This window comes from Barbus barbus, assembly GCF_936440315.1.
Source record: "Barbus barbus genome assembly, chromosome: 11".
Lineage (NCBI taxonomy): Eukaryota > Metazoa > Chordata > Actinopteri > Cypriniformes > Cyprinidae > Barbus > Barbus barbus.
Window position 1 is genome coordinate 21,161,539 of NC_136739.1, and position 104,927 is coordinate 21,266,465.

Consider the following 104,927-nt stretch of genomic DNA (forward strand, 5'->3'; position numbering starts at 1 on the left):
CGTGCTCCTCGTTGAATTTGACAGAACGCAGTTAATGAAGTATAATACAGCATGATGCATGTTCATTTCGTGTAAAATTGAATTCCTATTTTGATAATAGTGGCATACAAGTTGGTGGTCACTGAGAGAATGAAAACATCTACAAGAATGTTCCCATCAGCTAAAGTTTTGCTTGTTTCAACAACATGCTCTTTTACTTTCACAAATCAAATGTACATTATGGTTACAAATACGAATAATTCGTTAGATAACATGTCTTTATATTAGCCTACATAGAAAAACAGAAAACAAAAGTTAAACATCAATAATAATAAAAATGTGATTATCCATGTCTCCTTTTTTGAAATACCGCACATTTTAAGCCTTTGTGATATGGAGACAAACAAAGATCCAATCATAATTATTAACAAAAATATAATCTAAATATTTGGGTATTTTAATCCAAAATGATTAGATCGTTGTTCGTTATATCTTACGTGTTCTATAAAAATGATAAATATCTTATAGCCTACCCTGAAATCACAGAGCGCGCACTTTCTCTTGCTTTCTCTGTAGGTGAATATACTTTCTGTTGGTATCTGAATGCAAAGTGAAACTCTGCTGTGTTCCGTAAATATGACTTCCGTGAGAAATGTAATATTTTATCGCATGGGCCACATAACTGCAGATTTACAGATTAGTAAATAAACTAGAGCATGAACTGGATAGATAGATAGATAGATAGATAGATAGATAGATAGATAGATAGATAGATAGATAGATAGATAGATAGATAGATAGATAGATAGATAGATAGATAGATAGATAGAATATTATGAAGGCGTAATAGGCTATACAAAACTGTCACTATGCTAGAAAATATAATTACCTATTATCTGACTCATATATAAACGTATTACACTTTCAGTGTTTCTGTTTTAAATTGTATTATATTATATATGTTACATTATATTGGTTAAAATATCTAAATCATTGAACAAGATCAATTATGCTCTGTAAATATTCATAATAATTTTATTTTGTATAAATATCACAAAAACAATAATAAATTGCTATTGATTCCCGTAGAAGAACATGGACACTTTAACCAAATGTGAATGAACATTACTGTGGTAGATTTGTCGTAGAAAATGTTTCTCTAATTAATGTTAACTTCTTGCACGCAAAGGTTTGGTGTCTTGAGCACAACTAAATTATTGAGCTCTGGTTGTGGAACCCTTTTTGAGCATCTTTCTTACGGTCCCCACGAGCTCTCTCTTTTCCATTACTTGGGTAACTTGGGATCTAAAATTAGCTGACTAGAGTCAAAACAACATTCAAGCAGAAAGAGTCAAACCGTGGAACAATTAAAAATATATATGCCCGAGACTTCAGAAACAAGAAAACAATTCAGTTTGAGAAAGTAAATAATTGAAAAGATGCCATTTCCCCGACGAATCTGTAAAAAAAAGACTGCAAATACGTGGCAGTTTGCAACGCGTTGGGCTGTATTCACTGTAATGATCGTTGATCAAAGATTTAACAATTTATTTTTGAAAATATGGGGTCATTAATGAGAAACGTCTGATATACAATTTTCCTAATAACGTCCCAGTAATATAATTAATTAAAACGACGGAGGAAGCCTTAAATATACAAAGATTTATGGCTAGTTAATGCAGATCGACAGTGAAAGTCTCAGTTAAAATCAATTAAGAAAAAAATTTAAACATTTAATAAATAAAGAAAGAAAGTAGCCTATCAGTTTTCGCAAATCACCATGTATGAAAACGTGAATTTAAACAGGATTTACACAGACTTCACCTGACAAAAGCTATCATCAGCATAATCTTGAATCACAAATGTTAGTCGTTTTGTATGAGTTATGTCTGTGTTGAAAAGGGGATCGTACCTCCAGAGGTCATTGCTGTGATTACACTGACTGATCTAGAAGTAGTAAATGTGGAAATAGCATCGTCTAGTGGCCGGAATCAAAACTACACCTCCAATTACCGTGATTCCAGTGCAAGTGTAGTTGTATTGGACTTTTATGCTTATACACAGGGGTGAGGTGAAGAGGAGGTGTTGGGAGATTCAGTAATAAATGAATGCTGAATTTATACAGCTAATAAATATATGCACAAACGGATAATCCACCTGAATAGTGTAGATGGAAACCCAGGTGAACTACAATCCTCAAAGGTGACGATGGTCAAATATGGAAGCACACAAGTTTTGTTAACATTACGTTCAAACACATTTTGCGAAATTAATGCTGTAAACGAATTTTTATGAAGAGCATTTGTTTAACCCATAAAGAGATTCTGATCAGTTGCTTTCAGACAATAGGCTGCAAGTAAAATAAGAAGTCAATATATAGACAATCAGCAAAATAATTGTGTTTATTCTATTCGTTTCACTACACAGTTTATTTAATAAATATTTATTTTGTAAGCTATGTAAATCAATGCTCATTGTGTTCAACCAACTGCAGGCTACAGTTTACATTAAAAATGACACTACATAAAAGCATATTTTATCCGTTAATATTCCACATTTATTCCTCCTCAATACAGTTACAAACCTACTAAAAGCCTAAATCAATAATGCAGTCTCAGAACATTAAAAACGCAATAGTTTTGCTTTCAGCGTACAAGACTACAATTGATGCACGATTAAAAATTGATGCATGTTGATTGTTGCAAAGAAAATGTGCACTATTTTCGAGAATCGTTACATCGCCTTTACAATGATATTCTGCAGTCTGTGCATGCCACGTGACAGGCCTAAATTAAGTGAGAACTTTCTATGTTTCATTGCATCTTGCTTATGGCAGTCGCTACAGTGTTATTATACAGCCCTTTCATTAGCTGAGCACTAAGATTTATGTCTTACCAAACACAATTATTTCATATTCAATAATAGCCTATTTCATTGTCTAAATTTCAGAAATAACCTTATTTGGCCTTATTAGAAGTCTAAATCTATCGTCTAACGTGCAATATATTGGTTTAGGAAATAGGCGTGACTCCAATCGTAAAACATCCAACAAAAGTTAAGATGATTTTAAAAGTGTGATTTCCAACATTAAGCAGCAGACAAAAACGCAATAAAATACAAAGTAATCACTAAAAAAATAAAAATAAAGACATTTTTCCCTAATAATCTCATTCCACGTCTTTAATTGGTTTCTTTTCGTTACATTAGCTATTTGGCCTGAACGAAAATAAAAGTAATGATCTCATGTCATAATATTGCTATATTATAATGCTACGTATCCAACTAGAATTTGGTAGAAAACAAAACAACACCTCAAATATCTGTCAAACCCATTTGTTTTGTAAACGAAACTCTAATAGGAAGGGCACTATTTAGGCTACTTCCACTCAGAGGTCACGATTCCCCCCTTATTTTCCCCTTCTACCGGTTCCACCATCATGTCTGCATCTTTCACAAGATTTTAGGAGAAAAAAAATCAGTAGTAGTATAGGTTATTATTATTATATTAGTATAGCCTAAATTAACCGTAAAATGAATAATAAATTAATATACAGACGATCACGTGACGAAAAATGTCATGTTTTAAAGGACGTGGACCTCTAGGAGATTTATACAGGCTATTCTGCTTGTCCTACAAATTTGTAATCTTTTACGACAACGTTTCGCACGAACACGAAATGGACTATTTGAAAGCACTGGGATCTAGGATGAAGTTCTTTAAAAAAACAAAACAAAAAACAATTATTGCAATCTTAAAACCCCGTAAAACACCCGCAAAAAGTAAAAGCTACGGATTCTGCAGGTCCTCGCATTAGTATTACCTGTAATGAAATCCCCCTGACCTGGGACATTCATGCAGGGGTTTGGAAAGCAAACGAGAGTTGTTAAGCGTGAGCAATCTGCACTATGTCATTGGGCAAAAGTATTTGACAGTTGGAATGATCTGTAAATACTTCATTAGACTGTGTATGAGTTCCCCCTTGTGCCTCATGGTCCAGTTCTGGTAAGATTTACAAATGATAACATAAACAGAGTAAAAAGAAATTGATCCCGCGTTTGAAAGCGGAGGAGGGGCACTTAAGAATGTGATCTGCCCACTTAACATGAAAAGCAGGACGTCTGTCGGGCAAGATGAGTTTTTGACCCACCGCATAACTCGCTCAGTGCTGTTCTTAATGAATTTATTCAAGTTCAGCTGATAAGGAACCTTGTCAAGCGTCGTCGCAGATATGTGCTGAAGGTAAGAATCACAGCACAGTTACTGGACTAGGGGAACATATAAAGTCAAGGCTATGGCTGTGGGTGTGCAATGTGGATGTTTTTTGTCGATCTAACAACCCTTGCTCAAAAAGGAAATGTTTTATGAAGTAGATCTTAAATACTGATGCTTTTTGAGTATGATAAATACTCATGTACAAATGTTTTATATGAATATTAACAAGTAGTCTAGTGAAAAGTCAGTATATGTCATCCTTCCGAATTTTATACATTATAGATGCCATTTGCTAATGCCATTTGTGTTGCAACTAACTTAATATAGGGAATGCAGATGAAAATTAGCCTGTATGGCTAAATCTGGCACATTTGCATGATGTACATGTGCTTATGTCAATAAATGTGCATTGTCCCTTTAAAAATAAAATTAAAATAATAACTGTATTTGTAACTAATCAATAAGTGGCAAAAAAAAAAAACTTTTCAATTGAAAACGCAATATAATCAAAATTATAACCAACATTACAATGAAATATAACTTGGAATTTTACAGAAAAAAAATCTATTTATTTATTTGATTTTCAATGTATATTACAAAAAGGCTTAATCAATCAACAATATTTTCTATGATATAATAGGGATATATTTATTTATGTATTTGTGTGTGTGTAAATGAACGAATAAATAAATAAATTTGAACAGCACATTATGCCTATGAAAAAAAAAACTGTGATCAACATTTGAAGCAGCTTAAAACTGCTCCCCCTAAATTCTACAAGATTTAGCAATGATTTAATTTCAATGGCCCATCCATCCTTTTCCCCTCCCTGACAGTATCCTTCACACCCCAACAATTCAACCAGAGAGTCATCTTAAGACAAGTGGATAATTTCTCTGCATCTCTAGGAAAACCACAGGGAGCACGAGAACAGGCAAGCCAGTAGATGTCTAGACAAAGGATCAACATTTACACAGACACATTCACCACACTCAAGGAGAATGGGCTCTTATCAAAGGTTTGTCTCAGGGACTTAAGTGATGGAAAGGACGGATGGGAGTAGTCTACAGCTACTGATGCTGATGCCATTTGTGTCGTCACTAACTTAATAGGGACCAAAGTCCACTTTCTTATAGAGACCAGGACAATAAACAAACTCCTAAGGAATGAGGCCCACAAACACAATCAGTCAGACATCTCAAACACACCCTTGAGTTCAAAACAATGCATTGCCGCTGTGCTGCATCGATCAGCAAAGCCCACTTGTAAATTTGGGCTTTACAATTAATGCATTGGTGAATGCTTCCGAAACATTTAACCAGATATTCTCAGGCAAACATGCAAACTGATAGATATCAAATGAAATGGTCTTACCCTTTTTACTCACCACTTGTCAAACCGGAACGTAAAGGCAGATGACTCTGGACACTCTTCATCAGGCCATCTGGCTTTTCTTATTCTAACAGCCTTCTCAGACAGCAGTTTGGCTGAAGAACGGCCTAATCACTCAATGAAAGCAAGCGGCCTGCACAAGTTTGGTTTCACGACTGGGCGGAACTTAGTGTGACACTTGTGTGAATCATTTACTGCCACTCACCATTGAAGAACCGAGCCATTGCCAGCTAATGTCTTTGATTGGCTTGTCGCCTGTCAAAGAGTCTGATTTACAGTTTGCTTTCGGTAGCGAACTGATGGTTTATTTCTGACAAACTTCAATAAAATGAAGAGTTAAGCCAAAGGAGGCCCGATTCAGAGTTTTTTTGTCAAACGTGACCACGGCGTGAACTGATGTGTTTGTTAAAGTAGGGAGGGTTATAGCAGTGAGCGCTATTACACATCATTGATCTACCTTCTCTGTTCTAAATCGTCACTGGCTCTGTGAAGTTTCCCAAAGCTGGAATAGATTTGTGCGTTTCTGATGCACTAAAACACTGAGTGAAAGGACAGAGAAAATACAAAGAGAACGAGAGAGAGAGAGAAACGGGACTGGAGCCAGGTCATATTACTCTTACTTATTAAAACCTCAATCAGGTCTGAGAGCTCTGGACTAGAGCAGTCTGTCAGACTCGGCTCAGAGCAGCACCACAGAATTTGATCCTCCTCTTTCTCTGTGACATGTTTGTAGTCTACATTTCAGTTCATTTACAATTATGACTCAGTGGCATGCACAAGAGACATGTTTTAATGCAAAGTATCACAGATTTGAAGAAAACAGCTACAGTATTTGGCTGCAAACCACACAGTATCCTTCATTTTGCATTATTTTAAAAGTCAAAATGGATATGTAGCATTAGTCAATGTTTAGCGTTACTAAAGAGACCTTTTCCACCACTGTCCTAAAACAGTAATTTAAGATTAAAAGTTGAAAAGGATGGCTATGTTTGCATGAAATGAACAAATGATTTAAGCAAATGAGATTTCATAAAAAATATTCAAAACTGGTTTTATATGCTTATTGTGATGAAAATAAAACAATATATAAAAATACTTCCTAGTGTGTGACTATCACTTTCCTCCTGTCTTGTTTGGGTCTTTGAAGCCATTCCTGTTGATAATAATCTATGTGGTGTTGTGCAAGGGCTGTGAGGTCAGGGGTCGCACTGGTTCTGTGATCCTGTGTTTGTTATTGCTATGCTGCCCTTGGCCAGGTTAACACAGCGCCATCATCTCAGACGTCTCACTGTGCGCCATGGAGGGGGAAGGTGGAGGTCACCCTCTTAAATGTGTTGATGGGACCTGGGGTGGCTAATCTAAAGTGGTGAAATGTTATCCCACTAAAGAGGGGGAAATGAAATTTCAAAGCACACTTACCACTATTGCGCCTACTTCCCTTGTCAGAAAGACTGCTCGCCAAGTCGTTGCACTGTTGAACAGGATAACTGACAGCTGGAGGGAGCTCTCACACTTCAGTGGCCAACTGTAGTATTCAAAGTCTTCTGTAAAATTGTGAGTAAAACTAAGCTGAAATAAACAAGGAATATATAGACCATCTTAAAATTTTATGTATGAAGTTTGTGACCCTTAATATTTCAACAATTATTATGCATTAATTTAAAGAAAACATGCCAGGAGCTCATTTTCCACCTTATTTGTTAATAATAATAATAATTATTATTATTATTTATTATTATGCTTGGTAGAAAGTACATGAATACTAATTTGGAGTGATTATACAATACACAAAGTCTTTAACATGAAAATTAATTTAATACTGATAAGCAGATAATTATGTAATTATGTTATGGAGAAAAAAAATACATACCAATAAATGGCAGATAATTAATTAAATTCCATACTATTCCATCTAAATAAATTACAAATAAATCACTATAATGATATATAGTGATAAATCACTATATATTTTTAATGATTCAAGTGAAAAGGCATCGCCACATTTTAATTTACAGCTAGAAAAAATGGATATTAATTTTGAGAGTTGCTATTATGTTTAACAAGGTGTGTTAAATTGCAGTATTTTTAAAGGTTAACATTAAGTTTAAAAAAATGTAATTGACAAAAAATGGCAGCTGGGTTGTTGATACACAGTGCAAAAAGTGACTGACATAAACAGAGCAGTTAGAGCGAATGTACATGTATTTTCATCAAAAAATATCAGACTTCTGTAATTAATGAGTTTACTTAGAATGACATATTTATGGCTGTTTATGACATAAGTATATCTCTGCCATGTTTCCTTTGAATCAAGGCACAGTTTAGGTCTGCTCAAATTATTATTAAAAGATGCTCTCTTTCATTGAGAGCTTCCTCCAGCTCATGGGACCAGTCGCCCCGCATTCCCAGTCCTCTTCAGTAATACTAATGCAGAACACATTTAGGGCCACAGCACTCAGACCCAGGCAGCGGTAAATTGGGCTAAGAGAGCTGGCGCAGCCACTTAATCAGCCATTATTTATGGGGCTCAGTGGTTTAAATCAACAAGAGCAGGAACTGGGGCCAGGCCTTATGGGTTTATAACTGCTGTCAAAATAATTACATACAGATATATTCATCAGAGAGCAAACCAGATCAGTTTAGCACCCTCCCCCCTGATGTTAACCCCCCTTTCCTTGCTTAGCCTCTCACGTTCTTGACACTTTCCTCTTCTTGGATACTCCATCTCATGGACCACGTGAGATAACTTCACTTCCTAGCAGTGCCCTCTTGCCATGTATTGGCTTGTCCCCATGTCAGTTTCGCTCCCAACACATTTTACACTCAGCTCTTGGACAATGACTGCATACCCACAGTTCATTAGAGAAAAAGATGTTGGCAGGATTGAGCAGCAAGAGGAGGGAAGGTGGAGTCAGAGCCATATTTAAAAGGAATGGAATCTCTGAATGAGTAATACTTGACCATTGGATCTGCCTGGATTGGGAACAGAAGTATTGGTACTGGACTTGTCTGAAGAACTGAGTAAAGAAAAACAAATAGAGTATACAGAAAACAATGGGATGAAAACTGCATGAGACTGAGATTCTGGGTGATCCTCATTCTCCATGTGCCATTAATTAACTTAATAGCCTTCAAGCTATTTAGAGGATAAAGACTCTCAGATGAAGGGTGGGGTCCAACAGCAAGTACATTAATGGTTATGCAAACTGCTTGACTTCAGTTCAGCACAATCTATCTAATGAAATGAATTATCTGAGTGATGGCATTGAATAATATCTTGGATTTTTATATTTTATACTGTGTAACACAAGTATTGTCAAAGGAAAATTTAATGGTTTCTTATGCAAGAGATGCAGAATTAAGCATTTGGAAGTGTCAAAAACTTGGTTACCTTCCAGCAAATGACAAATATAATCTCAGAGTGGCAATAAGGAAAAGCAATGAGCATGAACCTGGCTCCAGTTTTTGGCCAGTGTCATGCAACTACAAGCTTTTAACTAACCATCTGACAATTCACCTTCTTCATTTGTTCAGACTCACATCTGGTGATATATTTGTCCATTCTCACTGAAACAGTATCAATTAACACTATGGCATGTAATTAAAAATAAAAATAAAAATCGGTTCAACTAACTGCCAAATTTGTAATCAACTGCACTGTATTGTTCAGACTTTGCATGTGAAAACCTGTCACAATCATTTATGGAGACAGTGTTCACTAGTTACAATAAATGTAGCCACACACAGTTCATAAATTACTTGCACAACAACTCATGTTGTTATAGTTGCTAAGTAGATTCTGAAAAAAAAAGACTGCATTAAAAGACTGCATTTTTGGAAACATTTTAGATTAGGGAACACATTTACTATGACCTATTTGCATTTTACTAGCATATTATATGTTATTAATGCTTAAAAAGCACATATTAATGGCTTATTCAGCATCTACCCAATATGTAAACAGAACTACTAAAACATCTACTTTATTTAATATCAATAAGCATTAATTAAGAGTTTATTGAGAGAAAACCAAAAGTGTTACCAAAAATGTCACCAGATGTTAAAATTGGGGGTAACGCAAAGTTAACAGAAAACAATCCAGAGTTAGTCTGACAAATATGAAACATATTAACTTTGCATTTTGATTTCTAGTTGCAAAATGTATCCAAATGCCATTTTTATGCTGGCTATTCAACAGACAAAACATCATGTCCTCATAACCTGGAGTTGTCGTAAATAATTGCCTATTCGATAAACCCAGCTGAACCTTTTCCATATTCTAATTTGCACTGTGCAATTTTGACGTCTCTTAAGTGACTTACAAATAAAGCCTGTCGGTTTGAAACTGGAAAGCAAGAAGTTGAAAAATCAAGTGGAAAGGTGATAGTGTAAATTATCCAAGTAGTGGGAAATGGCGTACCAGTTCCAGGGGTGAAAGGAGAACAGCCAACACTATTTCAGCCTCTGTAGCACCTGGTTTCTTTCAGGAAGAGTGTGTGGGGAGAGGAGAAGGGAAAGGTGGTGAGCTCAGGGGTCTTGTCAGGGACAAGGCCAAAGCTGTCTCTGATTTGTGCAGCTCTAGGTGGAATCAGAGCTGCAAGGTGGCTTGTGTTTGCAGGTTTGGGGGTCTGGCTAGAAGCAGTGTTTGGGGCTTTCTAACTGATTGGGATCTAATTTGTTGGCCTGACTGCAGGCAACTTTTTCCAGGCTCCACCCAAGGGAGTCTGATACAGGAGCCCTGGAGCATGCTGATTGACAGCCTATGCAGCAGTAACCAATGAAGAGATCTGGGAAAAGGGGCTGCGGGAAGGTGTGGAAGGGATCAATGAGCTATGATCGATGAGACAAAAATACTGCACTTTTCTTAGACCCATGAAATGGCAGTCCAAAAGCTATTTAGGGAACACTTGCTCAATCACACATTTTCACTCATGCTATAGCTAAATTCTATATTTGAAAAAGCAACATACTACTGTGTTATTGTTGTGACTGTCAATGTACTTCTCAAACCTAGGCAACTGTACAGATAATGTCTAGCTTTTTCAGTACAAAGAGGTCCCCTTGTTATCTGTACCAGGATCAGATGCTATTAGGAATGGGACCGAGCAAACAGCTGAAGGCTGGGTATCCATGTCTAAATGTGTCTTTATCTAATCTACACACTTGAGGATGAGCTGGACTTTGAATCCCAAACAGACACTGTATATATAGCTTGCTTTGTTTGACTACAAAATAAAAGCCATTTGAGTCAGGTTTTCCTCATCGGGAGGTCCTTGTAAATATCGGCCAAAGTATCAGCTCACACTGGTGAGAGACACAATAGAACAGCTAGTTAGCATTTAGAATTTTATGCCACTGTCTGCTTTTTCTGATTGCTTTAAAATACAGGTACCTGCAATGCAAAAAAAATAAAAATACAACCCAGATTTCGTAAATGTTAGGACGTTTTTTTTTATTTGAATAAAATGAAAACTAAAAGACTTTCAAATGACATGAGCCAATATTTTATTCACAATAGCACATAGATAACATAACAAATGTTTAAATTGAGAAATTTTAAAATTTTATGCACAAAATGAGCTCATTTCAAATTTGATGCCTGCTACAGGTCTCAAAATAGTTGGGACGGCGGCATGTTTACCATGGTGTAGCATCTCCTCTTCTTTTCAAAACAGTTTGAAGATGTCTGGGCATCGATGTTATGAGTTTCTGGAGTTTTGGTGTTGGAATTTGGTCCCATTTTTGCCTGATATAGGTTTCCAGCTGCTGAAGAGTTCGTGGTCGTCTTTGACATATTTTTCGTTTAATGAAGGGCCAAATGTTCTCTATAGGTGAAAGATCTGGACTAGAGGCAGGCCAATTCAGCACACAGACTCTTCTACTACAAAGCCATGCTGTTGTATTAGCTGCAGTATGTGGTTTTGCATTGACCTGCTGAAATACACAAGGCCTTCCCTGAAATAGACGTCATCTGGAGGGGAGCATATGTTGCTCTAAAACCTTTATATGCCTTTCAGCATTCATAGTGCCTTCCAAAACATGCAAGCTGCCCATACCGTATGCACTTATGCACCCCCATACCATCAGAGATGCTGGCTTTTGAACTGAATGCTGATAACACACTGGAAGGTCTCCCTCCTCTTTAGCCCGGAGGACACAGTGTCCATGATTTCCAACAAGAATGTAAAATTTGGACTCGTCTGTCCATAGAACACTTTTCCACTTTGAAACAGTCCATTTTAAATGAGCCTTGGCCCACAGGACACAACGGTGCTTCTGGACCATGTTCACATATGGCTTCCTTTTTGCATGATAGAGCTTTAGTTGGCATCTGCAGATGGCATGACAGATCAGAGCGGGCACTCGAGTTAGTGACTCGGACTTGAGTCGCATTTTTATAGACTTCAGACTTGACTCAGACTTGACCTGAAATGACTCCAGACTTGACTCTACTCGAGGAAAAGGACTTGTGAATATTTTAAAAGCAACTCGAGCCTTTTATCCTTAAATACTTATACAACTGATATTCAAAAGGTGGACTGCATCCGCACCCCGCCATCCATCCGAGCCGTAACAGCACCATTTTAAGTGAACAGAGCGTCAAAACAGTGGAGCGGATCATATAACAAGCGTCGTTTATGGCAAATATCTTTCAGCTTTATAGTATTTTTATCTAAAGCCAAACGCGCTTAATTCAAGTGCGCTTTCTCTCTCTCTCTCCGGACGAGCGCCGGCGCCAAGTTTAAGAGCTGTGGATGACGCGGTTATTTTAACAACAACAGAAACAATGCTGCAAAACTTTTTTTTCTTACTATCTATTTTATCTCTCATTATAACCTATGACTCTTACTGTTCAAACCAAATGTGACAAGACGTTTTTGATCTACATTTAGCATTGTTAATCTGTAGGCTAAGAGGGAAAATTGCTGTTAGATGGCTAGGATAGAACTTAAACTTTGAAACTGCTGGTTATCTTTCTTTTCTGCTCAAGATGAGAATGTTTTGATTATTATTATTATTATTTGTCCGGACCTCTACTTGGAAGAAAATATAGAGTCTGTGCCTCTTGGAACTTTAATTGAATACCCCTGACTTTTATAAAAAAAAAATACTTGATTTGTATGGTTTTGTAATATCTGTATTACATATTTCCTTATGTGTCATGGTAGATAGGACTTATTATCTTATTATAGAATTTAATTACAGAAAAAACTGTATTAAACATGGGAATGGATTAAAATATAAGTAACAAGCTGGATGTACATTAAATTTACATCTTAACACCTCTTTTTTTTCTAAAAATAAGCAGATCATATATTTTGTCTATAGTCTATAAAACAGCTTTGTAAATAGGAAGATTTAAATACATGAGGATTGTGAATGGGATTTTTTTTAGTGAGCCATTAAATGACTTCAGACTCGACTCGGACTCGTGACCAAAGACTCAAGACTTGACTCAGACTCCAGCGACAAAGACTTCACACTTGACTCGGACTCCAGGTTAAAGACCTCAGACTTGACTTGGACTCCAAGTTAAAGACTCGTGAAAATCTCTGCGACAGATTGTGTTTACCGACAGTGGTTTCTGGAAGTATTCCAGGGCCCATTTAGTAATGTCAATGACAGAATCATGCCGATGAGTGATGCAGTGTCGTCTGAGGGGCCGAAGACCACGGGCATTCCCTTACGCACAGAGCTTTTTCCAGTTTCTCTGAAACTTTTGATAATGGTATGCACAGTAGAGAGAATTGCAAAGCCTTTGCAATTTGACGTTGAAGAACGTTGTTTTTAAAGTATTCCACAATCTTTTTACGCACTCTTTCACAGATTGGAGAGCCTCTGTCCATCTTTACTTCTGAGAGACTCTGCCTCTCTAAGACTCTCACACTGTAGACTCTGCCTCTCTATCCCTTTTATGTTACAGACCTGATGTCAATTAACTTAATTAGTTGTTAGAAGTTCTCCCAGCTGAATCTTTTCAAAATTTCTTACTTTTTCAGCCCTTTGTTGCCCCTGTGTCAACTTTTTTGAGACCTGTAGCAGGCATCAAATTTGAAATGAGCTCATTTAGTGGATAAAAGTGTAAAATTTCTCAGTTTAAACATTTGTTGTTATCTATGTTCTGTTGTGAATAGAATATTGGCTCATGTGATTTGAAAGTCTTTTAGTTTTCATTTTATTCAAATTAAAAAAATGTTCCAACATTTCCGGAATTCGGGTTGTAATAAAAATAAATAATAATAAAAATAAAAACATTATCTTAAATAACTACATAAAACAATATTGCACAAAACACCCCAATGTAACTGATTAAAAACAAAACTATTAAAATTTTTACAGTTAAACAATTTACCGTGAAAGATTTTCCTGTTGAGTATTATATAGATTTAAACTGTAAATTATTTAGTAACCCATACATTTTACAGTACTTTATAGCCAAATTACATATCCTATTTTCACTGAATCACTCAATAAGGTTTTCACGTACTGGTAAGGTAATATTAAGGAAAATCAGTTAATAGATTTTTATTGTAGCATTTATATATATATATATATAAAAAAAATTTTTTTTACAGTTTTGGAGATTGACTTGACTCACTATTCATATTTGTATCATAATGTTGGAATTGTTGGAATAACAATCAGTAACTGTAGCCTGCTTCAGAAAATGCAAAATGCTAGCATACAAATTAGTAACAGTGGTCAAAAACTCCTATAAAAGCATCCTAAACTCAAAAAGAAAATAGAGCAACAGAATCATCTCAGCACCTTCACATGCAAGTTTTTTCTCTTCTGCTTTAAGGTCAAGATAGCAGTGTATACATGGGCATGCACACACACACACGCATGCTCAATCGGCCAGAGGAAGCTCTGTTCGTAGGTCCTGCCTGCCCAGCATCAGGCTAAGTGCTCTTGACAGCCAACCACACAGTTATTAACTGTGATCCGCCACCACAGGGGCCGGGCACCATGGCTGCGGGGAGGGTATAGGATGGACTCCACACCCACACAAAGACTGCTTTCAGCACTCTAGTCCTCAAGCATCTCTAATACACACTTACTGTACCTTCACATATATACATTTGGCCTCATTTAAAAAAATCCTGCTGATCTTGTGGGCATTTTTTAATTTCAAAAGTGGGTAATTCCATCAACTCATGCACGGGCAACCTACTCTTACAAAAAAATACTGTGGCATACCATGGTACACTGATGGTATCAAATAGTGCTACCAGTGGTCATTTTGTATATATTAAGGCAATGAATGATTACCATATTCATGTACCATGGTATTTACATATTACTTCAAAACCTTGTCACTGGTGATAAAAGCTGAGGGAGGTAAAATGAGACCGAGTGCCTCACTCAGTTCCAGTTGAACGCAAACCATTATGGGATATTAGTACAACATGACCCTGTAAATTTCTGTACAGTAGCCTGCGTGCCAGCAGGCAACAAATGCTTTGCTTAATCTTGCGTCAGTCAGAGTTCTTTAAATCAAAGACGGTGGTCTGAGCGCTGTTTGTGCCTCTGGCTTCACACGACTCTACCACCTCTTCCTGAGGATGTGGATGCTGAAGTCCAGTTTCAGCCCCCACAGCGTCACATTAGCCTGTGAAATAGGGATGAAGTATATTTGAGACATTCTGAGGAGGCCGTCCATAATGACAGTTGTCTATGTTTAGCTCTGAAAATATTTCAATAAACAGCATGTTGTCCTCACAAACAGACGGACTGAAAAACCCCAAGCCACTTTTTCCTGCCTGCGTTTCCCATAATTAGAGCCCACAACTCGCTGTTAAATAGTTGAGGCTTTTTGCCTTTGAATCGACAGTCTTTTATATAGTAGCACAGCGTACACAGGCTCCCCGCACCATGGGATGGTGCTGGCCGTCCATGGCCGCCTTCAAAGCAGCAGTGGGCTGAAGACAACTGACATGTATTATTCTACACAAGTGCTGCCTTTTGTTCACTTCAGGCTTCCGGCCACAAAATAGCTGGATTTGTCCATCAAGTACTGCTATTTTGGACACCCTGTTTTTCCACACTGTGTTTTGTATGTTGTTGGAGCACTGATAACCACAAACAGCTAAACATGACACAGATTGTTATAGTAATAGCTGAACCTTTTGGAAAACATACTGTGGCCGTACTATGGTACAGTAAAGTATCAGATTAATTTTTGAATATAGGCCTACCATAATACCGATTGATGCATTCACATACCATAGTATGTAGAGTACATGGCATTCCAAGGCACTACAAAAATACATAAAATATAGGCTATAAAACAATACTTTTTTTTTTTTTTTTACAAATATATAAACTGTCTAAAGAATTCATGTTATTTCAATCTAATAATAATAATTAATAACAACAATTAATGCAAGTTTATTATTAAAATAATAATGTATTAATATTAATAATAATTCAGATTTATTTAACCTTTTAAATTAAATGGGTTTTATAAATTCAAACTATAATCTGCATATTACAGGTTACTCCATTCAAATTTAAATAATCCTTTTCCTGATTGAGGCTCAAAAATTAGCAAAATGAAACAATAAAACAAGTCAAAATGAACCTAAAAATATACAATTATTAACAAGACATATAGCAACATCAGAGTAAGTGGAAATGCATAGACCCAGCACAGCCAGCAATTGTGCCATAAAAATGAATGAATGAAAATAAGTTAGCCCATGTAAATTAAACACATCCTTATCCTGGTTGAAAAAAAAAAGAGCAAAATGATTGAAAATGAAACAATTATAAACGATAAATTACTTATAAGACAGACAGCAAACTCAGGGTAAGCGGGTGGCTGTGACCCAGCACAGCTATAGGAAGTCTCTGCGATTTTTCCATTAAAATCTACGACCTGACAGGATTGTTTTGAACCTCAAGGATCTGTTCAGAAAGTGTTCCCAAAAGCAGTGTGTTCAGGCGTGTTCCCAGACCTCATCTCACTCGGTGGCACACATCCCAAGTTCCCAACTATGTGTAACAAATGGTTCCTGCATTACCATTGTAAAGAGAACACTGCCCTCATGAGGAAACTATAGTGCTTATGTGTCTGTAATAAAATATTAGGACAGATTATACCAAACATTCAATCTTCAATTAATTAATAAAGCTTCTCCAAACCTGTTTGACTGCTTTTCTTCCATGTAACACAGGAGGAACTGAATGTGATGGTCGCTGTTTTCATTCAAATAAACCAGGACGAGACTTTCAAAAATATTCTATATTCTTCAAAACTGTAAATATTCTATATTACAATTTTGTGTGCCGTTATTCACCTATATGCCTAATCAAACATTTGTGCCTGGCTTACTCTGAAGTAGTCCGATTCGTGGTTCATTCTCTAAAAAGGATCATTTGTTATCACACTGAGGAGAGACAGATGGATATCAAGATTTTCTTACAATTAATATTGAAGTGTTTCTCATACTTAAGAACACACATGGACCACTTTTATATGCTTACAGAGCTTTTGTATCATTTTTAAAGCTAAATCCTCTGTCCTCTTTTTATTAAGCGATCAGTAGAATTTTTCACTTTTTTGTTTTGTGTGGAAGAGCTTAGTCAGACTGGGTTGGAATAACATCAGGAGTACATGATGACTGAATTGTATTTTTTTTTTTTGATGAACTCACCGCCAAGTAAAGTGTTTAATTTGTTTGTAGGTACAGAGCACAAGGGATGAACAAGATTATAGCTCTGTCTGTTGCTGCACCTATGCCTTAAATGACAAGAAAGTGAACAACATGAGCGGTTATTAAATCAGTCAGACTGAGACCAGATTCAAGCGACTGCTGTGTCAACCCTACGGTGGTCCACCAGTAGAAACTCCCACTTCTTAAGTATTAATATTTGTTGGCGTTCAATACAAATATACTGTACAGCGAGAGCAGTCAACCAAAAGGAATGCTGAAAATCTATTCCGGAGGCCATTTGAGAGGAAAAACAGAAGAAGGGTGGCACAAGTCTTGGTTGAGAATGATTTGAAGGAAACCTAAAGCAGGGTAAATAGCAGGGTAAATGGAGAAGTTTGTGGCTTGGAGTTGTGGGTGAATGACTCTACAGAGCAGATGCTAATGGGATGTTTGAGAGAGACCCCCCATATACTCCAAGCGTACACATTTTATCCTGCTTACAAGACCCTCAAGGAAACGCCTTATTTCATCCCTTTAATTACGAATGCTCGTAACACTTGTATACACATTTGTTTTGACTGTCCTTTACATTCAAATGGATTCTCTTCATCCTTGTCACTCCGTCTAACAAACATGTGTACAGTGTTCACACACAGTCTCACAGATACACAGAGGGAAATTCACAACATGTAAAACCACACTGTAAAACAGTCACACAAACAGATGCCTCTAATAGTTCCAGGCTACACCCTGACAGACGACCTCCCCAAGAAGGGCGACCACCCGTCCTCTCGCCCCGGACACGCAGAGCGGGGCTCAGGCCTGACTCAGCACAACGGTGCCTCCAACACAGCGTAAGTAAAACCACCTGCAGTACAGTCAGAGGTCATAACCACTATGGTAACGGGTGAACTCAGTGTCAGACAAGCAGACACACATTCAACTCTGAATGACAACACGCACACTGTATTATCAGCAAACATGACAAAGATTAGCAAACACACACACACATCAATCTCCACATGGAGTGATCAGTATGGAGCTTATTCCGTACAAAGAGGTCACATACAAGGCATTCACAAGCACAGTAGGTCTTATGAAGCTGGGTGGGATTCCACTGCATGATTAAAGACAGCAAAAGCCTTTGATCTGTAATGAGCTATAATTAATGCATCCTATAATGTGGGCATTAATAACTCTATTCTAAATATGTTGGAGCTCTGAGAAACCAATGTGGTCTTGCCTTCTTCACGTCATGACACTTCATTATTGATAAATAATGTAATTATATATATATATATACACTATACAAAAAATTATATATCATATATAAATGTCATGTCATTAATACACACACGCAAGGTATCATATTATTTTGTGTGTGTGTATGAGACCTCATATACAATACATAATATTTAACAATAATTTAATAACAATATAATATACACTACCAGCCAGAGGTTTTTTTAATGTTTTTTTTAAAGGAGTCTCTTCTGCTCACCAAGACTGCATTTATTTGATCCAAAGGACAGCAAAAACAGTCAGATTTTGAAATATTTTTTACTATTTAAAATACCTGTTTTCTATTTGAATATATTTTAAAATGTCATTTATTCCTGTGATTTCACAGCTGAATTTTTAGCATCATTACTCCAGTCTTCAGTGTCACGTGATCCTTCAGAAATCATTCTAATTTGCTGCTCAAAAAATATTTTATATTATTATGTTGAAAACAGCAGAGTAGAATTTCTCCAGGTTTCTTTGATGAATAGAAAGTTCAGAAGAGCAGCATTCATCTGAAATAGAAATCTTTAGTAACATTATAAATGTCTTTTTTCATAACTTTTGATCAATTTAAAGCATCCTTGCTAAATAAAAGTATTCATTTCTCATATATTGCATAATGTCATGTAATATGTAACAGTTTATATATACACATACATAAACTACTAATCTCAAGAAACTCTAAAAGCGGTCTAATCCTGCGATCATCTATCATTTACTGCCCTCACTTGTAATTTAATAGGCTAACAATATAATAACACTAATAATATAACTGTATAAATATAGAATTCATTACATTTTAATATATTCTGCATAATATATGTGACCCTGGACAACAAAACCAGTCATAAGGGTCAATTTTTCTAAATTAAGATCTATACATCATCTGAAAGCTGAATAAATAAGCTTTCCATTGATGTATGGTTTGTTAGAATCGGACACGAGATACAACTATTTGAAAATCTGGAATCTGAAGGTGCAAAAAAATCTAAATGCTGAGAAAATTGCCTTTAAAGTTGTCCAAATTAAGCTCTTAGCAATTCATATTACTAATCAAAAATTAAGTTTTAATATATTTACAATAGGAAATTTTGAAAATATCTTCATGGAACATGATCTTTACTTAATATCCTAATGATTTTTGTCATAAAAGAAAAATCCATAGTTTTGAGCCATACAATGTATTTTTGGCTATTGCTACAAATATACCCCAGCGACTTAAGACTGGTTTTGTGCTCCAGGGTCACATATACAATAGTTTAAATATACATACTACTAGTCTCAAGAAACTCTATAAGAAGACTAATCCTGGAGATCATCTATCATTTGCTGCCCTCTACTGGACAGGTCAGTTACTGCTGAAACTACACCAATTCATATACACACGATTTTCACTGTAACCATTAAAGTTAGGCAAGGAAGTTGACATTTTAAGCCATGTGTCATAAATCTTACAAAATAAACAAATACTCTGTTTTCATTTTAAATCCATTTTTAACCATAATTACAAACTTTTAATTTGCAAAATGACAAGTGATATTTCCTTCGCTTGTGCACAAGTTATCCTAAGAAGTTGTTCATTTTTTTCTGGTACAGTCCACAAATGAGCAAAGGAAACATACTAACTAGGAAGAGACCCAATGGGCTGAACATCAGAAGGGGTTGTGAAAGAAACAAGAAAGCGAGTCTGTCACATAAAAAATTGTCAGGAAAGAGTTGAACTGTACAGTTTAAGAGGTCTTCTGTTTGAACTTCAAAACCCAAGTAAATGCCTCCGAGGAAACAGACCTGTAGCTAGACGGCAAATCAGAACAAGGCAATCTTACTCTCTCACACACACACACACACAAATTTGCAGCTTGATGAGTACAAAAACAAAACTAACTGCGATAAATCTTTTCTTTAAAACAAGTAGACCAAAGACTGAAGAGTCTAAGCTGAGAAAGCTAAATGAACTTACATTCATATAACGGTTTCTTTCTTAAAAGATTTGAAGAAAAAGGTCTTGAAGACGTACAGTGCCGAGGCAGGTGTTTAAATTGTCCTCTGGTTTGAAATTTCAGTCCTCTTTCTGTTTTTGTGGTACAGTCAGTCTCAGGTCAACTGGGACAAAACATTATGCTGATCCATGAGTGGATGGTGATTGACTGGTCATAGCAGAAAGTAAGTGTCCAAACACGTAAACTGATGAAAAAGGTCTTAAACTACTTACTCCAAGTATGAAACCATGAGGAAAATTTTTTATAATTTGGACAAAAACATGAGTCAAATAAAAAATACTTTCCATGAGAAAACAAGACCTTTAAAATGTAAATTAAAGAAAAAAATAAAAATATTAAATGTCAACCCTTCCTGAGAACAATCAGAAAAAAATAAATACACCCCATTGCTTGTTCCTCAGTGTGCATTAAAGTGTGTGTGTGTGTGTGTGTGTGAAGGGCAGACAGGGACAGGGCAATCAGTCCTGATTTACTTGGCTGGTTTGTCAGTATCCCTGCAGTCCATTATAAACCTTCTGAGATGGTGCCTGTTTCAGAAGTTGCTTTATACCTGAGGAAAAATGAATTATTGCATTTATTAACTCACAAATGCACAAAAAGATACAGAAACTCCACAGTAGTCACCATATGTCTACTAAAATAGCTCACTGTCCACATTCACTAGATGCTCTCTTACCATCTTTCTGCTGGTCATCAAGCTGCTCCTTGGGGAAATCTACATCAAAGGTGACTATGAGCGACCCACGGATATTGTTGTTGTCAAAATTTGGTAAGCCCTCACCCTTCTTCCAAATACGAGCTCCTGGCTTAGTGATTTTATCTCTGACAATGTGCACCTACAAGACCACAAGATGAGTGATACATTATTAAGTCACGGCTTTTAGCTGCACATGTGAAATGAAATATAAATATGTATTCTAAAAATTAAACAAAACATGCCTTGTGACCATCTAAATGAGTAATGTCCATCTCAAAACCAACCAGAGCCTCTACCAGAGAGATGGTGACGTTTGTATAGAGGTCGTCACCTCTGCGCTCAAACACTGGATGCCTGGAAAAGAAGAAATTTATATGTGACAAACTGGAAACAGTTCATAAATTCTCACTCTTTGAAGACAGAGAATAAATGGAGGCACATTAAGTTAAATTATATTAGACATACATTAAGAGAAAAGTTCAATTCACTTTTCTAATTGCTGTAATTTAATACTACTCTTACTTTAAAACTTTAATGCGGAAACGCAGATCTCCAGGCTCACCGTCAATGTGAGGTTCACCTGTAGTCAGTCAAACAACATGTCACATGTCCATTCTATAAATAATATGTTGCAGCATCTAGCTAATTCATAAAAGTAAATGTTAATGTATTGTGCTTTTGTATAATTATTTTCTATACCTTCCCCAATGAAAGGATATTCCATCTCATCTCTCACACCCTGCTCGATCTCCACCTCTAGCGTTCTCTCTTCATTCACAAGCCTGGAAACAATGATAGTGTTTAATCAGAAAACCATAATATGTCCTACTGAGTCAAAGTTAGAGTGATTACTAAGCAAACTTACTTGATATTGGGGCATTCATCACAGACTACTTCTTGTGTCATCTGGAAGCGACCTGGTCCTAGCTGTGTGGTTCTCATTTCCTGTCGGCAGTTGCATTTTCTTTTGCCTGGGGCTTCTTTTGCTACAGGTTTGTTTCGCACCACCTATGTTAAAGATGAGAGGAAACAGAAGGACAGGAAAAAGGAAAGGAGAGTGTCCATTTCCATGTGACTATGCATGTTCACTGCCAGACAAAGCCTACAGAAGTATACAAAGAGTGTGCATACTACAGTACATCAGGAAGGAAATGGAGAGGGATCAAGAACAAAAAAGAAGCTCACCTCTACAAAATTCCCTGAATACACCTCTTCTAGGGTTACTTCAAGGTCCAGTACTATATCATTACCCCTTGGAATATCCCGGCTGGCTGGCTGCCTATTTCCACCGAACATAAATCCAAAGTCGCCAAAGAAACTTGAAAAAAACAAAACACATTTGAATATCAATATAGTCACAGACTGTATGAATGTGCAGTGACAGTACCAAATGTTTTGTTTCAAATGGGCACGCATCTGAAATGAGAATACTAGCTATGCATCAGTCATTTGTAAATCTCATGTGCACAAATCATAAGATTTCTACAAACGTTTCAGTAGTTAACTGTGGAAGAAAACACTTAATTAAGCTGAGGCTCACTTACCTGGAGAATATATCACCGTGTGAACTGTGATGGCCTTCTTTTAAACCCTCCTCTCCATATAAATCATACTGTTTCCTTTTCTCCTCATCTGAGAGCACCTGTGAATAAAACAGACTATCAGAAAATAGTCCTTTCACCCTGAAAAACATCATGAACTGAGCAATGAGCAATATTTGCACCCTGAAGTTGTTTTTAGGGGCTATTACGGTTTAACAAAAAACACATAGGTAACTATAGTTTCTAAAGCCATAATTAGATATTATGAAATATACAAAAATGTTAAAGTGCCCCAATTATGGGTTATGAAAGGTTCATATTTTAGTTTTGGGCGTCCCCAACAACAGTTTGAGAAGCATGCAAGGTCAAAAAACACTTTCATTTTCTTATAATATGCATTTATTTTTACCTTATTTGCTCAACAACTCCCAAACGATTCGTTTAACCATTCATTTTCTAAGCCCCTCCTTTGCGTGACGTAATCTGCGGTGATTGGTCGATTTAATTTAAAGCAGTGTTTGTGAGCTTTTAATGTGGCACCTAGTGGATATCAAAGGCAGCGAAGGATACATCTATGCTGCCTTCAAAAATCGATCAGATTAAGACATGGGTTCCCAAACTCGTTCCTGGATTTGGACGTGCCTTGATGCCTTCCAACCTTGGAATGCGTCCTCCGAAGGCAGCATTTTTCAGTTTTCGTATACAGTTTTTCTCTGTAGTATTGTTGCTGCCACCGGCGTCATGTCGTGGAGACACTGTGTTTCGTTGTGAAAGCGAAAGTACTTTGTTTGGGCTTCCAGAAGAGGACACAACTAGAAATCAGTGGTTAAGTTGTTTTTACAACACTGTTCCAGAACAGTTCAACCCAAATATTAGAGTGTGTGCAGCGCATTTTACGGAGGACTATTTCCTGAACCTGGAAGAGTATCCTACAATGCTGGCTTGCACAAAGACTGTTTCTATAATGTGGGGCAATTCCAACTTTGCAAAGACAGTCTGGCGCTTCTGACTCACAACCTGTAAGTATGTTTTCATATTTAAAGAATTTGCCACTGATGATTCAAACGCGAGTTTTAAGCTGTGTAGAGTAGTGCTTGTTGTTTGTCGTTTCTCCGATTACAAATGCAGACATTGTAATGAAAAGACAGTATAAGGCATTATAATCAGTAATTATGTCCCCACTGGATGCAACAAATGCCTCATTTATAATGGGTTTTATTTTTTTTGTGTCGTCGCGCCGGGACAGGGCATCACAATACAGTAAGGGGCGTAACATTTCTGTCTCACACTTGAGGTATTAGGCCAATCACAACGCACTGGATAGCTGGCCAATCAGAGCATGCCTCGCTTCTCAGAACAATGAGCTTTGTAGAAATCGACATGTTTCAGAAAGGAGGGGCATAGAGGAGCAACAATAATGTACAGTATGTGGAAAATGTTTTTTGAACCTTAAACTGCATAAACACATTGCATTACACCAAATACACAAAATAATGTTCTTTTTAGCAACGTCATATGACCTCTTTGACGTCAACATGAAATGGCTTGGGAGTCATTTTAAAAACGACACATTTCAGAGTCGACTCTGTGTTGAGAGACGATAACTATATGCACTGTGCACTTTCAGATTTAAAACTTTTCATTGTTACACACTGCATGAAAAGTAATTTTCAAAAATCCATAATAGGGGCACTTTAAATAGATAAAAAAAAAAAAATGTAGACATTTTGCCTCCTTTTTAAATACCAGGGAAGGTTTTTCTTCCTTGCCCCAAGCAACCCCCGATTAATTTCTTATTTCTGACATGGTTATAGACATTAAAATTGCACTCCTTTTTTTTTTTTTTTTTAAAGACCTGCATAAAATCAATCATAATAATAATAAAAAGTTAAAACTTATAAAAAGTTAAATCAAATATTAAATATTGAAATATAAAAATTTATTTAAATCTAATTACAATTTTAGGCAATACTTTATTTATTTATAAATGAAAGGTATTCTTATGTATAATATTATAATGGAGCCAACCACTGACTACTTGGCATTAAACAGAAAATCATTTATTTTGTAATAAGGATCACATTTTGCACACAGTACATATTACAAGCTACACTAGAGGTCCACGTCATAAATATAATGAATATCAATAAGCAGATGTTTCAACCAATCAGAGGCGGCCACACATTTCTTTCAACCAATCAAATCGCTCCATCGGTCCGTTTCTAACAACAACGCTCATGCTGGTCAGATTCACTGGTTTCTACTGATGTTTTGTTTGTAAAAATATGATAAATCTCTAATGCAATGCTTTAGTGACACAAAGCATCGCCAATTAAGATACTTGTATTAAAGTTACGCGAAATATTCGCATTAAAACTAAGTCACGTCATTCCCTAATACACATCATGTTAATATCCAGTAAAGACAATATCTTTGTTCAATATAATGCGTGACGGTCAAAACGAAAACCATAAGGACATGTTAAAGCATAAACAATCATACCTCATAAGCAGCTCCGAGGTCTGCAAATTTGTCTTGGGCATTTGGGTCATCTTGGTTTCTATCTGGATGAAGCTGCAATGCCAGCTTTCTGTAGGCTTTCTTAATGTCTTTAATTGATGCTGATTTACTAACCCCCAGGATTTTGTAGAAATCCCTCCTGAAAACACACATTACTTTAGAATTTTTCAATCGTACACCACTTCATTCATTCACACTAATGATGAATAGATGCAGCATGATGTTTAACTGTTTTACATCTTGATGAGGAAATCAGCAAGAAGACAACAGTATGAAGCTTAAGCTATTTCTGAAAGAAATGTGACATTTATATAAACATGTGGCAACAATGACAAGTTCGTTACAGCAGTTTGTGGACTTAAATACACGCATTAAAGTACACTAAATAAGAGAGGTGATATCAAGTATTTTATGGCGAGCTTCACTAGCATGATGCACGGACCAATCACAGTGAAACATGTGTACCAGCCAGAGTACTGAGTTTTAATACACTAAACCCTGAAAATAACACGATATTCACTTACCCAGCCAGTACTGTCAATATCAAATATAAAAGTAGAAAACAAACACTCGATAATTTCATTCCTCTAACAGCCATGGGTCCTTGTTTCTTTCAGAAGTCCAATAAAATACACCGGCTTTCAGTGATGTCTATCAAAAAAAAAAAAGCCTCTTCCTGCTCTGTCACAAGTCCCGCCTCATTTAAAACGGAAGTAATATAAAAGTTCAATCGAAAAATGTCTCATAATAAATATTATATTATATTATATTATATTATATTATATTATATTATATTATATTATATTATATAAGAACTGTAAGCCCAGTAATGTTGATATTAAACGCAAGCAAGCGAGGCTAATAATGAGAATTAAACAGCATATCACACAAGGGCTACTATTAAATACAAAACTTTATTTATTTTTCCAGTTTATATTTTCCGTTTTATTGACTTTGATTTTCACAACACCCAGCTCTGTACAGTCTTCACGTATTTCTGCAACTTTTATTTTGTTCTTTTACACGGACAGAGAGAACAACGTACTTCCGGAAAGAAATGGCATCTTTGGAAAAGGTGAAAGTGTTGGTTTTGGGAGATTCTGGTAAGAAATATTACATAAATAATCTGTCGACCTTGTTTTATTTCTGTAACTTCCTCGAAGATATTGTGAATGTACATTTAAAATGTAAGCGTGTTGTTTAAGATTCGACTCAAGCTAGAAGTATTAGCCTGCCACATTTGCTTGGATATCTATAACATTACTATTATGTTCGTTATTGTTTGAGAATATCAATCATGAGGAACCACACTTTCGATGCTGTTCTTTTTCTTTTAAAAATATGCACTTCGTTAGCATCGGTATTTCTGTTCTGATCAGTGTTATTTTGTGTCTGTTTACAGGAGTAGGGAAGTCCTCTCTTGTACATTTACTTTGCCAGAATCAAGTTTTGGGCAATCCGTCATGGACTGTGGGCTGCTCAGTGGACGTCAGGGTGATTATTATAAACTTGTGGTGCCATTATGGTATAAACCTATGAAATATAGCAAACCTTGTCTTGATTCTTTGCACAGGTTCATGACTACAGAGAAGGCACTCCGGAAGAAAAGACATACTACACTGAACTCTGGGACGTTGGGGGATCTGTTGGCAGTGCCAGCAGTGTTAAAAGCACCAGAGCTGTGTTTTACAATTCTGTTAATGGTTAAGTATCAGACACACCATTACAAGTTGTTCTTACATGTGTACAAACTAAAAAGCATGCTGGAACATTTGCAATGACTCTAATGCTGATTCACTTGTCTTTTTTCCCTTCTAGGCATTATTTTAGTTCATGATTTGACCAATAAGAAATCCTCCCAGAATCTGTACCGCTGGTCACTGGAGGCTCTGAGCAAAGACTCCTCTCCAACTGGCATCATTGTATCAAATGGGTGAGTCAAGGTTAACTTCTGGTTCGGAATACAGTGAGAGAACATCATACTTTATTTTGTCTATAAGTTCAGATGTTAAAAAGGAAATCATTCTATTTGCACTTGTAGGGATTACGACAGAGAACAGTTTGCAGAGAACTCAGTTCCCCTCCTGCTTATTGGCACCAAATTTGATCAGATCCCGGAAAACAAGAGGAATGATGTGCTGACCCGCACTGCCTTCCTATCTGAAGACTTTAATGCAGAAGAGATCAATTTGGTGTGTGCATTTTAGTGCTGTTATAATGCCTTAACCCAAACTCATATAATAAGAAAAAAAAATTGCCCATTTGTTTTATTAATCTCATTTGGAGATTTCGCACTTATGAATTCTGAGCTTATTCCTGCTTCTTCTCAGGATTGTACAAATCCACGGTATCTTGCTGCTGGATCATCAAATGCTGTTAAGCTAAGCCGATTCTTTGACAAGGTAGAGACTTCATTGAAACTATGTCCATTTCCACTCTGATCCTAATGATTTTCTGCCCTGGTGTGAGTAAATGTCTGATATACTGTGTCTCTGTGCAGTGTATTAGCATGTGTGTGTAAATGATTATTTTGTTTCTTTAGGTAATAGAGAAGAGATACTTCACAAGAGACCCTAGCCAGGTGAGAGTGTGTACTTTCTCTGTTTGCATGTGACTGCATTTGTGTACACGGTTTGTTTTGTAATAATTTTAGAAAATTACTTCTAAGATTCTAAATCACACTGTAGATGTAATTAATTTATCATTTTAATGTAGAGTAATGCATTATTATTTTGTTATTTAATAACCTATTTTTTTCCTCCCTAGATGCAGAGTTTCACCGACAGGAGGCGCTTTAATTTCAAGAGTGTCCACAATGATTGAGTGTACAAATATTCTTTGGATTGGTGGGTTTAGTCATTTGTAACCTGGACAGGTATATGAATATTCTTTTGTCATCATGCTCCTTTGCAAATGCCGATCAGTTTTAGGGTTGTTTTTGAATGATTTTTAACATTATCCTCATCCTCCAGCTTACCATGACTGAATGATTTTTGTGAATTGATCATCTCAATACTGAGATATTTGTTTTTCATATGTGATGGTAAAAAAATATGGACACAAGGAAATACTCCTCTTCCCTTCTCAAGTTTATTTTTCGTACTAATGGGGTGACACGGATCACATTTTTTTTCTTCTTCTTTTTGGTAAAAGGTAGCATAAACGGTTTCCCTGTTTTTTGTATAATTTCAGGAGATATGACAGGTTTTTTTTATTAAATAAACAATTTCTGCTTAATCTTTAGGATTAGTTACCTGTCATCTGAAGGAAGAAATTAATGTTATCATAGATTTACCACTTTTTTTGCTGATCTTTGTAAATTAAAAATTAAATTCTTTGCTATATTAGCAAGCTGTTAATATTGTGTATGTTCAGAACTATTTACTTTAGACATCAACAATAAATAAAGATTAATTTGAATAAACTGTTTGGCTCTTCTTTTCCACTTCTTTGTGTGTGTGTATACACGCACACTACAGTTCAAAAGTTTTAGAACAGTAAGATTTTTAATGTTTTTTAAAGAAGTCTCTTCTGCTCATCAAGCCTGCATTTTTTGGATCCGAAGTACAGAAAAAAAAACTGCAAAATTTAGATATATTTTTACTATTTAAAATAACTTTTCTATTTGAATATATTATTTTAAAATGTAATTTATTCCTGTGATTTCAAAGCTGAATTTTTAGCATCATTAAATTGCTTTAAATTGATCAAAAGTGATAAAGACATTTATAATGTCACTAAAGATTTCTATTTCAGATAAATGCCGTTCTTCTGAACTTTGTTCATCAAAGAACCCTGAAAAAAATTCTACTCAGCTGTTTCCAACTTAAAAATTTTCGAGCAGCAAATCAGAGTATTAGAATTATTTACGAAGGATCATGTGACACTGAAGACTGGAGTAATGATGCTAAAAATTCAGCTTTGAAATCACAGGAATAAATTCTATTTAAATATATTTTAAGATATAAAACAGTTATTTTAAATAGTAAAAATATTTCAAAAGTGTACTATTTTTTTCTGTGCTTCGGATCAAATAAATGCAGACTTGGTGAGCAGAAGAGACCTCTTTAAAACATAAAAAAAAAATATATATATATATATCTTACTGTTCTATACGTGTATAGATGTGTGTATATATACAGTGGGGCAAATAAATATTTGATACACTGCCGATTTTTCTAGTTTTACCACTTACAAAGAATGGAGAGATCTGTAATTTTCATCTTAGGTACACAACTGTGAGAGACAATATATATATATATATATATATAAAAAAATAAAAAAAAATCCAGAAAATCACATTGTATGATTGTTGAATAATTAATTTCCATTTTATTGCATGAAATAAGTATTTGATACAATAGAAAAATAGAACTTAATATTTGGTACAGAAACCTTTGTTTACAATTACAGAGATCAGACGTTTCCTGTAGTTCTTGACCAGGTTTGCACACACTGCAGCAGGGATTCTGGCCCACTCCTCCATACAGGTCTTCTCCAGATCTTTCAGATTTTGGGGTTGTCGCTGGGCAACACGGAGTTTCAGCTCCCTCCATAGATTTTCTATTGGGTTCAGGTCTAGAGACTGGCTAGGCCACTCCAGGACCTTGAAATGCTTCTCACTCTTTAGTTGCCCTTGCGGTGTGTTTGGGGTCATGCTGGAAGACCCAGCCACGACCCATCTTCAATGCTCTTACTGAGGGAAGGAGGTTGTTGCCCAAAATCTCGCAATGCATGTCCCCATCCATCCTCCCCTCAATACGGTGCAGTCATCCTGTCCCCTTTGCAGAAAAGCACCCCCAAAAGCATGATGTTTCCACCCCCATGCTTCACGGTTGGGATGGTGTTCTTGGGATTGTACTCATCCTTCCTATTCCTCCAAACACGGCGAGTGGAGTTTATACCAAAAAGGTCTGCTTTGGTCTCATCTGACCACATGACCTTTTCCCATGCCTCCTCTGGATCATCCAGATGGTCTTTGGCAAACTTCAGACGGGCCTGGACATGTGCTGACTTGAGCAGGAGGACCTTGCGCACGCTGCAGGATGTTAATCCATGACGGTGTAGTGTGTTACTAATGGTAACCGTTGAGACTGTGGTCCCAGCTCTCTTCAGGTCATTGACCAGGTCCTCCCGTGTAGTTCTAGGCTGATCCCTCACCTTTCGCAGGATCATTGATACTCCATGAGGCAAGATCTTGCATGGAGCCCCAGTCCGAGGGAGATCGACAGTCATCTTGAATTTCTTCCATTTTCTAATAATTGCGCCAACAGTTGCCTTCTCACCAAGTCCTTAGACAGCTCTTTGGTGCAATTAATACAGGCAATGAGTGGAGGATATGAGGGCTTCTTAAAGACAAACTAACAGGTCTGTGAGAGCCAGAATTCTTGCTGGTTGGTAGGTGATCAAATACTTATTTCATGTAATAAAATGGAAGTTAATTATTTAAAAATCATACAATGTGATTTTCCGATTGATTTTTTCAAAACAACAAACAAACACCAAGCTAGCTCCTAACAGGAAAGACTAAATTCCCTAACAAAAGGAAAACAAAATAAAAATACAATGTTACCCTTACTCCCCATCTAATGAAAAACAGGAGAAAACATTTACAAAGAAAATGGCACTCACCCCATACAGCTTCCAAGTGTGATTAAGAGTATTTACAATACTTTACAAAACATACAAAAATGGAAATGAGATTGACAACAACTCATCAACTCAAAACCAAAATTCACACTGCACACAACAGGCAGATTAACAGGCAAGCTAACAGCAACAACACACTGTAGCAAACACACAATAGCACACGTGCAATACAACAACAGGAAATCACAAGTTGAGCAGAGCTCCCCTCTCAGGTACTGCAGATCCTTTTATTGCCTCACCTTGGTCCCATTAGCACCAATCAGATCTGGAGATCACTTTGGTAGGATCCAATCCTATCCTAAAGGGTGGGACAAAAGAGAAAGAGAAAGAAAGAGAGAGAGAGAGAGAGAGAGAGAGAGAGAGAGAGGACCAGCAAAGCAAGACATATACACTATACGTAACAACGTCGACTAGTCGCTGGTCCTAGAGGGTAATATGTATATTACCTTTTATCACAGTCTTGGACATGTCAAAGATTTGTAACAACATTGGCTTTGATGCATTGTTAGTTTTTGTGCAGCATCAGATTTAATTTTTTTCTCCCTCATTTACTGTTCGTGGCTGTTTTTGCCCCATTAACTTCCATTATAACGACTTTTTTTAATTGCAAAGCCATGACACCATATAATCATGCATTCTTGATTGTTGGTGGTTTTCCCTATTGGGAAGAGGTACAATTTGTCATTTTTACAGTTGATCACCAGGTGGCACCATTAACCCTTTAGATAGGCCTGTGCAAAAAAAAGCTTAGTTTCTGGCTTTTATATGGAGTTATATCAGCATATTATAGTGTGTGTGTGTGTGTGTGTGTGTGCGAGTGAGTGAGAGAGAGACCTTTGCGCACTTACATTGATGCGTCTGAGAAAATCAAAATATGCACCTCAGCTCTCAGAACTACATGGAGTAAACAAAAACAAAGTGTATTTATGCACCTGCTGCCTTTTGCCGTGAGAAGTACGGACGGCCTATGTGTGAAATGCTTGTCTTTTCTTGATGGTAAAGTCAGTTTAAAACCTTAAAATCCTTCAGTGATACACGTTTCAATTTGTTCTGTAAAAAATCTACTCTGCATCAGATTTATGAACATAATTTATTATGAACCAAAATGCAACAACAACTTCAAATAAACTGAACAATGGTGCAAGAGTTGAGGATGGATGGAGAACTAAACAATTAAACTAAATATTTAGTGTGTATGTGTGCACGTGTGTGTGTGTGTGCGTGTGTTTAGTCTTTCCAGCAGGACTTGCAGCATATCACTTGGTGCAATTTGCAAGTCTGTCCGCCACAACAGATGCAAGTGCTGACTGTTCTTTTTTTTTTTGTCCTGTGCACCACTTGCATGTTCCCCTCTTCACTCCTGAGTTGCTGGTGCCTGCTGGTGTCTGTGGATTTGTGTCTGGAGGGACAGCTGCAGGAGACTGAATCTCTCTCACCAGTGCAGCAGCAACTGGTGCGCGAGAGAGGTGCTCTCTCCTCAATATTGCTGCAGAGACCAGAGAATTTCCCAGCTCTTCTAGGAAAAGCCTTCTCCTAAACAGCTTTGCCTGGTTCCAGGAGAGATCCACAGCTGTGAAGATGACATATGCATTATATGCCGAGATGTCCACCATATTAAAAAATAACATATGTGGCCACTGATTGGTCCTCCTTCTGCAGCTGTAGGTGCCGACAACCTACAAAAATAAAAGAACAAGAAAAGAATAAGTACAGATTTCATCATAAGTATTTTTAAGCTGCACGTGACAAATAGAATAATCATGCACTGTATCTCTTAAATTTATCTCTAACAAGCACATGAATTCAGTAAAAATTAACAGGAATAGGATGCATGTAGTAACAAATGTGTAATGGCACATACCTTGTCTAGATTGTCGACACCTCCCTTGCAGCGTTTGTAATCTGTGATTACAAAGATTTACACTACTGCGTTACAGCACAAAGTAATCCGTTACTGTAATGCATTACTTTTGTAACGTGTTACTCCCAACACTGGTCACTAAGAGATCAAAGAGGTGTGAAATCACATGAGCAACAACAAGTTATATAATCCATCCATCCATCCATCCATCCATCCATCCATCCATCCATCCATCCATCCATCCATCCATCCATCCATCCATCTATCTATCTATCTATCTATCTATCTATCTATCTATCTATCTATCTATCTATCTATCTATCTATCTATCTATCTAATGTTCTCTTTAATCCAAGGGAGGAAGTAGGAGATTTTTACATAAATTTGAGGATATTTGGTATTTGTACAGCTACCAACAGTGGTAAATGAAGCAATTCCTTGTGGTTTAGTATTGCAGATAAGAGGACTTCCTGAATCACCCTAGAATGGAGGGAGAAATACATTAATTTATTATAATAAAATAAAATAAAATATAATATAATATAATATAAAATAATAATACCAAACAAAAAGCATGTTTCCCATCTGAAACACTGCAGATCATTCTCTCGGAGTTGAAGAACTGCTGCCACTTGTTTTTACATTCAAAGCTGAACTGCAGTTTAAGCTTGACTTCCTGCATCACATCTGATGCCTGGCTTCCTTTTGGGGTTTTTGACCCCCAACCCGCAATGGAGCATTTAACATTAGCTGGTGTTTTTCCATTTTTCTTAGGAAGAGGCATAACTTTCACAAATTTGTTCAGCTTGGCTTTCTTTTTCAGCTGCAAATAGAAAAATAATTTAAAGAGAGCAAACAAATCCCATAGTATAGAGTTACAGTAGGTGATGGTGAAAATACCTTTAGTAACATGATATCATAGCTGTAGTCCTGCTCGTTACTCTGCTCAAACAAAGGATGTCGGATGAATTTCATCACTGGGATTCTCTGCTGGCTCTTCTCCACCTTGTTGATGTTGTGAGCTCCCAGAACAACCTCAGTGTGGTCCTGAACAGGGTAGACATTGTGACTGCAGAGAAAAAAATCCAAAACTGTACAATTAAGTTTTTTTTTTAGTTGTAAAGTACTTGAATTACTAAAGCACAAATTTACAGGTAAACTCAACTACCACAGTCTTTTTTGAAAAGCATCACAAATAATCCTTCACATGCAAAGACATACTCACTTCAAACAGTGGCCCGCTGTCAGTACATAATCTTCTCTGATCAGCATCCCTCCACATATGTGATGTTTTTTGTACTGAATAGATGCCATGTATGGCCTGGAATGAGGTTTAACAACTTTTCCTCCAATAATACCACTCTCCATCCCACCTGTGATAAAAACACATATGTGATAAGTAACTCACGCCCTTACCAAACTATTTAATTAGTCACTGATTGAAGAAGGGATATGAACTTTTTACAATTTACATTTTGCATGTACATTATTTAAAATTTATTATTTATTTAAAGTTTTTATTTGCTTTTGAAAAAAAGATTCACAATAAAATCTTGTGAAAGAAAGGAATGAATGATATCTTACCAGCCAAAGAGATACCGAGGAGAAGAATAAAAGAAGAAGAAACCATGGTGCAACAGCCTGCGTTCAAGCATTAAGTGTGAATACTCAAACCCACTCTGTACCCTCACTAGGCGTAACTCCTCCCACTCTTACCTCAAACCACAAATGTGTGCACATAACACGTAGCCATTATTCAACAAACAACTGAGAGTCACAGGAACAAGAACCCTAAAAAGTAGGAAAAACAACCTTAATTCTAAAACTAATGTTTATCAAAAAAAAAAAAAAGGGATAAAATTTTGTGTCCTATAGAGATCAAACACTGACTGATCAAAATACACACATACTATTTTATTTGCAGCCAATGACTGGACATTGCTTGTGGCAAACATAAAAGCATTAAAAAATTATGGAAAAAAGACATCTTCATTTTTGCAGTCACCTATCTGGCAGTATTATGATAATCTATACCTTTTAACATTAAGAATGAATAATGTTTAGTAGCTTCCTGTAGATCAAAGTTGGACAGCTGATTTTATTTTTGGCATAGTTTTTCTATGACATAAAAATGTGATAATTTTTTTGGTTCTTTCATTTGTTTTTATCTATAATAACAATGATTTAGACATACACGTTGCAATTCATATGCAACTTCAGTAGGCTAGTCCAATAGTTTATATTGAGGAATTTAGTGGGTCCAGTTGTATACTGTATATATATATATATATATATATAATTAATTTGCCCATTCATCCAGTAAATCAAATTTGAGGTTAGGCACTAATGTTAAACAAGATGGCCTGGCTAGCAGTCTCTGTTCCAATTCATCCCAAAGGTGTTTAATGGGGTTGAGCCCAACTCAAGCCTCATACCATTATCCCTCCTCCACCAAACTTTACAGTTGGCACAGTGCAGGCAGGTATAACTCCTGGCTTTAACCAAACCCAGACTCGCCCATCAGACTGCCAAACAGAGAAGCAAGATTTGCCACTCCACAGAACGTTTCCACTGCTCCAGAGTCCAGTGGTGCCAATAATCTGACCACAAATGTATATTTCTGAACTGAAGTATCGCTGCCACATGATTCTATATTCTGAGCAGCAAACAGAGCAGGGGTGGCAAACGGAGAACTCCTGGAGAGCCACAACCCTGCAGAGTTTTGATTCAACCCTAATCAAACACACCTGCACAAGCTAATCAAGGTCTGAAGGGTTACTAGGAAGCTACAGGCAGGTGAGTTTTTATTAGGGCTGGAACTGAACTCTGCAAGACTGCGGCTCTCCAGGACCGGAGTTTGCCACTCCTGAAATAGAGAGTGACTTGCAACAACCTTGATGCACTTTCTGCTTGTTTAGTTAGAACCTAGTCAATGACAGTCACATCAGCTTGAAATTTTTCATCTGTTAGGAAGGACAATAATGAAGTTCATGCAATTTTCCCAAATCTGAAACATACTTAGTCAGATTTTTTATTATTAGCAACAATTATATATTTAATTTCATGTTATTAAATTACCAACCTCAAAATGCTTTGGAATTGTAATTGTCAACTATCAGATGAGAAAACATGAAATGGGTTTTACTTCATGCTTACAGTATGAACTCTTATCATCTCTGACATTCATTTTTTTTTCTTTGTAACTGACAAAGTAAGAAACTTAATAACTTCTTCCACTCTACAAATCAATGCTCTAACTGCAGAAATAGTAGTAATATGATGACACAGTAAGTAGGGTTTTACATATCGTAGCTCTAACCCCACCAAACACAACAGTGGTCAAAAGTAATAGAGGGAGGGTTTTTTATGACCCCACATTTCACTTAAACCATCAAAATAACTGCAAAACCTCTGTTCTGTGTCAGCCACGTTGTCACAGAAACGAAGCAGAAGCAAAGATGCAAAGATGCAGGTTAGTAATTTATTGAGGGTCAGAAGACACAAACTCAACACAGTCTCTCGGGTGGGATGGTGGCGCAGGGACCAGATGGACAACGTGCAGGTGAGGAGTGGCGAGGGTGAATCCAGTGCAGGCGAAGATCCGGGTGAGACGAAGACCACGAAGACTCTTGATAGAACTCAGACACGAACATGTAGTCGATGGCACACGATGAACACACACTGGGGAAAACATCCAAACGATCTGACAAAAAGAGGAGAGTGCAGTGAGGCTTTATAGAGGAGTAAATTGGCAGCAGCTGGTGCGGGGAATGAGATCAGCTGGCGCGCTGATCACGGAGCGAGGGGAACCGCCCACTCGCACACAATACACAGACACAGACAACAATAACACGAGACATGAAGAAGGCAGTAGATTCAAATACCGTGACAGTACCCTCCCTCCTAGGGATGCCTCCTGGCATCCCCAGACTCCCTTACCTGTCGATTGTAATCATCGATAAGGGAGTGATCCAGAATGTCTCTAGCAGGCACCCAACTTCTCTCCTCCGGACCGTAACCTTCCCAGTCCACCAAGTAATGGAATCCGCATCCCCTCCGCCTAGAGTCCAGAATACGATTGTCCGAATAAGCAGGTTCCCCTTCTACAAGTCGCGGCGGTGAGGGAACCGGGGCTGGCGGATTAATGCGGGAATAAAACACGGGTTTGATCTTGGATACATGGAAAACGGGATGAATTCTCCTGTACACTGGAGGAAGATTGAGGCGGACTGCCACTGGACTAATGATTTTAGTGACAGTGAACGGGCCAATGAATTTGGGAGCAATACCAGCATTATAGTTTCCATAAAAACCAATACAATTCCCATTATAACCATTACATCCATTACATTTTCTATTGTGTTTTGGGCAGGGTTCTATTGTTTTTTTCAGTAGGGAACGTCAGCAGGCAGTAGACTATCGAATGTCTGACTTGATTCTTGGTAAGTCAGACACCCCCCCCACCCCCCCCCCCCCCCCACCCCACCCCACCCCACCCCACACACACACACACACACACACACACACACACATACACATATATGATTTGACTATCAGTCGACTATCGGTAAGATTCGAAAAAATTCCGACTCGACTATGTAAATCCTTAGTCAGGGACACCCCTAGATGCTAGCATGTCTCTAAGTTCGGTCATAAACATGATCCCTGAACAATCTAATGTGTATCATCACTGTCATGCATGGTGTGCAACACATTTTTTTCTCCCTCTTCATGTTTTGTCAACTTTCTCCACTGCTAAAAAAACCTCTTAAGCCTCTTAAAAGTCCTCATCTTTACTCCTAACAATTTTGGGCCTTAAAACCTCTTTTAAGGATTAAGATGCTTTCTGGATTACTTTTTTCTTTACTAGGATCTTTTCTTTAATTTTAAGAGGAAACACCCACATTTCTAAGAATTTTCTTAGAATTTTGTCACTAGGAGCAACTCTTTCCACTAAGAATTTTCATCAAGTTTAAATGAATATAATCAGCTTTAAATATTCACATGTGTAATAGTTTGTTGACAAAAAATGGATCTACATTCGCAAAGACAGACCAAGATGTCAAAAATGCATTTCCTGAGATAAAGTATTAGCAGACATATTAACACCTTAAGAATGTTCTCAACTCTAGTTTTCATACCTCTCACCACATGCTAGAATGTAAACACAGGGGCTTCAAAGGGGGCTTTTCACAAGGTCACTCGGAGAGCAAAGGTGTGAATTCACCTGAGCAACAAGAAGTTTTTGCAGGAGTAGACTAAATCAATCAGTATCAAACCATTATTTAAAATTAGTTTGCCGATTTAAAAGCAAAAACTGTCAAAGTGTAAAGTATGTAAAACTGCAATCAGGCTACATGTTTACACTGTTGAACTGAATCTCCTATCTGGTTGGCCCTTGTAGCTATGATGGCACATATATGGAGCCTATATATAACAAAAGATTATATTCTAACTAATAATTAATTATAAATTATTGTTTCATTTGTGATCTACATGTGGTCTTCTAATGGTTTAACGAATATTGCAGTGAATTTTATTTCTATGGGTTTCTGAATTAATACTTTACATAATTTAAGAGTTATCACCTGTTTATTAATAATCTCAAACTGGCTAAAACCAAATGCACTGAGATTTTGAGCAGACTTAGAAGCAGATTAAATAAAAAAAAGTCAGAAAGTGGGGGAAAAAAAAAAAACTCCCTTAATATAAGATCCAAATTTATTTTATTAATTTAATTTATTTATTCATCTTAATTTAACCAATGATATTTTTAATCCAAGGGAGGAAGTATGAGATTTTTACATAAACTTGAGGATATACTGCATTTGTACAGTTACCATCAAAAGTATATGAAGCAATTCCTTGTGGTATAGTATTGCAGATGAGAGGACTTCCTGAATCCCCCTAGTGAAAAAGATGAATATAAATACATATAATATAATATAATATAATATGATATAATATAATATATTATAATATAATATATTATAATACCTTACAAAAAGCATGTTTTCCATCTGAAACACTGCAGATCATTGTCTCAGTGTTGAAGTAATGCTGCCACATTTCTTTACATTTTGAGTTATCCTGCAGTTTAAGCTTGACTTCCTGGATCACATCTGATGCCTTTTCTCCTTTTGGGGATTTCGACCCCCAACCAGCAATGGAGCATTTAACATTAGCTGGTGTTTTTCTATTTTTCTTAGGAAGAGGCATAACTTTCACAAATTTATTCAGCTTGGCTTTGTTCTTCAGCTGCAAATAACAAAATAATTTCTAGAGAGCAAACAAAGTACACAATATACTGTAGAGTTACATCAGGTAAAGCTAAAAATACCTTTAGTAACATGATATCATAGCTGTAATCCGTCTCATTATGTTTAAACTTGGGATGTTTGATGCGTTTCATCACTGGGATTCTCTGCTGGTTCTTCTCCACCTTGTTGATGTTGAGAGCTCCCAGAACAACCTCAATTAGGTCCTGATCAGAGTAGACATCGTTACTGCGGGAAAAAAAATCAAAACTGTGTAATTAAGATGTGTAATAAAGATTTGTTTTTGGTTTTTAAATATTTTGAATAACTAAAGCACAAATTTACAGATAAACTAAAAGTCGTGAGACTACCACAGTCCTTTTTGAAAAGCATCATAAATAGCCAGAGACATACTCACTTTAAACAGTGGGCTGCTGTCAGTACATAATCCTCTCTGATCAGCATCCCTCCACATATGTGATTTTTATCACTCTGAATAGATGCCATGTATCGCCTGGATTTAAGTTTAGCATCTTTTCCTCCAATAATACCACTCTCCATCCCATCTGCAATAAAAACATGAGTAACTCACACTGACAAAGAGTTTTATTAATCAAAATATAAATTAATCAAGTGTAATCAATGTGAATATAGCCATTTATGTATCAAGTTATTCTACTATTATAAAAGTGTATCTGTCTGTGTGAGTAGAGGCCTGCAGAAGAATGGAATGGACTGATGTGTGGTTTAAGATAAAGCTGCACATCTGGTTTTTGACATGATAGGGTCTCCTCCTTTCACGTAACGTAAATTGAGGCCTATAATCTGCTCCAGAAAGCAGTCAAAAGAAGATAAACTATGATGTAGGAAATGTATGGAACACACCTTAAGGGAAAAAAACTGGATAAAAAGAGTATGCAGACGCGAGCTCGGGAGATTCCCTGCAGGGTCTCTCGGTTTTATTGTCTAAATTATTTTTTAAATCTTAATCCTGGCATCAAAACCCCAAGACTCTGAGAATGATTCCTCACAGCATCGGCGGAAGCCACCACAAGACCAAATGCAGAAGCGATCGTGCATAGAGTCTATTAGGCACTGAATGAAGAAGGGACATGATCAAAGACCCATCTCTTTAACCTGGCTTACACATAACACACTAACACGTTTCTATTATTTAAATGCATTAAAGGATTGTTAGACTGCAGATTAATCAGATCAACCGGAACTGGGAACACTTCCCATAATACCCAATGTACTTGTTACTAGGGGTGTAACGGTACACGTATCATGTTGAACGGTTCACAGGCAAGTTCCAAATGGAAGTGATCATCCCTATCCCCTTGGAGTGGGGACTTTGGAGTAAACAGTGTCATCACGCAGCACATTGTCCGTCAGCAGATGCCGCTGTTTTAATGTCATAAATGTTTTTTATGATTATTGTTGTTAGCATAACTGATGCAAATAAACATACATTTATATTTATATAAGTTTTTATAAATAATATAATATATAAAAAATCATCTTTGGAAAAAAAAAAAGATGCACAAGACAAATTCGGGAAAGAAAGGAATGAATGATACCTTACCAGTCAAAGAGATACCAAGGAGAAGAAGAAAAGAATACAGAACCATGGTGCAACAGCCTGCGTTTAAGTGTGAATATGCTGTGAAAATACGCGAACCCACTCTGTACCCTCACTAGGTGTAACTCCTCCCACCCTTACCTCAAACTACAAATGTGTAAAATAACAAGTAGCCATACTAGCCATTATCCGACAAACAACTGAGTCACAGGAACAAAGAGTAATGGAATGCTATTCTCAGTAAGGTTATCAGAAAATAAATAAAATATTACTTTAAAAAGTACCTTAATTCTAAAACTAATATTGGGCTGAAGTTTTGGTGTCCTGAAAAGATCAAACACTGGCTGATCAACTTACAGCATTTTACTTGCAGCCAATGACTGGACATTGCTTGTGGCAAACATAAAAGCATATGAATTTGTGGGAAAAAAGGGGATGGACATCTTCATTTTTGCAGTCACCTAGCTGGTAGTATTTTTGCCATTTCATAACATTTTATGTAATGGTATGATAATCTATACCTTTCAACATAAGAATGAATAATGTTCGATAGCTTCCTGTGGACCAAAGTTCCACAGCTGATTTTATTTTTGTTTTAGGATTGTAAAAGATTTGCTTGATAAATCTGATTCCTTTTTTTCTTTTTTGCACATTAACACGTGTCTTTTTGTTCTTTTTTTTATTATTCTTATGCAATTTAAGAAGGCTAGTCCAATAAGTAGGTTATATCATAGAGGACCTTACTGGCCCCAGTTGTTCTTCCTGAACACAGCATTGGAAGCAATACAGACAAAAAGTTAAAACAATTATTCTTAACCATTTTTCATTTGACATTCCATATGGAAACGGCAGCAGAGAGTAGCCAAGAATTAGTAAAAGAGCTTTTTAGGCTTCACAATTATACACATGATAGATCATTTATATGCATAAATGATGCCATTTCAATCACATAATTTCCTTTTTAATCCACGGAAGGAAGGCAGATATTTTTATAGAGACTTCAGGGTATTTCTTGGATGTACAGTCATTAAGATATGTGTACGCAGCCATTCCTTTAAGTTCAGAGTCACAAAGAAGAGGACTGCCAGAATCACCCTAAAGACACAAATGAAATAAAGGAGAATAAAGGAGATATTTCAGAGATAATTCTATTATAATAGAATAAAGGAGATAATTCTATACTTGCATTCTGCCACTATGTGAAATAATAGATGACATACATTTTTTTTTAATTATCAAAAGTGATGTTGCAGTACCTGACAGAACGCCCTTTTCCCATCCGAGACACTACAGATCATTTTCTCAGAGTTGAAATAGTCTTTCCACTTGTTTTTGCACTCAAAGGGGAACTGCAGTTTGAGGCTGACATCCTGCAGAACATTTGATGCTCTTCCTCTGGGTTTTTTCATGCCCCAGCCAGCAATGGAGCATTCCGAATGAGCGGGAATATTCTCTTTGTTCCTAGGTAGCTCAATGACATCCACAAACTCATTCCGCACGGCTTTGGTCTTCAGCTGTAACATATTAGTGAGTGAATACCTCTATGAGTCCACATGTATGTTGTCTTCTATACTGGAGAGATGCCATGTATGGTCTGGAATGAGGTTTAGCCTCTTTGCCACCTACAATACCACTCTTGAACCCTCCTGTGATAATGAACATGGGTACTTTACAAACCAGTATATTGTTATTGATATAAAAAAAAAAAACACTCCCAACTGCTTGTAAGCCATTGGCACAAAAAAGTGAATACATAAGAGAAATGAGTCTAACAAATAATCCAGTTAAAACATTTCAACCCAACAGAATTGGCCTTATTGATGTGAGAGGTGATTGTCTTACCGGACAGAGAGAAGAACGACAGCAGGAGACAGACGCTGAGCAGCATGATGTATGACTGTGCTGATGCAGGATTGGAACTTGTACAGGATTTGACCCTTGGTGAGGTCTACTTTTATATGTGACAGAGTATATAGGTCAGAAAGTATTCTCACCTTTATACTTTCACACATGAAAGCACACAAAGGAAAGGTGTAGGAGAAAGAGTATTAAAAACACAGTGAGTTCTCAGGAAAATTATTTTAAAAAAAGTACTCTAAAGGGGATAGCCCATCCAAAAACTGCATTACTTGTTTCCTTTTGCAGAACACTAAATAATATATTTTGAGGAATGTTGGAAACCAAACAGTTTTGGTGACCAATGACTTCCATTATATGGACTAAAAACTGCCTTGTTTTCTCTAAATATCTCCTTTATGTTCCACAGAAGAAAGTCATACAGGTTTGAAACATGAGGGTGAGTAAATAAAGACAGAATTTAAATTTTATATGGTTGGACTCTCTCTTTAAGAATTATGTAAATAATATAACCTCCACATTAATGGGTTAGTTTACCCAAAACTGAACATTCTGTCATTAATTAGGCCTATTCACCCTCATGTCCTTTCAAATCTGTAAGATTGTTTATCTTCAGAACACAAATTAAGATATTATTGATGAAATCCGAGAGCTTTCTGACCCTGTATAGACAGCAAACTACCATGTTCAAGGCCCAGAAACGTAGCAAGGACATCGATAAAATTGTTCACATGACATCAGATGTTCAAATTTTTGTGTGCAAAGAAAACAAAAATAATGACTTTATTCAACAATTTCTTCTCTTCCATGTCAAGACTTTGCTGCACGTTAGCGATAGTACCACAACACATGCGTGTGGTGCTGCTGATGCTGATACAGGGGACAGCATTCTGACGTAGAACGTGCCTCAAAAACTGACAGGGAAGAGAAGAAATTGTTAAAGGGGTCATATGACGCTTTTTTAACATGTATTTTGTGTATTTGGTGTAACAGAATATATTGACATGCTTTAATGTTCAAAAAACACATTATTTTTCAAATACTGTACATTATTTTAGGTCCTCTATGCCCTGCCTCTCTCAAACGCGTCGTTTTCTACAAAGTCCCTCCTTCCGACAAGCGCAGTCTGCTCTGATTGGCCAACTGACACAGTGCATTGTGACTGGCCGAAAACTGCAAGCACTCATCAGAAATGTAACGCCCCTTACCATAATCAAGAGCTTCATCTTTCAAAATAAATGTAAAGACAGTTAATAATGTCCTTAATTTTACCATCAGTTCAATCCCGAAAGAGGAACAGTCGCGTGACAGACACAGTGATGAAGCTCGTATGTGTTTGCACACAAGCCGCGATTAAGAAAGCTGACTCCACTGTGATGTGACCCTTTCTCTCTCTCTCTCTCTCTCACACACACACACACACACAACGCGCAAAACTCTGCATATGAACAGTCAATAGCAAATACTTAAACTAATGACAAAACATACTTACAGTCGCTGATTCAGAAGTGCCAGATTGCCATAGCAAAGTCACAATTACCTCCTCTCCAAGGTTCGTCCATAAAATGTGTTGCTGTTCTGTTGTAAGTAATCTTAATAATTCCTAAATGCATCTACTTTCAGAAGGCCAAATAAAATGCTTTTGCTTTCGCCTAGAAACACACAGCGTCTCCCTGACATGGCTGCATCAACACTACTGCGGTTACAGAAACCATGCCTTCTTTCCACACGTGCACATTTGGGCGGCATTACGCAAATATTTCCACATCGTGACGTAGACATGTGGGGGCGTGTTTGAATGAGCCGTTTTAGGGGGGTGTGGAAGAGTCTAACTTTGCAACTTCAGTGATCTTATCTATGCACAATCAGCTTGTAACACTCCAAAGAGAAAGGAAAACTTGAAATCGCATCATATGACCCCTTTAAATAAACGTGTTATTTTTGTTGAATATAGTAGTTCCATTGCTATCTATGCAGGGTCAGAAAGCTCTCGGAATTGATCAAAAATATCTTCATTTGTGTTCTGAAGATGAATGAAGGTCTAACGGGTTTGGAAATAACAGAACTTTAATTTTCGGGTAAACTAACCCTTTAATGCACTAGAGTTAGATTAGAGAACATTCTAATTATCACTGTCCTCCCACCTGATGTGTTGCTTGTTGTGTCAGTCAGTTGTGAGATTAAGGCTGGTGTGATGTAGTTTACTGTGGCAATTGTGATGCCCATGAACTTTTGGCCCACAAACACATTCATACTCTGAGTCGGTTTGCCCACGTAGTAAAATTCCGACGTATCATTTGAGTCAATTCTTAAGTTTCCACTATTTTTGACACATTTTGTAGAGTGGCTTCTACAGGTTTTGTTCTAGTTGCAACAAGAATCATGGACTTATAACAGAATTTCCCCTCCCACTCTAAAACAACATAACATACAATTACTGCTAAATATAATTGAAATTTATAAAATTTTTCATAAGCACACATGAAAAATTTTTATTTTGACAAGAATTTTAACATTGCCTCATCTCACTAAATAAGATTGAATTACAAAAGCAGATTACACTTTATACAAAAATGTATAAATAAACCACTGCATTTATAGCTGTTTATGCCCCAATTACAGGCTGAGATCTTCATAGGCCAAAGACCGTGAAGCCTGCAGAAGACCTTGTGATATATGGCCCCAGATCCTTATTCTAGGTTCTCTGTTTGAAGACAGTTGGTGATTTCGTGAAAAGCAGTTTGGCTTTATCAGCTTTCCTTCTTCTTGGTATTTATGAAGGGCTGATGCAGTACATCATAAAGCCTTCTTGCCTAAATTAACCACAAACAGGAAAGGAAATTAAGACACATACCTTTGGTAGTTAAAGTGTCAAACGCACTTACCGTTAAAATTCATGAGCAATAATGATATATGTAAAACTACGTAACATATGTTAACTGATTTCAGATGCTACACATAAAGATAACTGCTCAAAACATATCAAAATATTTCTACACACCTTTTGTGGACCAAGTCCAGGACACAAAACTAGTTCTTCCTTAGAGGCCTTAATGATGCCCTCAAAAGACTGAAGAGATAAAATGGCATTAACATAAAAGAACATGCAAGTATTTCAAGATTATTAGCAATGGGTTTTATATACAAAAACTCAAAAGTTTGAAGCATATTGATTGATTGATTGACTGGAAAGAAGTCTCAAGCTCAAGAAGTCTGTATAATTATTTGACCAAAAACGTGAATTTAAAAGAACTTTTAATATATTTTAAAATGTAATTTATTCATGTGACTGCAAAGCTGATTTTTAAGCAGCCATTACTCCAGTCTTCAGTGTCACATGACAGAAATAAAAAATATGCAGATTTTGTTCTCAAGTAACATTTTTTATTATTATCAATGTTGAAAACAGTTGTGCTGCTTAATATATTTGTAGACACTGATACGTTTTTTCAGGATTATTTGATGACTATAAAGTTTTCAAAAACAGCATTTATTTTGAGTCCTTATATACGTATATTTATTTATTGAGTTTTTAGCCATCTTCAAGAAGCGGCTTAAAACACATCTCTTCCATCGTTATTTCACCGTCTAACTCTTGCACTCTCTATTCTAATTCTTTTCCCAAAAAAAAAAAAAAAAACTTGCCCCTTTTATACTTGCACTCCATTCATTTACTAACTGTTTGTTAGTAACTGTTTGTTTAAAAAAAACTAACACTAGCTTCTCTAATCTTTTTGTATTTGACCTATTTGTTGTCTTTTTATTTATTATTCAATTAACAAAAGCTAAAAAGGCCTCTAACACTGGCTTGCTATATTCTTTTTCTATTCTATCTGTTTTCTTTTTATAATATAATAATAAAACAAATCTTGCTACATGTACTGGGTTAGGCTAACTGAGACTTGTCATAGCACTTGCATATCATTGCTCTTTTGTTGATTTTGATAGCTTCCATTGTCCTCATTTATAAGTCGCTTTGGATAAAAGCGTATGCTAAATGACTAAATGTAAATGTAAATTTAAACAAAGAAATTTTATGTAACCATGTCAACGTTTTTACGATCTCTTTTGATTAATTAAATGTGTAACAAGTTGTTTTAAAAAATCTCACTAACCCCAAACTTTTGAACAGAACTGTAAGTAATATAGTAAATGTGCAACATAAAAAGGAAAAGTATTCCTTACAGAAAAAGTAGACAGGAGAGTCATGGCATCTGTCTTATTGACAGACTTTACTGTGGTTAAACAATCTGCAACCTGCCAAACAAAAACAAAGTTGTCATCAGCTTATGATTAAATGAACCAAACATAATCATTTTAGATTTATTAATAGGTTTTTGTGCTCTAACCTGGGCCAGGTAATTTTTCTCCACTTGTACTTTCAGTACATCTGCAGGTTTCTTCTCATATGATTTATTTGTCTCAAGGTAACGGCCTGCTTCTTCAGGACTTACACACACAAACATGTATGTTTAGTTAAAGGGGACCTATTAGGCAAAAATCACTTTTATAAGCTGTTTGAACACAGTTGTGTGGCCCGCAGTGTGTGAAAACAACCAGCCTATAATGTTAAAAATCCAACAACTATTTTTTTTTTATAAAACCAATAAATCATAAACAGTCTCTCCAAACGAGATGTTTCAGATTCTCCCTCTGTGCACATCATCGAGGGGGAAAAGTCCTGCCCATTTGTGACACACTCTGCCCTATTAGCATAAACACAGCCCTGAGTGAGAAGATGTGGTGCACCATTACTGGAGTTATATACAATGTCAGCACCAAAGAGGCATTAAAATTGTTGTGTTTTGGGATGCACTAATGAACATAGGAGTCGCCATAATCTCCCCCCATCTGAGCCGAGGACACTGTGGTTAAATTTCATTTTCGAAGGAAATATCCCGGAAAAAATCGCTTATATGTTTAGGAATTAATACCAACGCTTCGTGCGCGAACGTCAGCTCCAGACAAAGTAAGTATCATGCGTTTGTTTTCCAAATTGCCTTTCTGAAAGAGCTGCTTGGCACTCTGTAAGGCTAATTGCTAAAGCTATCATTGTCTCTTGTGTGTTTTCACTGATGCTGTCTTCAAGTGCTATCAGAATGATCGTGAATAGGAATGTGGTAGTTAAAAGTTGCATATGAAAGTAATGTGAGTCGATCGCTTGAAGTTGTCAAGCTCATAATCAGAAGTGGGACTTATAAAGTTTGTGATACCAGCTATGTTGTTATTTTTATCCCGCTGGGCTCACAGTTTGTGTAATTCATAAACGCAAATGTATTATGCACAGTATAATCAGATGACTGACTAGTAGTTTTCTGTAAAGATAACAGGCTTGTATTAATAGTGGAATGTTTATTTGCAAAGGCTAGCATTGCTATTGCCGGAGCTGGAGCTCTTGAAGCTCCGCCCTCTTCTCCGGGAGCAACAGCTCACTTGCATTTAAAGCAACACACTCAAAACAGCGCGTTTTGGCTCACACCCAAAAAGTGGCAATTTTAACAAGCTATAAAAATGTATCTGTGTATCTGTGAGCTAAAACTTCACATATACGCTCTGGGGACATCAGAGACTTATTTTACATCTAGTAAAAAGGGGCATAATAGGTCCCCTTTAAAGGAACTAACTTGAAACACCAAAAATTAACAGGGTTAGGGCTTTAACACCTTATATTTACAAAAGCCACCAAGGAAATTCAACCTCCCGTTTGATTATTTTGAACCATCCCATTACCTCTCGGCTAAAATGAGAGTACAGTCAGCCATGATGCATATTCGAGCAAGCTCTTTCAGTGCATGATGAGGGTCTTTCTGATAAATGAGGAAGAGAGAAATGGGACATGAACATCATAAATTAGAGATGTTAAATGTTCAAAAGCTGGCACTAAGAGGCTACATTTTACTTACCATCGTGATTTATTTAGAATTTAATTCATAAAGTTTTAAATAACTACACATTAGAGAAGGGGCAAAGAAACAGGAAAGACAAAGAAATTTAAGTGAATTAATGAGTGAGACAGACAGACTCACCATATCAACCTGGACAAGCAACACTCTAAGGGTGAAACTCTGACCCAACTGTTTCAGACGCTCATGGATGTAGTTTGGGTTCAAATTATGGTAACGCACACTGCAGTCATGGAGAGAAAGAGAAATGAAAATGTCACTCTCTACTTACATATGGCTGGCGACTAGAGAAAGTGAATTTCAGTTTTCCATTTTGCGGTTTTGTAAAATTAAACCATTGGATAAGGGACAAAAAAAAAAACAACAAAATTTTTTTTTGCAATGATTCATATTCAGTACTCACCCATAAGTTGTTCCAAACTTGTATGAAAGTTGGTAACCAAAGAGTTGATGGTAGCCAAAAATACTATGTAAGTCAATTGCTACCATTTAGTTACCACGATTCTTCAAAATACCTTGAGTACAAAATTTTGTACACAAAAGATGAAAGAAACTCATACAGGGTTGGAACAAGTGGAGGGTGTGTAAATGTTTTGGTGAACTATCCCTTTAAAAACAAAAAAGCCTCATCTTGCCATAGAAATTAAATTACATTATTATTCGCGGAAACAAGCAATTCCAAATACAAAATGCTATTGTTAATTTACATTTCTCAACTGATACAACATTGTCACGTACACAGGTAGCGCTCAACCATCCCCTTTATTCCATTGCCCCCCTTTTTTTTTCTTTAATAAATCAATGCTATTGGTCACCCTTTATGTTTAGCAAGTGAGAGGTACTAAAAAAAACTTGTGACTAAATCTTGTTGGATCCGCCCAAACTGTAAAACAGTAAATCAGTAAAACCTCATAACTCAACCCCTTCTATCTGGACTGAATGAACTGAAGTTCCACAGCAGCTGAACGAAGTCTTGCAAGGGTAAATAAAGATCTTGTTGTTTGAATAAGTACAGCATTTTCTTTACGCAAGAAACACTATGTCTATAAAGGCTCTAATTTTTTGTATTTGAGGTCTGAGACATGTGGGACTGGAGAGAGAGGGCTAGCATTTGGCATCTAGTCATAGCCAATACACGTAAATAGCCTGTGCATACAGTAGCATTTAATCTCTTTTATAAAATTAGATTTTGGCCAAATGTATTTTACAACAGGAAAAAACGAGCACCCATATAGCTACAACAAACTTTGTAACCTGTTGATGAAAACGTAATGATCCTCGTCACCTAGGTAAAATGTTTCTAAAAAATTCTTCTTTGATTTATTATTGCTGATACACTTAATTTATTAACATTTAATCATATTATATGGTCGCATGGTTCATGCTTACACTGTTAATATGCACGTATTCTCTAGCTAGCTAATTTCTTAATCTAGCATACTCTCCGCTCATCTTCACATGCATAAATGTAGTAAAACATGGTTTTTAGTGTTTTAGTAACTAAAAAAAACATTACAGAATCAGATCACTGTGTAATCTTTATATTTTATCATGCAGAATGTAATATGCTGTATATATGTGTGTTTGTAAGTATGTACATATATATATATATATAAAATTAGGAGGGGAGAGCTCTGGTACAACTGAAACTTTTCACTGCAACTTTTCACAATATTTTATTAATTTCTTTTCATTGCTGGCTTATTTTAGACCTTCCTGAGACCAACATCCCTGGTCCTCCACAGTATCAAGTTTTTGCCAGGTATGCGGATACATGTTGGATATATAGTGACGGTATGGCTATAGTTTCTTATAATATCCTATTTTGACTGGAATTGTGTTGGACAATTACTTAAATTATATTTAAAAATAGTTAGGCAAAAACACTTAACTCATTGCTTTACCTTCCCCTCTTCTCAATGACATACATAAACATGTTAACCAAATAATACAAATTAGCTTACAGTGGTGAAAAAAAATTATTTGATCCCCGGCTGATTTTGTACGTTTGCCCACTGACAAGGAAATTATCAGTCTATAATTTTAATGGTAGGTTTATTTGAACACAGAGACAGAATAACAACAAAAAAAAATCCAGAAAAATGCATTTAAAAAAAGTTATAAATTGATTTGCATTTTAATGAGTGAAATAAATATTTGACCCCTTTGCAAAACATGACTTGGTACTTGGTGGGCAAAACCCTTCAATCACAGAGGTCAGGCGTTTCTTGTAGTTGGCCACCAGGTTTGCACACATTTCAGGAGGGATTTTGTCCCACTCCTCTTTGCAGATCCTCTCAAAGTCATTTGAGGTTTCGAGGCTGATGTTTGGCAACTCGAACCTTCAGCTCCCTCCACAGATTTTCTATGGGATTAAGGTTTGGAGACTGGCTAGGCCACTCCAGGACCTTATTGTGCTTCTTCTTGAGCCACACCTTTGTTTCCTTGGCCGTGTGTTTTGGGTCATTGTCATGCTGGAAAACCCACCCACGACCCATTTTCAATGCCCTAGCTGGCTTCAATGCCCTGGCCCTGATGGTACATGGCCCCGTCCATCGTCCCTTTGATGCTGTGCAGTTGTCCTGTCCCCTTAGCAGAAAAACACCCCCAAAGCATAATGTTTCCACCACAATGTTTGATGGTGGGGAGGGTGTTCTTGGGGTCACAGGCAGCATTCCTCCTCCTCTAAACACAGCGAGTTGAGTTGATGCCGAAGAGCTCGATTTTGGTCTCATCTGACCACAACACATTCACCCAGTTCTCCTCTGAATCATTGGCAAACTTCAGACGGGCCTGTACATGTGCTTTCTTGAACAGGGAGACCTTGTGGGTGCTGCAGGATTTCAGTCCTTCACGGCTTAGTGTGTTACCAATTGTTTTCTTGGTGACTATGGTCCCAGCTGTCTTGAATCATTGACAAGATCCTCCCGTGTAGTTCTGGGCTGATTCCTCACCGTTCTCATGATCATTGAAACTCCACGAGGTGAGATCTTGTATGGAACCCCAGTACGAGGGAGATTGACAGTTATTTTGTGTTTCTTCCATTTGCGAATAATCGCACCAACTGTTGTCACCTTCTCACCAAGCTGCTTGGCGAGGGTCTTGTAGCCCATTCCAGCCTTGTGTAGGGCTACAATCTTGTCCCTGACATCCTTGGACAGCTCTTTGGTCTTGGCCATGGTGGAGAGTTTGGAATCTGATTGACTGATTGCTTCTGTGGACAGGCTGTCTTTTATACAGGTAACAAGCTGAGATTGGGAGCACTCCCTTAAAGAGAGTGCTCCTAATCTTAGCTCGTTACCTGTATAAAAGACAACTGGGGGCCAGAAATCTTGCTGATTGATAGGGGATCAAATACTTATTTCACTAAGTGAAATGCAAATCAATTTGCAATGCTTTTTTCTGGGTTTTTTGTTGTTATTCTGTCTCTCACTGTACAAATGAACCTACCATTAAAATTATAGACTGATAATTTCTTTGTCAGTGGGCAAACATACAAAATCAGCAGAGGATCAAATATTTTTTCCCCACTGTGTAAAACCAAACAGATTTTTTTTTATTTTTAATCAAACTATATTATTATTATGGATATTAATAGTGAATAAATCTATAGCTTTTGAGACTATTATTTTGTGTTATTTAATTTGTCATTAAGATGTGACCAAAAAAAAAAAGTTTCTCAAAAGGTCTGTGCACGGTCCTGCGTATTGTCATACCAATCATGATTGTCAGCCACAACATGCCTGCAACCTTGAATTCTCTTTTATTTTCTTTGCAAACACAGGATGATGTGGTTTCACACCAGACTAACTGACAGGATTCCATTCTCACATAACACTTACAAAATGAGTTTCAAGTGCACATACACATTTTAACACTCAACACTTCTTGGCATTGAAAATATCTGCACAGACATTCAGTAACTGATTTAATAACAAACCCCAATTTAAACAAAAAAAATTACACAACCAAGTGGTAAACAGATAAAGAGTGTTGGGGAATAGTTAACTACAAGTAGCGACGCTACTAACTTAACTGCATTTTTCAGTAGCTTGGCAGTAGCTCAGTTGCTTTTTAAACAGTGTAGCTTTTCCAGTAGCTAAATGCTTTTTGCAGCAAGTAGCGGTGTAGCGCGAGCAAAAGCTACATTATATAGGCCGTTTCTCAATATGCGTACTTATCTGTACTTGTGTTCTTGTGGACTTGTGAAACGTCATCAGTCGCTGCCCAAGTACTGTTCCAATTCAAAGTTCACATCTAGCCAAGTCCAGTTCAAATCCCCGGATGTGTTCTTGATCCGCCCCTTTTACCGAGGATGCATCGAGAGGTGACTTGTGCGGACTTGATACGGGCCATAACCCAGAATTCAGTTCGTCCTCCCGTCCTCGTGAGTTCGTTCTTCTGAGTCGAACTTGGCAAGTCCAAACTCGAAAGGACGGAAGTCCAGACTCTGCGAACTTGGTATTGAGAAACGGCCTGCGTTTTGTCGAGCCTGCGCGAATCAGCGCGATGCAAGGATATTCTTCTTGTTAGATTACAAACTCATTTTTTGCCATTACCGCCACCTGTTGTTTAATCACGCATCTTGCGGCTAACGGTTCACTGACGTACAGAAGTGGGTTGACACACCCATATTATCCATGATGGAGCAAGACGTGGCGGCAGATTTGGAGGATGGAGAAACAACTAATTACCCATGGCCTTATTTGTCCAAGTTCATGTCTCTCAAAGAAACGACAAGTAAAGGTTACACTTTTTGTAACAGTCTGAGATATTTGAGTGTTGTGTGTAATAAAACCATAATTAAACAGAAATCATAATTGTATTGCATTGTTTTAAACACTAAATATTTTACTTAAAACATTCCTCAGACACTTATTCAGTTATTTATAATATACGTTGTTCAAAAAAATAAAAAGTAGTTTCAATGTAGCTAGCTACTTTTTGATAGTAACTTGTAGTGTAGCTAACTACTTTTCCAAAAGGGTAGCTTGACTGTAGTTTAACTACTTTAACTTACGAGTAGCTTGTAGCTTGTCAAACTACAGTTTCAGAGTAGCTTCCCCAACACTGAGTATAGACCTGTATACTTAGTGGTAATTTCATAACTTTTAATATACAAATCTGGGGCAGGTTTTGGCATGATACAAATATCAGCTTATTACTTTCATTCCTCCATGATTCAGTGCATTAACATTAACCAACATTAAAGGGATAGTTCACCCAAAAATTCAAATCTGATGTCTATCTGTTTACCCCAAGGGCATCCAAGATGTAGGTGACTTTGTTTCTTCAGTAGAACACAAACAAAGATTTTTAATTCAAACCGTTGCAGTCTATCAGTCATATAATGTCAGTCAATGGGACTCACGGCTTTGACAGAAAAAACTTGGAATTTGTGCTCTGCATTTAACCCATCCAAGTGTACACACAGTAGTGAACAAACACCCGGAGCAGTGGGCAGCCATTTATGCTGCGGCGCCCCGGGGAGCAGTTGGGGGTTCGGTGCCTTGCTCAAGGGTCTCACCTCAGTCGTGGTATTGAGGGTGGAGAGAGTGTTGGTTATTCACTCCCCCCACCTACAATCCCCGCTTGACCTGCGACTCGAACCCATGACCTTCAGGTTACAAGTCCAACTCTCTATCCATTAGGCCAAACCCTGCGGCTCGTGATGATATATTGAGGTCTAAAGACACGAAACGATTGGTCTGTGCAAGAAACTGAACAGTATTTATATAGTTTTTACCTCTGATCCTCCGCAATGTCCAACTGTCCTGAACGGGCTCACGCAACAAGCCGGCGTGTGACGCGTCTTCTCATTACCGCCACCTATCTCTCAAATAGACCATTGACACTCCTAATTGAGATTGTAGATAGAGTGTCAATAGTCCATTTGAGAGATAGGTAGCGGTAATGCACTTATAGTCTGCAATTCGCCGTAAAGCAAGAAGAAGAAGACGCGCTGACTGTTGTGACTGAAACAGTTAAAAATCTTCGTTTTGTGTTCTACTGAAGAAACAAAGTCACCTACATCTTGGATGCCCTTGGGGTAAGCAGATAAACATCAGATTTTCATTTTTGGGTGAACTATCCCTTTAAGCTGATTTTGAATGGGCCTCAAATGTGCAAAAGCACACTGGCTCCATATTTTGGTACATGATTGGTGAAGCTTCTAGGTTTTCATTGTGTATATTTGGAGGTGCATACAACACGTAACACTGACAACTGTAGTAGAAATAATTTGATTTTCAAGCCGGTGTAATATCTTCTTTCTTGTACCGTACATATACCCAAAAACCAACCTGAGAAAAAGAGCACAAGTTGTCCGCCCCAAAATATAGTCAGGCACAACTTCTCCAAATTCCCAAGGAACATTTCTCACAAATTTTAGGATGGGGTTGCCTCTCTGTAGACAGATGAATACATACTATTACATAATCATAGTCTATATTTACATGTTATATAGTGGAAATCAACTAAAAGGTGCAGTCTGTACGTTTTGATTTAAGTTTGGATGTTTATACTGATTTATGTTTATTATAGCTTTACCAAGCATAGCTTTAAAGCGGAAAATGAACATGCAATATACAGAGCTGTCGAGGACTGACAATAATACTGTTTCCGGATCCTAAGAGATGAGGAGGAATGATACAACTCTCCGAACTCTGACTTTCCTCTTTTGTTTGATCTTCTGTTGGTACTTTTTCTGGTCCCTGCTGCTCAGTCTTAGGTTTTCCAGAGTCTGTGGAGGATGTACTAACTGATCCACTACCAGCGGTGTTTACACTCCTTTGCCCTGCAGCATCATCGCTCATACTTTGTTTCTCTGGTCCATGGGCTGCTCCCTGAAGAGCCCTGTTTTTGCTCTGAACAACAAACTCTGCATAGGACAGCGGCTGGCCAGGAGCTGGAGGAGCATTCTGTGCAGATGAGGTCTCTACTTGACCATCTTTGGCCTTAAATAAATGTCACCTGTGTGAACAACAAGAACTGGGTTACTTGAGTCATGTAAAATAACAAAAAAACAAACACTGTGTAAAACATAAAAGCATATTTGATGCATGTCGATAATGATTTATGGCAATTAACTAATTTGCGGATGAGGGAAAAAAAACTGGCCCCGTAGAGCTTCCGAAATAAAGAGAAGCGAAGATATTCTTTCACCGGTTATGACCCACAGAGAAAAGGGATATATGGGCTACGGGTTTGGATTAAGGGTGAGTAAACAACATTGTCATTTTTGGTTTAAATTCATTTTAAACCTCGAGAACGAGCAGGTAGGTGTAATGAAAAGGTGTTTTTTTTCAATTGTGCAAGTTTTGCTCGTGTAGGTCGAGAGTAGTTCATGTGCTGGGCTGTTCCTGTTATGGTGGGCAAAGTTATTTAATGAGTCATCAACACCTTGTTACGGGCACACTTGCTAAGAGTAAGAAAGTTGCACATGAAGTTGGCAAATCGCGCTTGTGATTTTATTGATTTTATAGTTATTCTGTAAAGGTGACATACCTCACGTTACATAATAGTCTCTATTAATTGTTTTTAGTAACGTAGAGCTGATTGAAGCAGTTTGGATACTTAACGTACATGCATTACAAGTTCGACCCCACTGATTAGAATCATTATGGTGATAGTTTATGCATGACGCTTTGTGGGGTTCCTCCATACTCATTTAACAGCACCTACAACACACCGTGGTAATATATGTGTGTATAATAAGGAAACCAAACCCACCGAACTTCTTTCCTTTGTGAACGCGGTGTCGTCCAAATTGATATTGAATCTCTTTTTTTCCATTTATTAATTAATCAATAAATGCACAAACCAGAGAAACCAAACAAATGAATCCATCTGCGGCCATCGCAGCAAACAGTGTCAGTAAATAGTGTCAAACAGAAACATCGATCGACACTGAAAGGCCTACTCTAACCGACGGATGGCGACATTGCAGCAGATTTGAATGCTTTTCCACAATTGTCCCTTTTCAATGTAGCCTGTCGATTTTTTTTCTTTTACTCAGAACATATTTTTAAACATTTGTATATTACCGTAGTTTTTCAACATCTATCAATAGTAATGTGACTTTTTTTGGTGCATATAATAGAATATGGTAATTTACAGTTCAGACCGAAGGGCACAATTATTTCTCAGGAAAAATACAGTTTATTTAAAATAATAATAACAACAACAATAATAGTAATAATAATGTCGAAAAACTAAATCCTTGTAACAACTTTTCCATGTAACAATTGTTTTTTTTGTTTTTTTTGAGGGACAAAGAGCTGGTTAAAGTGCACAACCTCCCATTATATTATTTAAATAGCTTTTTTGTTTTGTTTTTGTATCTATTTCTATTTATTAATGTAAATAATAGTAAAAAAAAAAAGTCTCATTCAAGGCTTCATCCTCTCATCCCGGCCCTCAGAACATCATGTTCAGCGTTTGTGATAAATTAGAGGTTATCCAATTAAGAAACCCAAAGTCTGACAGACATCTGTGTATTGCCTATTTAACCCTGTTTGTGTGTGTACGTGGATGGTGTTTCGGGACGTCCTGCCACTGTGCCATAGCATCGTGGGTCCCACAGACAGATGGTGCCAGCTTCATTCTGAGATCATGTTCATGCCCTCCAAGAGATGCTATGCATTTACACAACACACACAAACCTTTGGCATCATACCAATGTATGTCAGTCACTGTTCAGGTCAAATCAGACAATATTATAAGCTGAAAGAGAGTATGGATGCACAGGCTCACACACACACACATACACACCATGAACGATTTGTCTGGTTAACCATAGTATGACAAGGACACAGTTAGAGTTTCTTCACTCATTTGCCAGAAAATAAATCCTTTGTCAGAACAATTACAATTTTGATGTACGTTTTGTAATTTGTGTGTGTGTTTTCATGTCCATTGTTTCCAAAAAAAAAAAAAAAACTCTTTCTATTAGCTCCAGATATATTGTAGATATTAAGGTGTTTAACAAATGAAGAATTATTTCCTTCATTAAAATATTTTGAAATGTATCTTTTGTTAGATAACAGAATAAAGGTGGACATTTTGCCCTCAAACTTTTCAGTAGCCTTTTTTCATTTTCAGTGACATTTTCCCTAAAATGTCTGAAAACATGCAAGATACCCAGGCTAGTGCTACATGTCATGTGAACTTTTATTTTATTTATTTTTTCACCGACACTAATTTTTACATTCTTAGACATTTTCTTGTCCAAAAAGTTTGAGGAGAAATGCAACAGGAAAGTTACTGATGCATTAGAGAGGTGTTAGTGCTGTTTAACACTTTGCTTGTATATCTGGACACAGTTTTCTGTTTCTCCTTCCTCTGTCGCTCTTTCTCGCTTTCTCTCCCTTTCTATGTTGGCAGTGAGCCTGGCTTTGGCTGCATAACGGCTACCTCCAGACCTCCAGCCCCTCCCTCAGGTCTCTCCCCTCCCCTTGCAGACCCCATGCTGAGCCGGCTGTGTCGAGCTGTCAGCCCCCGGCTGCGGGCCGCTCCTGGGCTCCCGGTGTGGGTGTGTGTGCGTGTGTTGGGGCAGAGGGGTAACGGTCGGGTCCGTAGTGGCCGCTTATCTGCCCTGCCATGACTGGGCGAGAGAGAGGACAGATTGGCTCTCCAGCTGTCCGACTGAAGGACTCGCAAGACCCCTTACTGAGGAAACCACATGCCCTGATACACAACATGCACATACACACACACATCTTATTTAGATCAACACATTCCTTGATACGTACACACACCGAGTCACCCTCAGCTGTAACATATGCGTTTCAGCAGCACACTGACTGTACCATCCTGTGCCAAATGTGCCAAAGTACCCTCTTACCCATGAGGTTTAGAAAAACTGCTTTTTTTCAGTACTGCTCCAGTGTCGTTTAACCACACTGAGCTGAGTGCAGTAGCCAATGTCATAACTAAAGTTGACAAAGCCGAAGATTTTTTTTGAGGAAACAAACAACTTAAACCAGCCTAAGCTGACCAGGTTGTGAGACCATCTTAAACCAGTCTATCACACTTTCTTAGACTAGTTTAATTTTTCTTTTTCAGGAGGTACCGGAGTTGCCCCCAGCATATTGTTTTAAAGCAATGAAAATGGCCATTCCAGTGTTGTTTTCATCTTATTTTAAATGATGTGACGTGGTTATGTGATGGAAATTATTATTATTATTATTTTTGAAAAAATGCCTTTTCATATTTTAATTTAATATTTTTATATATTTTGTATATTTTAATACAATCAAATAATATTTTCATACCTTTTGCATAATTTAACAAAATAATTGCTTGTTTAGAATTTTAAAAACAATATATAACCTTCTGCTCAAAAGTGATATACCAAAACAAAATAAAAAAATATATATATATTTTATGAGCAAAAATGACACTAAGGTACTTTTTCTAAGTTGGTCAATTACTTTAACAAAATAAATATTGAAAAACATTCTCTGTATTTCATTCTTTGTTTAGATTATCATACTTTTAAACGGGTTTCGTATTTCATAAATGAAAGCTCATTTTGTTTATAGTTTTTCTAAGATCGAAGGTCTGGGTCTGTGACAATGACAAAACAACAGAATCTGTACATAAAAGGCAAATGAGAAATAAACAACAAGACAGTTTTAATTTGATCTTCTTATAACCAGAAGAAAAAGTTTCTTATGTTAATAAAAAATAATCCCCTGGTGTACAAATATTGAAGAAATACCCTAATATTATTAATGGGAGGAAATTTACCATTAGAAAGACGTGTGTTCTGTAATATGTTATTGTTGTTTATAGATTTATTTTTCCTTCTGGTCATGCTGAGTGAATTGTATGTTTGAGTTATGTCTGGGTGTATTGGATTATAGCTGCCAAAACCCTTAAGCTAGAGCATCATAAGTAATTACAGAGCGGCATCATTAGCTATACAACTTCTGGTTTGTATCATACCCTGGCTTGATGTGAGTAGATACATATTTTCTTTTTCTTCTACAGTTTCTGTCACCATATATCATGGCATTTATCTCCTATTGCAACAGACACACTAGTTCAGGAGGCCTGTTGTCAACAACATTAATAACCTCGCCTTTCAGCACATAGACCCATAATGAAGTGTGTTTTCTCAGTCAGGTTACAATACAGTGGTCCCTACGTCCCAGTGCCACATATTATGAGAATTCCCAGTTAGGCTTCATTACTCTATCTTACCTCCCCCACCCTCCAATCCTGGGACCAGCAATTCCCAAAACTGCCTGTTAGCTACAATATCAATGCACAGTTTTTCATTGGCCCCTGGTGGCTTGCCGACATGTACATCTGTACACACACATTGAGTGAGCAAGAGAGAAATTAAAGCGATTATGTGTGCTACATAAGACAATATAAATTACAAAGTGTATACAGTAAGAAGGCTTAAATAAGATGAAGATGTGTTTGAATGTACATTTACAATTGTGTTTGTAGGTGTGGCCCTTAGGACAGCCAGGCCGTCTTGAGGGCCTCCGGGGGCCGTTGGTAGCAGGCTGCATGCTGTCTGTGTACGGTCTGTTCTCCAGTTGTGACAGGGAGCAAATCCTTATGAGCACAATTAACCAGAGAAAGGGTGCGAATAAGACAACTAAATCAAAGATGTACAAGACGTTCTGAAAGTTTCTGAAAGAAGACAAAACCTTAGGTTGGCTGAAATTAAGACCAAAAAAAAAAAAGATGTATTTTGGGAAAGACTGAATAAGCTTGGACAGGATAAGTTCAGCCAGGTGTGGAGAGAACCAAGACAATTAACAAAGACACTGAAAATGCCCACTAATGAGAATACACCCAAATCTCAAGTGGGAAAGAGCGAGCGCAGACACTGCCCACTGGATTTGAGAGGTCGTCAAGGTGAATATCTCGGGAATACTTCCTCACCAGCCACTAAGACTCAAATATACATGATGTTCCTTCACAAAACTCCACGCACTAAATGACCTTGTCTACCCGCAACGCATCTCCATCCAGATCCAGGGCTTCTTCCCATGACCTTCTTCCCCCCTCGTGTGGTGCATTGTTGTGTGTTTGCGGCTGCTGAATGCGCCCTTCTTTTGTGGCTATTTGTGAGACCAGGGGGTTAAGACCCTTGTGTTCTCCCCAGTCTCCAAAACAGGCCTCTAAACAACCGCAGCAACAATAACAACAAAAAAAGCAAACGTTGATGGCAGCCGAACTAGGAAGCGGGCCGTGACGGCATTGCGCCAACACAGTGCCGCCTTTGTCAGCACTCACATGCCGTATTGTGTGGCACGACATCATCGCCTCCCAGCAGCTGTTGCCGATGGAAACGAGCATGACTGTCAGCCTTGCTGGATTGTGTAATGTTTAGGCATCAGGCACGATGACTCAATGTGTGTGTGAGTTTAGAATGGGTGACCATTTTGCCATGGTTTGTCTGGTTTTTATGTTTCAGGACATGTGCTGACATTCATTCACATTTTTTCAGTCTTAGGCCAGAAACATACTTTGTGCAAATACCCAGACAGCAAATGTACGTCTCTAAGATGTCTGTTAAAGAGTGCTTCATTTGGAAAGCACTTGTAGTTTTCCATACAATGGAAGTCATTCTTCAAAGCATCTTCATTTGCGTTCCACAGAAGAATGAAAGTCAGACAAGTTTTGAGATGGCATGAGAGTAAGTAAATGATGATAGTATTTTCATTTTTAGGTGAACTATCACAAACACTTGGCCAACAAATGGTCTGGTTGAACATGATTGTACTTGGGTTGATCTGGTAGTAATAAATCTCAATAAAATTTACCTTTAGATAGGTACATGAGACATTATCCTTATGTGTTATAATTGAGTCACTATAACTTTAGCTAACTTGCTTTTCTCCCAAATGCTGCTCTAAGACAGCAATTAAGAGAAAACCTTTGGTCACACTTTATTTTAAGGTCCAGTTCCCACTATTAACAAACTATAAACTATGATTTTCGCTTCAGTAAACTCCTAATTACTGCTTATTAACAGTTAGTGAGGTAGTTGTTAAATTTAGGTATTGGGTAGGATTAGGGATGCAGAATATGTACTTTATAATTACTAATAAACAGCCAGTGCTAGTAATATGCATGCTAATAAGCGACTAGTTAATACTGAGAATTGGTCCCTATACTAACCTACCAAATCTTTTTGATATTGAAGAAGGAAGCTGATTAAAAAAAGAATTTATGCTAATGAAAAAGAACATTTATGCTAATGAATGCTATATCGCTCCTTTTGGCTAAATCAGGCTAGCATAGCAAGAAGTGTCTGTATTCGTGTGCTTACATAGATTATGTTTTAGGCCCTAGACTTAGCTGTTAGCCTGAAACATACTCTACACAAGTACCTATGTGAATAAGACCACTTCTAGCTGCACTAACTCTTTTAGTACTGTATATGTTGTATCCACTGTATTGCCTCAAGGGGTGCTAATGGGTGTATTAGCATAAACTGTCTTACGGTATGTCAGTTTTCTGTTTCAGGTCAACTACTGTCATGACAGAGCAACAGTTTGAAGAGAATTTTTCTAAGCAAGTCGGTGTTTATGCTAACTAGAGAAAAGTCTTCCCATTCATCCCAAAGGTGTTTAATGGGCTTCCTTAACTGTTGCCACATAGCAAATCTATAAAAGCTTTGTGTGAAGACACAATTCCCTAGAATGTCATTGTACTGTATGCCATAGCACTAAGATTTGTCCTCACTGGAATAGAGAAACCTATTAATTAAAATGGGGTGTATACCTACTTTTGGCCATGGTGAAATCAGGTGCATCATTGGAGTTTCAAAGTATTGAACATCAGTTTGTCTAAAACAATATATGTGCTAATATCTACTGATGACCTTCATTCTATAGATGATAACATTCTTGAAAAACAACCAAATGAGTTGTAGTGTGTCAGCTTTGCATACTTACTTTGGATACTGGCATGTCATGAAATTGCATAAACCCAAACATATACCTTACTTTCCCCTGTCCTATATGATATGCCATGTTTTTTGTTTTTTTTGTCATCCTTCCTCCATCCTTAATTGCCTATAAATGTCAGAGTCGCTGAATCTCCAATGTTCTTCTACTAAATTAACCCATGTTCCCGCTACAAACACACACACACACACACACACAATTAGCTCTCTTGCGCTGACTCAGTAGTTCATTAGTGCGGATAAACACCCGGAATTAGAGGTAAAGCACAAAACACACCTGACAACATTTATTTGAGCAGGTCATCCTCCCCCTGCCTTTTGCCATGTGTGTGTGTGTGTGTGTGTGTATGTGTGCTAGAGAGAGGAACAGAGAGTCACTTGGGAAATTAAGCCCAATGCATTCACTGTCTCACCTTGTTATTGTTGCTGTTGCTTGCATGTATGGTGGCAACCTGACTGTTTTTCTGAACTTTTCGTTTCCAAATATTGCCCTATTCACCATTCTGTGACCTCCCATGTTGGCAGTCTCATTTAACAGGTGCAATTTACTGCTGAAGCAACTTATACACATTCACAATCAAGTTTTAAACAATTTTATCAAGTTGTTTAAACTGACATGAGGTACTTAGGGAATTACACATTGTCTGTACTGCACCAGAGCAACGTGATGTGTCAAAGCTGAGGAAATTCAGGGTCTCACCAGCAATCCTGAAAACTTTCTATTCAGGGACCATAGAAAGTGTATTGACTCAGTACATCTCAGTGTGGTATGGAAACAGCTTCAATCAGGACTGCAAAGCACTACAGAGAGTTGTCCGCTTAGCTGAGCGCATCTCAGGGTCTGCTCTCCCCTCTATGCAGGACATCTACCTCAAACACTGCAAAAATAGAGAGGTAAAAATCATCAAGGACTCTAATCACCCTGGTAACCGTCTATTCACTTTGCTTCCATCTGGTAAGCGGTTCCGTAGCCTGATGGCAAAAACTGAGAGACTTAGGAGGAGCTTCTTCCCCCAGGCCATCAGGCTCCTAAACTCTAACTCTGTGTCATAACATCACTTGACTCCATGTAAATATCACCATATCAATAAGCTATTCATAATTTTTTATACCTCATATTGCTGCTATTTAAATACCCTGTACATCTCTTTTGCACATTCCTCTTATATTACTATTTAAGTCAACAACATACTGACCTGCACATTTATATTTATATTGTTATCTTATCTTTTATTTTATTTTATTCTTTTATTTTTTCTACTTTTCTTTTTAATATTTGTATACTATATAATTGCACTGTCCTTGGAGTGGACCTGACTTACATTTCACCGCTGGTTATACTCTGTATAATTGTGTATGTGACAAATAAAAATCTTGAATCTTGAACATTCAATTCACGGGTAACAGCTCTGGTGGACATTCCTGCAAATTTCCTCCCTCAAAATTTGCGACATCTGGGGCATTGTGCTGTGTAATAAAACTGCACATTTTAGAGTGGCCTTTTATTGTGGCCAGCCTAAGGCACACCTGTGCAATAATCATGCTGTCTAATCAGCATCTTGATATGCCACACCTGTGAGGTGGATGGATTATCTCGGCAAAGGAGATGTGCTCACTAACACAGATTTAGACAGATTTGTGAAAATATTTGAGAGAAATAGGCCTTTTGTGCACATAGAAAAAGTCTTAGATCTTTGAGTTCAGCTCATGAAAAATGGGGGCAAAAACAAAAGTGTTGCGTTTATAATTTTGCTCAGTGTAATATAATTAAATAAATACATTGATATGAGAACCTGAAGCAGTTTTATCAGAGAATTAATTATAATACAGTATATTTGTATATAATTGTATTGGCACCACACTAATATCAAGACTTTATATTACAAGAATATATTTAAGCAACCATGATTTGATAATTGCTTGCTGTTCGTAGCTGTGTCTTATTTTAAAATGCATTTGATTGGACAAAAATCAACCAAATGTTTTCCTGGAAGAGAGAGGCTGTACATTTCAATTGTAAATATATATAAGTAGGCCTAGTTCATTGTATTTTTTATTTTTATATAAAAACAAATTTTTTTTTTTCAGTTTATTTTAGTCATTTGAAAGAGTATATATAAAAATGGAGTACACCAAAAATGTCCTGCTAATTCGACTTAAAAATTTAGGTTAAGTTAACTTAAATTTTAATTATAATCAAACTGGCTGTACATTTGACTTTAAATATAGATGAATCTTGTATAACTTAAAAATTAAGTTGAAATTGGTTACATTAATGAGTTAAAGTAATAGAAAAACATAGACTGCCACAACTTAATGATCACATTAATTTTTTACACTGCAAAGCCACAAAACTCTATTTTTGGAAAAACTTACATTTCTACAGAAACTTTAGTGGAGATAAAGTGTGAAAGAAAGAAAGAAAGATGCAGGTGGTATCTCGTTTCCAAGGTGATGGCCTAGTGCAGTCTGGGGGTTTCTTTCCCTTTACACCCTGTTCACAGCTGTGTGTGTGAGAGAACCTGCTGGAAAAGACACACACACACAAACACAGCAATAATGAGCATCTTAGTGAAAGATGGCTCCATAAGCTGTAAGGACTGACAAACACGCTCTCTCTTCTTCTCACTCATGCTGTCTCTTCTCTGTCCTCTGTCACACAGTGGCTTCTCTCTTCTCCAATAGCGTTTCAATACTCTACTGTCACGCCCGCTGTATGGGGACCAGATCTTATTGTGCCGGCTTAAGACACACACATTGAGAAAGAGGGTTTGTGTCAGAGGGAGAAACAGAGAGAGAGAGAGAGAGTTAGAAACGAGAAAAGAGCCCAGCGGGTTCTCTATGATATCATTGCACAGGGAAGAGATGCGTTCCATTGTGATAAACTCTTGGCAGGAATACAATCTGAGATGTAATGCTTTGGGCCGGTCAGGTGTGCGTGTGCCGGCGTGTGTGTGTGTGTGTGTGTGCGCGAGTCGGTCCGTCCTATAAACACAATGTTTGTACTGTGGGGGTTTGTTGACAGATGGTCAGGCTACTCGTAGCTGCTGTGGAACAGACCCGTCTTTGTATCAAAAGAAAGAGAGTGATTGTCATTCTGTAACACTTTCGCATCCATCCATCCATCTATCTCTCCATCCATCAACACTCAAGTCCTTTACCAAGTTTTATGGCGATATGACTTTTCAGTGTGAATTAGAAATATTCGTTTTGAATGATCAGGTGAACAGACCCAAATCATGATTAAGATATCTTTAACATCTTGATTGTTTCTCAGATAGCAATGAGATTAATTGAGGACTACAGGTTAAGTTTCCTGAGAAAGAAAAAAAAACAACAAAAAAAACAAAAAAAAAAGTAACCTCACATGTGTCTCTTCTAGAGTTTCAGAAAATACACTAACATTCAAAAGTTTGGGATTGGTAAGATTTTTTTTTTAATGAATGTCTCTTATGCCCACCAAGACTGCATTTATTTGACAAAACAATATATAGTATAAAGCTCAATTTCAGTCTTCAGTGTCACATCCTTCTAATATACTGATTTTAGTTTGCATGAAACATTTCTTTCTACAATCAACAGTTGTGCTGCTTAATTTCCTTTATTTTATTTTTGTTTTGTTTTGGAAACCAGTTTCTTTGATAAAGAGAATAGTACATAGTAGGCTTTTGTAACATTAATGTCTTTACTGTCATTTTTATCAGTTGAATGCATCATTGCTAAATGAAAATATTAATTAAAAAAAAACAAATCTGAAAAAATAAATAAATAAATTACCTGAATCTTTTGAAAACAATAGATTATTTCAACATTGGTCAGATTTGCCAAGATACCAAAATCTGCTATTATTATTCTTAAATATAGTTAAATGTGATCACTGAATATTTTTTTCAGTGTCTAAACAAGACACAATGTCTATTCTATTCTTTTTTTTATTACTTCTATTTTTTATGAATATAAAATCTCAATACATTTTTAGTAGCATACAATATTAATCATTCAAAGATAATTGCCTTTCCAAGAATCTGCATCAAATCAAACCCACATTTTGCAGAAATGTTTCCCCGCTCACTTTGTAATATTTAGTGTTTGCGTTTGTTTCACACCTGTGTGAGACTCATGCTGTGCTACAAGCCTCCCTGTCCAGAGACACCACGGCAGTAAACAAGCATCAGTGTCCCTCAGCAGGAGAGGACAAACTGAGAGAGAAGGTGAGAAAGGGAGGGCAGAGATTCATTTTAGAAAGTGATATGTTAAATTAGTAAGAAAATCAAATACAAATACTTGGCAACATGTCTTGTCTTAAACCTCTCTTACTAGTTTGTTTGTATTTGCATACAATCCAAATTAATACTCAAAAATGTATGTACTTTCCCATCACAGCAAACAGTTTGATAGTTGAATATTTTTAAAAGTTTATTGCATTGCATTATTCACTTTTTTTCAAACTGAGGGATGATGACATGCTATCCATAGACAATAAGTTGTATTATACGGCAAATACTTAATATATAAATAACTGCAATAATGCTAATGAGTAGATATACATCTACAGGACATTTTCATTTTCTCTTCATCATCACCCTCTCTTCTCTGTATTTAGAGTTCAAACTAGTAGCATCTCTCTGCCTCTCTCTCTCTCTCTGGTTTTGGGTTAACTCCAACTCTCTGACGCTGTCTGACAGTATGCAAATATATGCAAACGAGGCTGCAGTCAAGCCAAGCAGCACCTGCGGACCTGACCAGTCGAGACCAGTAGTGACCTGTGCGTGTGTGTGTGCGTGTGTGTGTGTGTATGACCGTGCCCTTCCAACAGAATGCATTTTTACACCACCCACTTTTCTCACTGCCCTCCGTAAGCATAAGGACATTTGTACACAGGCTGAATGAAATGACTTTATAATCGGCATGAGATATGTACAAAATAATAAAATCATCTGGAATTGAGCTACTAAGCTGAGACATAGTTGACTTTGTGATCAATAGCTGGATTCTGAATTACTTCATGCACTGTTACTTTCCTTAACTTTCGCATATATATATATATGAAATCCCTAAATAAAAGTTTTTTTAATATATGCTACCATTCAAAAGTCTGGGTACAGTACTTTTTTCTCAAGAAATTAATACTTTTATTCAGCAGGGGTGCATTTAAAATCATCAAAATTATTAGTAAATTTTTTTGCATTGTTAAAAATTATATTTAAAATAAATGGTGTTCAATTGCTTTCTATTTTTTTAAGAATTCTGAAAAAAAAGATGTATCAATTTTTCTATAAAGTATTATCAACATAACTATTTTCAACACTGATAATAAAGAATGTGTCTTGAGCACCAAATCAGCATATTAGAATGATTTCTGAAGGATCATGTGACACGGAAGTCTGAAGTAATGACTGATGAAAATTCAGCTTTGCATTACAGGAATTAATTACTTTTTAACTTTGCATTAATTATTTAATTTCAGCTTTTAATTTTTTTTAAATCAATAGTTTGTTTTACTTCAGAATATGGCATGTGAAAAATTATGCACTATCAAAAATGTTGGCAAACCACCATTTGTTAAATGGTAAGTCATTAATACATCTACAGATTTTGGGCCGTTTATGAATTCTGCAGCATGGTGCGCTTTGATCCTGCCTGCTGGTTTTGGCATTCCAGCAAGCTGGAGAGGAGAGGATCTGACCCCTCTCTCCCTCTTTCCCTTCATCTTTCTTTCTTTCCCTCCACTGCCCTTGTGCCGATGTGTCTTTTAGGTTTGTGCTGGTCAGCACAACGTCTGTCCACCGTCTGGCTGAGTTCTGCTGTCAGTACAGTTCCAGAGGGTGAGTGTGTGTGTGTGTGTGCTGAGACTTGGCATGGTTGTCAGTGTTTCCCAAATGAGGAGAGGTGTGCCTGTTTGGATGGGGTTGTAGCATGGGGAAAAGCTGAGGTAAGGTGGCTCAAGTCCAGACCTTGTCAATGAATGACACAAACACTCGTGTCTCTCTTTCTTTCTCTCTCTCTTTCTCTCTCTCTCTCTCTCTCTCTCTCTCTCTCTCTCTCTCTCTCTCTCTCTCTCTCTCTCTCTCTCTCTCTCTCTCTCTCTCTCTCTCTCTCTCTCTCTCTCTCTCTCTCTCTCTCTCTCTCTCTCTCACACACACACACACACACACACACACACACACACACAGAGAGCGTTTGCCCTTCCCTGTCTCTGATCAGTGGCAGAGTGCACAGGGGAGAAGGAAGAGGGCATGACAGCATCACTCACACTGAGCGAAAAGCACATGCTTTGCACACACATATAAATGACTACCATGGTGGGTTTTTCTGGCTCATACCAAATACAATGAGAAATGTGCTTTCAAAAGCATGTCATTGTGGTTCAGTTACTTTTGTAAATACAAATCTAGTCACGCTTCTTACAATAGTTTGTTTCTAAACAGCTTCACCGTATTAAACAGAGAAGCAACAGAATCGGTGATGCCAACTTCATCAAATAAGACAAGTATGATACATATGTACCATATACTATAATCCAAAAAGCACACTTTTCAAGTATTACATTTCGCAATATGTTTGATTCATAATCTAGTCCATCAATTAATGTCTTAAAATAATGCTTGAAATATTTTTAACTTTACACCATTGCTTCCAGCTAAAATAAGAGTCCTCTCCTCCTCCAGGGAAAAAGTAATCTTAATCAAGAGAGAAATATGCACAGATCAAGCACCATTTACAAGTGAAAACAGACTAAAACATTTCTAAACAATTATTTTGGTTGATTTTGATGGGAGAGGACTTTTCACTGGAAAAAGCAGTATTATGGATTATAGATTGGTATTTTCTAAATGTTCTATTTTGCAATAGTATAAGGCGCTGAACCCAATTTATAATGCTTGCATAAAAATATTAAAATATTATTTGTAGTGAAATTAAACTATGAATGTGCCTGAAATACTTGTAGGCCTATGTTTTAGGAGGCACGTGTGATTAATAGGCTACACACAAGTAGTGTTTACTGACCTCTTCCATTTTGTCTTGTGTCTCAAAAGATATGCTTGCGAGCCTCTTGTGGTGAAGTCTAACTGCACATAGAATCATGTGGAAGGAACTTGAACTCAAATGAAGTATATTTATGATGTTTGCTTGGCTGTCAGAGCTGAGAGTTCTTTTTCACAGTGCCTTTTAAAGAAAGAAAACAATACATTTGATGAAACAATAATGCACTTTTCCTCTGACACTAGAACACTTTTATTCTTTACACATTTATATAAGGAGCACATTTTTCTTTTCTTTTCAAATCAAAGAGTTTAGTTTAATCTTCATTGCCTTCGATATTTTCAGTTGTATGCAGAGAATTAAAAAACATCTTTCCAGTAATTGTTATATTGATACTACAATTTCCCCCAAAATTACCATGATAACAGTATAGTTGCAGCCAAAATACCACAGTTATTATACAGTTGTAACTACTTTATAATGGAGATTAATGAAAATCTGTAATGTCTAAAATATAAATATTTATGGAATGCAATGAAACTGGTTTCATATTTATGAATTGTTTATTGGATATTCACTCGTAAAAAGTGTTATTTTTTACCACTCTCTGTTTCTATCGCACTGTGGAATATCTAGTCAAGCAGCACTAACATTGAAAAACTAACCCGTCTAGTGAAGCACAAAGAGCATCTCACACACACTGTGTGTGTCTATACACACACACAGACTCCCCACGCTGTGGCGGCGGGTTGACAAGCTCGTCTGCCAAACAACTCAATTAAGAAGGAAAGAGAAAGAGAAGGAACAGAGGAGAGAGGGAAAGGGAGAGAAAGAGAAAAGCCTGTTCCCTGTCAGCTGCGTGGCCGCCTCTGCAGGGCAAGAAGGGCAGGAACACGTCAGAGATAAAGAAGAGAAGAGAAGAAAAAAGGGAGGGAATGAAAAGAGAAAGCGCTGTGATGTGTTAACTGGCATTCCGGACCCCAGGCCAGCGCTGGGGCACAGGTCAAACTAAGAGCCACTGGGTCATTGCCACGCCGACAGGGACACCCGGTCCGAACAGTGTGACTGTGTGTGAGCGAGAGTGATTGTGTGTGTGTTTGCTCTTCTCTTCAGACTGGAGAGAACTCTCTCTGGCCCAAGAGTGTGAGTGAGTGTTTGTTTATATTGCTCTTCACAGACTCTTATGAGAACTGAACCATGAAAATAGTTAGACATTTTAGTCAGAAATTGTATATGTTATGTTATGTTATGTTATGTTATGTTATGTTATGTTATGTTATGCTATTCTGTCAAACGATTAAACGCGAATAATCACATCCGAATATGTATTATGGATATATAAATACACACACATGCATTTCTAAGAAAATATGTTATAACTATTTATATATAATATAAATTATATATGAATATATATATATATATATATATATATATATATATATATATATTAGTACATTATATTATATATTTTTAATTCTAAGAATTTATGCAGTTTTAAATGATGTAATGCAAATATATGTTACAAAATGTACAAACAAAATATTCAGACACTTTCTGGTCGTCAAATGCAATTGAATGTACTTATTTAATATAAAGAGCATCACCTTATTATGCTTCAGGATACCTGTGTGATCTTGAGGGGAACTAACTTACCACTAAAATTAACTTGAGACTAGTCGGTTAAAAGTAATTATTTAGCTCTGAGAAAATGTCTAGCATCATTTGTTTGCAGATGCCACTTGATTTTATATTATGCTGGTAATGCAATCAAATGTATACATTTTTGGTTTAAATGTCCCAATTATTTTCAAGGCAACTGTATAAAATGCCACATAGCAGACCAGATTTAATAGGCATAAACTGAAGGAATACAACATGTCTGGTTGGTGATGTTTCAGATATCTTTGGCAAGACATTGAACTCTCTTTTCTAATGTCCGTGTGAGTGTGTTTGACTGCTGGGGTCTGGTTTGTTCCCATGCCGCACCACCCTGAAGCACTCACACAGTCCTTAGGGGCATAAGGGTAATGAGACGCTGTTATGGAAGCCAATAAAACTGTGTGTGTGACAGAGAGAGGGTGTGAGAGGATCGGCGGGTTAATGGCACAGGTCATTACTGGGCCCAGTAAAGTGTGTGTACTGGGCTGATCTGGCCTGGAGAACAGTAGGCAAGAATTTAGGGTGGAGAGGGAGGCAGGGAGGGTGGAATGGATGGATGAGGGAATACAGGAGTTTTAATGCTCGAGGAGATAAATAAGAGGGGTGGGAAGAGGAGAGGGGTCCCCTGTTCCACCCCTCCCTCCCACTCTCTCTTTCATTCACATGTTCCAATTTATGGCTCAGCATTTCCTATCTCCAAGACTCCCCACGTTGAGAGGGAGAGAGCAGAAGAGAGAAAAAGTTTGAAGATGTTTTTGAAAATATTTTTAGATAAAACTAAGAAAAGCATGAAAAGTGTGTAAAAATCATGTTTGATTTAAATTGCTCTTATTTAAATTACTTTTGTTGGTGTGTAAAAAAAAAAAAAGTTCATTTTATTTTAAATAAATTATTTGATTTGAAATAAATTACTAAATTATATATATAATAAAAACAAAGATCATTGGAGTATATTTTACAAGAATTTTACATTTTTTAGCCTTTCTATTTTAAAAATTCACAATTAATTTGGTGTTACTTTCAGTTTCTCAATAATTATTTGTGAAATATACTAGCAATTTCTGAGTGAAAAATTTCAAGTTTATGTTTTGTTTAGTTTTTTTCCCCCATTGTTGTGGTGTTGTTAAAGTGTTCTGGATGATTATGTTGCTTTGTGGCTGCTAGTGTGTACTAGGTGGTTGCTTACTGGCCCGAGGTAAATGGACCCACGCCGAGTTTATTTTGTAATCAATAAGTCTAATTACCAACCTATGCAATAATTGTACATTTCTCCTTCGCTGCAACATTTAACAAGATCGTAACACAAATGGTGTTACACATCATTTACTATTTGAATGTAGCAAAGAAGAGCAAAAGTAATAGTGTTGCTTACCTCAACTAATAATGTAATTGCATAGTGAATATAAAAACAGTCCTCTGCTCCTCACTTCAGAAAATATATCAGTTTTTATCAATGTGTGTGGTGTGTTTTGTGTTGGTGTGTGTGTGATATATCGATGACTCTCTAACCCTTCATAAGTCACAAAGAGGTTGGTGTTTTTTTGGCCGGGTTGCTGGAATAAAGAACCCGAAGAGGAGAGAGATAAATCCTGGGACATGTGCAGAGGCTCTGAAAGGAGGAGTGGAGATCTTCTCACACTCATCTTTTCACCAATAGCTAAGGATGGATGGCCCTCAATCAGTCTTAAACTTGCCCTGACTCAGACACTCACACACACACACACACACACACACACACACACACACACACATTTACCTAGCAAGACTTCTGTTGTTATTAAATAAAGCAATTCATTAAAATATTAAAATACATTTTTAAATATAAAAAGAAAAAATATGAATTTTGTGTATTCATTGTTTTATGAACCACTTTTCCAGTGTAAGCATATCCAAAAACAAGTGCCAGATTTTTTTTTTTTTTAGTTCAGGAAACTTATTTCAGCACTAAAGCACTACACTGTTAAAAAAAAATAAGTCAAGCCTTAAGCCCTTAAACTTTTAAGTTGGCTCAACTTTTCTTTTTCTTTTTTACAAGTGTAAAAAATATCAGTTGTTGAAAATATTGTTGATATCAGTAGAAATAAATCAAAACATGATTTTAGAGCCTGCAAATAATGAAGATCACTGCATTTTCCATTATAATTGGATTTTTTAACATGTATTGCTTTATTTTTGAGGACATTTTTTTATTACTTGGTCCTAACAAGTATGCACACACATTATCTTACATACTTGATTGGTTTTACCAAAATTTCCCTCTCATTTAAAAGTTAATGAAACAGATCGATTCGCCTGAGAATTTGTGAATTCACAGTACAGAGGTCAGTTTTTCTCTCTCCAACACACACACACACACACACACACACACACAAACATACTCACACAGTGGTTGGTCAGGCCATATATCAGTGAGGTATACCAGCACACATTGGTATTTAGTGGAGAACAATAGGACACCCCGTTCTACTTTCTCTTCTTTTGTCTCATTTTGTTTTGGCTGGATTTAGCTCCACTGATGAGCTGAAGAATTAACACAAAGAGAGAGCAGACCCCTACATCCTTCTCACAATACGCCCACCATCATCAGAGAAAAAGTTATCACCTCAGGAGAGAAGGACAGGAGAAGATGGCTTTAAGAAAAGCACTGAAGTGAGGTAAAATTAGTGAGGTAATCTCTTCAAGTTGTCAGCGGACATAAGGCAGCTATATGTAAATGTAAGAGGTGGCAAGTTAAAGTGCGCGTGTGTGCGTCCTCGCAAAGAGAAGGGTTTTAAGTCGGAGCGTTTTACTTTGATCTGTCCTACTTCTCTGCCCCCCCACCCACCCCTCTCTGTACTTCTTTTTCTTTTTTTTACCTCCTTGTAAGAAAATCAAGGCCTATTAACCCTAATCTCACTTAATGGCATCTACCTCTCCTTTTGTCCCAGACGATGGGCAACAGACTCCTTCCATTCAGCCTCTCGCCCTCTTTCATGCGCCTGGCCGGACTAATCCCCTTTTGCAGTGGGACCGATTATTCTTCGTATTTTATCATTATTCTTATGATTATAATCTGCATTCTCATTCACGCACCCCTATCCACAAGATGGAATTGCTTTTCCCTCCTTTCATGGTTTTCACCATGCCCTGAGATTAAAAGAATTGCTTTTTTTTCAACCGCCAAATCTTCGGAGGGGTGGATGTCAGAGTTTGGGTGCTGGAGAGGGTTTTGTTTGTAATTTAGATAAGTGAACTCCTTTGGTGGAAACACATTTTCCGGACGTTTGAATATGCGGTTCACAAAGAGTAATGAATGGAGCTACACCGACCCGTGTAAACGCATTTACCTTGATAAGCAGCGAACGAGGGAGTGGATTAAACATGATGAAGCTGGGGAAAGAGTGTCTGCTAATTATTATGGGGCTGCCGGGTTTGATGTGGGGTTTGTTTGGGGAGTTGAATGGGGTGGGTTCAGGGAAGGCTGGGGTGAAAGAAAGCCTCCGTCCTTGTGCTGCAAAAGTGGTGCACAATTAATTATTTCAATCTGTTTGGATGCAGCCGAGCACACACACATGCACACGCTTACTACAGAGAATGAGATGTAAAAACAGGAAATGTGCTGAGAGCTGAACTTTTGCAGTAGTTTTAAACAACTGATGCACACACACAGCCACACACACACACACACACACACTCACTCTTTCAGTATTACTAGTTTAATTCTTAGCTAACACAAAGAAGAGAACAACTGTATGGGAAACATATATAGGAGTGGTTTGCAAAAGGAAAAAGTGGTAACACTTAAAAGTTTGATTAGCAAAATGCAAATTTGCACATTCCAGTTGAAATGCTAAAAATATATTATATATATGTGGAAATTGACATGAACCAAAATCTAATAAATGCTTTAAAAAGTTTTGCTCAGTGTTTGTTTTGGATACTTAAGGACAGTTTACCAAAAATGTTGTCATTATTTATCTACCATAATGGCATTTCAAAACCATGTGACTTTCTTTCTTCTGTGGAACATAAATTGTATTGTTTTTTTTAGCCTTTCTCCAAGTCATGTTGGAATCATTTTGGGAAACGTGTGGCAGGATTAACATGCACCACCCGTGGGGTCCGGCACACTCCACACTGGCACACCGGGCTCTCCGACATGCTGCCTGACCCCCATGCCAAGGGCTCCTCCTGGGTACCCTGAGGCAGAAGAGGACACTTTGCTGCACCCAGAAGCTGTCCTGGCCCGGTAAGAAATGGCCACCCCCCTGTCAGCAGCAGATGTGGTATAGTCCCGCTGACGCCCATCCCAATGCTGACCTCGCCCAGCAGACGCCTCATCTCCTGCAAAGAGGAGCCTAGGAGCAGGATGTAGTTACGGGCCAGCACCAGCGTGGAGATCTTAGACAGGCGTCGTCCTGTCTGAGGGGCTCCAGGAGGGAGGTAAGGGTGCTGCAGTGCTCCACCTACACCAGTGGGAGAAGAGTAGGGCACCATGACCTCCCGTAAAGCATCCATGGCTACGTTGAGGTCCTGCATTCTCTTTCTCTCACGACTGTTGATCTTTCTCCGTAGCTCCTGTTGCTCTTCCACACTAAGCTCACAAGGGGGTTTTGAAGATCTGTGAGGCCCCTGGAGACCCCCAGCACTGGAGCCTGGTCCTCCTGCTCCTGTTACCCGTACCATTCTTGGCATGAGTTGCTGCAAAGAGCCCTCACCCTGCTCTCTGCACCTAAAACCAGGCACAGCCTGCATTCTGAGAGAAGATATTAAGAAAACATGTTTAAGTCAATAAAATAGAATAGAATAAAAATGTAAAAAATTAGCAGAATATCTTTGTGATTTACAGAATGTGTTGAAGGCAGTGTTCTACCAAGAAACAACAAATATTTTATTCTTTAATTATCATCATCATGTCATTCCAAATGTTTCCAAATGAATTCTGACTTTCATTCTTCTGTGGGACATATTTTTTAGAAATGTCTGTTTTTGTCCTTATGATCAAAGTCAGTGGGGTTCAAAACTATTTTGGACCCCTATGATTTTCATTGCACAGAAACATGTTCAAAATGTCATCCCTTGGGTTCCACGGAAGAAAGAACAAAGTAAGAAAAGTAAGTGAGTAAATTATGGCAACATTTTCATTTTTGGGTGATCTCTTCAAAGTTCAGTTGTCTCAGTCCCACTAGTAGGCAAAGACTTTACCTTCGAGATCTTGGTCCACACACTCCAGATCTTCTTCTTTGAGTAACAATAAAGCTGTTCACTTCTTCAAGTCCATATTCATCTAGTCGTGAGTTAATCTTCCTAAAAACAGTAATGGTTAAATGCTCAATGAGATCGTTTGCTCTTTTGTCCACGTAGTTGTCCTTCATAGAGATTTTTAAACTGTGGCTAACTAACACACTCCCTAACCATTCGAAGAATATGAGAGAAGTACTGCTGTAATGAGCTAATGACTTACTCTTTCACTCTCTCTCTCTCTTTCTGCTCCTGACGCCCCCTCATCTGCTCTCCATGCTAATGATTTGATCATCATTTCCAATGGTTGAAAACCTTGATCGTGAGCACATGCCCCATGTTTAATGAATGGGATTGTCTTCATTTCTGCTTATATCAATGCAATTCTGTGACATTTTCTTGCATGCGTGGGATATATTGTGACATTGATAATCAGCTATTGAATGAGGAAGCAAATGAACAAGTGAGCCAACAAACAGAAGGCCTAATGATTCTCGTCACAGGTGGCACACCGGACATACCCAGGGTAAGACTGATTGTAAAACATACAAATGGTGTAATTATCTCATTTTCCAAACTATTGACACACTTTCATTTAGCCTCCCTCTAAACATGAGAGGAAGGAAGAGACGTAAACAGAAACCATGTTGTTCACGTTGAGAGCAGGAGGTGAGAACATAGAATCTCCTGTTTGTCTGGCAGGGGTGAGAGGAGGGTAAGAAGGTGGCGGCACCCGGTCCCGGTGAATGGTATCATGGCATCCACGTGCACATACTTGTAGGCTCAGACAGGAAAGAGAACTTAAAGAGCAATCGCAACGCCAGGCACCTGCAGGGCAACAGAACACAACCTGCCAGTGTGTTGGGGAGTGTGGAAGTGTGTGTGCCTCTAGCTGACCTATAAAAGACAGCCTGTGATGGATTAGAGCTGGGATGTTCGTCAGCTGTACGTTTGTGAACGTGTGTGTGAAAAGAAACGGCAACAGAAAGGAGGGAGGGCGAGAAGAGAGGGCCGAAAGGGACACCTGCTCTGAGACAGAGACAGAGAGAAGAGATGAAAAAGAGAGGGAAAGAAAGAACCTGGTGTCCAACCGCAACACCGCCCCCCTCCCGCTCTCTCCGTCCTTCCTTCCAGCTTGTGGGGGGTTGAATGGGGTGGCGCGGTGCCGGGGGGCTCACATCCGTACCCCCTGCCCCCAGCGCCCATTGCCTCCGTGGGTTTCATGGCAAGGCTGGAGTGGGTCAGGGACCGATGGAGCCAGGCAAGGGGGAAGATGAGGGCTGTCTTTGTGGGGGTCAGTGTGTGCTCCGTCTGGGCCAAGCCGGCGAGCTTGGGCTGGGTCTCTGGAGCTGCACCTGGGGGTTCAATCAGCTCTTTCACACCAAGGCTGTTTCCTGTAGTTACCAGTAAAACGCCTGGCTGAGGTGGTGTTCACTTGGCACTGCTGGGGTTCCCATCTCTGAGACACACATTCTAACACACACACGCATGATAACGTAATGCAACTACACAAAAAGGATGTTTAAACTGCCCTCATGCCATACTAAAAGGGAAAAACAATATTTTAAACCTGATGTCTTTGTATCACACGTTGATTTCTGTATATGATATGTTTTTCTGTTCATTTAGGGATGAATCAAGATCATTGACAGATGATTATGCATCTTGCCATTTTTAATGAGATTATGCAGCCTCAGTGCATGGACAGATATCCATGGATCCATAACAAAATGCATAAAAATGTCTTCAAAATGTAAGGCCTTTCGTTGCTGTGCATGAAAATCAACAATAATTTAGTATTCCATATGTACAGTGGTAAAAAGTTTCACTTTCTTTAATTCATGAATGTAATTAATATATACATATATATATTTCATATTGATTTATAACTGCTGTTAAAAAATAGTCATGTAATATATATATATAGCCCTAATCACCATCTCAAAGGAATTGGTGTAGTGTTAAAACCTTCACTACATGACACTTGTATAAAATGTATGTTTATTTTAATTATTTGCATTAAAGAGTCTTATAATGTTGTAAATTTCATTCTCTTAAACCTTCAGATACTCTGTGGAATATAACAAACAGGTAATATTGGCTTCAGACCCAGTCACTAGTCACTTTCATTGTATGAAAAAGAGATGCCAGGACATTCTGGAAAATAGCTGCTTTTGGTTTACAGAAGATGAAAAACCTGACCCCTGATGAAAAAATTTAGAACAATGTGAGAGTGAATAAATGATCAATCTTTAGGCCTTGCTGTAATTTTTAAGTTTCTAAGTTACTGTCTTACAAATACATATTATCGACCACCCATTTTGCAACAAATTCCTCACTCCATTTCCTTATCTCTAGAGTTTATGCAAAGGGCAACATGGATCCTGCAGCACAAAGGCAAAGCATGTGACCAGTGGAAACACAATGCCTCTCTGACAGACACCTGAGCTTAATTACCCAGATACAAAACCATAAACAACAAGAAAACATTGGGCATAAAGAAGTTGGACTACCTGTGCTAACTTTGACAGCTTTCACTGCTAACTCTTTTTTGTGATTTGGAAGGTCACAACACAAGCTGATGCAAAAATCAGTAACACTGAATCGGAGAAGGTCTGCTTCCATATTCATTACCAGACCATGGACGCCGAGAAACGTCTGCTAAATGCCGAGCGTGATATTTCAACCGCCGGCTGGCCAGCCCTTCGCCAGCTTGTGTCCGTACTGCACGTACTGCGGAGCTGTCTCGCACACCAACAAACCTGCATAAAGAAAAGTTCTAATGTGAAATTAACAGATGTCACAACTTTATTCTCTCTTTCTCTCCCCTGGAGGGAAGCAGGTGTGGAGGGCGAGACTGGAGGGCCTCAAACTCCCTCAGACGATTCACGTTCACTTTCACGAATATGTATCTGGTGGAGATGCTGTAAAAAAGTTGACGTGGGGGAGGTGAGCTGTCTAGAGCTTCAGAGCGCTGCGAACCCCGCTTGACGTGTTGCTCTGGGCCGGCGGCCATGGATATGAGAAGATTACAAGCTGTTAATAGGGCGGAACCAATGAGCTGAAGGCTGGGTATTGTGACTCCCAGCATGCTCTGGGAAAGGTTGGCCTGGACAGAACGGTTGGCTTCTCAGATGGATGAGACAAGGCGAAGAGTCACCCCATGGGTCTTTTGTCAAGTTGCCCGAAGAACAGTTGACACAACAGATTCAAAATCATACACAGTCGCTGACGTCCAGAGAGTGCTGGGGATCGTTCTTTAAACGCACGCTCTGAAGCGGTCCTGCTGAGGACACACTGATTATAGCTGTCACGGGCTACTCAGTGCCAGCTGCCGTGTGTGTCACATTTCACTAATAAGAGCACTCACTTTGACACGTCACATTGAACATATGCATTGCAGAATGCTGTGCCAAAAGGCTTCATGTAAAAAAAAAAATGTAAAGCTTTTGTAAGGCAGAATTCCATTTCATGGTTTTTAAAGTTTCCTTCACTTTTCTTCACCTTTTTGTTGATCTCTTTACAGCACTGACTTAGGAATAAATGCAAAGACCGTTGACTTTTGTTAGTTCACTTCATCATTCATTTCTTTATTGATTTTGACATGTAAATTGTGGGGGTGAAGTAACTATTTCAAGGATAACATTTTTTCTATACGGACACTTCTATATCTCCTATCCACATTATTGCAAGGCTTCTGTTAGATTGATATACTTATCAATATTCAGGCAGTATTCATTTTTGTGTGTTAGGGTTGTGCAAAATTAAAGAATTGACTCCATTTCAGGTCATTGGTGAACCTGGAGGTGTCCCTCCCAATAAACATGTATGGTCCAAATGTCCCCCCAGTATTTGATATTCTTGATGCTGCTCTGCTACATTTCATTGCACAACTTTCTATTTTTTAGGATGGTCTTCTTCAGCAGTCTAAGAGCACTCATCAAAATGATTGAGACTGAGCTTTACTGTTCATAGAAACCACAGACTAATTCCAGTGCAACTCTTCAGTTTGAACAGAGTGTGAGGTAATATTGGACAACTGTTTTAAGATAGAAATGTCAAACAACCCACAGTAATTTCCAGTGATGCAAACTATTTTTTTTTTTTTGCCACATTTTGCCGTTTTGATTGGAAAATATAGGCTATGTATTAACTGCTTCATGTAGTTCATAATTTAATGTGACAAGAAACTTGAGCAATTTTCATGTTTCAGAATTAAATTTTATTCACAAATAGTTCAAATGGGTTACTTTACAATAAATTCTACTTCGTTTCCTACTTTTTCCTGTTTATTCCCTTAAATCCCTTTAAATTCCCCTCTTTTGATGGGGAAAAAGGAAATTGTTATCTAAATGTATTGAGGCAGAAAATTAATTCATGCTGCAGAATTTGTCATCCATATTCACGCCATGTCGTTCTACTAAGTTTAATGTTTTTTTGTTTGTTTGTTTTTTTTACTCACTTTCCTTTAAGAGTTGTCAAGCACCTATTAAAAAAGAACAACAAACTAGAAATCAAAATCTAAAAATGTCAGACTTCAGTGGAGATTTCATGAAGTTATTGAAATGAAGTATTATAAACACTTTTTGAGATTCCAGTATTCAGTTGATAGCTGCCTTCTAAGAAGACAAGCAATAACTCATTGACTGTTGTGTTGACAACAAGACAACATGGCAAGGAACAAGCCAGAGACACACACACACACACACACACAAAGTAAAATCGAAACACGCACGCCTACAGTCAAGATCACAGGCTAAAGGGTAGAAAGTCACCAATGGTAAAATGGTTACAGGGGGGAAAAAATAACCACCCAAAGTTTCTAAAGTCATGATAGAAGCGACAAGGCTTTGAGAGGTTCCATTGTTTGAATATAGCATGTGTACAGAGTAAAATTTTGTCTGGCCAAAGGAGAATGACACTATTTCAACAAACTATTTCCCCGTCTAAATACTGTAAAGCTGATATAAAGCCACCCAGCTTTACATCAAGCCGATGTAAAGCTGTTTTGACGCAATTTGCATTGTTAAAAGCGCTATACAAATAATATTGACTTGACTTGACTAAATGACCTAATTAGCTTTCCGGTGTTGAATGTTAGCTATAGCGCTGGTCTGCCCTCCATTGAGGCAGCACAGGCCTGATGAAGGATGGATTCTCAGATGCTTGTCAGGGAGGTTGAAAATGACTGAAGATAAATGAGAAAAAAGAAGAGTCAAGGCGACCCATGCAAACCAAGAACGGAACACCTCTATCACCCAACCATCCATCAACCGCCCTGACACATGCACACACTACATCTAAATGCAGCAATACATAGCATGAATGAAAGTGCGCACTCGTGTATGTGTGTGTGTGACAACAGAAGTGGGCAGAGAAGGTTTCTTGGTCTCTCCTTAAAGTTACTAATATGATTTTGTGCTGCAGAAGGACAGAGAATGAGAGTGTGTTCCCAGTGGATTGAAGCAGAGAGACATATGCCAAAACAGGATCAGATTGCAGGACAAAGTCATTTAGAGTTTATGGGACAAGCACACACACAGTTTTTCTGAAAGAAGGAAAACTGCTCATAAGATCATTTCTCTGAAAAGGTTCCGCTGGACAGCAACAAAGCCACAAACAAAAGGTCCAACAGCCACAAACCCTCACTGGCCTGCGGAGCTCCCATGGTGCTCTTTGATGTTAAGTTGTCCAGGCCCTGTCCTCTTTTCACAACGCATCCACACTCGGCCAGTCATGAATATCCAAGAGTTCAGCCCCTTACAGGATTATCCCCTCTTTCTTTAACCGCTCAAACATTTCTAATGCACATCTTTCTATCTATTTTACGCTCCTTTGACTCTGTTTTCTTTCTCTCGGTTTCTCTGTTCCATCTGTATTAGTCTCTTTTCAGTAAACACATTGATCCACCCTGTATGAGAGTGAGCTGGCTTTAAAATCATAGACTTGTAGGTATACACAGCACCCCAGCTCACGACCTGCAAACAAACACACAGATGCGCATACATGCTGTCTCTCTCTCTCTCTCTCCCAAAAGCCCAATAGCACTAGTTACAACAGAGACAATTTCAAAAAACTTTAAAACCTTGATATTTGTCGGCCACACTCAAATGAAAAGGTTTTTGGTTTTTGTTGTTTTGTTTTCCAAATGCTGGGTTTAGAATATTAGGCAATTTTTTAGGTAACGGACTATTAGGTATTTTTTAAGGTAATTTTATTATTTTATAAAGTTACAAATATAAGAACTATTTTGTCACATCAATGTGATTCTAATGTTTGGATTTTTTTCTATTTAACATTAAGACACTGCTTAATACAAAAAGACAAAAAACTATTTTTTTTTAAAAAAAAAGGTGCTACATGTGGTAACATCTAAATTAATTGATTTTCCCTCGCCAAATATATTTAATTTAATACATTACACCTAAAAAAGTTAGAAATAGTTCCTTAATGTAACAATTTCAGGTTACCAATTTGTTTAGAGGTTTGATAAATAATTTGTCTTGTCCCCATCTTGTTCCACAAAAAAAAGAAAAAAATGTTTAAGAATACTAAATTGGCATGTAAATGATGAATGTATTGAAAAAAAATTACATTTATATATGGAGTAGAATGTATCACCCACATTCATGCCAGTCTTGTTTCATTCATTTCACTTTCCTTCATGTGATGATTACATGATTGATTAATTACAGGACACTTAATGAATCCCAACAAACTAAAATCAAGAATAATACAATGTCTTTTACATGGAGATGTCCTCGACTCCATGGGGTGTGTTACATAAGGATGAACAGATGATGGAGGGTGAGATAAACACTTGTCCCATGGGAGGTGTGGTCTCATATGGCCACTGTATGGGTACCTCAAATCATCCGTCTGCTCCTCCTCTAAAATGCACTTCGTAGAATGATTATATGATAAATGACTGACACGCACTCTAACGATGATGGATCAATGAAACCGAGAAGCAGAAGAACGCATTTTAGGATTGAGGGAGATAGAGTGGATAACTTTACTTCTCCCTATCTCTCTTTCTTGTTACTTTCTATTGCCCCACAATGCTACAGATGCACTTCATTTATTTGTTTATTTTGGCTCTTCTTTTTTCCACATTATTTGTGTTTTTCCACCACCTTTGATGCATCTCTTCAATCCTCTCGCTCTAATCCTTTGGGCTAACAAGGCCCAGTGTTTGCGTCTGAATGGCTCAACATCTGTGCTAAATCAGAGGATTTAAAAATGGCTTTAAGGTCTGAGTTTAAAACCACCACACACACATAAATATTACACTAAAGACAATCTGTGAAAATGATATGCATGAGACTGCAGTACTTTGCTTAAATATTAGCTATTTAAAAAAATTCATTCATAGCCATATACTTTTTCTAAAAACTGTTACATTATATAATGCAACAGTTTATACATTCAGTTAAATTACACTGGCATCACATTTGATTGATCTGCTATGCATTGATCTGTATGCAGTGACCTATTAAAGTAGGCTTAATACTGGCACTTTTAGTTCTGTCATTGGACTCATGACACGTTACTTATGTAGATTTATTAGTTAAAGTCTATTAGTATCTGTAAATATGTGTCAGTAAGTGAGAGGAGACCTTCGGTGAGGTGGCTTGTATTCAGTGGCTCTGCGGGGGAGGTGCTGCTCTGATTAATTTGGAAACGTGATAGCGTGTAATTCTCATTACCTTTCGGAGTAATTGCATTTTACGCGGAGCAAATGGGCGAGGCGGCTGAAGATTACTAACAAGCAGATGTTAGTGATGGAAGACAAGACATCAGCAGCCTGTTTGCTTTCATGGAGCTCAATCTGGGGTCGAAATTACTATTACACTGACTGCTGCTGGGTGGGCGCAATACTGAAACTTTTTTCATTGAAACTTTAAAAAACTAATGCATATTTGTTGATGTACATAGGCAATTTTTGTTTGATTTAAACTATTCAGTTGGCATGATGTTATTAAACCACCCAAAATGCATCCAGGATAAATCGGCGAATAAAAAATATAAATGAAACAGTAAATAAATAAACTATCTTCTATAATAATCAGCTAACGTTTATCCATATAAAATAAAAATGACCCTCTTTGTTGTAAAATATATATATATATATATCCTAACGAATTATAATAATATATTATAATGAATTTTAAAATAGACAGACAAATAAACAAGTGGCAAATATGAATATTCAAAAGCCAGCTTCACTCCATATCGTTCCAGCTCAAAAATCCCTTGGAAAACATTGCAACAGAAAGAGCAATCTGCCATCCAGCTGCTGGCGTTTAGTTATGTATTCCACCTAATACTCCTTTATTTATTCTCTCCATCTCGCAGCTCCTTTTTTCGGTGCATATTTTGTGTAGTGCAAGACTTCAAATGCGTTTCCTGCATTCTAAATAAATGATCCCCTCCTTCAGGCTTAAAAACATGAAGGTTATCTCATTTTTTCCAGAATGAAGTGAATATGCTTCATAAAAGTTAATAAGAAAATCTACAAGGTCTCATTTGGAAAGCTGCCCACAGCAGCAGAATCACTGGCTGACAGGTAAGGGTGTTCACAGGTGACACAGAAATGAAGTGAAGAAATGAAGGCGAGGACCAGAGCTTGATATCACCTAGACGTGCCAAATTACGGGAAAAGTATGACACCTTCATTATATCACAAACAAGTGTTCTCCATCTCACCCTAGCCTGGAATTTATATTTTGTCTCAATCTGTTAATCAATGACTAGCCTACATTACCGGGTTATGATAAACAAATTTGACATTTTAACGCATTTGAACGCATGCAGGCTATTTAACAGCTCAAAGGTTGAGCAAAAATTCGTTTAATTGGGTTGATTAGAATTATCAATAGCTACATGTTTTTGTTAATTAAAAAGAAACTCGGTATTCAGTTGAAGCTTAGTTTAAGTTGTCTGAATCCAGAATACAGGATAATGTGTAATTCATTCATTTTGGATAAATCATGAATATATCATTGTTCAGATAATTTAATGCGTTTGAAAAAATAAATAATAATTCTTAACTAAAAACAGATTAATAGAGTTTATCAAGCGTTAGTTGTTACTAATGAAAATATTGCTAGCCTAAAATACAAAATAAAATATAAACCACATTAAAATATTAAACTATAGCCTATTATAAACGATATTATCTCAAATAAAAACAGACTGTGATTTTGGGTCTGTTTATAAGCTCGAAGCAAGTTATTGAATATTCTCAGCCTCTTTAGACTATCTTGGTTCCAGTTTACAAGTAAATGGTGTCGGCCTGAGCACTCTCTGTCTGTTCTGTACACGAGCGAATAAGTGATTTGTTTCCGAGAACAGGCTACCACTTTTTTTTTTTTTTTTTTTTTTTTGTCAATTCAACTGCGCTGTAATTCATCTTTCTTTTAATATCATTTTTGACGAGTTGAAGATTCGATACATAGTTGGATAGATAGATTTTAGATAGAGATTTTATTTTTGTTTTTCGTCTTTGTTCATTTTGTTTCTCCTTTCTGTCCCTTTCATGTTGGAGGAACTATTTATAAATGTATGTGTGAATTTGCATTCAGGAAAAAAAAATTGGTTAATTAAGCACAAACAAGCAAATAAATGCGTCATTTTAAAACATTTATTTTACAGTTAGGACTCAAACATTCACCGCACATTAATTTGAAAATACCATCAAAATAAGTAAATAAATATCATTTTACACTTTATTATAAAAAATAAAAGTTGATCATTCTTCGCATCGGCCATGACGGGTAAGCTTGTGCTGAAAGAACAGAGAAAAATAAAGATGGAAAGGCAGAAAATTAAAGGGAGAGATAAAGACAGAGAGAGAGAGAGAGAGAGAGAGAGAGAGAGAGAGAGAAACAGCACTGTAAAAAGTGATAAGTTGACTTAACTTAAAAAAAAAATGAGGAAACCTGTTGCCTTAAAATTATCAAGTAAATAATAATAAAAAAGATAAAATTGTCAGGTTAAGTGAACCTGACAATTCACTTAACTTAATTTTTTTAATTATTATTTATTTGATAATTTTAAGGCAAGGCAAGGCAAGGGGTTTCCTAAATTTTTTTAAGTTAAGTCAACATCACTTTTTGGAGTGAGTGCAGGAATGAACAGGTGCATCTTTCCTGTTACAGACAGCGCTTGGCAAATGAATTCTGACCCCAATCATAAACTGAAGAAGGTAATATAAAATCTCTCAAACTGTACAAATGCTATCTACATATTTACACAGTGCAGTCCCATTATGTTTTCCAAAGCTATGGACTTTTTAATGTACAATTTCGTCTAATATTAATGGCTCATTAAACTATTTAGCCCTCTTTAACTGCAGCATGAATTGTAAGTTATAATTTATTCTTAATTTAATGCTATAAATCTGTTTCGTATTAAGCTTATTTTGTAAATAGCAGTCCAGTGTTTGAAGGCTAAAAAGAGTAAGGTAGGCCATTTTCACAAACTTTATACACAGAAATGCACATGATAGTAAACCTAATACCTCTAAAGTGTTAGAAAACTCTATGTTAGTGGCTTTGATCCATTTTCTTCGCTTCAGAACTACTTGTGCTTTCCAAAAACAAATTGTTCAGCCATAAACTGATAAACACGAGATAATACAACTTTAATATATAAAAGTCTAGACGGTTGCGCCTCGAAGTTCAGTACTTCATTTTGAGTCACTGGTCAGTCGTGGCATGCTGACGGTGCTCATACCGGACACGTGAGGCGGAGGAACCTGGCACATGCTGCACGGACATGGGATCCCCGCTCCCCAGTGCTGGAAACCAGCGCCGGCTGATGGTGCCTTGAGGAGTCCGTGATGCGGCCTGATGGCTGAGAGACCCGGGCCGGAGAGAGATGCTGCAGTGGAGACTGCTGGTGGAAGCAGAGGATGGTGCACCGGGTGAGACGAATGCGAGACGGGGTGACCCGGTAACGGAGCTCCCGCCGCGTGCGTAAGGGTGCCACAACTGGACGGGTGGAAGCCGGTGTGATGAGCCCCGCTCCCTCCTCCGTAGATCTCGCTCACGAGCCGTTTCATCTCCTCCAGCGAGTTGCTCAGCATAAGGATGTAGTTGCGCGCGAGCAGCAGGGTGGCTATTTTGGAGAGCTTGCGCACGGATGGCCCATGAGCATAGGGCATGACCTCTCGGAGCCCGTCCATGGCGATGTTGAGGTCGTGCATGCGTTTTCTCTCGCGGCTGTTGATCTTGAGGCGCATGTTCTGCAGTTCGGACTCGGATAGAAGTTTACGGTCCTTTTTAGAGAGCATCTTCAGAGACATCGCGTCCTCGTCGGCGCTGGAGACGCCCCGCAGGTCTGCGCCTCTTAACTCGGGAGGAGAATCGCTTTGCGTGGAGGAGACGGCGCCGGAGAAACCCACGGACTTCTTGACAGCGGACAGGAAGAGATCGTCGCCTTCAGGAGAAGAGGGTCTACTGGACACTCGGCTCGTGTCGGAGTCCATGGTGTTCAGTGCGCTCTCCGATTCTCGCAGATGTCAATATTCCTTTAAAAAAAGTGAATGGTTAAAAACTAAAAATTTAATACGAAAATAAAAACGAAAAGTTAAAAACTAAGTAATACGGTTTGATTAAATGCAGTAACCTACAACAGATTTAAAAAGTCCTAATATGTCCTAGAGATTCTTTTTAACTCGCCAACTCAATAAGTTTACAAAAAGTAAAGCTGTAAAGATTGTTACACAGTTTTCAAGTTCAGCAAACTATAAAAATAAAAATTACCTAATTACGATTATCTAATATCTCAAAACCTATAATAAATTATTCCACTGAATAATTACAAGGAGAAAATTATTTAATCGTTTAAATAACGCGGGCCTTTACTGGTGTACATAGCTTTTATACTATTATACAAATTAATCAATATTTTCTATATATTCAGACTTACCGGTAGCAGGTGCAAGCGCGTGCTTGTGTGTGGCTTTGCAGAATTCACTCGTTATTCCAGTTCACTCGTGCACTGTTTGTGTTTGGCACGCCCGAGAGTGACTAGGGCTATTTTATAGTAGGTCCCTCCTCCCCGTCACCCGGGGGCAAGTCACCGGGACAATGTCAACGCTTTTCCGACAGCCCGTCAAGAACCAATGAGCTCCAGTGGGTGGGGGTCCTAAAACCTGATGTCATTGCAAAAAAAAAAAAAAAAACTGAGGCTTCATTAAATGCATTAGACACTTCGCATATGCATGGTGCATCCTCACAGAACATCGTTGGGTTTGGATTTCAGAGAGTCGGTTGAATAAACTGTGTATACTGTGCTTAAGTTAAGTTATTAAGTTAGCTGATGCATGTGTGGAAAAAAAACTTGAGAACTTTGTTTGATAATTTAGGCTAATTTAACTTTCCTAACTCTCAATGCACTGCATGTTTGACACCGAAATAAAATAAACCGAACTATCAATGTTTTTTTTTTTTTTTTTTTACTAATAGGCTACTACATTTTATAATTATATATACATTTACATTAACTTTTATATTCGTTTAACATTTCTCACTTGATTCATATGAATGAATTAGCTTTGCAAAATGCTGTATAATAGACCTGGTAGTTTGAGGGGCGGATAGATGCAGAATGCCGATGCAAGATTTTCTTGGAGATCGTGTGCTATTTCCCGCAGGATTGAGCGCGTCAGCGCGGTCAGTTGCAGACACTATATCTGCGGTTTGAATGCGCTCATATTGTTTTAACCCGGTGACCCCATGCTGGGGCCTGACAGCTGACTGATTTCAGCCGTTAAGCGCATTTAAATCGTTAATAAACGAGGCGTGTAAAATGATTTTTAAGGGTTATGATCTGAAACATTTCAATTAGGCCAATATGGACAGACAGAAGTTATTGCTTGGGGCAGAAGAGGAGGGCATAAACAGGCGGGTTACACACAGTGCCCATATTTATAACCAATTTACATTTCGCTTATTTGGAAATTAATTGGATATATAAAGATATGTGGGAGTAGGCTATGTTTATTAGATAGATAGATAGATAGATAGATAGATAGATAGATAGATAGATAGATAGATAGATAGATAGATAGATAGATAGATAGATAGATAGATAGATAGATAGATAGATAGATAGATAGATAGATAGATAGATCAAAAGTGTCTGGAAATGTGTCTGATCTTCTGACTCCACAGGTGTAGATTTAACAGACGCATCAATGAGTTTAGGAGAGACATCACCAGATCAAGGTCTTCAACATATTTTCATTGAAGCATCTTTCAGCTCTTGTTGTTCGGTTGTTTTCCCTGTGCGGACAGTCCCGTCTGTCTGTTTGCTTGTTTACTCTCGTTAAATACGCTTATGCAAATGAGTTGATTTATACCGGCGGTGTCGGAGAGAAGTTGTAGTTCAGTTCCTTCATTATGGATTCCGGTAATCTCACTTGTTAAGTGTACCAAAATGGTAATATATGCCGCGACTGTCTGGATTAGAAAACGTGGGGACAGAAAGAGCCCTATTGTCAGAGCTGCAGTTTATTCCTCGCGCATATAATTATCTGAAATGTCACCCGGGGAAGAATGCACACAAATTCACACGCACCCACACAACACACACTGACTGACAACTGTCTTGGGAGCAATTACAGACAGAGAAAGACAGGGGTTGGTCTGCCCTCGATTCATCCCAACTTTGGTAACTGTAGTCCGCCGAGAATGTTGCCAGTTAAGGCTAATTAAGAGCATGCATGGCTGACGTCATTACCTCTTGATTTAGATCACACTGAGCCAATGACAAAGATGTACACTCATTTTTTACAGACCTGCTTAAAGAAGACTTAAGGCATAAACACTGGCCACATTAGTGATTACATAAGTGAAAGCCTAATGAGCAATGTACTTTTTGTGGACCCGTTATCACTGCTGCAATTGTAATTATTTAAATAAATGAAAATGTACACTGATGCAAGCAAGGTGATACTTTTTTAAATTCTTTATACATGTATATGTACATATAACATTTTAATCTAAATAATTTTTCAGAGTTTTGACATATTTGTTTAAAAACTGAAAGAAAAAAAAAGTGAGAAAGCAATGCCAGTTTCCAGACAACATTTTACAGCTTATTCAAATTTCACAGTTCAGGTGCAGAAAATTTAATCAACTGAAATGACAAAAATACAGAACTGGCTACATTTTGTGTCACTCAACATTTAATTAAAAGCTATTTGTTTAACGAAGGCCTGCCTCAGAAAAAGAGGGAGAGAGAGATACAAGAGCTTTTGCCACCTTGGGGTGAATGAATGTTAGCCTGGTGGATGAGTGTGGAAGGAGACTGAGTGCTAATTTCTGCCTGTTGGCAAAGCCAGACTCTTCTTTTCTCATTACCTTTATGAGATAATGATGTGTTTGTGTGTGCATTCCAATAATGAGGTGGGCAGAGGAGTGTATGTGTGTAAAAACTGTTAACCCTAAGAGCTAAATTATCCAGAGCTGTAACTGCAGTAATACTTAAGTGAATCAATCCAGCTGGAGTTCAGTTTCAGCATTTTTTTGCACAGTTAACTGAAAACTCAACATAAGCACAATACTTTACAGTATTAAGAAGCTTGTCTGTTTCTGTGTTCATGTTTCCTGAATATTCATCTAACGCTGTCATGTCACGGCACATTTTTCTACTGTTCTGTAAAGTGGAGGTTCTTTTTAGGGGTTATTTGCCAAATAAAGTTGAAAAAGGCAGCTTTTTTTTTGATAGAAAAATAAAATGTGTCTATTTTCAATTATTTTCTACAGGACCTCTTCACATTTACAGGATTCTCAGATGCAGAAGTCATTATTGGGTGAACTTATATAGCGGTGAATCAATTTGCTCCAATAGTAAAAAAAAAAAAAAAGATAATTTCAGCGTTTCTATGAACATAAGTAGTATTTAAAAAATTGAGAGATTGATTATGGTGGTCAGAAGAGAAAAAAAATTACATTTATGAATTTAGGAGACTCTTTTAGCAAATTTTCCATTACTCCTATAGTCATTCTGTTACAAACCCACAAAGCAGCATTAACAAGTTTTCTGAAATAATGCCTAATATTTACATTTACATTACATTCAGTAATTTAGCAGACAATTTTATCCAAAGCGACTTACAAATGAGGACAATAGAAGAAATCAAAACCAACAAAAGAGCAACAATATGCAAGCGCTGCAACAAGTCTCGGTTAGCCTAAAGCAGTACATGTAGCAAGTGTTTTTTTTTTTTTTAATAAAAAAAGAAAGCTAGTGTTAGAGGGTCAGATAGATACACAGAAAACTAATAAATACAAAGACAGATAGATAAAACAGAATTAGAATAGAGTGTGCTAGAGTTATAGGGTTAAATAGAGATGTGTTTTTAGCCGTTTCTTGCCGATTGAGTTGGGCAGGTCATTCCACCAGGAGGGAACAGTTAATGAAAAAGTCTGTGAAAGTGAATTTGTGCCTCTTTGGGATGGTACAATAAAGCGACGTTCACTTGCAGAACGCAAGCTTCTAGAGGGCACACATGTCTGAAGTAATGAATTTAGGTAAAGGGGTGCAGAGCCAGTTGTGGTTTTGTAGGCAAACATTAATGCCTTGAATTTTATGCAAGCAGTTATTGGTAGCCAGTGCATATTGATGAACAGAGGTGTGATGTACATTCTTTTCGGCTCATTAAAGATTAATCTTGCAGCAGCAAGAAATTAATTTTGGATTAATTGTAGAGGTTTGATGGAACTGGCTGGAAGACCTGCCAAGAGAGCACTGCAATAGCCCAGCCTGGACAGAAGAAGAGCTTGAACAAGGAGTTGTGTTGCATGTTCCGAAATAAAGGGCCTGATCTTCCTAAAATAAAAATATTAATAATATATTATAATATTATATTAATAATATTAATATAATACAAAGTATAGCATTATAAATGTACATAAAATTTTTAAAAATGGAAGAAAAAAACAAAAACAAAACAAAAAACTCTGTTTGATTTATGTTATTAACTGTGGGAAAGCATTATCCCCAGTCTGTGAAAAGGGTACATAAAAAAAAAAAAAAAAATCATTGTACATTTATACATTATACATATTATGTTATCAGCATAAATAGTGAAGGCTGAATTGAAAAATGAAAATAGATGTAATAATTTCTTCTCTACAATTAAAACCTGACAATCATGTTATCATAAAGAAGTTTAAATGGTCAGTGTCACAAATTTGCTTACATTTGTTTGGTGAGTACTCAATATTAAAGATTTTATTCCCTTGTTATAACTTTTTTTAACAATTACCAAAACCAAAAACACTATTTTTATCTTAAAAAAAAAAAAAAAAAAAGCTGTAGTCTATTATTTTTGGACCCCACTGTGTATCCTGCACCTCTTTAGCTATTTTGCATCAAAAATCCATCCTGATTCCCTCCTTTCACCATCCAACAGTTCCCTTTCTCTCTCCCATTCTCACTAAACAGCCTTTTTCTCTTCCACAATTATTGCAAACAGTTTTGATTCAGTGTAGCAGCAATGCTTTAATATCATAGAAAAACTTTCACTCTCACCCTCTGTCTTTCTCTTTCTCTTTCCCTCCCCGTCTGGGTGGCAGTTGGGCTTGTGTTGTGATGAATGCCAATAGTGAAGAGCAGCATATGTGAGCCAGTCTTAATCCTGCTAATCTTCCCTCCAACTGAAAAAAGAGAATAAGAAAAGAAAAAAAGAATGAAAAAAACAACAAACAAGGAAACCTTTTCTCCCAGGTTTCTGAGCCCAAATGGCTTTCTAAAGGAAATCAAAGTACATGCAGCATGAAACAAGTCTTTTTCTTCTTTCCTTCCATCCACACACCTCATACGCATAGTGAATAAAAGTTGTGTTGATGACATTTTTAACGTAAAGACATCACAAATTTCTGACCACAACATCTCAATAACCAGTTCCCCCCAACCCCTTCCTCTCCCAGCCTTTCTCCTCTATTACAGGAGTGTAAGTTGTTGGGGTCTACACAAGTCTTTTGTCCCTACAACAGCCATTAGTAGGTAATTAAGTCTTAACATAGCCTCTGCTCCCCTGGCTACTATTACACCCTGCTCAAATGGAACGGCTTACAAGCTCCTTTACACGGCTGGACAAATTGAATGGTGCTCATCAGGCTCTGCCTATTATTCCTGCCACCCCATCTGGCTGCCAGCGGATAAAGGGGGATTTGCAAGCGATGGTGAGGGCCATGCAGACTGCTGAGCGCAGGCTGAGAGCAGGAGAAAGACCAGGCGCTTCACTGGAGGAGAGCCCCCCCCCCCCTTTTTTTTTAAGGTGGCTGCTTCTTTTCAGGAAAAAAGCTGTGGGATTTGCTGCAGCCAAATGCTACAAATGTTACCACAACCTGCTCCCCTGATCCTGCAAATAAAAAGGAGGGGTGCACGATTACGAATGTGCTCTTGTGTGAAGGAAGGGGGATGCTGAGATGACATCAAGAAAAAGTTTTTGTATCTTATGCAATCTTCACCGAAAGGCACAGTTCACCAAAAAAAATATGAACATTTTCTCATCATTTACTCACTCTCATCGTGATTTTTCTTCAGAACACAAAAGAATTCTCTCTCTCTCTTATATATATATATATATATATATATATATATATATATATATATATATATATGTATTTATTCCTCACACACATAAAAAGTCAGTCATACAGGTTTGAAAAAAACCGTGAATGTGTATTAGTGATGACAAAATTGTTGAACCATCCCTTTAAGTCTCTTACATAGATTTAAACGATTTATAGGGCCACTGATATGGATATGTTTATTGCATTATTTTAGTGTTGTGTGTTATCCTGATGGTGTTTTGTATGACACTGTGCACTAGGAATATTGGCCATGTTTCATGGACAAGTCACCTGTAATGAATTCTGATTGATCATGTGCCTCTATATTTTACCAGCTGTATTATTATATTGATAATCACGGTAAAAATTTAGTTGATCTGTATATATACATACATCACTTGATTAAATATATGGTTACAAGCTGTACAATATAGAGGCATCAATATGCCATGCCATTATACCTGAAACTGTCATCATATATATTTACAGTGAATTTCTGGTAACAACAGCTGTCTAGTCTGACGTAACTTTAACAGGATATTTTTTTAAAGTATACAGTATATACTTGCTTAAACTGATCTGCCTGAGGACTTCTTAGAGGAAACTAAGATGAAAATGGAAAGGGACAAAAAGACATGCATATGAAAAACAGAGCGACAGAGCTCTCGCTCCCAAAATCACTTGAAAGAGAGCATTCCTGTACTATTGTTCCCTGGTCCTTCACTCAAACACATACACATGCACTTACCCTCCTGATGCCTAACGAGGGGGCCGGCAGCTTTATTGGGAGCATCCCCTCCTACAGACAGGCTGAAGCAGTAACAGGTTGGGGTTTTGTTTTCAAAGGAGGAGAGTTGTTGTGGGTGAGAGCTGCCCTCTGTGTCACCCTTCTGTTCCCCAAGTGCCTGTGTGCTGTTCTATTGTCTCAGCCAGTTTCTTTAGGAGGAATGCATCTCTCCATCCCTCCTCTGCATCCCTAACGTTCACACCAACCAGGGTTTGAGACCATCTACATCAGCCTCACTGATTGTTCACCAAAAACCTGAACATCTTCAAAGAATGGGTGGCACTTCCTGTCAATGTGCCGCTGGAAGCTGAGAAAAAAAAAGAAAGTGCCATTATGACAGACTGTGATGGGTCTCTTTGGTTCAAAATGGCTGGTCAAATCTGGCATATGGAAGATCAGGCAAGAGAGAACAGAAAGAGAATTTGTGTAGGACTGTCTGAACCTTTCCATCACTTTTCTATTGTTTAATTTTCCATCATAACCTTTGGGGGTAAAAAAAAAAAAAAAAGTTGCTTTTAACAAATGAGGTCTAACTAACAGTATTTTGTCCCTTTGACATAAAATATACTCTTGAAGCATCATATGAGATTTTAAGTTAATAATTTATGTCAGTTAACGATCATTTGAGATGTGTGTGTGTGTGTGTGTGTATATATATTGTGTGTGTATATATTTATGTATATATATATATAAAAAATGGATGTATACGTGTATGTATATATACACACACACACTCACACACACAGATACATTATATGTATACAGTATATGTATATAATTCATTATTATAAACGCATTTTAACTATTTATTTAAATGCACTTAAAATAAATAATTACAGGGACATAAATATTACAGATGCAGTTAAATACACAATCATGGTTATATTAATGTATAATTAAGACTGCTTTTATTTTTTCATTTTAAATTGACATTTTCATGATTTAATTACTAGCTTTTCATGAACTCATAAACTATCTGCATTTCCCTCACAAACCTGCAGGGGTTCGCAAACCCATGTTTAGGCAGCCCAGCATTAGGTTATGCCAACAACATTAAATTCAAGGCTTAGATGAGGTAGAAATTGCACCAAAAAAAAAAAAAAAAAAATTACAAATACCTATAAGCTGCATAAAAAATAAATAAAAATAAACTAAAATAATAACCAAATTGAAAAATTTTTGCAACTGTTTACATAGTATACTCATTTGAATAGAATATTGTATACAATGTCAACAATTTGCAAGTTCACAAAAATCTCAGAATTCCACTAAAATGTCATTCTTCCTGCATTTTGGCTAAGTTGAGCAATCGTAATAGTGTTATAATAGCGTAATAGTACGACTGTGTATTGCTGCAGATGTGAAGGAATGCCATTGGGTTTTCACTCGCCTCTGGCAGAGTCGCTCATTCAATTCTTTTGCCATTACGTTGTCATCAAGCCATTTGGCTGCTCTGGCCTCATAAGTGCAGCACAAGAAAAGAGCTAGTTGATTCAATTAAAGCCATACCAATTCAACTCCACTGAGAGCCAGCCAAGAAGGTTCTTTCAGAGAGAAAAGAGAGGGAGAAAGCGCTAAAGGTAGACGAAAGCCTTTTATTCCATCTGTCTCGGATTTGAGTGCGCATATTAAATGTCATCTAGGTAGTCTCAATGCATCTCCCATTGTACATTTAACAGCAGTGTTTTTTTTTTTTGGGCCGGACAGTGTAGCAAATAAACAAAACATGAAGTAAAATCCTTGTTAATGCGTGTGATAGTCGCGGTCTGTCTGTGCATGTGTTTGTCGCAGGGGCCAGCAGTGGCTGTTTGTCACCGTGAATAGGCTCAGGGTGGTTCACATCATTGGGGCATTGAAGGTGTCTCCTCCCCGGTTGTAAAACAAGGGTGTGTGTCACATGGGGACACAGGAGGCATTGTGCTCGTCGCAGGGGCTACCGTACCACCCAGAGTGTTCCCTAAATCTAACCCCCCCCCAACACCTCCCCACGACCCTGTCCGGCTCACGGACACAACCCTGTCCTGACCACTAACTGTGCAGGAGAGCAGGATGGAGCGTGAAGGTATAAGTCAGAGATGGACACTGGGGCTCCAACGCATACATATATAGAAAGAGAGAGCGTGGGATGATATTGAGGCCTGGAAGAGGCGAGGGGGCGTGTCTGCGAGTTTCCCCTAACAAGATAGGTCAATGGGATGATTGATGGCTGCAGAAGTGGGAACAAAACAAGGGGAGGTGATAAAAATCAGAAAAGAGGGGAAAGAATGGAGAAGGAACGAGGGTCTTGTATCAGAGTTAGGGACGTCTGTGCGAGTGTGAGAGTGTGTGGGAATATTTACTGCCCTGCAGAAGTGGGCGGCTCTGACATGTTGCTAATTAGCGGGGAGGCATCTGAGCTCTTGTGTGTGTGTGTGTGGAAATGGTGAGCATGCAATAGTTCAAGGAATACGACAGGATACTAGGGCAAAAGAATGGCTATGCTGACCACCTAAGATGACCCCCCCTTACAAACTTGCATATACATACCTAAAGTTACAAACCCCTCACTACTTTCCCCCGCCTCTTACAAATTGATGTAAATGAGCTGTGCTTTTAAAATAAAGACAAGTAATTTAGGGGCACCTGTCAGTTTCCTGGGTTAGAAACACACACAGTGAGGCAAACTACCGGGCTCTTAACTGAAGAGTTCAGGCTTGTGTTTTTAAGAGGGGTCCCTTGTCATCTGAAGTACTTTGAAGAGGATCTGCAAACTATTGCAAGCTGGGACACAGACAAACAACACATTAGGACATAGCTACAGAATGAACAACACACAAGCTTTTTGTTTGTCAGAATTTACAAGCTCTTGATGCAGTCAGCTGGTTGGACATCACCAATCACCTTGGACTGAACTTCCTTACTTCCATTCTTTTTTCTTTTTTTTTGTTAACAACTGTTTATTGAATTTTATTCTGTGGAACAGTAGTACAAAAAAAAGCAGCTGTACAAATTTAGAACCCACCCCAACCCATCCTACCCCTTGGTAGACTTAAAAAAATAAATAAATAAATAATAATACAAATATATTAATTCATATTAATAGATAAACAAATAACAATAAAATATTTTTTACAAAGATTTTAGAAAAGACGACACAACATTAAAAGCTGAATGCCCCTTACTTCCATTCTTCTTTTCAAGCTTCCATGATTTGTTCTGAAATTCCTTCCAAGTTCCAAAACGCTCTTCTTCCAGTTTCCTTCAAAATGACATTAAAAACGGCACTGTTGAACACAAGTAATCTGATTTTTCTATAAAGGCACCTGATAATGACAAATTGTTCATACCATATGGATCTTACACATACCGTGGTATAACCATAATTATACTCCTGTTTTGCAGCAACTTTTTGTTCCTTTATTCTCCTCTCACCAACCCATCTGTTCTTTTTGGCACATTCAATTTCCTTTCACCTTGAGAAAGAGAGAGTGAGAAAAGGATCAGGGTCTATAGCGAATTACACCAATTTACAACAAACAAACCCCCCATCGCTTAAGGTTGCACATTATTTCATTTTTTTTTTTTATGCAAACACTCACATCACCAGCTTTTTCCCCATACAATGGATTTGAACCTGTTGCTTTTGCACATGCAAACACACTGAACAGTCTCTAACAGTGTGAGGTACATGTATAGATACAAGCGCTAATTGGTTTTTCTACATGAGAGTCCATTTTCTTCATAGAGTGTTCAAAGTCAACCCTAATCCAACAAGAGAAGCGCACCATCCTGACAAATGCCTCTTGTTAGAGACGTCCCACAGCACACACGGACACATAAGGTCAGCACGCATAACAGTTTTCTACCATGTACTGGAATGGGGTTACAGAGCCCACACCTCTCACACTGTGATCAGCGAGTTAACACCCAACTCTCAGTGGTCACGCTTGCCAGGTTGAGTGTTTAACTGACAGGTGGGAATGAGGGAATTGTATATATATGTGTGTGTGTTTAGCAAGCAGACTGTAATGAGGGGGCAGTGTGTGTTTAGGCCTGTAATGAGGTGTGAGAGAGAAGTGAAGACCTTAATAGGCAGCAATTACTGAGTGTGTTGTCGCTGAGCGAGTCTGTTTGTGTTTTGCTGTGTGTGTGTGTGTTTGTGTGCCTGTGTTGCAAAGGTTACTTTGACACCTACACTCTAGACTCGGACCCAATTTCAAAACAAACCAAAGCAGAGCTGTGGACCTCCAGGAATTGAGTTTGAGACTACTGCTGTAAATGCTTTGGGTAATGCATATGTACAGTTTTTTGTAATACCAATAATGCGCATTAAAACTGAAAGTTTTAAGCTAAAATCTTTTAAAGCTAAAAATTTTCCCTGGTTATTCCATGAATCGAAATGCATAGAAGTTGGAGCTGTGGTACAGTCGGTAATGCACATAGAAAGTCGGTACATAGAAATATCTGTTGTGTTTAAGGGGACACAGGTTCAAATCCAGCTTGTATCTTGTCCTGATCCCATTTCCCTCTCTCTCCTTCCACTTTCCTGTCTGGTCTACACTATCCCTTCAATTAAATGCAAAAACCCCATAAATAAACAACAACAAGAACAAAACAAAGAAAAGTTACATGCTATGTCATCTCTCTCTGATGCACTTTGACTTTTGGATGACCTGGTGACGACCTCCCGGGGACACTCTAGTTTTGGGATAGTCCCCAGGATGACCTCATCAATTAAGATGACGATTAGTTCAACAGCAGTCAGCCACCCCATCGCCATCTCTCTTCCTCTCTCGCTCACTCTGTACATCCTTTGTCTCCATTAGTTTCCATCTCTCTGTGTGCATTCCTTCATTAGACGCGTCTCTCGATCTCTCTCGCTGTTGTCCTTTCTTTGACGTTGTCTCACCCCTTCACCTCATCTGAACTTCATTTGCCCTCCGCTACAGTAGTTACTCCGTTGCACTCCTTCTGTATTTTTTTTTTTTCCAAATACAAAAATTATAATTTTTCTGCATGCCAGAGTGATGCATTTATTTGTGAAGACACAATGGGACATTTTAGTGTCAAAATTCTATAAAACATTATGACATATTGTTTTCTAAAAGACTTTAGTTTTATTCTTTTTTTTATATATATATAAAATTCTGTACTATTTCTAGGTAAATAAATACATTTGTGATCTGACCATGTTAACTGTACATAACTGTCATAAACATCCCTGTTGTCTATTGAAGCACATGATGCTCTTTGGATCTTTTTAAAATGACCATCAGGATTTTGAGTCCATGCAGCTTGAGTGACGCTATCAATAAAGCAAAGGATGAGCAAACCAAAATAATAAGACATTTTTAAGAGTTCATACTTTAGACTTACATTGTTATGATAATATAATATAATTAGTGCTGTCAAACAATTAATCGTTTTTGTATATGTATTAATTAAAAGTTTTTATTTACATGTGTGTATACTGTGTATATTTATTATGTATATAAATACACTTTTTTACGTGTTTACATGTATATATTAATATTTCTTATAATTTATATTATACATAAATATATTTAACATACAAACATGTGTTTTTCTGAAATATATACATGCATGTGTGTGTATTTATAAATAATAAATATACACAGTACACACACATTATGTAAACAAATGTTTTTATTTTGGATACGATTAATTGTGATTAATCATTTGACAGCACTAAATATAATATAATATATAATAAATGTGAAAAAACAGAAGCATTTTCACATGTGGCCTTTTCACCTCTGCATATAATATAAAACATTAAATGTAATAACAATAAATGTTAAAGTATTTTTAAAAGTGAACAGAAACAGTAAAATCCATAAACAGTCTAATTCAGAAACAGTAAAATAAGACATCTCAGCATGTTCAAGCATGTGTATGCAAGACAAAGAAGAGAGAAAAGTGAAAGAAAGAGAACATATCTCTGATCTCTGATGAATATGTAAATCCTGATAGCAACCCGCTCTCCAGGGATTCCCCTTCACCCCTGCTTTCCCACCCCACACAAGAGATGAGGAACCGGGCCGCACTGAAGCTTAGCGGCCCGAGATCTTCCCCGGATGATAATCCCACTGTCCAAAGGCACGGATAACGAGAAGAGGACCATAATCCTTTTGTCCCTCTGTGTCACATATGTCGCTTAACACACTGTCTCTCCATCACAAGACTTCATCCAGAGCTGCAACAGATTGGCCCCCTCCAAAAAAGTGCTTGTCTTTCCTACTGTCCCTCCCTCTTCCTCTGTACATTTTACATACACAATAACATCACACACAAACAAACCAAAACCTTTCGAAAACACCACAACAAAGCAACATCTTCACAAACTCCCCAGGCTGGGTTTGTATCAATGTCGCATCTCCATACTGCTGTGTGGGTGGCATGCGGTGGGGTGTGTGAGAGAATATTTAGTTGTGTGTGTGTGGACGTCTCAGGTTAAGATGCACCCCTCGTCTCGCCCGCCTCCCTCAGCCCCATGGCGCTTTGTGTCAGAGAGGACCTGTTGGTATCCGCCTTTGTCATTGAGTGTGCATGTCCATGGGCATATGGTTGATCCACCTCCAATAGGTTCATGTAGGCAGAAAACAGCCATTCATACGCCTATTCATTCAAGCTGCTAGAGACACAGATTACTATGTCATAACACAGAGGGAGGGAGAGAGGGAGGGGTTCGAGTGATAGCGAGAGAGAGGAGAGAGAGAAAGAAAGATTACTTCATAAACTTACTCTGATCTCTATGTGTGTGGCGCTGCTCTGGCGTTTGAAAAGACTGAGCCATTGTCGTTCTTTCACGCCTTGATGCAATGCTTAAATTTGTTGCATCAAAAAGAGATGGTGTGTTTGAACGCAAGTCTGAGTTTTACTGTTGTGAATCAAACACCATAAGGCCTGGTGGATTTGCACAAAAATGCTGAAGTGCTGCTAGTGAATGGCATTAGCATCTCGTCTAACATCTATTCTCTTATATGTCAGATTTTGCAATACTTATACGTTTCTCATGAAAGTCAGTGTATAAGGCAGCTTTGAGGAACAAACGCTGGTAAAAATGTGTGAGATGACATTTTTCAATTCATTCATGAAACATAGTATTATAATGTGTCAGCAAAATTTTATGGGTTTGTCACGTTCAGGTACATTGGTGTTGGAAAAAATTGGAATCATAGAGGACAACAGGGTCATTCTTGCATATTTCTTAAGGAAAATCCTATTTAAGACAAAATGTATAGAAGATATTTAGTCAGTATTCAATAGATGTTGAATAAAATGTAGCACCAATAATGTAAACATTTCCCCGCAATATATATTCACTGTGCCATCTAGGCAGTCAACTTGGTCAAATATTTCGGTCAAATAAATGCCATTTTCAATGCATACAATACATACAATGTGCATATGTGCAAATGGTTATTTATATACATGACTATAATGCCACTATAGATTTCTTGGGCGAAATTAATAAAAACTTAAAGGTTTAGTTTGTTTCTTCATTGGAAAAGTTTTGGACAAGTTCACAATAAAAGTTCAAACAAAATCACAATCCACAAGTTTTTCACACGACTTCAGTCCATCAATGAATGTCTCGTGAAGCAAAGTTGCATGTTTTTAAAAAAACTAATTAATCATTAAGATGTTTTTAACAAAGAAACAAACTCATCTGTATCTTAGATGGCCCGAAGGTCAGTAAATTTACTAGCAAATGTTAATTTTTGGGTGAGCTAGTCTTTTAACTTGTATGTGAACAATTTCTCAACTTGAGAAACCGTTCACATATAATTTTCAACTGTGAAGGACATTTGGACAATATCAAGACAGCTTTTTTCATCTTCCTGAAACCTTTCTAAAATGTTTGCAAGTGTTGTTAAAACACTCTTCCTTTCCAAGTTACTATGAGACAACTATATAATATATTCTTACTTAGAAAAAAAAAAAAAAAAACTCTTATACAAAAAAACCCTATTGTAACTGATACAAACGTACTAACCTTGGCCTTGAGGTGCTATCAAAACATTGTTCTGCATCCTGATCAGCCTGATACAGGAACACTGGAGCAGGGCTATATGTTTTCCAACCAATGGCAGTCAGGGAGAGTGTTCAGAAAGCCAGATTGAAAACAATAATTATTTTAAGGCACATACATTACACACAGTGAGAGAAAATAATGACATGCACAGTTCCTGATTACTTCATTCTTTGTTATTATTATATCCTTGAAGTGTCCTCTTTTCTCTTTCCAAATCAGTGTATATCTAAAGTTGACTTTTCTGACCTCTGCGCTGTCTAATTGTCTAACTGGCTTGTTTGTCTCTCTCTCTCATGACTCAGTTCTGTCTTCATTATACTCAGCATGTCCATCCTCTATCACCTTTTCTGCCCTCCTAGGACAGAAAACCTCACCTTCTGACAGTAACGCCCATCAATGTGTCACTTCCTCTCATTCTGATGACCTCTCGTTCTCAGGCCCCAATCACTTGTTCGCCAACAGTGTCAACACTGTCATTAAAGGCACATTGTCCTTATTAATTAATGAGTACTGTTGTTTTTTTCTTCTCTCCCTCTCTACATACTTATTCGGGCAAATGTGGATTAACATATTCATGAGTCGGCCAGCTTTGCAGCAGCTTGCTCACGAATGTGGCGGCTCTGTTTAGCCCCTGTGTTTTTGTCTTCCTCCACACCAAACCTCGTTTGCTGGGCAGATCCCTGAACCATTAGAGCTCATGATCCCTTTATGCCAGCGAGACTCAGACAGGAGGGTCAGGTTAGTATTTCACGCACCAGTGAACACACCCCAGATAATAAGGCTCAAATGCTAAGTGTTACAAACTGATTAAAATGTCTGTGTTACAACTTTATCTAGCCACAATAAACAATGCTCCTCCACCACAAACTGCGGCGGCTTCTGATATTGCCCCAGAGCTGCTCAAATGTTCCCAGCCCTGCTTATTTTGCTGGGTAATCAGACAAAGAGATGTTTATTTCATCATGTCATATGCAGGAACATAATCATTAAGCATTTAATCCCAGACATCATTAATGTTTGAAATGATTTTTACAAACATGGCTTAATTTGTCACTGCAAACATAACCTAAAACCATTGGTGTTTATTTTGCATTTTAAACATAGTAGTGTATATAAAATGACTATATTTGATTATTGATTTATCAGTATTAGTTTATATTAGATATCTAATTATACGTGTTTGTTTCCTTTATTTTTACATTTAAATTACATTTGCTGACATATAACTCAAATCTAATAACACAGTTAAATGTAGTCTTTAACAAATCTCATAATGAATATTCATTTTTCATATAGTGCATTATAATGTTGTAATGCCTAAAATCATAAATTACGCATTTAAAGCACTAGATTTTTTGTTTTATTTTTGAATGTACAGTTAAGACAAAATAGTGTAAAATTTTCTTACTGTATATTCATCAGTTATCAGCCATAACATGATAATAATTAGAGGGCTTTCAGTCAGAATTTAAAATCAGTGAATCCCTAATTAGATTTATATGACAAATCAATAGTCTCAATCAAAATAAATGTATACACTTTTGTAACTTGTTAAGAAAAGTATTAGTAATTAATATGCATTTAAATATTAAGGATGCACAAGATATTGGTGCCCATATCTTTATCACCCAATAAAAATGTTTTCTTTTAGGATAATTTTGGAAGTTGGTAAGGTCAGGGCTTATAAATTTATATTCTTCTAATTAAAACATTTAACCTTCTGTTAAAGGCTTTCTTAAAACACTAAAGACAGTTTTTTTTATATATATAAATGCCTAATTTCATTTGGATTCCAGATCAAAACTTTCCTTCTAAATGACTCAATGTCAGAATGTAAAAATTACAGTATCTATTACAGCGTCATTGTATATCCACAGAAAACATGTACTGATATATGAAAATTTGCCCAAGTGTAAGGGACTGTTTACTGCAAAGTGTTTTGGGAAACAGTGAAATTATAAAAAATTTGGAATGTATGCATTTAAGTGATTTATTTATTATAATTTATTATTATATTTAATTTTTTGCTTTCAATTTCCTGAGGAGCCCCTCTTTATTAGCCATTATTAGTTGTGTCCATCACAAAGCCTTGCTATCTGCTAAACACACACACGCACATAAACTGAATCAGTCTCTCCCTCCAACTCACTGGCCCTGCTTACACATTTACTCACACACACACTAAAACATTCTCTATCTCCAACTCTCTGCCTCTTGGCTGCTACACACGTGCACACACATACAGAGCTAGCACTCACCAATTTGTAGCCTGCACAGTCACATTGTTTGTTGAGGCTTGCAGTGC

General features: G+C 37.4%; 7 protein-coding genes and 1 pseudogene across 8 annotated transcripts; 1 reads left to right on the top strand and 7 right to left on the bottom strand.

Moving 5' to 3' along the window:
- Positions 1–20,005: 20,005 nt before the first annotated feature.
- Positions 20,006–25,986, bottom strand: LOC306877228 (dnaJ homolog subfamily B member 11-like). The gene is made up of 10 exons (XM_079428860.1): positions 25,811–25,986; positions 25,269–25,425; positions 22,770–22,867; positions 22,411–22,543; positions 22,091–22,233; positions 21,925–22,007; positions 21,748–21,805; positions 21,468–21,579; positions 21,205–21,364; positions 20,006–21,078 (listed from the first exon to the last, which is right to left on the bottom strand). The coding sequence occupies exons 1-10, from the start codon at positions 25,882–25,884 to the stop codon at positions 21,014–21,016; spliced, it is 1,083 nt and encodes a 360-aa protein (XP_079284986.1). The 5' UTR covers positions 25,885–25,986; the 3' UTR covers positions 20,006–21,013.
- A 12-nt stretch (positions 25,987–25,998) lies between these two features.
- Positions 25,999–28,712, top strand: LOC306877229 (rab-like protein 3). Its single transcript, XM_079428861.1, has 8 exons — positions 25,999–26,389; positions 26,689–26,780; positions 26,860–26,989; positions 27,105–27,219; positions 27,328–27,478; positions 27,617–27,688; positions 27,829–27,867; positions 28,053–28,712. Exons 1-8 carry the CDS (start codon positions 26,344–26,346, stop codon positions 28,107–28,109), a joined length of 702 nt encoding a protein of 233 aa, XP_079284987.1. The 5' UTR covers positions 25,999–26,343; the 3' UTR covers positions 28,110–28,712.
- A 3,295-nt stretch (positions 28,713–32,007) lies between these two features.
- LOC306876779 (granzyme B-like) lies at positions 32,008–34,458 on the bottom strand. Its single transcript, XM_079428181.1, has 6 exons — positions 34,381–34,458; positions 34,022–34,169; positions 33,697–33,865; positions 33,359–33,619; positions 32,797–33,276; positions 32,008–32,611 (listed from the first exon to the last, which is right to left on the bottom strand). Exons 1-5 carry the CDS (start codon positions 34,424–34,426, stop codon positions 33,127–33,129), a joined length of 774 nt encoding a protein of 257 aa, XP_079284307.1. The 5' UTR covers positions 34,427–34,458; the 3' UTR covers positions 32,008–32,611; positions 32,797–33,126.
- Positions 34,459–37,422: 2,964 nt separating this feature from the next.
- Positions 37,423–40,714, bottom strand: LOC306877477 (granzyme B-like). Its single transcript, XM_079429243.1, has 5 exons — positions 40,639–40,714; positions 39,472–39,619; positions 39,137–39,302; positions 38,794–39,054; positions 37,423–38,703 (listed from the first exon to the last, which is right to left on the bottom strand). The coding sequence occupies exons 1-5, from the start codon at positions 40,682–40,684 to the stop codon at positions 38,554–38,556; spliced, it is 771 nt and encodes a 256-aa protein (XP_079285369.1). The 5' UTR covers positions 40,685–40,714; the 3' UTR covers positions 37,423–38,553.
- Positions 40,715–41,580: 866 nt separating this feature from the next.
- On the bottom strand, positions 41,581–42,523 carry LOC306877426 (granzyme B(G,H)-like; the record flags this gene model as incomplete). The annotated part of the gene is made up of 4 exons (XM_079429202.1): positions 41,581–41,730; positions 41,892–42,104; positions 42,175–42,281; positions 42,478–42,523. 4 exons carry the CDS (start codon positions 42,521–42,523, stop codon positions 41,581–41,583), a joined length of 516 nt encoding a protein of 171 aa, XP_079285328.1.
- A 2,719-nt stretch (positions 42,524–45,242) lies between these two features.
- Positions 45,243–56,189, bottom strand: LOC306877252 (DNA excision repair protein ERCC-1-like; annotated as a pseudogene). The gene is made up of 9 exons: positions 56,127–56,189; positions 54,985–55,367; positions 54,698–54,797; positions 48,519–48,618; positions 48,223–48,299; positions 46,842–46,941; positions 46,678–46,749; positions 45,494–45,562; positions 45,243–45,305 (listed from the first exon to the last, which is right to left on the bottom strand). The product of its transcript is annotated as a DNA excision repair protein ERCC-1-like (transcript).
- Positions 56,190–75,033: 18,844 nt separating this feature from the next.
- Positions 75,034–75,714, bottom strand: LOC306876995 (oligodendrocyte transcription factor 1-like; the record flags this gene model as incomplete). The annotated part of the gene is made up of 1 exon (XM_079428498.1): positions 75,034–75,714. One exon carries the CDS (start codon positions 75,712–75,714, stop codon positions 75,034–75,036), a length of 681 nt encoding a protein of 226 aa, XP_079284624.1.
- Positions 75,715–86,893: 11,179 nt separating this feature from the next.
- Positions 86,894–87,694, bottom strand: LOC306876774 (oligodendrocyte transcription factor 2-like; the record flags this gene model as incomplete). Its single annotated transcript, XM_079428177.1, has 1 exon — positions 86,894–87,694. The coding sequence occupies one exon, from the start codon at positions 87,692–87,694 to the stop codon at positions 86,894–86,896; it is 801 nt and encodes a 266-aa protein (XP_079284303.1).
- Between the last annotated feature and the right edge of the window lie 17,233 nt (positions 87,695–104,927).

Excerpts from the sequence above, each read along its gene's own strand:
- LOC306877477 (XM_079429243.1), bottom strand. The coding sequence starts at position 40,684 with ATGGTTCTGTATTCTTTTCTTCTTCTCCTTGGTATCTCTTTGACTG. Across the intron at positions 39,620-40,638 it reads CCTTGGTATCTCTTTGACTG|ATGGGATGGAGAGTGGTATT; the intron begins GTAAGGTATCAT and ends TTTTTATTGCAG. Across the intron at positions 39,303-39,471 it reads ACAGCAGCCCACTGTTTAAA|TAACGATGTCTACTCTGATC; the intron begins GTGAGTATGTCT and ends TTTTTCCCGCAG.
- LOC306877228 (XM_079428860.1), bottom strand. The coding sequence starts at position 25,884 with ATGGCTGTTAGAGGAATGAAATTATCGAGTGTTTGTTTTCTACTTTTA. Across the intron at positions 22,234-22,410 it reads ATTCAGGGAATTTTGTAGAG|GTGGTGCGAAACAAACCTGT; the intron begins GTGAGCTTCTTT and ends TCTTTAACATAG. Across the intron at positions 21,806-21,924 it reads ATATCCTTTCATTGGGGAAG|GTGAACCTCACATTGACGGT; the intron begins GTATAGAAAATA and ends GACTGACTACAG.
- LOC306876779 (XM_079428181.1), bottom strand. The coding sequence starts at position 34,426 with ATGGTTTCTTCTTCTTTTATTCTTCTCCTCGGTATCTCTTTGGCTG. Across the intron at positions 33,620-33,696 it reads ATGATATCATGTTACTAAAG|CTGAAAAAGAAAGCCAAGCT; the intron begins GTATTTTCACCA and ends TTCTATTTGCAG. Across the intron at positions 33,277-33,358 it reads GGAAACATGCTTTTTGTTTG|GGTGATTCAGGAAGTCCTCT; the intron begins GTATTATTATTT and ends CCTCCATTCTAG.
- LOC306877229 (XM_079428861.1), top strand. The coding sequence starts at position 26,344 with ATGGCATCTTTGGAAAAGGTGAAAGTGTTGGTTTTGGGAGATTCTG. Across the intron at positions 26,390-26,688 it reads GTTGGTTTTGGGAGATTCTG|GAGTAGGGAAGTCCTCTCTT; the intron begins GTAAGAAATATT and ends GTCTGTTTACAG. Across the intron at positions 27,868-28,052 it reads TCACAAGAGACCCTAGCCAG|ATGCAGAGTTTCACCGACAG; the intron begins GTGAGAGTGTGT and ends TTTCCTCCCTAG.